Genomic DNA, 144,179 nt, shown 5'->3' with positions numbered 1-144,179 from the left:
AGAATTTCCATAGGCAATCCCTGTAAAGTAAGTTTGAATGTGTGTACATACAAACCTGAAGATGTCAAGCACACACCTTTTTTCAAAAGTTATAAGAAAGCTAAATGCTAAGTATGACTTCACAACATCATATTCTATTTTTCTAAAGTCTGTGTTTTCATGCATTCTCTTGTTCGTGCACCTCTGGCGATCTGCCCAGGGGCCGTAGTTGAAGTCAGTTCCTTTTCCACAGACTATGTCAAGACCCCAGCATGGAGGAAGGTCCTGTAGCTTATCATCCTCACTGGGTGTCTTAGCTTCCTCCCCACTCCCTTGTTCCACTGGTACCACACCTGCAGATACGGACACAAAAAGTGGTTTATTAGCACCCTGAAAGAATGTATTTTAACAGCCTATAAACTATTCTACAGTATTCAGCTACCATGAAGAAAAATGTAGCAAACAATGTTGATAATGAAAAGAAGCTTTCCCATTGGTGGCTTCTACTGTGTAGCTTTCCTTTCTGCTTAGTTTGCTAGTTATCATCCCTCTCTCAAGTTAATGTTGACAATATTCAGTATTGTGTGTGTATGTGCATTTCATACCAGGCTCATCTTGGTAGTAGTAGATGTCTACATCATTGGACTGCATGACCACAAAACCTTCGCCCATCAGTCTAGGGGGTCTACAAATAAATTCCAAAGACATTCCTAAATGTTTGTGACAAGTTTTTCCGAATTGTTTCCATTTCCACAATGGTTTGAGTAAGTTTACCAAATACAGAGTAAGAGTAGCTAAATGTTGGCACAAAAACACTTCAAGAGTGTTTAAGGGCAATGACTTTATCTCACCTTATTGGACACATTAAGCTTAAAAAATTCTGCAATTCTAATAACTAAAATAACACTTTCTCTGGGTAACATGCCCTTACTCATCAGTCTGCATGCCAACATAACGTGGGCTAGGGACCAGCATGACTCGCACGTTCTCCAGTGAGCCTTTTACAATGTGCATGTACTGGTCCAGGTGGCTAGATGGAGGCTTGGTGGCATAGGTCAGGAAGGCATCCTCAAAGTTCAAGCACAGAGTCTGTGGGAGGTGATGATTCCCAAACGCCAGTCGACCCTTCAAAAGGAGGAAGCAAATATAGAAACACACATTAAGGGTCTTGCGAACCACACTTTTTTAACACACGAAAATTACTTTGTAATATCCGTCCATAACTGTATGAAAGTGGTTTTCCCAATGGTGCTAATTTGTAAGGAACTCACCGTACTGATGTTAACTTTGACAACAGGAATGAGGGAGCGCCATGACGACGTGGGTATCTGGATTCTCTGCTTGAATGTTCACACTGCCAAAAAGCCATAAAGACAATCAGTCCAGACTCTTGCCAGTCTTCCCAGTGCCTACATTACTGGGAAGACTGCAATTTTCCTAATATCTGAAAATTATGTTCTTGCTTTCCTCACTCGAAACAGTGCTTCACAGCAAGACAAAAGGGACTTTCGATCTCATAGGTTTGAAGAATTAATGACACTCCTAAAGCCAACCAATTCTTTCAAAAGATCATAATTAATTAATTATTAATCTAATTAACTAATTAAAGCAGCAGTGAGGTATAATTTGGGTTTGGTATGTTTTTTGCTCATTGCTCTAACAGTTTAAAAAGAACTCGACAGCGGTAAAAGGTAATTTCTCAAGTATTTTCAGGAAATTTTGGTCATGGATGAAGACAGCACAAGCCATTGATAGTGTAGTGGTACAAAACCAGGGTTTGGTTTAATAAATATAACCTCTCTGGCGAGACGCTATACTATCCACAGTATTTGCTCACCTGCCTTGTCTCACATACACTATATTGCCAAAAAGTAATTGCTCACCTGCCTTGACTCACATATTGTATGAACTTAAGTGACATCCCATTTCTAATCCATCGGGTTCCATATGACGCCGGTCCACCCTTTGCAGTTACAACAGCTTCAACTCTTCCGTGAACGCTGTCCACAAGGTTTAGGAATGTGTTTATGGGAATTTTTGACAATTCTTCCAGAAATGCATTTGTGAGGTCACACACAGATGTTGGACAAGAAGGCCTGGCTCTCAGTTGCTGCTCTAATTCATGCCAAAGGTGTTCCTATCGGGTTGAGGTCAGAACTCTGTGCAGGCCAGTCAAGTTCGTCCACCACAGACTCTGTCAGCCATGTCTTTATGGACCTTGCTTTGGGCACTGGGGCACAGTCATGTAGGAAGAGGAAGGGGCCAGTTCCAAACTGTTGGGAACATGGAATTGTCCAAAATATCTTGATCTGCAGAAGCATTCAGTTACTTTTCACTGGAACTACGCGGCCAAGCCCAGCTCCTGAAAAACAACCCCACACCATAATCCCCGATCCACCAAACTTTACACTTGGCACAATGCAGTCAGACAAGTACCTTTCTCCTGGCAACCGCCAAACCCAGACTCATCCATCAGATTGCAAGATGGAGAAGCGGGATTCGTCACTCCAGAGAACGCGTCTGGACTGCTCTACAATCCAGTGGCATCTTCTCACGCGCTAGAATTCTATTGAACAAGCTGGTCAAAAACTCCAAAGGCACGTCTCCGAGATGCTTCCATGGAAGCTCCTCCTGTTCACCGAGAGCCTGTCTCACCTCTTCCCGAAAAGCTGCACAAAACTAGTCCTGTCTCAGCTTCCTACCACATGGTTCTCTGCTCTGCCTTTGTCTTCCTAATCTTCCTCCCCACCACCAGAGTCATTTTACACACCACCATCCTATGCTGTCTAGCCACACTCTCCCCTATCACAACCTTACAGTCGGTAACCTCCTTCAGATTGCATCGTCTGCACAAGATGTAATCCACCTGCGTGCTTCTACCTCCGTTCCTGCCTCTTCTGGAAAAAAGTGTTCACTACAGCCATTTGCATCTTTTTTGCAAAGTCTACCACCAGCTGTCCCTCCAAGTTCCTTTCCTGGATGCCGTACTTACCCATCACTTCTTCATCACCCCTGTTTCCTTCACCAACATGTCCATTAAAATCTGCACCAATCATGACTCTCTCTGTGTCTGGGATGCTCAGAACTACTTCATCTAGCTCCTTCCAGGATTTCTCTTTCACCTCTAGGTCACATCCTACTTGTGGGGCATAGCCACTAATGACACCCTCAATTTCAAGTTTCAGCCCCATCACTCGATGTTATACTCTTTTCACCTCCAAGACATTCTTAGCCAACTCTTCTTTTAAAATAACCCTGACTCAATTTCTCTTCCCATCTACCCCATGGTAAAATAATTTAAACCCTGCCCCTAAACTTCTAGCCTTACTGTCTTTCCACCTGGACACACAATATATCAACTTTCCTTTTCTCCTAAACATCATGTCAACCAACTCCCGAGATTTTCCTGTCATAGTCCCAACATTCAAAGTCCCCACATTCAGTTCTAGGCTCTGTGCTTTCCTCTTCTCTTTCTGCCAAAAAACCCGCTTTCCACCTCTTCTTCTTCTTCGAATTCGACTCACAGTAGCTGAATTTCCACAGGAAACCCTGCAGGTTGACGGCGCCGGTGGCGGACGTTGTTAACCCGGTTCACGACCGATCCGGTGTGGAATTCTTTGGATGAACGCTCATATTTGTTTGGCAAAGTTTTAAGCCGGAGGCCCTTCCTGACGCAACCCTCTGCGTTTATCCGGGCTTGGGACCAGCCTACAGTGTGCACTGGCTTCTGCCCCCCATAGGGTTGCATTTTATTGACAATACAAAAGGTGCCAATGAATGGAACTGTTGCTGACTTGCTGCTCATACAATGATTGTGCATTGATTATAGAATACTGATTATGTTATGCGATGGAACAGTATCCAGAATTCTTTTCATGCTATTACGTGCTAAACACATGTTTTATCATCGACGTAAAAGGCAGCAGACAGACATTAAAAAAAATCTACCTTTATCCACAGGAAATTAGAGAGGGAAAACTCACACCCTCATTCAGACATTGAACATTTAACGGCACTCATTGGACAATTTTTGTGCAACAGACCGCTACCGCTTCAGGTCAACTCCAGTTCATTGTGTATGTGTTTTTTTTTACATTATTGTATTTATTTTATTATTCCTTTTATATTCATTATTTATAACATGTTTCTTTTTCTTATGCACGTTGCACTTTATGTCTCAAATTGCATTGTTTGCTTGTTTGACACGCACAAGAATTGCAGTGTACCTATTTTAACTTGGACAAGTAGCAATAAATGCTATTTTATTCTATTTAAAATAAAAATCTACCAAAAATAAAACATGCAGGGCTATAATAGCACATCTTACCGTTCAAGCGTCTTGCTTCTTCCCTCCCCTCCACGGTCGTCATCTTTCTTGGGTGTCCTAAGTGTTGGCTCCAGGCCGAAAGTCTCTTGTAGACAAGCATAGAGGTCTGTCCGATTGTAGACATGAAACTCGAAACCATTAACTGTCACGTAAAGCCTGGTCTCCGCCTTGGGGTCTGATGACACAACAGAGCTAAACATCAATACATAAAATCAGAAATGGTTTTGAATCTCAGTTTGGACAAAAATCTAAACTTAGGTCTTTCCTTGTGGAGTTTGCATGTTCTCCTCGTGCTTGCATGCAGTCTATCTCGGTCGTCCATCTTCCTTCCACAGTTCAAATACTTGTATTGTATGTTCGAGGTTCACTGAATAATTTACCGTATTGTAGGTTTTAATGTGAATGTCAATGGTTGTCTGTCTCAATGTGTAAGTTCTTTAATAGACTGTTGATCTTTCATAGTATACCCCACTTCTCTTAATTAGTAGGCTTTACACGATCAGGATTTTTGGGGCCGATCACCACCTTCCAAAAAACGATCACCGATTCGATCACAAGATGGAGCAATGTCTATTTAAATGACTTGTTAATTTACTGTATATCCTTGTGTACTGTATATTGAGTATCTTGAAGTATTCTCTATTCAGGTCATGTATTCTAATCAGTCAGGTCAAACCAACATTACAACATGAGAGAAATAATAGCCGATAACTTACTGGAATTAAATTACTCGAATGTAATTAAATTACTTCACACTCACCGAAATTCTAGAGCCTGATTCGACAGAACGCCGGCATGTTCACGTACAACCGTTAGTGTTAGCACTAGCTTGCTAGGCTACATAACGTTCTGTTGCCTGCTTGCGAGCAGTATCGTATTAAAAGTACGTGAACACACCGCAAGCAATCCTTGAATTAAAGTCCTCTCCCGAGCACCAGTGACCACCAGCACACGTTTTTCGCCATTTTGTTCTTATAATATACACGACGCTAGTCCTTGTTGTTGTCGTCGCCACGGTAACGGGTGTAGCCGTTCGCTTTTGAGTTGACAAGATAAAGCCCAGTGATTGTAAAAGACGGGATGCTGCGGTATCGGAATACAAGATTTTATTGCTGTAGTCTGACATCGTGAAATCGTGAATGACCAAATTTGTCTGATTAGGGCATTTATGTGCTGTCTGTCCCACACCATCGACGTGTTTTTTTTTTTTTTTTTTAAATCCCTTTATTGGCGGTCAGATATTGATAGTACTACGTCAAAAGACATGCGACAAGGCTAAAAATAAACTAGCTTTTGGATTCAAATATACTGTACACAGACGCGGAGTAAATGTCTTTTGCGGAGCCGATCAATGACGTCATTGATTGCATCGGCGAATTATGACATTAAAGCCCATCATCATAAAATGCTAATTATCGGCCAATACCAATCAAGCCGATCAGATCGGTGTAAAGTCTATTAATTAGTAATCAGGATTTGACCCCAGCTTCCCGGTGACCCTAAAAAGACTAAGCTCTATAACAAAGAGTGGATTGCTGTAGTTTCATACCACTTATAGCAACTGAAATAAAAAAATTAATTAAAAAAACCCATTGTCGATGACAACCACCACAGCTGGAATCAACCAAGGAAGCCTTTTCTTCACTTTCAAATAAGGAAAGACAGACATGAAAGTGATGAGCAATGCGTCAATTTCTGTCAAAGGCAAAATTCCAACCAAATGTGTGTGAATCATAGGAGGATCAATACACTTTGCTCACCATGCTGTTTCTGCTTGGGGTTATACATTTTCCACCAGCGGAATATGAGGAACCCATCTTGTATCCTATCCAAGGAAAAAATAAAAAATGGATTACAGAAGATTATATTTCAAGATTACAGTGATCAGAGCATCACGGCAAGAGGCCGGATTTACCTGATAGACATGTCTTGGTTGATAAAGTAAACATCTCTGAACATGACCTTTCCTGACAGCACAGAGAAGGAGAAGGAGCCTGTGGAGGAAGATGAGACCATTTCCGTGTTAGACACGGTGTTTAAGTAATATTGTAAATTTTTATAACCATAAAAGAATAACACAGTTGATGACACTGAGCCCAAACACAAAGTTTACCACTACAAGTGATTAAACACTGAAAGATCATTAAGGAAAACTGTGGCTGTGACATTTAAAACCTCTGTTATTGCAGATTTTCTTTATCTTAAATCTTTGGAACTTTTTAGATGAGAGGTCAGATAACTTTTTCATGCCAGAGAGGCAAAAGCTGCAAACTACAACTACTACAAAATGGGATCATAAGCACAATGTGCGATGTTACTGATGTTTTTCCCTCATGTAGACAGGGCAAATCTGAGTGGAAGAGATTCCACGTCCAAATATTTGGCTCCTAAATTTGTACCTCAAACTGTACAATAAGTAAGTGACACTGAAAAAGATGTATTATAGTGTTATATAACAAAACTTTATTTAATTTATGTTGAAAAACAGAAGTGGGTGAGAGTTACACAAGAGTAGCTTCAAACATTTAAACTGACAGTCAACAAAATATGCTCAACTCTAGCATTATTATCTGATTAGAAGACTTTTTTAGGTTAGAAATTATTTTTGGGATTTAACAAAGGAAACTATCTATGAGTGTGAAACGCAGGTTTATGATTTGCAGCAAACCCTTCACAATGTGGAGCAAAGCCCCTTTGGTATTTACAGCCTAATCATACACAAAGACAAAATAGTCAAACAAACATGTCTTATGACAAAGTCTCAAAACTAATAATGGCCATGATAAGCAAATTTATAAATAACAAATATAACATCCATGTTGCAAATTTAGAATTTGGTCAAGCTTAATATTACATGAATGACGCCATATTGTGTAGTTGCAACATGTTAAAGAATTTGATTCACAATTTCATAGAACTCTGCAGAAGGCAAACGTGATTCAAGCCCAACTAGCTGTCTGAACAGGCCTTTGTGAAAACAATAACCTCAAACTGGTTGTAGACATTTGCCAGAATGTGAAAAGGCTGCATTTGTATGTTTGTGTTGTTGCAAAAATATTTCTTATTAACTTTCACAATTTATAAATTCAGGACTTTTTTTAATTGCTCCTGCTGACTCAAGAGTATATACAGCATTTTAATTGGTTTTAAGTTGTGTAGCAAAAAAAGTAAAGGCTAAGGAAGGCATACAAAAAAATATTTATTCTATGTAAAGACACTCGAGCTGATTGTAGTTAACGAGTGTCACTAAGAGAACCTGGCATGTCATTAATTATTTAGCAGACCAAGTAAATGCCTTGAACTCAAAGCGTGACAGCGATACTCCGCTGTATTTATCGCTACGTGACGCAGCTCCTGATAAACTCACCAATATGAATGTAACCATCCTTGTAGAGTCTGTTGATGATGTGGGTGAGGATGAGGCCAATGTTTCGGGAGTTGTAATAAGTTAAATAGATGATCCATCCACAGGACAGAATGGTGGCTTAATGGCAAAACATAAGCAACTTACTGATTAGTTTAAAAGATATCATTAGTTTATAAAAATATGTACACATGTATGATATACAACAGTATCAGTTCAACCAATTGAAGCAATTGTTTAATAATACAGACAAAATATAAACAAAAAAGTAATAGAAGACATTTAACTGAAATGTTAAATTCAGAGGTGTTTTACTACATTACAACAAATATATATACAGTGGCTCGCAATGGATAGGAATCAAGTCAGACCACGAATAGAACATTTCTGCAATAAATTGACACTCCCCTAAAAGCGATTATATATGCATAATAATAATATAATAATAGTAATATAATATAATAATAGCTTAACCCTAAATATATTGCAGACTATGAGCCTGAGGTGGATGGCAGGGTCTCTCCAATGGCCAATCGGTCAGTGTGAAGCCGGAGTGCGGCCATATAAGGAAAGTAAGGGGAGAAAGGAGGGGGGGGGGGGGGGGGGGGGGGATAATTGTGAGCCAGCACACTGACTGGCGAGGCCACTTTGAAGCATCTCATTCTTGGGTGTAATTCTGCACATGCCACACAGAAAAAAGAAAGGAGAAGGAGGAGGAAGAAGGTGGGGGAAAAAAAGGCATTAAGAGCCAGTGCGCGGACCCAACTTTCGCCAGTGGTTCTGGATATGCCATGGAGAAAAAGAAGGGCGAGAAAGCAAGAGTAGATTAAACAAAAAGCGTTGAGAGCCAGTGAATTGAGTGAGCTCTTGGCAAGTTCTCGCTTGTCTCTCCAATCCCGCTGACTGTCAAACACAGCTGCTGTTATATTTGTGATTGGATTAGCAAATATGTGTAAGAGGAACAGCATTTTGCATTTCCGCCGCAGAAGTTTGGTTGAGCTGGCAACTAGTTTGTTTTTTGATGCGTTTACGGCCGACGGTAACCATTCAACGTCTCAGTAAAAGAGACGCTACTGTACAATTAGAGGTGGAACAATTAATCGATTCATCAACAACTAATTGATTATCAAATGACTCAACAACTATTTTGATAATCAATTAATAATTTACAGACAGTTTGACTTAAAACTGGCCAAATCCTTACGATTTCAGGCTCTCAAGAGTAAATATTCTCCAATTTCTGTAGGCCTCCATGCAAGCAGACAGCAGAAATGTTACATACATCTGCTTTTAGTTTGGAAAACAATGATCAATGATCTAGCATTTTATGGACCAAATTGAATCATAATCAATTTAGGTTATTTTCTACACTGCCAATTTGAAATAATGTCCTTTTTTTTTTTTATTCAAGTGATGGAACGATCGATTAAAAGAAATTATAATCGAGATATTAATCAATTCAATAATCGTTAGTTGCAACCTTAAATACGATAAATATCCAATACTGTAAAAAAATATTTTAGCACAAAAACAAAAAAATAATCCATCCATCCATTTTCTGAGCCGCTTCTCCTCACTGAGGTCGCGGGCGTGCTGGAGCCTATCCCAGCTATCATCGGCCAGGAGGCGGGGCACACGCTGAACTGGTTGCCAGCCAATCGCAGCGCACATACAAACAAACAACCATTCGCACTCACATGTACACCTACGGGCAATTTAGAGTCGTCAATTAACCTAGCATGCATGTTTTTGGGATGTGGGAGGAAACTGCAGTGCCCGGAGAAAACCCACGCAGGCACGGGGAGAACATGCAAACTCCACATAGGCGGGGCCGGGGAGCGAACCCCGCTCCTCAGAACTGTGAGGCTGACGCTCTAACCTGTCGACCACCGTGCCGCCATCAAAAAAATAATAATGTTCTGACTTTTTTGCTGTTACATAAAATCGCAAATAGGTGAGTTTTTTCATGAATAACGTGGGATACACCGTATATTAAAAAATATATATATAGCCACGAACAGACGAAGCTGCACTGTAAACACAGTCCCCTCAAAAAGTATGAGAATGGCAAGGTCAATTTGCTTGTTTTTGTTGTATACTGAAGACATTTGGGTTTCAGATCAAAAGATGATTATGAGACAAAAGTTCAGAATTCCAGCTTCTATTTCATGGTATTTACTTCTAGATGACTCAGGACAGAGCACAAAAACAAAGCCTTGCCATTCCAATACTTTTGGAGGGGACTGTATGTGGGATATGCTGGATAGTTTTTCAAAGCCTAAAAATAAACAATTACATTGCTAGTGACTCGAAACACAATATTCTGATTGAATATTCATATACAATACATGCCCCCTCATCTATTCGCTAATAAACGTAACTATTCCCAACTCTTAGTGTGTTTTTGTGTCTTTTCTATCATGCTCTAAGATGCCACATGAAGAGTTTTGTGATCATAGTTTGTTGTATATTTACAGCTTAAACTCATAACATAGACAATTATAAACATTTTGGGAGGGGCATCAATTACTTGCGGTTTTTCCACTATTTGCGACAAGGCTCAGTCCCTTTCCGCAGCTAATAGCTGGGGTTCACTGTATCGTACTAAGGAACAGCACATGTAATGTGTTGATTAATTTTATTTATATTAGCCTTTCACCTAACATTAAAAGACTACTAATGCGTAAAATTCATATATATATATTTTATTTTTTTAATCATCTGATGTTTACAGAGGTGGCACGGTGGACGACTGGTTAGAACGTCAGCCTCACAGTTCTGAGGACCGGGTTCAATCCCCGGTCCCGCCTGTGTGGAGTTTGCATGTTCTCCCCGTGCCTCCGTGGGTTTTCTCCGGGCACTCCGGTCTCCTCCCACATCCCAAAAACATGCATTAATTGGAGACTCTAAATGTGAGTGTGAATGGTTGTTTGTTTGTATGTGCCCTGCGATTGGCTGGCAACCAGTTCAGGGTGTGCCCCGCCTCCTGCCCGATGATAGCTGGGATAGGCTCCAGCACGCCCGCGACCCGAGTGAGGAGAAGCGGCTCAGAAAATGGATGGATGGATGGATGGATGTTTACAGAATATATGTCACAGAACAGAAATCACTTACCAACGAGGAGCCATATGAAGTTAGAGTTGTGCTTGGTGAGAAAGTCATCCAAATCCCCGAGGCTGGGGAAGGTACTTTCGTTGTTTTTGGAACCATGCACATCCATGGCTACTGGCTGTTTATTTGATGTCGACAACTATAAGAAAAGAAAAAACTGATACGCATTAAAAAAAACAAAAAATAAAAATTCGTATTAACGTATAGATCAAGTGCAATGCAGCTGTTGAGTTTTGCAATTGTGCATTTATTATTAAAATCATAACTCGTGTGAGGAAAAGGAATTAGAAATATAAATACTGGGGTAATTTACCAATGGGATTGTAAGATACACAAAACATAATTCACTTGTTAAATGCTGATTAGATGAAAGTAAGTATTTTTTTACAATTATATATGTGCCCTGCGATTGGCTGGCGACCGGTTAAGGGTGTACCCCGCCTCCTGCCCAAAGATAGCTGGGATGGGCTCCAGCAGCGAGGATAAAATGGATGGGAAAAATTTAATTCTTTCCAGCAATTGGTACTTGGCTCTCTTCCCCTCCTGCTGTACTTGGTATCTGATTGGTCAGCTCCGACTAACGTCCGGGTGGGAAACTCTATGGGCTCATCTCATTTCTCATAACTGTAACGATCCCAGCTCCTCGAAACATTGAAAGCGATCTGGAAGTTGTTGTTATGCCGTCATATTAAGGAGCGTCTCAATTGTCTTAAAGGCACATCAGGGTGCAAGGATCGAACATCGAGGAAGTTCCACGGGCTAGCATAAATCGAGGGACCGTTGATGTATCCTGAGGTCAAAAGTACCTCCTCGATGGTGACGTAAACGGAGCAAGACTTAAAATGAAATAGGTTAGCTTCTGTTTTTGTCAGTCCTTGATTATTTTTGTTTGATATATATAGTATTTTGCTGAGTTCTATTTGGGGCAGTGCTTGATGCCAAAATGACTTAATTACACTAGCTCATTTGTGGTTACTACAGCAAATCAACTAGGCTTTACACGATCAGCCAGTTTAAAAAAATTATAACCGATCACAAGATGGAGCAATGTGTCCATTTAAATGACTTCTTCATGTACTTGTGTGCTGTATACTGAGTATCTTCAAAGTATTCTGGTCCAGTGATTCCCAACCAGTGTGCCATGGCAGATTAGTGTAACATGAGCTATCTTCAGGTGTGCCATGGGAAATTATAACATTTTACTTAACTGCTCAAAAAATGATTCATTTACAAGAAATAATGAATCTTTGTTCCTCTATTTATGCCAGTGAGGCATAGTGACAGACAGAACAAATAAATGCTCTTCAATTAGATGGCAGGAAGTAGATACAGTAATTACTGTGTATCTACTTTTCGTGAAATTTTTTGTTTGTTGGTGTGCCGTCAGATTTTCCAAATGTAAAATACGTGCCTTCGCTCCATAAAGGTTGGAAATCACTGCTCTGGTAAGGTCATGCATTCTAATCAGTCAGGTCAAACCAACATTACAACATGACAGAAATAATGGTTACTAACTTACTGTTATTGAATTACTTTATTGTAATGAAATTACTTCACACACACCGTAACCTTAGAGCATGATACGACATAACGCTGCATGTTTATGTATAACCGTTAGTGCTAGCACTAGCTTGCTAGGCTACATAACGTTTTGTTGCCTGCTCGCGAGCCGTATCGTATTAAAAGTATGTGAACATACCTCAAGCAATCCTTAAATAAACGTAATCTCCTGAGCACCGGTGACCACCACGTTTTTCCCCATTTTGTTCTTATAATACACGTCACGATGCCGTCGCCATGGTAACGACTGTATCCGGTCGCGTTTGAGTTGACAAGATAAAGCCCTGTAAAAGACAGGATGCGAAGATTATATTGCAGTAGTCTGACATAGTGTAATCGTGAAAGACAAAATTTGTCTTGTAGTCTGATCCAGGCATTACGTGTTGTCTGTCCCACACCGCTGACATGTTTTTGTTAAAGATAACTTTACTGGCTGTCAGATATTTACACTAGTACGCCAAAAAACACGCAACAAGGCTAAAAATAAACTAGCTTTTGGATTCAAATATACTGTACACGATGGCGACACGGAGTAAATGTATTTTGCGGAGTTGATCGGATCGGCGAATTATGACATTAAAGCCGATCAGTTGATCAGCATAAAGTGCTAATTATCTGCTGATACCGATCAAGCTGATCAGATCGGTGTAAAGTCCAAAAGCAACCACTTTTTTCGAAGGATTGTACAGTAAATAGGCTGTCAATTTGTCAAATAAATTTGGGCGCATTAAAAGAAAATTCTGTTGGTTCGATACTTTTTTGCATTCAACGTAATACATGACCATCAAGTCAACATTTTATACATATTTACGAGTCACTCCAAATATGTGCTGCACGTGAGAGGCGGGAGATGGGCTTGGGAAAGACCAATCACAATCCTCTTTGTGTCTGCAAAGTTGTGAAGAGTAAAGGCCTTTTCACATTGCACTTGGCAAGGTGTGTGACGCCCTCAACATTCATTGTGTATGTGCCGAGAGGAGAGCAGCACGTTTTGAAGCGACGCACCGCTGAGCGTCAGACTCCCTATGCATGGGCGCGACGCATCCTCGGATAGATAACGGTCTATTCTGAGGCAGTGACGCGGTGACGTCAGAAAGCACCTCCAATAGGACAGGGGCTGGCGAAGTGATTTCTGAATGCTAGTTTGGCAGATCTGTACTGTAAATGGCAAGGGGGAAATGGAGGAACGCATAATAATTGCAGTGTCCCACTATTCCGAACTTTGGGCCAACAGAAAAATTATATATTGAGATGTCTCTGCGGGAGGCTTTCAAACTCCATTTCAAAGCTCCCAGCCTGAAATTGCCTCAAAGTGCTCTGCCTGGAACTATAAAGCTCACAAACGAGTTTCTGTCATGAACGGAACAGAGGACAGGACCCCAAGATGCACGACTCCAAAACAAATGGATAGTTTCAAAAAGAGAGGTTTAATATACAGGCAGAGGTCGGTACACAGGCAGGCAATCCAAAAAAGCCAACAGTATCCAAAAACGTGAGGCAAAAAGGCAAGGTCGATAATCGGAACAGGGTCTAGTCTTACTGTGAGTCTGTGACGTGAAAACAAGGAATGCTGGAACGCGATGACATGGTACAACGAACTGGCGACTAGAAAGAATGAAACACGAGGTTAAATGCAAAGGGTAATTCGGGTGAACGAGGCACAGGTGGTGAAGATGCTCTCAGGGGCAGGTGTGTACGAGACAGGGGGAAAACAACAACCGGAACACACACCCATGACAGTTTCAATTCCGAGGTCCTGCCGTGAAATTAGTATGGGATATTTACATACCCTTTTTTTCTGCTGCGTCACCTAATTCTCTTTCAAATAAAAGTTAGGGCTTTGTTTTCCAACAGTGACAAATACAGGTTGCAGTCCACTCAGTGAGGAAAGCCTCCCGACTTCCTTCTAGGCTGTTACGTCACCACTCCTAAATATGTGATGGCCGGACACCCGTTGCTGTCAATGTTGCGCTTTGATGCGGGGGCCTTCCACACTGGGCAAGTGCAGTGTGAAAAGTAGGCATGTCCCGATCCAACTTTTTTCACCACAGTTATTGCACCCTTGAATTTTGTCTGATACAGATATCGGTCCGATCCGATATCAGCAATACTCCAATATACTTCACTTATTTTGTAGTATGGAATATTTGAAAACGGTGGTTGACGTGATATTATTCAAACAGTAAACAATAATCAGCAACAGTAAGTACAAATATTACTACTGCTTTTGCGAAGGTTAGTGATAGAATTCAAGTTATATTGCCACCATAGGAACATCTTTGTAGATTGTGGATCCCCTGTAATGTGTTTGACTTTTAAACATAGTATGTAAAACATTGGTTGTACAGTTAATAAAGGTTTTATGATTTAGACGGATTCGGATGATTCCAATTTTAACATTTTAATTATTTTCTGTAGAAAAGATTGATTCAACGTATGAACATATCGGAGGTCGACAGAACAGATTGTGTTCGACCTTAAAGGTTCCATTGTATAGAAAAATGCATAGCGAATCTTATCACGTCGTCCTAAAACAAACCTACAATAAGTCAGGTTAAACTAATTTGACCACATGTGAGTCACCACACAGGCTGTTTTAGGTTTTGTGTTTGTAGTTATTTTTGTTCCTACAAGAGGGATTAATTCACTTGTGACAAGGTATTGCTGGAGGGAGTTTACACATGTGCGTGCAAGCAAAACATCTTTGCAGTGAGTTAATTCAGCCATGCTTAGCGGTCAAAAGCTTGAGAACTGTTGCACACCAACACAAATCCCCAACTAATCCACCACACATTGTTTGGGGAAAAAAACAAAAATACCATCATTCGCTATTTTATGAGGAGGAAAATAGACATATCACTCAAATTTTTTTGATATGTGACCAAAAAAACAACTGTTCTTTAAAGCATCAAGTGGTATATACACTAAAATGCTATCACGGGACAAAAGGTTGCCCGTCCCTAGTTTAAATAGCGTAGCATGTCAACAGCCTGTAGAAAAAGTGTCATAATATGCAACGTAAAACTGCATGATGACAGTTGCCCATTACATAAGCTACTACTTCTGAGTCTAATTAAAACGTAGAGTAGTGATTCTCAAAGTGCGCTACACGTTTACGTGCATTACAGTTGAATCATTATTTGAGTACAGTTTTTATTTTTCGGCATTGTGTTCAAATAAACGCTGCATTATGTTACAGTGGCTAAATATGAAACACACTTTTCAGAAATAAAACCTGTGCCTCGTTTTTTTTTTATGAACACTTGGGTCTACTACCCTATTGTACTGTACTTTAATGTTGGTCAATGATTCTGGTGGTACTTGGACACCGAAGAATTAAAAAATATATATATTTTTTTTAAAAGGTACTTTGTGTCAAAACTTTGAGAACCACTGCATGAGAGCACTGACTTGATAACTGAAAGACGTCATTTTTATCCCCAATAAATAACGGCGACTGCCTTGAAATGTGCTCAAGCAAGGTAATGAACAGTAACTTCCACACTGTTTACATCGTGAACATAAAGCCAGTCAAAACGCAAGACTGTATTCTCGTCAGACAGCTCATGCATTCTGCAAATGTTATTATGCGTTAACAGCGGTGTACTAAGCAATGCCTGGAACCAGGCTAAACTAATCCTAAATCTTGAGTAATTTCATCAGTACAGTGTTACTCTTAGGAGAGCTAGCTTGTAATGTTGGTCTACTTAAAATGAAACATTCTTCCAAAAGGCTGCTTCGGAGTGACGCTTCCGGCCACCTGACGACTGGCATTTACAATTTAAGGATTGTGTTCATAATAATAAAGCTAATGCTAAAATTATAAAGTTAGCAATGTGGATAGCTAGTGCAAGCTAATGACAGCGGGCCGCACCCTGCAACTTCCCCCAAAATAACAGATGAAAACTAGCCGCTTCACGACATTACAGTACCTCGATGCCCTCGGTAAAGGCTGTCGTTTCATGTTTGCTCCGGTCATCCAATGGTTTTTGTCATTTTCTTGTGTCAGCCATGGGGAGATTTTGCATCCTGTGTTGAATATTTACCTGGCTTACGGCCAGTCGACATGTCTTCCGGTTCTGACGACACCAGCTACGAAAACGACCAATAGGGGAAAAAATGACTTGTCCCATTTTGACCAATGAAAGACCGACCTTGTCTACATAGTTGACGTACAGATTTTACTACCAATCAAAACCAATGTCGCCTTGATCGCGGCGAGACTTTTGTTAAAACCGTAGAAAAAAAAGAAAGCTTTTTTTAAAGGGCATATGACAGTGTGAATACAGATTTGATCATTAATAAAAGCAAATAATTAAAATAATCGATTATTCACATATTTAAAACATGCCGTAAATGCAGATGCAAGTCAAATATTGATTTGACTATAACGTTTAGATTTTTGTTTTAACAAAACATTCAATAATAAAATGTTCAAAATAGGTTTTATGAACTATTGTTACATTAATTTTAATACGGTATGCAGAAACAATACCATGAGTGCATAACTCTTTGCATCACATACAAAGTATTGGTTTATTATGCACCCATCCATTTTCTGAACCGCTTATGCTCATTAGACACATTAATAATTTTATATTAAATATAAACATTAAAACAGTGTACCAAATACTGTATTTGGGTAATAGAATATGTGCTGAAAAAGTCATCCATATCATGGGGCAGGAGTAGCGCAGTCTGTTAAAAACTGGAGCGTTGGTGTCAGAGGACATGGGTTCAAGTCCCACCATGGACAACAACAAAATGTGAGAAGTGGCAATTAGTTGTTGGAGAGATGCTCGTCTGCTTGCTGAGTATGGCATTGTCCCCTCTGCTCTTTGACTTTGAATCTCTCCTTGCATGCCTGCATGTGGGTGATCTGTTTCTCTGTGTGGTGTGCAACACAAAGTATACATTGGAGTGGGAAGCCTTGAGGGACAAAAAATGATTCTAATTAAACAAAAAAAATATATATATTCAACATAATAATATTTATACAGCATCACAGATTAAAGAAAGTGATCCACAGTTTGCCATAAACTGAGGTGCATGTCTGTGTATTATAATAATTAAATGTGGATTTATTTCAAGTAAAATTATCACAGTTTGTTGACATTTGTGCTAATTAACTAACAATGGTTGGTCTCCATCTTCCGCTGGGTCAGAGATGTACTAAACTTTGTCAGAATCAAAATCTCAGAAAAACTTTCAAACTGAGTTTCCAACCTTGAAAAGAAAAAAAACTCATCAACCATTAACGTCTTGATATTTTCAAAGCCACGCTTGGAGAAAAAGATGAACTTCTTTATTACCATAACTTTATCACTCCTCTGGTTGTACAAACTAATCCTACTTATGAGAAACGGGTTGTATCTGTGCAAAGGTACAAAACATCCCACGTAAACAAGGATTCTTATTATATTAAAAGCACTGTAACTTTTGGATTATTCTCCCTTTGCTTATATTAATAACTGCAAAGATATATTATTAGTTAATTTCCCCTTATTGGATTAAAAAAGCATCTATCTATCTATCTATCTATCTATCTATTGAATATGAGATACAAAAATGTAGTCAAATTACCTTGTTCTGAACTTGAATGCAAACACGTTTTGATCCATCAACATAAATAATTAAGATATTGAAATCCGGTATTAACAAGAAAATGTGAGCATTTTGACCATGTACTTACGACACACATAAAGCAGATTTTCCTGTATTGCAACTAATCACACCTTTATGATTCTTTTTAATAGATGTTTCTACTTGCATTAAAATAGCTAGCAATCAAGCCAACGTACTGCCAGGTCAGTGTTTTCCAAACTTTGAGTCAAGGCACATACAGTATTGTAAATTAGAGCAAATTTCATGGCCAACCGCAAACTGCTATATTTGTAGAGCACCACAGCTATAACCAAGTGTTGATCATTGAGATCGGTCCTAAAATATAAAACATCCTCCACTTTTATTCTGATAATAATAATCATCATCATCAGATACTCCCCTTGCCCAGTGTGAAGGGTCCCCGCGTCAAAGTGCAACGACGACGGCAACGAGGGAGAAGCCATCCCATAATGACGTACCCGCTTCGAAGGAAGTCTTTCCCCCCTTGAATGGACCGCCACTCGGCAATATGTATTTGTCATTGTTGGAAACGAAAGCCCTACTTTGCTTATTTTAGGGAGGAGGAGGTGACGCAGCAGCAAAAAAAATAAAAATAAAAAGGAATGGGAATATCCCATACTAATTTTACGGTAGCATCTCGGAATTAAACTCATTCGTGAGCTTACTATTTTCCGGAAGAGCGCATTGAGGTGTATTTCAGGCTTGCGCTGGGAGCTCTGAAATGGAGTTTGAAAGCCTCCTGCAGAGACATCTCGGTATAATATTTTAGTATTGGCCCAAAGTTCGGGATCGTGGGACACCACAATTATGCCGTGCTCCATTTCCCCCTTGCCGTTTACAGTACAACTCCATCAAAATAGCGCTCAGAAATCCCTCCCCCAGCCTCTCTCCCATGGAGGAGCTTTTTGACGTAACCAAGTCAAAGCTCCAGAATAGGTTTTTCTAAAAAAAAATAAAACAACAAAAAAAAAAATAATAATAAATAAATAAAGGGTGGAAAGTACAAGTAAAGCAGAAAGTTAAGATACGGACACAAAAACAACAGCTGATATTCTCTACCCAGAAATGTCACAGCTAAAATGCTGTAAATGCTAAAAGAGGGTGGGAAAGTACAAATAATGGAGAAAGTTAGCTGAGCTGTTCTAATAAAATGTCTTACTCACAGGTGCCTCTACCAAGTCCCACATCAAAAAACAAAACAACACAAAAAATGTGGATAAACAGGTTAATTATGTACCTTTGGCTATCTAGAGTAAGTGCATTGAATTGTTCTGCCTGTTACTTTACATCGCTGGCATACATAGTTAAACAAAGACGATTTGTTCTTCATAAATATTTTTCAGGCCAATGAAATGTAATTGGATAATTTTCTAAGGTACAGGTGATGATCTCTCATGGCACTCTACGGTGAACTCATTGGCAATTTCTGGCCTGTGCATTATGTGCGGCTGCCCCAAAAAAAACTAAATTGCCATGTGAAATGATTGTCTATTGTGTAATAGTGTCAATCATTGCCGTTTGTATGGGGAATTTGCGCCCTCTGTAGAAGAGCTATAGATATCATACAAGGGCATCATAGTGATTTAGCATCAAGACAAGGCAATACTTGAAATATTTAACAATGTCATCCTTAACATAAGAATAGGATTTTAAAAAAGCCCCAATTATTGCAATAACGATCTCGTTTTTTTTCTGCATTTGTGCTTGCAAGATTTGTGTATTTCAAATGTTCTGCTTGTTTCCGAATTCTAAGTACTCTTTGCTCTTGCTGTACACTTGTCCATCCATCCATTTTCTACACCGCTTATCCTCACTAGGGTCGCGGGCGTGCTGGAGATTATCTTTGAAAAAGAGGTTTAATTAGGTCTTGTAAAATGACACTGACTAGGAGCTTCTGTTATCACCTCATATACCCTTCCGTCGCCACTAAAAATGACCCTCTCTGAGACATGCTGTGAAACAGTACAAACTCTAAGTCAATATGCATTACATATACCCTACATATTCTTCATAATTGTGTTAACTGTGGAAATACACTGAAATTTATCAACACATATCTGAAAGAATGTTTGTTAGGGTGATCCAAACCACAAAGTAAATAAGGGTTATCCTAATAACAAATAGTTGGATTCTTGCTGAGAAAAAGAATAATGAGAGCAAATCCATGTCATGCACATTGAAGAGGGATTGTGACCAGTTCCATTTAGTGTTTTTGCCTTTATCTTTGATTAAATCGCCAGGCTTTGGGATTACACTAAACACTTTAATAATGTCAATGGATTTGTAACATCCACATTCAACGGACAGTCATTAATCATTTTAAACAAAAACAGCTAATCTGTACACCTAAATTTGTTAAAGGCCAACTTTGATATTTGCTTCACACAGGCAATAAAATAGCAGATACTTTTAATAAATAGCATTTTAAATACACTTTCAACATCCTGGTTGGCAGCAAACTATTTCAACACCATAATCAAATACATGCATATTATCCATAGCATATATAACAACATTTGTCTTTTCAAAACACATTATAAAAGCAGATTAGAGAAATAAAATAAAAAGGCTCACAGAAACAGTGATGATTTGAAGTGAGTCCCTGTACAGAAGAGGACGCAAATGAAGGCTGAATGGGAACTGTTAGAATGGAAAGAAAGCATGCATGTATTCCTGTACCCCCCCCCCCCCCAAAAAAAAACCCAGAACTTTCAAGTCATTAAGTGCAGAACGGAATCAAAAGTTCATGAGAACATCTCTTTCCTGCATGCTGGTATAGAATGGCTTTCCAAACACAAATGAGTGTAGTCCTGCTCTCAACTTCTCAGCAAAGGCCATGACAATGTTCAGATCTCCTTCCACCGACAGATCTAGGTCGGTCTTTAAATTGCGCAAGGAACGGAAAGGCTTCTTCCCCTTTTGACTGTAAGGGGAGAAGGGGCAATGGTTAGAAACTTGTCACACACCGGTATTAAGCATATACTGTATCTTTTAGATTACTCTGTCATCAAATGTGCTAAAAAAAAAATAACAAAAGAAAATGGCAACCACGTTTGGGACATCATGACGGTGAATGCATCTACAAGTACATTATTGACCAAGGCTCGAGACGTGCCTACGTGGCAGCCATGTTTGGGAGATCATGACGTTGAGTTGTTCAACTGTTCATGCGGAAACCTGGACAGTAAACAAACATGGTTCCAGGCAGTGCAAATATGCTTTTAATCATAATTATTATTGCTTCGAGGCAGAATTTTTGCGTCGACCAATTTTTGGGGTTGACGTAGCCGATTTTTTCCCCCCAGCATTAGTACACACCAGTGAAAGGCTAGCAAACTAAAAATATTTCAAATAATGCACATTGGATCACCACTATTCACAGGGATATGGACGGCGCAGGACTGCGGATTAGCGGAAATCCCAAGGATAATTGACACCCATTATAATTTTCCTTTTCTTTTTTTTAAACCCCTAAAAATGAAAAAGGGGGGATAAACCGCCTATTAGCGTTTTGGGAAAAAATGTTGAAAAAAAAAAAATCCACAAACAGGTGAATGTCTGGGTGCCGAAATACGAGTAATCGGGGGTCCACTGTAATTCCCACTAATTCAACCAAAGGTGTATTCTCATCATCAGAAATTTGAAAATTTTTCTTGTGTTCACTTTTAACTGGATTTAAAGCTTCTTTTTTGTTTTTAAAGGGGTTGTACTCATTCATGTCAAGCACCGTAGATAGTTGCTTTTTCTGTCTCATAAAACAGTTTACAATTTGTGGTTCAGAAAGTAATCATGGTAAGCAGAAGACAAAACATATTTTGCCCTTTACATGGAATACACTAATATTAAACTGGCTATTTTTCCTGCATTTAATCAAAAATGTATGACAGTATTCTCACTAAACTATAAAGACCTAACTTCAAACTATGAGCCTTAGAGCCCTTATTCTTTGATTAAAGGGAGGTTCTATCTTACCACCTAAAGATTTATTTACTATTTGTTCACAAGCAAAAACAGTTGCATAATCAGTAACAAATGAGCTAGATGAAAAACGTGAAGCCGTGGGATCCAAAACAATCAGCAACGCCAGCATCAAAAGGATGATTTGAATTCAGTGAATTTAGCCTTTTATTTGGATTTTTGTGTTTTAGTGACGCCATCTGCCACCACAGAAAAGTATCACTGATGGAGAAGAGGAGAAATATAATAAATTGCAAAGAATCAGAATGAACATGGAATGTTGAAAAGCCTAGCAACTCAATACAATATCGCTATTATGAAAAGAAGAACAGACTGGACACTGGACAAGTGTTTCGTCTTGGACTCCGGCAAATTACTGTAGCCACATCTCTCTTCAGTCTGCTCAGTAGAGTATGGGTAACTCAACTATAAGTTATAAGTCGATATTGTTCATCTTGTCTGTCCTCCTCTATTCTTTTTTTTTTTTTTTAGATTTATTTTTCTGAGACAAATGATGTTGCCAGTAAAAGAGCAAAATCACTGAACAAAAGCAATCGACAATCCTAAAAATTGACAATACTAAGAACAGAAATTGAAAAATAGAATATACTGGAAATGTCAAATTCTGTGAAGAAGTGACTTTCATTCTCACTCCTACTGCATGTAATTAAATATATTAGTGAGTATATTGTTTTAAGATGTTATTAGTAACAGTGGTTAACTTCTAAAATAATGGGGAAAGTTGGACTCGAGCAGATTACCGTTGATTGGTGCTGCTGCTTGAAAAGAGTAAGAATTCAATGAGTAACAAATAGAATTCTAATCTTCATTGTAATTGCATTGGTGCTAAAGTACACAAAGGTGATTCAGCTTCTTTATTTAGTCCAATGACTTCAACAACCAGAGGGAAAATTGAATGAACCAGAAGTGATTGCTGGCCTGTGGGAAGGTCAGCCTTTGGTTGAAGAACACACAAGGTTTCACAGTTTGGATCTGGAGCAATCAAAAGTCAGCAGGTGACCTTATGATCAGGCATGAGGGTGTTTCAGTGATGATTGTGATCAAGGAAAGCATTCCTCTTGGACTTTAAACAGCTTTGACACACTTTATTAAATTTTGCATTAATACCACACCAAATACCCTGTAGAAAAAAAAACTCACTCAGTCCTAAATCAACTCACTTCTAACATTTTTTACTGAATAAAATGTCCACAAGCGGGACTAGATTTATTATTTTTTTAAATTATTTGATCCTTCTGCGATTTTGTAATTTCACCCACTGACAAAGACATCAGGGGTCGATAATTATAATTGTAGGTTTACGTTAACAGTGAAAGCAAGAATATCTAAAACAAAATCCAGAAAATCACATTTTAAAAAAAGATTCAAATGTCTTTGTATTTCATTATGTGAAATAAATATTTGATCACCGTGAGGCCCCCCCCCCTGCTAAAGAAGGCACATGTACAGACCCATCCGAGGTTTGCCAATGAACACCTGAATGATGCTGAGAATGATTGGGAGAAGGTGATGTGTTCTGATGAGACAAAAATAGAGCTGTTTGAAATCATTTTGGCTAGCCGTGTTTGGAGGAAGAGGAATTCAGACTAGGGATGTCCCGGTCCAACTTGTCCACTTCCCATCCAATACAGACATTGCCGCCTTGAGTTTTGGCCAATACTGATATCGGTCCGATCCGATTTCAGCAATAATCATACATAATTTTGTAGTATCGAATGTTAGGAAAGGCTTAATCAGTGGTTTTAATCAAACAGAGTACAATAATCAGCAACAGTATGAGGAAAAACTGACCCATTTATTATTAACCAATGGGTTACATAAAGTAACTGCTGGACACGTCTTGACCTCTGAGGGGCAGTGTGGTGCATCCAATGAGATACACACTTACAGTAACAAAGGAAGTAGAAGAAACGATTGGATATTGTTCGTCAAACTCATTTTTCACAGAGCGTCAGGAATATATGCCAGAGAGTAGGGGCGTCCCAATCCAATCTTTGAGATTGGAAATCGATACGATGGCAGCAAACAAATCGCTAGCTCAACGCTAACACACAATGAATGAAAATCACCATTGACGAGCTAACGAAAATTACTATTGCACTTGAAGCATTTATCTCTCACAAAATAATGAATATAGGTACAGAAACACTGTATAACCACATGCAAACAGGCAATATAACAATACCGTATTTTCACGACCATAAGGCACACTTAAAAGTCTTAAATTTTCTCCAAAATGGACGAGGCGCCTTATAATGCGGCGCACCTTATGTGTGCACCGAGTTCCAACATCTGTAAATGTTGTGTGATGAGCGCTCCGCTTGACTGACTGGGAGCATTTCCTGCCGACACGCTGTTTATACAGAGGAAAAGCGGACATGGGTGAGGACAGCAGGCGGATTTAAAGGGGGAAGGGCGCGCGTGAAGGAGGTATATAGCCACGCCCCGAGTAGGTATATAGCACCGGGGTGTGCATTGTGCAAAACAACATCGGTTTGGCTAAGGACCCCCGAAAATGGCACCTATGAAGAGCCACGCTTACGAAGCACAGTTTAAACTGCAAGCTGTCAATTGCGCAGAGGAATATGGGACTCGTGCAGCCGCGAGAGTATTCAAGATCAACAACTCTATGGTTCGCAAGTGGAGGAAGCAGGAAAACGAGCTTCGCCAAGTCAAGAAGACGTGGCTGAGTTTCCGCGGAAACAAAGTGAGGTGGCCCGAGTTGGAACACCAACTCGAGCAATGGATTAATGAGAACAGCCGGGAGAAGCGTCTCTACAGTCACTATTCGACCGAGGGCAATAACGCTTGCAGAAGATTGGGCGGAGGGGCCGTAACTACAGCAGCTGAAAAAAGTATTTAACACGTCACGATTTTCCTCACCAAATATATTTCCAAAGGTCCTATTGACATGAACTTTTCACCAGATGCTGGGAACAACCCAAGCAATCCATACATACAAAGAAAGTAGAACAAATAAGATCAGATATTGAGTTGTATGTAATAATGCGATATGACACAAGGAAAAATATTGAACACATGAGAAAGGGAGGTGCAAAAAGGCATGGAAAGCCATGACAAAACCTAAAATCTATCACTAATCAAACAGCAATCCAGCCCCTTGTCAGTGCAAATGAATATCAGCTGGTTCAGTCCTGATTGATGGCCTACAACATGGTCTCATTGCTTAGGTGAGAGTCAAGACACATCTCATGATAGGTAAGAGCAAAGAGCTGTCTCAAGACCATCGCAAACTAATTGTTGCAAAACATAATGATGGCATTGGTTACAGGCGCATATTTAAGCTTCTGAACGTTCCAGTGAGCACGGTTGGGACCCTTACACGTAAGTGGAAAGCCAACCATACCACCATAAATCTGCCTCGATCAAGTGCTCATCGCAAGATTTCTGATAGAAGAGTGCAAAGAATAATTGAAGAATTGTCCAAGGGCCAAGGACCACCTTTGGGGAGCTTCAAAAAGACCTGGAATTAGCAGGTATTGTTGTCACAAGGAAAACAACGAGTAATGCACTCCACCGCCATGGACTGTATGCACACTGATCACGCAAGACCCCAATTGCTGAAAAGCATGTCAAAGCTCGTTTAAAGTTTGCTGAACAACATTTGGACAAGCCAGTTAAATACTGGGGAAACAGTCTGTTCTGATGAGAGCAAAACTGAACACTTTGGATGCCATAATGCACACCGCGTTTTGAGGAGAAATGGCACTGCACATCACCCAAAAAACACCATACCAACAGTGAAGTTGGGAGGTGGGAACATGATGATGTGGGGCTGCTTTTCAGCAAATAGTACTGGTAAATTTCACATTATTGAAGGAAGGATGAATGGGCAAATGTACCGTGACATTCTTGACAAAAATCTGCTGCCATCTACGAGGATGATGAAAATGAAACGAGGGTGGATATTTCATCAGGATAATGATCCAAAACATATTGCCAAGGAAACTCGCAATTGGTTTCAAAGAAAAAAAAATTAAGCTGAATGCACAGCCAATCACCTGACTTGAATCCAATCAAAAATCTATGGAAAGAACTGAAACACAAGGTCCATAAAAGAAGCCTACGGAATCTTCAAGATTTGAAGACTGCTTGTGTGGAGGAACCAAAACCACACCAGAGCAATGCATGCGACTAGTTTCTCCATAAAGGAGGAGTCTTGAAGCTGTCATTGCAAACAAAGGCTATTACACAACATATTAAACAAATACCAGTTGACGTGTTCAATACCTTTTCCCTGTGTCATGTCACATTATTACACATAACGTAATTCCTGAGTTTATTTGTTCTACTTTCTTTGTATGTATGGATTACTTGGGTTGTTCCGAACATCTGGTGAAATTTTCATGTCAATAGCACATTTGGAAATATATTTGTTGAGAAAAATGCTGATGTGTTCAATACTTATTTCAGCTGCTGTATGTTTGCCTTGGGCCCCCAAATGACTAGCTAGCTACATCCAGCCCGGGTTCGAGCAAGTGTCGCCGTGCTCGGCATGACAACCAAGCTGTGATTAGCGGCTCATGCAATGATGAAGAAGGCAGCTAGGTAGCTATGAGAACTAATGTGAATTACAGAACACATAGACCATCGTACAGTATTGCGGTTATAAATATGCAAGCTACAATTCGGCACCAAGCGGCATCGGGTCTTATTTTCCCGGCAACGTGCAAGGTGGCCGTTTGCCATGATGTGCCACAAGCTGAAAAGTGTTCAACTGAAGAGCGGCATCGCGGTGACATCAGAAGGCACATCCAATAAGAGAAGGGCTGGCGACCTGCCCCGCGGTGAAAACCAAGAAAACCAAGTGCAGTGGGAAAAGGCTTATACTTGTGTACATTGCTGACGTGATACAAGAACACTCAGTCGGGCACAGACCTTCACCAAGCCTGTGATTTGTAGGTGGTGGTAAAGTCCGTCATGGTCCTTCCATTATAATTCAGCCATTCGTTTTCTGTCCCGCTTAACCTCACTAGTGTTGCAGGTGAACTGAAGCCTATCCCAGCTAACTTTGGGCAAGCGGGGGTGTAAACCCTGAAATGGTTGCCCGTCGAGCTCAGGAATTCCTGGATATGGCGTCAAAAGTTTTCTTCTTTGAAATGTGAAAGTTTTGCCTTAGTTTTACTGGTAACATAAATTCAAAAGGGTCCTCTGTCACATGTATGCAGACAAATATTACTGAAAAACATACATGAGAATAGGGGCTTAAAATAAAGAGAAGCTGTGTTGTGAACTGTGGTGAATTGGAATATTATTGTTCATTGTGCTTTCAAAGTAAGGTCAGTGAAAAGTCAAATTCGAATCCTGCTATAGTGGTATAATTTTGGAAACTGGAAATTCGTAAATAACTCTTACGTTTCATCCTCGATGTACTTAAGCAGTGTGAGGGCCTTCCTGTGGAGAAGCAACAGGAACTGAGCCAAATAGGCACTCCGCAGGGAAAGGCCAGGCTTCAGCATGAATACCTAGGTATGACAGAATATCAAATTAAGCTTTTGTGGAGAAAACAGAAAAATGGCCTTGCGGCAAGCATAATAAAGAAAAAGTATTTCAATTGTCAAAAAAAACAAAACAAAAAAAAAACACTTGTTCATGGTGCAGAAGATGGGTTGTCAGACTTTGGAATGGATCTTCCTGTTTTGTACGTGTTTTGTATGGTTGAGCTCATACAAAGAACACCCTCTCAAATATGTCTACAGATGGATTCCTTTCCACTTGAATGCAGTGTTATAAAATCAGATTCCTATTGAAACACAAAATAGGTCTTGCATGAGTTGGATGGTTTGAATTGTTGTGCGCTCTCTCTCATTTTATGGCTATGGAAATAACTTGTTTTATATGAAAATGAAAAGCATAACTGTTTGGAAGAGGAAAGAGATGCAGCTTACACTGTGTCACACTGATATGATCGTATTAGTAACACAGTCAACCCACAAATTAGCATCCTGTTTACGTACCAGGCAAAACTGTGGTTTACTTTTTCAAGGCACACAGTGAAAAGGTGAACTGAATGTACTATATGCATGCAGCACTTTTGCATTTGTATTAAGGTGGCACGTTAATCTCCGGTCGACATTTAAACGCGTTGTGACAACATAGGAAAACGTGTTAAACTCAAAGCCGAGTTGAAACTGAACACAGCGGCATCCCATTGTCTTGGCTGGAGGAGCTACATTATCTAGTCTTCGAAAAGTAAAAATTACTGATGCCATATTGACCTCGCACCTAATGTCACACATTTATTATTTTTCAGATGGCGTCCCATTACCTTGTAAAATATTGACAGCGGAAACTGTTATGCCAGCTTACATTTCCACTGGAAATGCTTAATGTGTTGCCGTGCACGATGGTCCATTGTATAGCTTAGTTTTTCTGTATTTAAAATGTCGCTTACGTACATTTAGATTTACATCATGAGAAGATATAATTAGGAATGAAAAAAAAATACACTCTCTCAGCTTGTGTGGGCTCTTCTCTGTCAAGTCTTTCTTTCCATAGTCTAAAAACATATATACAGTAAGTTAATTGAAGACTAAATTGCCTTCATGTGACTACTGATGACATGGTGTTTTGTTCAAAGACGGCAGCCTGTTACAAGAGCGCCGCTTTGGTTCTATAGTGTTTGAGAAACCAACGGACTTCAGATTAAACTGACCGAATGGCAGTGTCTGGTTGAAACTAAAAACATTCCCTTGTAGCAGACAAAGTCTGTTAGTTCCAGAATTGGCCGCTGTTGTTTACTGGTGCAATCAATAGGCAGACTGGTAGTTCTGGCTTCCGGGAAAAGCTGCTGGTTGTCACAGCTAAAGTGCTGTGAAAAAGTATTGGCTCAAATTCTTATATTTTTGAATAGTTTCCCCACTTTAATGTTTAAGATCATCAAACAAATGTAAATATCAGACAAATATAACCCAAGTGAACTTAAAATGCTGTTTTTAAATGGAGATTTCATTTATTAAGGAAAAGAAACTATTAAAAGTTACCTGGCCCTGTGTGAAAAGGTAATGGCCCCCTAAACCTAATAACATCCTCAGCAGGAACAACTGAAATCAAGCGTTTTCTATAACTGGTCACGAGACTCTCACATCTCTGTGGAGATATTTTGACCCACTCTTCTGTGCAGAATTGTTTGAATTCAGCAAAAATGGACGGTTTTTGAGCTTGAACGACCTTTTTAAGGGCATGCCACTGCATTTCAATCCGATTTAAGTCTGGGCCTTCAGTTTTATTTATTTTTTTTTTTTTTAAGCCATTCAGAAGTTGACTTGCTGGTGTGTTTTGGATCTTTGTCCTGCTGCACAATCCAAGTGGGCTTCAGCTTGAGGTTACAAACTGATGGCTGAACATTCTGAACAATGACACTTTCACAGCAGTATTAGACCATGACAACAATGTTTAAAGGTAAGTTTACATTAACATCTGTTAACATTTTCAAGCTTTTTTATTTTTTACATTTATTTACAATAATTTTGTACTGTACTGGGTGCTTTTAGGCCACGAAAATGGTGCTTCAAATTAACGGACAAACGGCTTTAACGGACAACCCCTCCCCCCTATTTGTCCGTTAAATCGAGATTTCCCTGGATGTGTTAGTCACTAAGGGACGATCTAACGGCTGTCAGAAAACTGCAGTTGTTTGTTTAGCACTCTTAAGTGTTTTATTAACAAAGTTCAGTTGCGAGATGAGCAACATTAGGCCAGTGTATACCCCACCACTGTACGCACATGAACGGAACAGGTTTATTAAGCAGTTCAGAAAATGGATGGGTGAACCTAATATTAAGATCAAAAGCTTAAAAGAAACTTACCTCATCTATAAATGACTTCACCAAAGTATCTTTATGCATAACATCTTGAAATATATTCCTATGAACAAAGAGGTATACTGTATTGCTGTTTTGTCATGACAGAAAAATGTTTCTCAAACACTATAGCATAAATCAGATTAAAGATGCAGATAAATGACGAACTTACAGATCAGGTGTAAAAGTGTCATCGGTTGGGATGATAGTGTCAGGAGGTATGTCCTCTTCGGTGTCAGTCTTCCAAAGTGTATTAAGCTCAGACCGCATATAGCCACGTTGGTTGTAAGTATGCTCGTGACACGGCGGCATTTGCTTGACTGTGTTGATGTCGACGTCGATGTGTGTGGTCGGATAAGGCGAGTAGAGAACCTGGCGGAAGGGCAGTACAAAGCTACCAGTGGAGTCCTGGAAAAAGGAAAGTAATGACTGGCGACACCCACACTGATTTGCCAACGTCATTTGACTTAAACTCGTAAGTCAAAAAAAAAAAAAAGTAAATGAACAGTTGAACACATTATAGTTTAACCAGAATAATACCATACATCCATCTATTTTCCATACCGCTTATCTTCACTACTAGGGTCGCGGGCGTGCTGGAGCCTATCACACCTATCTTCGGGCGAGATGCGGGATACACCCTGAACTGGTCACCAGCCAATTGCAGGGCACATAAACAGAGAACCATTCGCACTCACATTCGCACCTACAGGCAATTTAGAGTCTTCAATCAACCTACCATGCATGTTACTGTGATGTGGGAGGAAACCGGAGTACCCTTTTATTGTCAATTCTTCAATATGTGTAACACATACAGAGGATTAAAACGGTACTCAAAGACCCGCAGTGCTACAAAAGACAGTACAAATAATAACAATATAAAAAGCTCAATAAAACTATGGTCTATACAGTATAAAAAGTATTAATTGAATGTGCAACTATCAAAGATTTTGCTTCCATCCATATGATCAAAACATGAAGTATTATCTGTATTTTGTTAGTTTTTTCAAATATTTATTCGGAAGTAATAATTGTAGAATGAAAGTATTAATTGAATGTGCAACTATCGAAGATCAGGTGACCTGTGCAACACAGTCAAGGTCAGAGAACCAAGGCAAATAAGGCGTGTATAATGCGCACCCATGAATAATAATGCAATTTTACAGTGCATGATTTTGCTTCTATTCATATGATCAAAACATATGTATTATCTGTATTTTGTTAGTTTTTTCAAATGATTATTCAGAAGTTACGCACTTTATTTGAAGAGGTAATACTTTATTTTTATTTACGTGATCTTATTTTGAAATTCACAGCCTTACTTTTATTTAGTAAATGAGAAAACACACAGGTGTGCTCATTCTGTACCCAGGCAGAATTTGTAAGATGTATTCAATTCTTTGATGAAAACATGAAGGGCCAGGCGAAACATTTAATTTTATTTTAATGGATACAAATTACAACCCCGATTCCAATGAAGCTGGGACGTTGTGTTAGACATAAATAAAAACAGATTTCAATGATCTGCAAATCATGTTCGACCTATATTTAATTGAATACACTACAAAGACAAGATATTTAATGTTCAAACTGATAAACTTGATTGTCTTTAGCAAATAATCATTAACTTAGAATTTTATGGTTGCAACGCGTTCCAAAAAAGCTGGGACAGGTGGCAAAAAAGACTGAGAAAGTTGAGGAATGCTCATCAAACACCTGTTTGGAACATCCCACAGGTGAACAGGCTAATTGGGAACAGGTGGGTGCCATGATTGGGTATAAAAGGAGCTTCCCTGAATTGCTCAGTCATTCACAAGCAAAGATGGGGCGAGGTTCACCTCTTTGTGAACAAGTGAGTGAGAAAATAGTCGAACAGTTTAAGGACAATGTTCCTCAACATACAATTGAAAGGAATTTAGGGATTTCATCATCCACGGTCCATAATATCATCAAAAGGTTCAGAGAATCTGGAGAAATCACTGCATGTAAGCGGCTAGGCCGAAAACCAACATTGAATGCCTGTGACCTCAGGCGGCACTGCATCAAAAACCGACATCAATGTGTAAAGGATATCACCACATGGACTTGGGGACACGTCATAAAACCAATGTCAGTAAATACAGTTCGGTGCTGCATCAATAAGTGCAACTTGAAACTCTACTCTACTATGCAAAGCAAAAGACATTTTTCAACAACACCCAGAAACGCCACCGGCTTCTTTATCTAACATGGACTGATGAAAAGTGGAAAAGTGTTCTGTGGTCCAACGAGTCCACATTTCAAGTTGTTTCTGGAAATTGTGGACATCGTGTCCTCCGGGGGAAGAGGAAAAGAACCATTGGACTGTTATGGATGCAAAGTTCAAAAGCCAGCATCTGTGATGGTATGGGACTGTGTTAGTGCCAATGGCATGGGTAACTTACACATCTTTGAAGGCACCATTAATGCTGAAAGGTACATACAGGTTTTGGAGAAACATATGCTACCATCCAAGCAATGTCTTTTTCATGGACGCCCCTGCTTATTTCAGCAAGACAATGCCAAACCACATTCTGCATGTGTTACAACAGCGTGGGTTCGTAGTAAAAGAGTGCGGGTACTCGACTGCCTGCAGTCCAGACCTGTCTACCAGTGAAAATGCGTGGCGCATTATGAAGCGTAAAATACGACAACGGAGACCCCGGACTGTTGAACAGCTGAAGCTGTACATCAAGCAAGAATGGGAAAGAATTCCACCTACAAAGCTTCAACAATTAGTATCCTCAGTTCCCAAACGTTTATTGAATGTTGTTAAAAGAAAAGGTGATGTAAGACAGTGGTAAACATGACCTTGTCTCAGCTTTTTTAGAACGTGTCGCAGCCATAAAATTCTAAGTTAATGATTATTTGCTAAAAACAATAAAGTTGATCAGTTTCAACATTAAATATCTTGTCTTTGTAGTGTATTCAAATAAATATAGGTCAAACATGATTTGCAAATCATTAACACAACGTCCCAACTTCATTGGAATGGGGGTTGTAAACTGTCAAGCATTTCAGAAAAGCATGATCATTAAACAAAACATAACTATAAAGAAATTAATGGTTGTTGTTCCGTCATCAGTCGTATTTAAAACAACAATATTTCACAAATTCTACCACGTATGTAAACTTATAAGCACAACTGTACATACTGTATATGCAGTCATACGTACCCCTGTTATATTGCAATCAAAGTCAATCACCTTTTTCCTAACCTCTAGGTGGCCGTGGCATATTGGAATGAAAGTGTACAGCATTTTCATAACCTCTAGATGGCGGCATACATTTATAAAATGTGAACGTTTTTTCTATTTTCCCCTATACCTATGTATAATGCACACTATTGACTTTTGATAAAATTTTTGGGGAAAAAATGCGCATCATACACGATAAATTACCCTATATAAATTAGATGACAAAACCCCAATGCTGCTAAAGTGGCTGGTGCGATCCTGAGTCTAGTGTAGGGCAAAACGGGCAGAGAGTCCAGATTCCTGACAGCCTGATGAACAAAGCTGTCTGAGTCAACTAGTCCTGGCCTGCAGATTCTGCAGTCTACTCCCTGATGGCAACAGACTAAAGAGATTGTGGGACGGATGGGTAGCATCCCCCGCTATACGGAGGGCTTTGTGGGTGAGGCGGGTGATGTAAATGTCCTGCAGGGAGTGAAGAGAGGTTCCACTGATCTTCTCAGCTGCCCTCACTACCCCATGGATTCTTGCGGCAGGATACGGTACCGGCTCCGTACCACACAGTGATGCAGTTGGTCAAGATGCTCTTTATGGTCCCTCTGTAAAACGCGCACATGATGAGGGTAGAGGCTCTGACCCTTCTCAGCTTGCACAGGACATAGAGACACTGGTTAGCTTTTTTGGCCAGTGATGAGGTGTTGCTAGTCCAGATGAAGTCCTCGGTGATGTGCACTCTCTTCACTGCAACACCATAAAGGCTCAGGGGATCATGCTAGGAGTGTGCTCTCCTGAAGTCCACAACAATCTCCTTGGTTTTCTCCACATTTAGGGGGAGATTGTTGTCCGTACACCACCCGGCCAGGCGGCTCACCTCACTCCTGCAGTCTGTCTTGTCCCCGTTGCTGATGAAACCCACCACAGTTGTGTCGTCTGGAAACTTGATGAAGAGGTTGGGACTGTATGCCGGTGTGCAGTCATAGGTCAGCGGTGTGAAGAAGAGGTAGCTCAACACACAACCTTGAGGGGCCACCGTGTTCAGAGTGATGGTGCTGGATGTGTTGCTGCCAAACCATACTGCCTGCGGTCTCCCTGTCAGAAAGTCCAGCAGCCAGTTGCACATTGAAGTATTGAGCCCCAGCTGGTCCAGTTTGCAGTCCATTTACCATGTACATAGTATTTTAAATCGGACAACTATATGCAATGTGATTGTCAAAAACAACAAACTAGAGCTGCGAGCAGCTATAATGGGACCTCGCAGCCCAGCCCTGTTGGGGTACTGGCAGTTTAGGGACCTGGCAGGTCGTAAAAAAAATGCCTTTGACAACCTTTTAATGTCCCAGGTGTTGAGATGGTACTGACCAATTTTGAAGGCAATTGGGTGAAACCTGCACGATGGAGTAGTAGCAAATGGCCCCCGGATGGTCAGTTGGACACCACGCTGTCGGACAAGTGCAAGGGTATGCCCCATACAAACATGGGAAAAGAGGCCAGAACTGTACTTTGAAAATGCAATAGGTCATCTCATGTTGGGTTTAGGATATACAGTAGGTTGTAATGACGTAATAGGTGGATTAAAACAAAATGTAACGCACTCGAACAGTATTTGACACCCACGCTTTGCATGCTGGCCCACCACCTTTTGTGAAAGCTGAAACAAGGGCCGCACAAGAATGAAGATGGGCCGAAATGTTGGAAAAAGGTCCACAGCTGTGCATTGTGAAGGTAATAGGTCACTTCCTGTTGGGTTTGGAATATGGGTTGTCATTAAGTTATTGTTCGTGTCGGGGTGCGACACCAGTGTTTGAATTTTCGTAGGCCTGGGTATAACGTAGCGCACTAGGGCTTTGATTCACTGTTAGCATGTCTTGTTTTGTGGCGACATCAGAAAAGTTTGATGCTCATCGGATGAAAGCTGTGGGATGAGTTTCCAAAAGTATTAACCCTGCAAAAATGCAAAAACTTCACACTTTTTTCCTTCAAAAGGTCATAGGTCACTTCCTGTTGGTTTATGATATGGCTTGTACTGATTTTTTTGTGCGTCTGGGTCTGCTTTATAATCGTACCAGTTTTCGGAGCCGTAGGTCAAATGTATTTCCAAGTTGTCCTTTGATGTAGTTAGGAATGGTTCTAGGGGGCGATGTCGAGCCATTTTCTGGTAATTGCGCCCAAAAACGTGAAATTATAAAAAATTTCACCAGGCCCGATGTACATGCAAAACTTCAGAGTTTTTGTTCATATTTTGGGCCTCAAAATGGCCTTGTTTGTGGTGACTAAAATAATAAGACAGAAACAACAGGGACCCTAATTAAGGAATACACCAACAATGGTGTGGCCAACACAGAGTTGGCACTGACCTCAAACATAAGTAACAGGCCACAGAAGTCTAATCAGGTACAAGTTTTGGAAGTTGCTTACCTTTAGCAGACCCTGAACAAAAAGGCCTGTATCATATTTGAAGGATGAGTCTGCCTTGCAAAGGCGTGAACATTTCTTCTCAGCAGCAGTGAGAAAGAGGCAAAGTGTTCGCACGATCTGCCAAAATATAGTTTCAGAAATAATAAACCAAAAAGCTAAGACTTGAAACCATCATAGACAAAATATTGCTTATTTCCACTATGAATACAAAATAGTGCAAAAATCAGAAATGCTTTGACTTGATAGGTGAACTAAAAGTTGTCCATTCCTGTACACCATAAACACATTCAGCAAATATAGTACTACGGGGTTCAGGCCTGACCTCCACAAAATCAAATAAAAATACTGCAGATGTTTTTTTTGTGTGTTTTTTTTGTAGTACTGTTCTTATTAAAATACATGGAACTGCATGTAAGGCACAACACACTTAAATAAAATGGATCTTTAAAAAAAAAAGTCTACAACAATGCCAGGTTTATATATGAAAATATGTGACCATGATGATTTTCCGCTATTAATATGACCTTCAACCTGTACAACTCTAACTCCAACTTTAATCCAACATGTCGTAACATGTTTTTTGAGCTGGCAGAAGATAGATCAAACACAGAGCACACAAGGCACACTGATCGACTCTTACCCAAAAAGATTGAGTCAAATAAAGATGATTCTGATTCGGATTCTGATCTAATGAAAGCCAAAAGGTGCTGTGACAAAGTACTAGTTTGAGAGTGCGTATTTATGCAACCAGGTTATTGTACTTTTTTTTTCTCTCCTTAAAATATTTGAGTTTGTTTTTTAATTGAGTTGTATAGATTATAGGTCACATCAAGGTTTTTATATGCTTGCCATTTTCATAGGGGTGTGTAGACTTTTTGATTAACTGTATGTAGCAAAACATACACACGACTGTCTGTGTGTAGCCACTCTTCTGGTGAATTTACCTTGTTTACTTTCTCTGGGTTGCTTCCAACCACTATTGAACAACCACAAGTCTGGAGATGAGAGCTGATGGCCCTGAATCACAGAAACAAGGTTTGCAAATTGCAGACAATCAGCGCCATTAGAATCAATTCACCCGTGGTTATCTTTTAGAATTTGTGTTTGATACCATTGAGCTGTCTCTTGAGAACATTAATAGAGAAGGCAAATGAGTAGGTAACAGGCTATGGGCCTGATATACTAAAGGTCTGCACATACAAAAATGGGTATAATATGGTTATTGCTCATGCAAACAGATGAAGCTGATCAACAAACTGGCCGCATCCAGGAATACGCCAGCCAAACACACAAAATTTCTGTGCAATAACTTTTGCGTATTCTGGGAGGAGTAAATGCAAACTGATTATTTAGCACACGCAATGTATTTCATCAAACCTGAGACAAATTGCGATGGCTGTTTTTGCATATTTAAATAAAGCATCTGAACGGCAGGTGCAAACGGCACTGCTGTGCATAACCTTGACGAGGAGCTACAGGCAAAGTTAGAAGCGACCGGGAGAATAGATCTGTGTTTCTGATGCCAGAAACAAATATTATGACAACATACAGCCTATTCAGCGATGGAACTTTGGGCTACTGAATGATATAAGCCGCAGGGGTCACCAACCTTGTGCCAACATTAGTCCCCTACGGGCCGATTCTAAAGATGGCTCACGAGTGATGGGACATTGTAATTTCCTCGGAATGTTGTAGAAGTGATCATTTTAAAAAGTTAAGACTTGCAGGGTTTTATATAAATAAACTGTTGTATATTAATATTAATCTGCTTCTTATCTTTTAATCATTGTTGATAATTGTGAGATGATATTAACATGATCGTTGTCTTCACACATCATGAATTATTAATAACATAATTCAAGGTAATTTGAGCAAAAGTGTTATTTAAGAAGTGTGTATCAAACTGGTAGTAGCCATTCACATGAATCAGCGCGGAAGAAGTAGCTCTCAGTTTTGAAAAAGATTGGTGACCCCTGAATGGAGCCAGTCACGTCTGACAACACTTCTTTCAACTCTGCATTTCCTTACATCTGGTGCATTCCAGCGTACTGTGACAATAGTCTGGTGCTGGCCTCTCCCAGAGTAGATTTTTGGGTGTGCTGTCAAGTTTTTAACACAATGTGATGCAGGATGGGCACGCGCTTTAAATGTCAGGTATTCTGCCTGACGAACATCCTTGAGCCCCTCCCCTTTTTCATATCCATATGTGTGTCTGCGCGCAGGTTTGGAGATTGACGGGTTGGAGCAGAGACCCAGATGCAAGCAATCATCATCAGTTGCATTCTGAAAATAACCCTGAACTCCACCTCGTTGCTAGATCAATTTACGAATTCACTTTGTCAGTCGCATTCAGCTCACGTTTATGCTCTTGTTGCCAATACCTAATCCATTTTTGTTGCTTTCTCAAGAGTTCCTGTACATTCATCCTCGCCTGTACTCCTGCATCTGTGGACCTCTCGCTACCCTGTCCATATTGAATCCCCTTGGTATATTCCTTAAACCGGCAATAAACAGTCCTCACATTAATCTGCCTCTGACCAGCGTCTGCTCTTGGGTCATCTTCTCTGCACCGACCCCTTACATTAAATCAAACAAAATATGGCTTTTATGTGGTTGCTCTCTTCACCAAAATTAGCAGTGATGTATTTATTTTCTGTAACTCTGTAATATACAGTATTTGTTAGTGATGCACCAAAATGAAAATTCTTGGCCGAAACCGAAAAGAAGGGGGAGGGAACAGATGCCGAAAAGCGAAACAAATTATTATGCCAATTGTTGGTTAAATTGCATTTATGGCTATGACTTGGTATTGGATTTTTTTTTCATATCAGTCGATATCGATATACTGTATAATCTCAATATAAAAGAAATCCCTATTTTTTTCTATGCTTAAATATTCCCCGTTACGCTTAACCTTTTGATTTAAATATTTACTTTCTGTCAAAGGTTGAACATGAAATGGAACATTATACCACTGTAAAACAAATACAACTTATATATTCATAAACAAGTATAATCTGACCATGCAAAAGATTTCAAGTTTTCCAATTTATGCCCAGTGAGCTGGTAATGCAAGATATATTTCTATGCTGCTGCTTACAGGACACTAGGACACACACACTAGCTTTTGTTTGTTAAAACTGACTATGTTATGAACACAGACATACACACACACAGGCACGCACGCACGCACACATGCACCACAGACACACTGATAACGTTCAGGCCGAGAACAGGCGACAACCGGTTTGGTAAGGAGCCGCTGAGGGAACTGACTGTTATCTGAAAAGAGGAGCCACTCGGCTTCCAGATCCCACGAGAGAGGGAAGAGAGTCTTTCGTACTGTATGCTTCCACCCGATCATAGCCTTGTAAACCATAGCCTTGTAAATTTGTATTCTTGATTTTGTTTTCATAAATACTTAAAAGACAAGTTTAATCCTTCAGGATTCTTATTTGGAAGCATTATCAACACCAAAGAACCAGGAAGAAGGAATTCCATCAGGACAAGCCCACAAACATGCCAACTTGTTGTTGGTGGCCCCTCAAGCTGCGGTTTTTTCTTGCCTCATCACAAAATCCTTTGTTTCAGCCATTTCTATTTCAGAAAAAAAAGTTGACATTTTTGGGCCGAAAATAGCCCAAAATATATTTTCGTTTTTTGGCCGAAGATTTTCAAAAAAATTCAGTGCATCAACTGTATTTGTTAATCCTCCACTAACACTTTCAATTCTATCACTTCTAACTTCATTTTGCATTTGTAGTGCTCTCCCAAATGTTCCACTTTAAAAAAACGTCACCGCTACCTAAAGTGCAAAAACCTCTTTTAAATATGGTGGTCTACACTACTTTAACACCTGTTGCTAACAGAGCACGCAATCTGGTAAAGTGAGTGAACTCGCAATTTATCGCCCACTATTTGAAATTTTCGGAAAAGGTTACAATCTTAGTAAATCACATGCAACATGTCCACCAAGAGCGCGTGCAGGCTATTAGAGTGAACACATAATTTAGCTCTTGCTATTTGGGATCTTAGTAAATCAGGCCCAAAGAATTAATGCCAACTGATATCAGCCTCACGAGCCAAGAAATGTAATATATCCTCCTCTTTGTAGTTTATGGCTTTTAGCGTGATAATCTGACTGGGCAAAAATGATCTACACTGACTAAACATTAAATCATCTCAGCTGTTTGTATTCTTAAACTCTCTTCAGCTATAAATGTCCTTTAACCTGAAAATAAATTAGTTTTGATTACACATAATTTTGCATCTCAGCAAGATGCTGCAATAAACATCTGAAACTCTGAGCAAAAGCAATTTAGCCTGGTCTTTGGCTGGAGGAAACCTCAGCTACATTTAGCCCCTTTACTCATTGGAGGACTGATGAGTGTTAATCTGGCACTTCTGATCATCTGTCACCATTTGCCGGTACTGGAGCGCTTACTTGTGGAGGAAATCTTCGTGGCAGCTGTCCCCAATGTCATCATCATTTAGCACGGTGTATTTTATCTAGTCACACATAGGAAAACAAGTGAGACACTTAAGGAAGAGGTTTAGGTGGGGAAAAAGGCATAATAGGGTGAGACAAATGTGCAGGATCACAATGGGTGTTAATATTCCTGGATAAATAAAATTCCAATAAAAACTTGCTATCATACTTGGGGAGTGTCAAACTGGTGGCCCGGGGGCCAGATCCGGCCCGCCACATCATTTTATGTGGCCCGCGAAAGCAAATCAAAATTGCTCATTGTGTTCTGGTGTAATACCATTGAGATATTTGCAAGCATTTTTTTCTGTTACCAATCCCCCTTTGAAAATAAATATAATAAAAACATGTTTTTATAGGCTTCAGATTTTAAAACTGGCTATTCATCTATGTGTTGTGTATACTGTCTGTAATTACAGTATAGGAGGTAATCTTTCATTTATATGGGTTCACAGTTGTAGCGGCCCTCCGAGGGAAGCCATAACGACGATGTGGCCCGTGACAAAAATTAATTTGACAGCCCTGCTCTGTGTGGTCTACAGAACAACAACATGACAGCTAAAGCTTAACATGCATGAAGACATCTGATATGGCAGAAGTCCTGGGAAAGGATTAGTTTGCTCAATGTAACGCTGGCAGTGAAACAGGATTTCAAAAGAATTTTCAAAATTCACCCCTTGCTTTAAAATCTGACTATTTTAAAGCAATAAAAATCAATAATAATAAAGAGTTTTGTTTTTATTTTTCTCTACCCTTCCAAGTATTACCAAATTATTTATTTTAAATGACTGCTATTCAAATGGTGCAATTATGGTGTAATGATCACAATTTGGTGATTGCTTGGAAATATACGAAATGAACTAGAATGTTACACAAATACAGTGCATAACATTTTTGTGCTATCACAATGCATTTATCAGGTCAATTTTCTGTACTGCTTATCCTCACTAGAGTCACGGACGGGTAAGCTGGAGCCTTTCCCAGCTGACTCTGGGCAAGTACCGGGGTAGACCCTGAGCTGGTCACCAGCCAATCACAGGGCACAGATATACAAACAACCATTCACACTCACATTTACCGCTGTGGGTACATTTAACATGTAGACATGCAAACACAAAAAGCATGACAAAGGTGACCAAAAAAAAAAAAAAAAAAAACATTGTAGGTGGAGTCTGTGGGGGATCCCCCAGGACCCTGTACAGATTTTTTTTAAAAAACATAAATTAACCAATCTGGAAGCACAATAAGGCAAATAAATAAATACATAATTCTTCACGCAAAAAAACATATTTACACCACTCAAGTACATGTTGATATACTGTCTAGTGCTAATACCTATGCCTGGGAAGCCCAATAGAAGACGTTGTGTGACGTCATGTGACTTTCTTGTGTCGTTTGATCGATGACCTAGACTTAAACGACACTAGCGCTTAAATTTGATTGGCGCAGACAGCGGCCGATGCAGAAGTTGAAGTCGTAGTCTCGTGCGCTAAATAGTTGATAAATAAGCAATAATTGATAAATAAAAGTAGCGAGCGACATTCAGATCATTGTAACGAAGTAAAAGTACCGTTACTTCTTAACAGCAGAAGCGGCGGAAGTGTTTTTTCTGGTCTCGTCAACTCCTGTCCAAAGCAGGTCTCGAGCGCACAGGCGGAACCTCAGGCCAATGAGCTCGCATATTCATCCGCCACGGAGTAATAGTCACAAATTATATCTGTGTGTGGATGGTGGATGTGTGGAATGCATCTTGCTGCCAGCATTCAAGGAGTACGAAACAGCCTATGACGTCAGCAACGGCGAACCACCTGGCCCCGAAAAAAACTAATCGATTCACGATTCACGTAAATGTAAATATTTTGAGTTCAAAATGGAAAACTTCCCCAAAAGGCAAATGATTTGCATGAATGAAAATGACGATGGATAACTTTTCAGATTCAGTTCATCAGTTAGCTTTGTTTTGATGACAGAAACCAAGTGTTCATAATGATTATTCATTATTAAACTGTGCAAAACTGCACTTTTAGTGTTGTGGTACGTTCTGCAACCAGAAGGCACTTGTTTGATTCCAGGAAAGTGTCCCAAACACCAGCTGCGGCCGGTCCCATGGCCGGATAAAAACAAAACAAATAAACAAAAACATTTGTTTCATGTTGTTTATTGTAAATTGGTGGATTGTGTCAGACGGGCAGCCGTTGTTGTGCCAAACAAATCATGCGAGTGACTTGCTGTGGCAACCCTTGACAAAACAAGTCGAAGGTCACATCAACGAGAATGTTGTGCATTGAATTGAAGTTAATCTTACTGATAAATTCAATTTTTTTTTTAAATTGGTGAGTTATTTTATTAATTCCTTCTTTATTTATTTTTTACATGAGATGAATACGGTTACTCACATCTATGTCTTCAGGCACACTGTGAGTCTTCATGGAAGCAAGCAGCTCCATAATAGAAACAATCTCCGAGCTCAGCACTGCGATGATGTTGTAGCCCTAAAATAAACAAAACATTGCATACATAAATAACCAAATAACAATTTCTATTTTTCACACCTTATTTTAGAATTTAGATCAGTGTTTACTCAAATGAAATAAGGCCATCAATTTTCCACTTGCCTCTACACCATTGAAATTATGATGACCATCAATTCTCCACAGATTTTCACGATTCGCGGTCCCTTTCTTCCCCAGCGAATAATGGGGTCCAATGTGTTCATATTTTTTGTGTAATTTAACCTGACCATACTAACAATGCATTGTTAGTTGATAGAATTAGTGTCATGAGGGAACCAGCATGGGTCAAAAACCGCATGCATCTATTGGTCAACACGCTAACATTTACCCTGATAACAGTGTCTTATGTTACCTCCCTGACAAGGTTCCTGTGTAAAGAATCCACTCAGTCTCAAAAACAAAGAAGAGTATGTTTGCACTTGTTTTCACATGATTACACTTACAATGATTATAGTCAGTAAGTAATTAAAATTTACTTTCCACGATGTGCGCACTAGATATCCCTGTAGAATCTTGAAATGTATTCACATAATTAGTCCTTAATAGTGCCCTGCAATTCACTGGCAACTGCTTTGGGGTGGGTGAACCCTGCCTCTCTCCCATAGTTAGCTGGGTTCCATCTTTCCTGCGACCATGGGCAGGATAAGTGGCAGAAAATTCATGAATAAACAAGGCAGAGGCCAATATCAGATTCTGACGAGATGCTAACCTTGAGCAAAAATATCACGTTTTTTTGTATTGCAGTATTGTAATTACAGCTCTAAAATGTATTGTTCTGAAAAGTGTGGGAAATTAACAACAACTTGGGTTATGAACAACATTTTTTCTCTTTATTTTTCTGTATTCTATTTTTTCTTATTTTCAAACTATTTTATTTTTACACAACATGCATAATTTGTTAAATTAGTAAATGTCTAGCATATTAAGTTAAAATAAAAAAAAATCTAAATAAAATCCAAATAAATTTACTGTAGTACCTTAAGTGAGCAAAAACCTGTTGTCAAACTCATTTTTATTGCGGCCCACATTGTAGTTACAGTTTCTCTCAGATGGCCATTAAAGCATATAAATGTTTTATTGCTTCCTCATATTATTACATAGACACCACAAATTGATGGAAAACTAGTTTTGAAATCAGAACTCAAGGATAATACTTTGTTCAGCTATTGTTTAAGTTGCTGTAAAGCGGGGTTTGGTAGGCAAAAAGTGCTTGAATTTTTGGTGAAGCTTTTAGCAAGAATCATGGAAGTTGCACCTGATTTGCTTTCACGGGCCACATAAAAAGATGTGGCGCGCTGGATTTGGCCCAGGGGCCTTGAGTTCGACGAACTCTTTCTGTCAAAAACACTTATTTAAATTTGAATACGTGCAGTCTGTTTTAAATGAGTATACCTATTAGTGTAAACTTTCCTGTTTTACCGGAGATGTTTGCTAATTTATGTAGTAAAAGTGTGTGTGGGGGGGGGGGGGGGGGGAATCGGAGTCAACATTTATTTCACCAATGCTAGACACACTGACACACGTAGCTGGTTAAAAATGATCATTTCAAGACAGCGTTCTGGAAAACAAAAAAATACAGCAGTGATGTTATGATGGAAAATTTCATCAGTTTTGAAATGGGTAACTGGCCCCTGCCTAGATCAAACCAATGACTCCTCAATAATTGGGAGGTTGCGACTTTAATAATCTGCTCATTTTGTTGCAATCTCGAATGAAGTGAGAAGTTGTACATATTATTTTAAAGAAGTTGAATATGATCTGACCAGAGCAATGTTAAAGGAATGAGTGAACAGCCTGGTGATCATTTGAAGTGTCAAAGTTACCTTTTGCAGCCAAATGCGTCCCTTGCGGATAGCATGCTTTAGCCTCTCCACACAGATGGTGTGCAAAGGCAGGTAGAAGGCCAGCTCCGTCTGCGGCAGAATAATGGACAAGGCGTAGGTGTTCTTGTCCCCCTTCAGCTCACCATCGAAGATGAGTGACACAATGATGACGCCCTTCTCTGCCAGGACAAAAAACTTCACGTCCACTGCGCCACACTCTGCACTGCGCAGAATCTCTCCATTTAATGTGTGATTGGCCAGGAAGGTCACATCTCCATCGCTGAGGAACATCACATGATCACCCTTTGGTGCCCAAATGTGATGGACACGTGGACCTAGGATATTGTCCCAGTACGCAAAGGTGGCAGCCAGCAGTGGGCATTCTCCCTCTATTGCTACTTCAGATTTTGCCACAGCTGGTGACTGAGGTGGACACCCAGAAGACATTGAAGTACGAATATTACAATCTTCTGAAAGGCCAGATAACAGTAAATCTGAAATAAAATTTTAAAAGAAATACATAAATAAATCATATAATTCGCTGTAAATTTGAAACTAGTTAAACGTTACAACCAAAGTCATGCAGAATTTAAAGAAAAAAAAGAGCAAATGGTATGGTTTCTGCACTTATATCCTGGTTCTAAAGAAGTCACATCTTTCCTTGGCTCATTTTTGTCTTTGAATTTCAAGAAATGATCAAATAAATATATACCACTACTAACAGAAATATAGTACTGGTACATCTCAATAAATTAGAATATGGTAGAAAAGTCAATTTATTTCTGTACTAATTCATAAATAACTTAGATTCATTAAACACCTGGGAAAACACTTTTCAGAGGGGCAATTTCTGTATAATGTCAACACTAAAAATCAGTTTGTTATGTAATATTCTAGTTTGTAGAGACGGTGAATTTTGGGTTTTTGCTTGCTGTAAGCTATAATCATCACAATTATACATATTCCTGTCTATTAAAAAAATAATGAAACATTTTCATCTGAGTGTGTGTAGTACGTCTCCATAATAAGAGTTTGACTTTCTGAATTGAACTACCTAACTAAATTAAGCATTTGACACTATTCTAGTACCGGTATTTATGCGGTTTCGCTTATTCGGTGCATTTAGTAACAGCACTGTCATTTTGCTTGACAAAAGTACTTAAAACTGTTCCAAATGGCTCGGTTCCACTTAATGACGGAATAATACAAAGCACTACCTACGGAATGTGCGCGAACGTGATGCCGCAGTGAAAAAAAAATAAAAATATTAATAATAAATAAATAAATAAATAAAGACTGACAAAAATCATTGGTTTACTTTTGTAATACTAGCTAATTTAGCCGTGCTAACAAGATAACTTGGGCCGACAACATAGACACCCTGTCGTAACTTACCCCTTTCGTCGCTTAATCACAGCCCTCCGGTTCCAGCGTAGTAGCGTAAGCTTTAATGTTTCACGACTTCCATTGCATTTTTTTCCGTTACTTGTCATATGATAGATAGCCGAAGAGCTCAGACAGCTGCAGTTTGCTTGTCGTCAAGATACTTCCTGCTACGTACAGATGACGTTTTTGAGAGAGGCGCCCTCTAGTGAACGACCGTGGGACGTTTTTTTTCTTCCACCCCTCCCCATCACGTACACGACACACCTTCGTGTGTGCGTGTGTGTGTGTGTGTGTGTGTGTGTGTGTGTGTGTATATATATATATATATATATATATATATATATATATATATATATATAAAACAGTGGGGCTAACAGTCAGTAACAGTATATATATATATATATATATATATATATATATATATATATATATATATATATATATATATACAAAACAGTGGGGCTAACAGTCATTTACGTGATTGCAGAGACTAAAATCGATCAGTCAGAGACAGGCAGGGAAGTTCAGATTTCAAGCATAAGAGACAAAAGGGGTCCACATTGTGTAAAATGTATTACTGGAGCCCTGCTTCGGCAGTGGCGGTTCTAGAAAGGTTTTACCTGGGGTGGCAAAGGGGTTGTACATATATGTATGTATGCGCCTTCTTCTATCTGAGGCCCCGAGAGAAGAAGGCGCAGAGGTGCAGTCTCTGGTCGACTGGGGACCTCTGGGACTGGACCGCCCCCACTCCTGAATCTGATGCGTGCACCTCGACAACAAAAGGAAGGTCAGGATTAGGATGACTTAACCAGGAGCCTTCACAAACAATTAATATCAACAAAAACTACTTCAGCTTCAGGGGCCCGTACAAATGGTATTTTGTTGGATGTAAGCCAAGTCAGAGGTCCCACCTTAAAGCTGTAAGGATAACTCGGCTAGAAAAATTAGCAAAACGCAAAAGCCTCTGCAAGTGCTTCCTTGATGTCGGAGTTGGGCAATCAACCACAGACTGGACCTTGGCTGGATGGGCTCGAATCTGGCCATTCTCCAACGATGAACCCCATAAACTGGACCGACTCCACATGGAACTCTCATTTCTCTGCCTTGGCGTAAAGACGATTTTCCATCAAGTGCTGCAACACCACGCGGACATGATGGCGATGTTCATGTAGATGTCGGGGAAAAACATCAAGATGTCTTCCAAGTACACAAAACAAAATATATTTATCATGTCCCGCAGCACATCATTAAGGCGGCACTGAAATACAGCGGGCGTGTTCGTGAGTCCAAAAGGCATGACCAAATACTCAAAATGACCTTCCACTCATCTCCCTCCTTTATCCTCACCAGGTGATAACTGTTGCGCAGATCTAATTTTGTGAACACGTTTGCCGATTGCAAAGGACCGAATGCTGAGTCCAACGGTGGGAGAGGATACTTATTCTTTATTGTGTTGTCATAGAGACCCCAGAAATCGAGACAGAGTTGCACGGTCTTGTCTTTTTTATCGATGAAGAAAAATCCAGCTCCAAGTGACGAAGACAATGGACAAATTAACCCGGCAGCTAGTAAAGTCAAAATATAATTCTTTAATGCATCTCGATGTGCCTTGTAAACCTGATACAATCTAGCACTCGGTAGCGAAGCGTCAGGAATCAACTCTATGGAACAGTCGTATGGACGATGTGGAGGTAGAGACTGGGCGCGATCCTTACTGAATGCCAATTGCAAATCGTGGTACTCTGCGGGTACACTGGCCAAATCAATGTGCTCGTCTTCTTTAACACGGGGAGAAGTAGTTAACATGGCACATTGCAGACAATGAGAATGACAAAATAGGCTCCAATTCTCAATCTGTAGTTTATCCCAATTAATATCCGGATTATGACGTTTTCACCACGTTAACCCTAACACAATCGGAGCCGACAGACAGGGCATTACGAAAAACCGACGTGATTCGATGTAGTTACCCGAAAGTCTTAAACATAGTGGAGCCGTAATATTGTTGTTACCGCCAGGAGTCGCCCATCCAAATCAAGTACTTTTCTAGGTTTGCCAAGTCTATACAGTGGGCAATTAAGAGTCTCTACCACACAGGAGTCTACAAAACAAACATAGGCTCCGGAGTCAATTAACGCAGAAATCTTTACACTACCACCAAATCCAGAGACTTCGCCCGGTGATTGAAGTCTCTTGTTGTTACAACCAGTTCTCAATTCACTGGGTACCCAGTCTTTATCAAAGTACTTACATGTTGAGACATTCTTTCCGGAGGCAGAAGGCGCTGTCACCACCACCTCATACCACATCACTGGAAGACAATCTGCGTAGGTGGAGCACTCAAGAGCCCAGTCAGGGAAAGGTGGGAGGGATTGGGTGGAGCAAACCAATTGGGAGGCACTTTTGCACTTTTCTAAGGTTGCTTAAAAACGAGAGAAAAAAATCTATCTCACAAATTTTAAGGGGTGCTCAGCACCCCCAAAATGGGTCTGAAGATCTCCTATGCTCCATGCCTAAAGCTGGGATCGTTTTCCAGTTAGAACAAGTGGTATAGAAAATGAACGAATGGAGAAATGCAAAGCTTTGAAGTGGATGGAGGAGCAGTGTTGTGTTTTTAAGACTGAGATTTCAGAGTCTGGGATTCTTCATTTGAGTGAGTGTTTTTGCTCAGGGGATATGTGATTGAGTCAAGCGACAGTGCAGCATTTCTTTTCGTTTGACATGAGACAGACAGGCGTCTGTTTCTGCTCAGTAGCTTGATGCCCACAGCACCATCCATTAAGATTGTTTTAACATCGCTTCATTCCCCACTCGCCTACATGGCCATAAGAATTGGGGCAAAATCCTTTTAGTGGCCTGCAGGGCCGCGGTGCTTTCTTCCAGTTTGTCATCCAAAACCACTCACTTGAAATTTCCTTTTTTATCAGTGCGGTTTCTGTCCACTATCCGGCATTGGAGTCTCTGATATATAATAACTGACAACCCAACACAAACAAAGTCTGATTCAGAACAAAAATAATGAATCATATATTATCACAAAGGTCCAGATTTTGGAATGGTAATGACTGGATTGTTGCAGAAGTCAATTCAAATTATGGTCTCGTGTTGAAAAGGACAAAGCTACTAAAGTGTACTGGGCAGTATGAGGCGTCATTTCAGCAGGGCACAATAAAACATTTTTTTGCTGTCGTTCGAAGATGGACCTCAAGGAAAGTAATTTTAGTGATCATTACAGTAGATTGCTGCGAATAGGTGGCGCCCAGTTCCGGGTGTACCCCGCGCCTTGCCCGAAGATAGGTGGGATAGGCTACAGCACGTCCGTGATCCTAGTGAGGGTAAGTGGTATGGAAAATGAATGAATGAATTACAGTAGATTGATAACAATACAGTATTCCTTTCAAACACCACAATGCTGGCACGTGCCAGTGATTTCTGTAAGTCTTGAGCTGACTACGGTAGTGTTCTTTTTTTTTTACCTAATTGAGCATTCTGTGCTGTGTTCTTTTAGTCATCGTTACAGGATGGCGATTCCTTGAAAGAATAACAACATTGCTGAGCTTTCACCATTTATAGAACATTTGTGGACTGGTGAACATCACGCCTTTTAGACATTCTTTCGTAAACCTTTCCAGCTTTATACAATTTTAGATATAAAGTCCTGACATCAACCCGATTGGGTTGCTGTGTTATGACCTCAATTCTCAATGTCCTCTATTCACAGCAGACATCCCAGGAATCTTGATGAACAGCAACAACTTTGTAAAGAGGAATGGTCCAAAATTCATCCTGATTGTTGTGCATGTGTGATCTGCAATTAAAGGAAACGTTTGGTTGAGGTTATCAATGCCAAAGTAGGCTCAATTACTTATTAAATCCAAGATTTCACTTACTTCTTCCTCCCTGTCCTGTTAATTACATGTAACTGTTTGTGTGATGTGCAATGACTTAGAGAGCTCAGAATCTGTCTGCCTGTGCCCCGATCAAATTTACCAAAACAGCGTTAGACCAGAGGTCTACCTTGCACCAAAAGTTAGACGTGGTCTAGCATGCGCAACGAGCCTTGCCTTTGCAAAAAAATCCAGATACGCCAGTTTATGTGCTCCACCACAGTTGCGGCGTCTAAGCAAATAGAGCCCCAAGACCCACCAATTCAATTCTTGTTTGGTGTAAAGCAAATGAGAAATTAAGTCAGCAAGCAAATAAAACAAATTACACTATTGGGGAAATAGTTTTTTTTTTTTTTTTTTTTTACCCAATCCAAAAGTGTATCAATGATCAGTAAAATTACAGTGCTCTCTCTTTCCATCGATCTATTGTAGATGTTGAATAACTTAAATCAGAGCATGACCGTCATCCATCCATCTTCTGAACCGCTTATCCTCACTAGGGTCGCACGTGTGCTGGTGCCTATCTCAGCTGATTTTGGGCGGGAGGTGGTTACACCCTGAAATGGTCACCAGCCAATCGCAGAAATAAAATAAATAAAATATGTATGTGCAAATTCAGATATTGCTGAACAATATCGCTTAATCTAAAACATAATAATATATTTATAAAATAACAACTAATGAATAAAATCTTCGTAAAATAACAAATTAAGGCAAATTTAGCTCGAAGAAATAGTCTTACACTATTTTGTTTCCACTTGTTAAACAGAACAATAGGATCACCAAGCAGAGATTACACAAACAGGGACAAGGCTGCAGTGGATATAAAAAGTCTACACACCCCAGTTCAAATGCTAGATTTTTAATGTATATAATTTAGACCAAAACAAAAGATTTTATAACTTTTTCAACTATTTTTGTGACCTAGAAATTGCACTAAATATTTATATTTAGATGTTCTATCTCAACTGGTCTTTTACCTGGTTAAATAAAGGTTGAATACATTTTTAAAAAATAAATCTGGTTGCAGAAGGTTGCACTCCCTTTTATTAATGGCTGTGTTCAGGAATAACCAAGGACATTCAAACTCATGTTCCATGGGAGTCCACATACCATCCATCCATCCATTTTCTGAGCCGCTTCTCCTCACTAGGGTCGCGGGTGTGCTGGAGCCTATCCCAGCTGTCATCGGGCAGGAGGCGGGGTACACCCTGAACTGGTTGTCAGCCAATCGCAGGGCACATAGAAACAAACAACCATTCGCACTCACAGTCACACCTACGGGCAATTTAGAGTCTCCAATTAATGCATGTTTTTGGGATGTGGGAGGAAACCGGAGTGCCCGGAGAAAACCCATGCAGGCACGGGGAGAACATGCAAACTCCACACATGCAAACTCCTCAAAACTGTGAGGCTGACGCTCTAACCATTCGTCCACCGTGCCGCAGTCCACATACCCTTGCCACAAATGTTTAATTGCCCAAAAAACAACAACATATGCATTGGGCCTTATAGAATTTACTTTATGCACTGAAATTAATGAAAGAAGAAGCTGTTTGCTGACCAGACTTATTGTTAAAGTGTGTGCGTGGATGCATGCATTCGTGCATGCTTGCGAGCGAGAGATCACAGAACTTAGCCCAAAAGATGCATGTTTCAGCCAAAACAACAACAAAAACATCTACAACTTAGTGCAAGGTGTTTTCTCAAGTTAGCAGTGGGCTGGAATATCCAAGTTTGGCCAAACACAAGGCTAAACTGCATGACAAAGCTGTTGTTATTTTTCGGAGGATATAATGTAAAAAAAAGTCACCTGATTCTCCCCTAACCATGATTCCCGTTGATTGGCCCGCAAAGGCTTAGTGTGCAGTCTTGTGTTGTTCTTGTGCCATTTGATTGATGAACTGGAGTCAAATGACACCAGTAGAAACATTGGATTGGAGCAAACAGCGCCCGATGCGGAAGTGGAAGTAAAAGTTTAAAAATAGATAGCACACACAATAATTGATTAATACAAGTAATAACATTTCACCATTATTTAATGTCATAGAAGTTAAAAAAGTTAACTGATATATAATAAAGTTCCATCCATCCATCCATCCATTTTCTTCCGCTTGTCCGAGGTCGGGTCGCGGGGGCAGTAGCTTTAGCAGGGAAGCCCAGACTTACCTCTCCACAGCCACTTCCTCCAGCTCTTCCGAGGGGATCCTGAGGCGTTCCCAGGCAAGCCGAGAGATGTAGTCTCTCCATCATGTCTTGGGTGGTCCCCGGGATCCCCAACAGGTTCGGGGATTGCCGCCACGACAGGCACCAACTACCTAAAGGACACAGCTCCGGTCAGCCACCTTGGGAATGTAGGCGCGGAACATGGTCCACTCAGACTCAATGTCCCCCGCCTCTCCCGAGACGTGGGTGAAGTTCTGCCGGAGGTGGGAGTTGAAACTCCTTCTGACAGGAGTTTCCCAGCAGACCCTCACAATATGTTTGGGCCTGTCAGGTTGGACAAGCATCTTCCCCCACCATCGGAGCCAACTCACCACCAGGTGGTGATCAGTTAACAGCTCCGCCACTTTCTTCAACTGAGTATCCAAGACATGCAGCCGCAAGACTGATGACACGACCATATAGTCATCGAAATGCAACCAAGGGTGTCCTGGTGCCAAGTGCAAGTGTGGACACCCTTATGCTTGAACATGCTGTTCGTTATAGGCAATCCGTGGTGACACTGCACTCACACTGCACCCGAACCCTATGGCCCCTCCCACAGTTGGTGAGCCCATGGGAATGGGGATCCATGTTACCCTTTTGGGATGTGCCCCCATGGGTGCAGGCCCGGCCAACAGGCGCTCGCTCGTCCCACCTCCAGGCCTTGCTCCAGAAGGGGGCCCCAGTGACCCGTGTCCGGGCAAGGGAAACCAATGTCCATTTATTTTATTCGTCATAGGGGATTTTGGAGCCGTGCTTTGTCTGATCCCTCAACTGGGACCTGTTTGCCAAGGGTGAACCCACCAGCGGCGTGAAGCCCCAGATTACTTAGCTCCTAGGATGATTGGGAGACACAAACCTCTCCACCACGAAAAGGTGACAGCTCAAGGAGAGAGAATAAGAAAGTTTTGTTTTATCAAAACAAAAAACAATTACATGCCAGACATGTCGCATTTAGGTAAATGTAGGCGAGGGCAGATTGCTGATATTGACTTTATTCCAGGAAAGGTGACAAATGTGTGCATTTCAGATCTTTTTTTTGTATTTTTTTATTGTTGTTGTTAGTGTCACCTGGGCCATAATGTAGTTTTAACCATTTTGCAACAACCAGAAAGTTCTGTTGCGGATATAGTACTTCCCATTTGCTATCAGCTCTCCAATCAATGGTTAAATGCACACAGTTATGTAACACTGTTGATCAAAACTAGGTTGTAATAATTCTGCTATGGAGAAAACTTTATGTGACATTTCATCTTTAATTGACATCTCCATGAAATGATAACATCGAGGAGAGAATGTCTCATTCCTCTTAACATTTCTCCGTCCTTGCTCCTTGGGGATTTCCTCGAGACCTCAATATTATCTCTGGTAGGAGGAGCTAATACTGTGTATAACTGGAGGAGTGAGAATGAAGGACAGAGGAGATTGCATTAAAGAATGACATAGTGGAAATTGAATTACCCCATTCCAGGGTGAAACTATCATCATAATAAAACATACATTTGAGTAAAGCGAGGTAAAATGCCCATCAAAATGTGAATTTTCTTTGAAAATATAAATAATTTGAATATCAACATACAGTAATATGTACACAAGCAGAATGCCTAAATAAGGCAAACTAAACAAACTAAAATGGCGCCTACCCATGTGGTCGCCTCGGTTATGTGCTCTCGAGTATTGTTTTTGCTTTTGTGTTTTTCGTTCGTCTTTGGAGACATTACACGACTCACTTACAGAAGGGGAGACTTGCTAAACATCAGGAGGCTACTCCAGACTTTCTTTCACCAACTTTTGCAAATTTTCTTCTCTGGGTTACTCACCAGAGCAGTCTTTGGTGCAGAGGCGGCGCCACAGAGGGAAGCGAGCCGGCATCCAGGTGTAACTCCCCAAGAGAGGATACAGACTGGCGTTTCCGTCCATCCATCTACGCTCCTTACCCAACAAAATGGACGAGCTTCATCTTCTGATAAAGACCAATAAAGACTTCTGACGTTTTGCCGCCATGTGCTTTACGGAGACTTGGGTTTGTGAGGCTGTACCCGATGGCGCCGTCATGCTTCCCGGCTTCCATCTTCACCGTGCAGACCGCGACATGGAATCATCGGGGAAAACAAAAGGCGGCGGGATATGCTTCTATATCAAAGAAAAATGGTGTACGGACGTCACGGAGCTCAGCACACACTGTGGCCCGCATTTGGAGTCACTGTTTTTGAACTGTAAGCCATTCTACTCGCCGCGTGAGTTCGCATTCATTGTCGCCGGTGTATGCATTCCGCTTCAAGCTAACACGAACAACGCACTGCTCATGCTCGCCGAACAAGTAAATGAAATTGAAAAAAAACACCCGGACTCACCCCTCATTATTCTCGGGGACTTTAACAAAGCTAAACTCAAACACGAACTCCCTAAATACAAACAGCACATCGACTGTCCTACCATGGAAAATAACATTTTAGACCACTGCTATACTACGCTAAATAACGCATACCATGCCAAACCTCGTGCAGCACTGGGCTCGTCTGATCACTGCTTAATTCACTTAATACCGACATACAGGCAAAAACTTAAATGCGGGAAGCCTACAGTGAAAACAGTGAAAAAGTGGACCAATGAAGCAAATATGGAACTTCAAAGCTGTTTAGACTGCACAGATTGAAGTGTCTTTGAAAATTCAGCTTGCAACCTGGATGAATATACGGACACTGTCACATCCTATATTAGTTTCTGTGAAGAGGTTTGTCTACCAACAAAGTCATTTCGCACATTCAATAACAACAAGCCGTGGTTCACTGCCAACCTTAAGCAACTTCGCCAAGCTAAGGAGGACGCATATCAAAGTGGAGACAGGGCCCTTTATAATCCAGCTAGAAACCAGCTGACTAAAGAAATTAACATTGCAAAGAGGAACTATGCAGCAAAGTAGGAAAAACAGTTTTGCGGTAACGACTCTAAATCAGTCTGGCATGCATTCCAATCGCTGACCATTTACAAGCGACGATTCCCCCAAGCTGAGAACAATAGCACACTAGCCAATGACTTGAATACCTTCTACTGCAGATTTGAAAAGGACACTTTCACACCCCACACCCACCCAGCCACACCACCGTCCACAATCACACCTCTGACTTCTGCGTTAACCATCCACGAACAGGATCTGAGACACATCTTCAAACAACAAAAGATTAACAAAGCGGCACGCCCAGACCATGTGCCCCCATCCTTCCTCAAAGTCTGCGCAGACCAGCTCGCTCCAGTCTTCATACAGATCTTCAATAGATCTCTGGAACTGTGCGAAGTACCATCCTGTTTCAAACGCTCCACCATCATTCCAGTCCCCAAGAAACCTACAATCTTGGGTTTAAATGACTGCAGGCCTGTCGCCTTAACATCTGTGGTCATGAAGTCCTTTGAACGTCTTGTGCTGGACCACCTCAAGAGTGTCAGTTCACTGAACGAATCACTCAGTTCACTTAAGTCCCTCCCCTGAACGAATCACTCTTCTGTTCCTCAGTACACCAATTCACTGAACGAATCACTCAGTTCACTTAAGCCCCTCCCCTGAACGCTGAACACATCACTCAGTTCACTTAATTCCCTCCCCTGACAGAATCACTCTTCAGTTCTTCAGTTCACCAGTTCACTGAACGAATCACTCAGTTCAATTAAGTCCCGCCCCCGCCTGTGCGGCGCTGCCTGACGCTGGCTGATCATTGGTCATTCGCCGAAGGGAGTGACAACGCTGGCGAATCGCAAATCACATGACAGTACGTTTAATGAAGTCATCCCCCACCCCCATTCGCCGAAGATTCAGAAGTGAGTGACAGAACGCTTCAACAGTTCCGTTTCCGCTCCCTGTCGACTGACTCGCCTCACTGCGACGGGCGGCCAGGCAAAAAGAACAAATCATTTCATAAACTGATTCGGTTCAGTTCGTTCACTAAAAAGATTCGTTCTTCTCAACGAAACAATACTCATTGTAGCTCGTGGAGAGAAGCTAGCAGGTACAACGACACTGAGATGACTTAACACCCCAAAACATGGTAGACAAAAGAACAAAAACATTTAACTTTCACAGTCAATGGGAGGATGAGTTCTTTCCATTTTAACAGTTCTTTTTTTTCACGAGACTGGTGAAAAACGTCCAAAAAGTAATGGAAGCCTCATTTAAAGCGACACAATTCTTGATGAAGAAAAAGAAGGCACTTTCAGATGGGGAGGTTTTCAAAAAAGCAATGATGATAACTGCAAAAACAGATAACTGAAAAGACGAGAAATATGGAACCGATGTCCAATTGGTGGCAACTACAATGGTTGGAAGAGTGTCGGCTATGTCTGGGAACTTGGCCAATTAGCTGTACCGGTGTCTGGAAAAATGCAGGTGTTCCGTGGACGCAGCAGTACAGCGCAACTAATGGTGTTTATCCCGATGATGTTTGATGATTTATCCACAAAAGAACTTTTGACACTACTGCCCTTAAAGAAACCAACAAGGGGAGTTAATATCTGTAACGCAGTGAAGGAATGTTTCACCGAGAAAAAGGTGCCATTTGAAAAACTGGTACCGGGGACGACAGACGGGGCTCCTGCTATGATCGGCCGACATACAGGATGAATTGATCACTGGAAAGGTGACACACAGTTCCAAAAGTTTCTGCATTACCACTGCATCATTCACCAGCAGGCGTTATGTGCAAAAGTTATCGGCTTTGAGCACGTGAGGACTCCCGTCGTCAAGATCATAAAACCGCATCCGATCCAGAGCTAAACAGCACAGAACATTTAAGGTGCTTTTGGAAGAGCTGTCACCTGAATATAGTGACTGTTTTTTACGCACAGAAATCTGATGCTTCAGCAGGGGATGAATTATTATTATTATTATTATTATTTTATCAACTCCACTTTTGAGAGAAATAAAATAATATTTGAAGTCCCAAGGCGAAAACACTTTGCTGCTGGACGACACTGAGTGGACACTTGACCTCACATTTTTAACAGATATTACTGTGAAACTGAACCATTTGAACTTTTGAGGTGCAAGGCAAAGGTAAGACTGTTGCTGATATGATAAGTGCTCAAAAATGCCTTCAAAGCTAATTGTTAACACGATTAATGTCTTCAATAATAATGGATATCAATAATTGTTCATAATCAGTGACGTGCGGTCAGGTAGGCAAGTGAGGCAGAGCCGCACTGCCCGCTGGTGGTCTTTCCTCTCCACTGCATGTGAATAGTAAAAAAAAAACCCTATGATTACGTTAAATTGTTCCATTTTAGTTCTATGGTCCGTGCTTTACATTGATTTTCTTTTTCAATCCAATAATTTCAATGACTTGATCATTAAAATAGCAGAATTTCCATATTTCCTGTTCAAATGCATAGGAAGCGTAGTTACGAGTCACGTTGAGTCATCGCTCCCATGATGCGTCAAGAGACCACGCAAACAACCATTCAGACAGGCTGTGATTGGTCCGTGGCTTCACACAAGAGACATTGGTGTTTCCTCATTACATCGCCTATAATATACGTTTTATGACACATGTACTGCACTTACTGACATTTAACAGACTGTCTAATATATTTAATGAAAGTGTGTGACATTTAGTATTTCTTATCGACCAGAAAAGCCACTAAAAGTGCACCGTTGAGTCTGGTATGTACTGTGCCACAACCAGCATATGCCAGTGTTGAGTTGAGCTTCATAGAGCTCCAGACGTCACCTAACTGAGTAGTCAGTGCCTCACCAATCATAAACCTCACCACACATCACTGTTAATAATAACATATATACTTAAAGGTAATTTGACCAAATTTGTCATTTCAGAAGAATATATCAAACTCTTAGCCATTCGCAATTAGTACCTCGAATTAGCTCTCGGTAGCAAAAAGGATGGTGAACCCTGGTCTCAGGAAAGAGCTGAAATTAAAATTAGCTCCATCAAAGGCCAGGAAGGGAATTGTGGATGGGCTATTGTGGGTGTGGTGGTGGGGGGTGTTTTACTCCAATCTACCCTTGTAAAATATTTACTGTAAAGGTAATATTAAGAATAGCATTTGAACATTCTTTAATGTCATACAAGTTAGGGAGCATAACAGTGTTGATCAAATTTTGAGTTTTATTTAATTCCACTTGAAAATTAAGCATTAAGTAGGCATGTTTTGGGATTGTAATAATTCAACAGTGGAGACAATTATGTGACACACGTCATCTTTAATTGACATCTCCATCGAGGAGAGAATGCTTCATTCCTCCAAACATTTCTGCTTCCTCCCTCGTTTGGGGAGTTACTTGACACCTTGTTGGGATCTCTCGTGGGAGGAGTAGATATATAAATAGAGGCGTGAGGAGGTTTAAATTAAAGAAATGATGATGTACTCCTCGGGTCTCCACCTATCAGCTCTCCCCATCTACTAGTGACTTGTCCAGGTATGCCTTCTCGTCTCTTTATGCTACATTTACATTATGTTCCCAGTGGCCACGACAATCACGTTTCAGGCCACATAGAACGAAACGGGATGGACGTGACACAACGCGATGGGATGGGATGGTCACCTTTAACCCAGGTCTATATTGACGTGGATGCCTGGCCAAATTTTTAAATTGTCCAAAAATTTGCATTGCAGATTAAAATCTTGTCTGCCTTAGTAAAACAGGCTGAATGCAATAAAACGTAACAGTATGTAATAGGAAGTAAAAAAAGAAAACGTTCTCTTTCAAGTTTTGTCATATTCTGCCGCATGTTTTGTCATCGTTTTTTCCCCCCACATTTTGTTACGGTTCTCAATGCAAGGTGTATGGTAGCCAGTTAGTTGCCAGTTAGTCTGTGTTAATTGAGTTTTCAGTTTTCTGTTCAGTTTTTGTCTGGTCATCGTCAATTACTTTGTGTTCTGCTTGCTCCTCAAGTTTTAGTTGTTTTGTCCTGTACTACCTGCCTTTGCCACAACACTACAAACCCTGACATCTACTTTTTTTTAAAATTCAGGATAAACAAATATGACTACAGGATTATAAAACATTTGGTATGCTTTTCATGCTTACATCACTCATTCTGATCATAACAGCCTATTGTTATTCGGAGTACTTCTCTCAGACATGCTTGCAAGCAACATTATTGCTGCCTAAAGGCTAAGGCCATTCCACCAAGGACCTACTGAGACAAGGCTGTGCAGAAATATCCCATCCTTGTAACTTTGGCAAATAAAACTTCAGAGGATTAATTTAATCAGCAAGCATTATGTTCATTTATTTACTGAACTTAGTGAACTGTCATGTTAACCATAAATGGTAATAATAGTAACAGTTCCAATACTTCTTTTGAGATAAACGGAATTGGAACTATCTGTGACATTGGGAAATTGTTTGACAGTTGAGAATACTGGAAAGCACCTTCTTTTGAAATATTATCAAATCCAAGGTTGACCAGCTTCCCAAAACATATTACTTTGGAGGTTTCTCTGTACAATAAATTTTTGGTATTTTAAATTCAAAGGTACAGAATGCAATTTTCAAACTGCTAACAAAATTTTAATGCAGCCTCACACACTCCCTACCCCTGTTCCCTCACGTCACTGTCCAAAGAAATATCCCCATTTCACTAATGCGTGTGCCAAATGTGAAATATTAGCAGTTTCATGTTATATTTTTTGGGATAAACAAGTTATTAAAAATATAAGAGAGGTGATCTACCCACCCGATGACCCGGTGAGAACGGTGACGTCACTGTTCGTTTGTACGTCGGCGCAGGTGGTTTTGCAAGCTCAGCAAGCAATATGCAGCCGTCCGCACATAGGACAACACAGTGAAATACCTTTACCCTTGATTTGAAGTAAGGAGCTGTCCAGTTCCTTCCTTTGAACTTGCTGCTAACCAGAGTCAAATAACTGAAACAGAAACTATAATAGTCTCCTTTTGGATTCTTGGATTGGCTATTCTAGTTGTGCCGTGCTCAGTTGTAAAATACATCCATTGCTTATCCTCACTAGGGTTGTGGGTGTGCTGGGACTAATCTCAGCTGACTTCGGGGGAAAGACGCGGTACACCCAGAACTGGTCTGCAGCCAATCGCAGGGCACATATAAACTAACAATCATTCACACTCACATTCACACGTACGGTCAATTGAGAGTCTTCAACAAACATACCATGCATGTTTTTGGAATGTGGGAGGCTAACTGGAGTACCCAGACAAAATCCACGGAGGCACAGTAAGAACATGCAAACTCCACACAGAAAGACCAGATTGGAACCTCAGAACTGTGAGGTGGATGTGTTAACCAGTCGTCCACCGTGCCGCACCAATTGTAAAATACTAATTAAAATCAAATTAGAGGCATTAGATGGGACCAGAGAGGGATGATTTTTCAAAAGATCATTTACTGTCAAGTCATACAAATGGTTTTAACAAATGACAAAAAAACTCTCCCTTTAATTGTTGTTATTTATTGGAAAAAAAAACCCATAGATGGATGGATATATAATACTGTGAAGCGACTTGCAATTCAACCCATACTCATTATTACAGTGGTTTATCGCCTCGACTTATACCTTTTATTCTTTGGGTAATTGCATTTAAACTTTTGGGATTCTCTCATTGTTTTTCTGTCATATTAGCCCTGCTGAATCTCTAAGCCAGGTGGTGACTGTTTCATGTGGTAAAAACTGTGGCTCCTGTTTCTCACTTAGTGTCGGAAGACATGAAGCAACCACCAAATACTGTAGATCAGTGATTTCCAACCTTATGGCGCCAAGGCACATATTTTACAATTGAATAATCTCACGGCACACCCACAAACAAACATGTGACAAAAAGTGGATACATTAATTACTGTATGTACTTCCTGCCATCGAATAGAAGAGCATTTATTTAAGTCTGTCACGATGCCTCACTGGCATAAATAGATGAATAAATAATAATAAATAAAACAATAATTTCTTGAGCAGTTAAGTAAAATTTGATAATTTGAAGAGCGCTAACGGCACACTAATGTGCCCCGGCACACAGGTTGGGAATCATTGCTGTAGAGGATTGCCCTTAATAGGCCAGTAGATACAATTAGATAAAGTTATTTGTTGCACTTTCCATGGGATTTTAATTAGTGTGGAAAGCTATTATCATATTTCTCCATTATGTCCAAGTATGCTGCATGTGGGTCACAGTTGCGTGTTTAAACAGAATCATAATGCATAAAATTAATATTAAACATAAATGCCACTCCCACAGGCTAGCCCTACCAAACACCCAAAAATTACCTAATAGTTATAAATAGTAACCATTTCCACATGTTCATTGCACAAAAAAAAAGAAAACACAGATTTCAGATGAGCAGTGGTGTCATATAATGCCTTGCAGTTCCATTATACTAGCCTGGAGTGCTCTTTACGTCCCCCTCCCCTCCCTGTTTTCAGCACTTGTCTCCAATCAGCCTCATCACCACCGGTATTTAAGCCTGCCTGTTCCAGGAAATCGGCCCACCTTATGTCAAGTAAGCTATACTGTTCCTCGCTTCCCTTGTTAACTCTTGTGTCTCCTCTTTCCCAGTGCTCTCCCGTGTTCCTGATCCACGTCATTCCTGCCACCAAGCCAGCCGCCTGTCCACTGCCGCCGCCTGCCAACACATCCAGGACCACCTCCATAACCTTTGCTCAATAAACTGTTCATCATTTTACATCTGCCTCCGCCTGCTCTTGGGTCCAGCTACTCCCCACACGTGACAAGTGGCTCCATTTAAAGCTAGCTGGGAGGCTTGTTGTAAGGAGAATTAATGTTTGAATTAATCTACACCTTGGTTTATTTTTCTGCCTCTGTGATTTAAAGTCCGTGGGAGACAACAGCCATAACTCACAGGTTAATAATTAAAAACCATTCATCTTACTTTTTATTGTACTGCAGCAACAGCAAAATGAGCAATTAATGTGAGGTGTTATGAATCAGTCATACCATATGTGAATGACATGCTTCGCTCCCTCATATCTTCAGTATCCAGTTAGTTACAGGATTTTACATTGAATACTGCATTAATTCTAGTTTTAATACATTGTCCACTGGGAGAAATGTTCAGAAAAAAATCCAAAGGGTCTCAGCAAACTTCAGATTACATGCCTGGAGGTCTCACACATTATTTTTTCATACATATGACATCCAAGTGCCAAGGGTACAGGTTTATTAGCTCCTAGCTGAGGCTGATGTACTGTCACTGAAGGGGGAACTGCGTAAAATGACGTGACACTGAACCTTTTTTTTTTTACCCCTACAGGCTCACGTGACGTAAAGTATCAACTCACATCACACCCCGGAGGCACACTTGTGATGCTGTGTGATATGTTCCTTTTTCTGTTATTGCTCTCATCTTTCATACAGCGGTGCACGCTGACACTAGCCACAAGCCGAGTTTTAATGGGGCAGTTCCTCTGGGACGAGCTGAGTGCTGCTCGGCTTTGACCAGGGTACGGTTAAATGCTGAGATAATGCACTGGAGAGGTTTCGCCCTCACTAAAGTCATAATAAAATGTGTGGCATCATTACATTTCCATTTGAAAGGAAGCAGTTGCTCTAAAGTCACAGACCAGCTCTGTAATTGCCCACACACAGTGCACTCTGATCACACTGACGGCATGGGACGTTCCGTCTATGTTGCCTTTAATAACAGACCATAATCAATTCCATTACCTCACACGTATAGTAAAAAAATGTCAAATCAGCAGAGTTGATGCAATATAAATGAAATGGTTGGGTGCCTTTTACGGCATCACTGTGGTTAGCTCGTCTGCGTCACAGTTGGATTTCTTCCACGCTTTGGTTTCTCCAGGTACTCAAGCTTCCTCCCACATTCCCAAATCATGAATGTTAGGTAATTGAAGATTCTGCAATGCCCATATGCGTGAGTGTGAATGGTTGTCTTTATGGGTTTTGTGAACGGCTGGAAACCAGACCAGTATGTACCTTTCCTCTCGGCCAAAGTCAGCTTGGATAGCGTCCACAATTAGCACAAGCGGTATCGATGGTTTTATCGTGACGTCACCCGCAGCTATGTTGGAGGCCGATGCATTGTTTTGTTCCGATGATTAGTAATTATTATTAACATTAAAAAAATGGTGAATTACAGGGAGATGGGAGGAACAAAGTCTCCCTTCACCAATTACTGTGCCAATTTTTTAATCAGGGCAAATAGACTAAACATTTGTCAAGGAAAAGACAAAGATTGTGGCTTTCACGAATCAGCAGAGTTCATCTCATGCCGGGCAGATACCCAGTCCACACATCCTTGTTTGTTCTGGACACTTCGTTGAAGGTAAGCTTTAACCCTTAGCATTGTTAGAAAACGCATGTTACATACTGTACATACCTGTGCCAGGCGGTGAGTTTGGGACCTGGGACTTCAGTGACCTCCTCTACAGCTTAATAACACCATCACGTCACAAAAATAATTTACACATGTATGTATGTATGTATGTGTATGCATGTGTGGCATTAAAGAAGAAACAGAATTTCCCCATATTTGAGAATGAATGCCATTATTACGAGAGCACAGAAACACAGTTACCTTTATCTTATAATAAATTACCTCCAAAAAAAACCTCCAAACCACTATAGTCATTGTAGTGTATAAACTACAACATAGCAGTTCACATTAAATATTTATCTAATAACATGACAAAAACGTAAAAACTTTAAATCAAATACATTATACACACCAGTGATGCTGATGGAAGCGCAGCAGATCTCTTTTGTTTTCTCCTGGCTGTCTGCGTAACCTAGCTCATACATGGTGCTCTGAGAGTGCCCCAAAATCCTTTTTCGGGATGACAACCAACCAGACCGTAATGTTGTGTGTTGGTTGACCTAGCCCAATAAAGTTGAGTTTTTTTTAAAAAGAAAATAAAAAAGTGGCCTTGAAAATGAATTTTTAATCATGTCCAAAATTGTCCTCTTCAGTAAATCAATTCTCATGCTCAACCAGTCAGAGGACTATTTATCTGAACCAATCAGAGGACGGGAAAAATACCGTGACTCAGCAGAGTGGTGAATCAAAACAGGGGTGTCAAACTCAAATTCACGGTGGGCCAAAATAAAAAATTGGGACAAACTCAATATTTCATGAAAAATAACTGCGAAGTGCATGTTTCCCTTCTCTCTAGAAATGAAGCGTTAAAGTTTATCATATGACAACAAACAATGAATTTGGAATAAAAATATTAATTATTAATATTATAAACACGAGAAATAACATTTGCAATAAAATACATCAATGGTATTTGTTTGTTGCTTTGTATTTAAATAGATAACATGAATTCTTCTCTATCTTCTATTTATCTATCTCCAACTACCTTTCTTTTGTATGTAAATCTTTTTTCAAAGGCCAACAACAAAACAACCTAAAAAAATAAGAATGTCCTTCAATAAAAATCCAAACCTCAAACTATTAACAGTCCCTGCCTAGGAGTTGATAAAGGGCATTAAAAAAAAACATGAATTCAATGATGTTATATTCTTTGTTACAGCCACATTGCTCCGCACACAACAAACAGATCTCTGTTTTACTTTAGTGAACAGATAATCTGCCTCCCACCTGTCTTTGAAGTTAACTGTTTTCCATCTTTCGTTTGGCCATTTTTGGGAAATGGAAGTGTAAATTTGCTCGAGGAGACTGGTAGCATAGTTGCTAACGACTGCAACAGAAAGGGAAGGGGCGCTCGCTGGTCTATGCTGATGGGCCACAACACACACATAAAGCATTCTGGGATTTGCAATATTAGTGGCGCATGTGCTATATACTGGCGGGGCAACTCTAATACACATTTAATATGGTCTTGCGGGCCAAATATAATTATATCGTGGGCCAAATTTGGCATATATGATCTAAAATCTGATTGGTTAGACAATTTGCACCGTGTGCGCGCATGTGTGTCTTTGACAAGGTTGGTGCCAGCACTTGGGATTCTGAAGGCCTTGGGCAGATTACATTTACACGCAACACATAGAAGCTGAAATCTGATTGGACAAAAAATAAATTGTACATATAAAAAAAACATATACATGTACAGGCGGCACGGTGGGCGACTGGTTAGAGCGTCAGCCTCACAGTTCTGAGGACCTGGGTTCAATCCCCGGCCCCGCCTGTGTGGAGTTTGCATGTTCTACCCGTGCCTGCGTGGGTTTTCTCCGGGCACTCTGGTTTCCACTCCGGGCACTCCAAAAACATGCATTAATTGGAGACTCTAAATTGCCCGTAGGTGTGAATGTGAGTGCGAATGGTTGTTTGTTTGTATGTGCCCTGCGATTGGCTGGCAACCAGTTCAGGGTGTACCCCGCCTCCTGCCCGATGACAGCTGGGATAGGCTCCAGCACGCCCGCGACCCTAGTGAGGAGAAGTGGCTCAGAAAATGGATGGATGGATATGGATATATATATATATATATATATATAGAGAGAGAGAGAGAGAGAGAGAGAGAGAGAGAGAATGACTCAGCCAGCAAGTAAAATAGAGGTTTTTCGCTTCTTCTGCTTTCACCTCTTTGCCCCACCTGTACTGTGAACCTTCCGGCCATACAGTGAGTCTTACTGCAAGATCGTGAGCTTTACCACAATATCGCAATAATTATCATACCATGAGATTAATACTTAACAATCACGACAAATAATAATATCGTTGATGTTTTTATGCCACTGATATAGTGATCCATCCATCCATCCATTTTCTACCGCTTATCCGAGGTCGGGATCGCGGGCGCAGTAGCTTTAGCAGGGACGCCCAGACTTCCCTCTCCCAAGCCACTTCATCCAGCTCTTCCGGGGGGGATCTGGCTAGGTGTTCCCAGGCCATCCGAAGGATGTAGTCTCTCCAGCGTGTTCTGGGTCGTTCCCGGTTCTCCTCCCGGTGGGACGTGCCCGGAACACCTCACCAGTGAGGCGTCCACCGTGTTTTTGTTTCCAGCTCAAGAAATTGGGTGAGATGGTTTCAAAATTGATTTTAAATTGACTTTGACCTCTACAGACAAAGTCTTTGTAATTTTAAGCAAGAGTTAGTCAGGGCGAGACAGCAACACTTTTCTGAAATCATCAGTAAGAACTTCAACAATACTCCCACTCTGTTTGCTGTGATTGACATGCCCCCCTCCCCAATCCCTGCCTCCGAATCAGATAGCTCCAGAACTCCTAACAGTAGATAAATGCAATGAATTTGCTTGTTATTTTAGTGAAAAAATACAATCCAGTATCTTCAATATCAGCACAAATCAGCAAAATGATAAAATGATACTACTTCCCAAGCCACTCAGGAAAAACTCTATTACCATGTCATAATTTGGTACAGTTGACCAAAAAACTGTAGAGAGAACGCTTCAGCAGCTGAAACTATCAACGAGCTGTCTTGACTCAATACCATCTGACTTTTTCAAAGCTATTGCGAAGTCTGTGCTAGCTGATTTGCAGCAAATAATCAATTGCTCACTTCAGTCAGGCGAGTTTCCTAAAACTCTTAAAGTAGCTGCCATTAAGCCTCTGCTAAAAAATACAACACTGGACGCTTCCATGTTAGCAAGCTATAGCCCCATCTCAGATCTCCCTTTCATTGCCAAGATTGTTGAGAACGTTGTTTTTAATCAACTCAAGCAATTTAAGTTTTACTATAATAGCGATGAAGATAACACACAGTTATACCTAGCAGTGTTTCCAGATGACTATAATCCAATTGAGGTGTTGTGTCACTGTCTAAAACAGATAAATGGATGAGCCAACATTTTCTTCAATTAAACTACAACAAAACTGAGGTAATTGTTTTTGGCAAGAAAGAAAAAAGGATTGCTGTGAGTAAATACCTGGAGTCACTCTCTTGTGCCAAGCAGACCAGGAGAAACTCATACATGCTTTTATCTCAAGTCGACTTGACGATTGGAATGGTCTTCTGACTGGATTCCCCCAAAAGAGCATTAAACAGCTGCAACTCATTCAGAATGCTGCAGCTCGCGTTCTGACCAGAACAAAGAAGTCAGAGTGTCACGAATGGAGAGGAGCTGGACCCACGAGCAGGCGGAGGTGGATAGATTATGATGAACAGTTTATTAGAGAAGGTAATGGAAGTGGTCCTTGAGGTACGTTGGTGGGCAGTGGAGGAAGGGACTTGTGGCAGGCAGTAGCGAGGACAGGCGACTGGCTTGGCAGCCGATCTCGACCCGTGGGTCAGCGTTTGCTGGCAGTCTGGTGAACAACAAGGCGCCTCTCGCCCAATCGATTGCGACGTGACGCTCAGACCGGCATAGCGGCTATGTAGCACTGGGAGGGACTCGGGGTACCAAGTTGTTTCTGCATCCCTCCCAACGCAGCCTTTTGGTCACATGGCCAGTCAGCCAATCAGTGTATTTTTTTGTAACGTACCCACATGGTCATAGGGATTACGCATCTAATCGGGTGCGTTTATACTCTTCATGAGGAAGTAGAGTGCCGTAGTCTGGCTGTAGCAGCGTAGCTAAACAGTGTGGCTACGTATAGCTGGACCCAAACTAAATTTTAAACACAACTGCTCATTATTTTATACCGAGACAAGACTACGAAGATATCAAGGCACTTTTAATTTTGCGATATCGTGGTATTGTGAATATTGTCATATCGAGTTATATATATACTCCCTGTCGACGCCTACATTTGAATATGCAAATCACATTTAAATGAACCCTACACCTGAGATGTCGATCTCTACATGATCAGAAAAAAAGGAAAATGAGCAAAGTAATTAAGAACAATTACTTTTCTGAATGTGAAGTTGCTCAATGAAGTGGAGGTGCGCAAGAGAATCTTCTTTGGCCCGCGAAAGAGGAGTGAATGGGACAACGCATGTGCTGTTGTGATAAAGAAATGATTATTTTGAATCCTTTTTAATAGCGCACAAATGCTGAACTAAAAAAAATAAGTGATCAGACATTAAGGTGGATGTGAAGCAAAGCAGAGGACAGCTGCCCACCGCCAAAGTGTGGCCAAAAAAAGGCGGAAGAACCGCCGCAGAGGGCCTCACCCCATTCGAGGAGAGAATCGCTGCGATCGTGGGTGAAGCTGATCTCTCAGGGGTGATGGGAGCACATGTGGCTGACTATGATCAGCCCACAAGGTTAATATCATGTATTTTAAGAACTCATGACAAATGTGTTCATACATCTGAAAGGAAATTCGGCATTTTCTTCTTTTAGCTTTTTGACTTGCTAGTGCGTGAACTCCAAGCTGGTTTTGTGTTTCTTAATCTCCTGGTGCAATAAATTGAGATGTGATAGCTGCCTGTCAATGGAGGAGAGGACTTGAATATGGGCGTTGGGTGAGCTGAGTAGTAGATCTCCAGTGCTGGTGGACGAATTAGCCTTCCGTCTTTTCAGCAGGTTGCTGCGGTCGTCATGGTGGTATCGCGAGCTTGCAAGCATTTGAAATCGTCGATGAAATCTTCGAGTGATCTCCTCGATGGTATCTTGGCGCCAGCAGGAATCGGAAAAAAGTTGTCAATAATAATCAGCCCCGCAAAAAGAGGAAAAAAAGTGGATTAGGAGGAAATTAAGTCTTGGGGTTGCTAATATGATTTTGCAGCGTTGCCGCCAAGCTTCGTCTGGGAAATCTTGCTGTTCCTCTTAGTGTCAGAGCATGACGGCTCCTCCTCCTTAGCTGATCTGCTAACCCTTATCTCCTGTCATTTCGACAATTGTGATGCCCTGCTCTCTCGTCTTTCCAAAAAGAGCATCTCTATTCTTTTCGTGTGCTGACGAAGACCAAAGGACGAGAGCACATTACACAGTTTTAAGATCACTGCATTGGTTCCATAAATATCTTAACAGTCTTGGGCCATCATATACTGTATATCTGATATGCTTTCATCATATCAACACTCGTGAGTCCTGAGGTCCTCTGGCACTGGGCTTTTAAGTATTCCACTAGCTAGAACAAAAGCGTTTAACTCCAGTGTCTCTTCATGGCAGCCTCCACACTAGGACATGTCCTTGGTCTGCCTGCGGGGATGTCACCCTGCAGTTTGCCTGGACCCGGGATACTGCGGGCTCTGCACAATGGGCTGAGTCCATTCCGGTCTACCCGGGTCATGGTGGTCTATGTGGCGGCATCCTCTGTGCTGTGGGCTGTGGCACCTCTTGGTGTGGATGGCTCCCACAGGTTGTCTTTGCTGACCTGGATCCTCAGTGCCTTCCCATGTCTCTATACTATTAATCAATATGTGCTATGTGCACATGTACGTGCAGGTCTGGATGTTCGTGTGGGTGTGTTTTGCTTCTATATGTGGGGATGGGAGTGGTGGGTTTTTGTATACTGTATTTCTTGCTATTTTAATTTTCTATTTTTATCTCTGTAAAGCACACTGTTGCATTTTAATCTACGAAAAGTACTATATAAATAAATTTGATTTGATAGCGGCAGAAAACCCTTTTTGTATTGTACTTTATATTGCACATTATTCTTGCATGAGCTTGTATCATTAAAAGCTTGACCAGAAACCCTACATATAACTTAATATATTCATTGCATCTCATTGCCCGTTTACAGCACCTCCCCAGTAACAGGCAACCTACAATGAAAGTAATAAAAGAGCATTTCAGGGACTTTGATCTTGTCTTCATCATGCCACGGCAACAGCCTTAATATTCCCTCGAGCTTTGGGACATAGAAGACCTGCTTTTCCTTTGCCATCAGGATGATAACTTCAAGCGCTGTCTAAAAATTCAACTATCTGTTCGAGCAGTCTGCCAAATCTGCATTTTGTTTCATCTGACTTGTCAGGTGATGAAAAAGGCACCAGTTAAACCCTTTTTCCCCACTCAAGCAGTTAGTACAGAAGTGCAAGATGATGCAGGTATGTTGATCTTCATCTAAGATCTTATACTGTAATATGTGGTCATATGCCTCCTGTCCAAATGTCCCATAGGGGTTTTGAACTGACAGCCTTCTGCTACCTTAACTTAGTTTCTATAGCAGTACTGTTGCTGTCTATTGTATTCATGAGTAAAAATAAAAAAAAATGTCATGTACAACACTCACCCAAATAAACTAAACTAAAGCCATACAAAAGTCATGCTTTTTCATGTCCTCATCATATCCTGCGATACCTCAACTTAGTGATTATCTTAAGTGTGCTTATGTTTAGTCTGTGTGTTTGTTCTTGTTTATAAGTGTCTTTGTAGTATATTTTACTCAATGTAATTTTTTGTGTTTAGCTGATTTTTTTCCCCTTTTCGCACCGTTCCCGAAATATTAATTCCAAATGCCACCACGGAATGGTACCAGTAATAGAAAACCAAAGAGGAAAAATGCAATTATGACCGTAGAACTGCAAGCAGTATACACATACAGTATACTATGTGTCCTGGTTGGTGAGTACAGTGTGACTGAAAGAAGGGACTGTTGAAAGTCCGCATGCAAGATTCACTTACCTTCAATGCAATAATTTTTCCTCTGAATCTTCATCATCAAATCTGTTTCACTGTCAGAGTTAAGATTTTATTTTTTTACTTGCACCGTATCCTGTGTATTAATTTTCCAAATGTTTTGATGGCAAAAGGACAGATTATTTTCATTGCCATTATACCTCATGGGTGAAACAAAAATTCCTCCTTCAAAATATCAAATTCATAGACAGTTGCTGATAAAGTCAAAATAAAATTTCTGTCTTGCCTTTTAAAGTGTCAAACAATGTTATGCATACATTAATTTCACTTGAGTTATTGGAACACAATGTTATAATGGCCCTGTTCAAAAGTGATTACCCATGTATTTGAATAAGAGTAAACGGTAAAAAATGTATGTGCAACACTGTGTATTAATTGTACCCATCCATCTATTTGTGTGTGTTTTTTTTTTCTTTCATACTGCTTATCCTTATTAGGGCCGCTGCTGAGCTGGAGCCTATCACAGCTAACTTGGGTGGTCGCCAGCCAATCTCAGGACATAAAGCTTTATATATATATATATATATATATATATATATATATATATATATATATATATTAACTTAAAGCAATATACTGTATATTTCAATTCACTATACTGTATGTCGATTGAAATGAGAGTTTGACCTGCACTTTCATGCAGTGGTCACAAACACCACAAAGTGGATCTTTGTGAAGTGCGTGTGTTGTGTCTTTCTTGCTTGATAGAAAGCAGTTCAAGCTAATAGTAAATATTAAATACCAGACATACTGTACAGCTATTCTGTTGCTATTAGAGCATCTTTAGGTGAATTTAAAATGCACTTCCAATTATAGGGTTATGTTTATTTATTTTCTCTTGAAAATATACCCATAAATTTGTCATACGAAAACAGTTATACAACTTTTGAATATTATATCACAACAAAATTACACAAATAAACACCCACATCCCTGTAATACAAAGATATGCCCTTAATTGGTTTGCCAATACTCCACACAACAAACACTGAAAGTATTTCCCAACAAAGAAACATAACATTACAAGTTTCTACTACAAACTCGAAATTGACACCTATTAAATGACCAGAGCCCCTTGGCACCCCAGTGAGGAATTGAAGAGGTATGATCAAAGAAATATGAGGAGAAATTTAAGCCATAAATCTGTGAGGCTTAACTTTGTCTTGTCCCAAAGAGGGCACAAGCCAGTAAATCTTTGCCATTGTGTCCGGCCACAGAGTCTTTTATATCATGTCAAGGGATTTTGTTTTTTTCTCTGGCAGCAAAAACTGCCTGTGATTTATTATGTTATGAAACAGCTTTAACATGCCATTTCTATTGCTTGAAGCTTTTCTCTTGTGATAACGCCTTTGACTCGTGTTATTTCTAAGGAGAAGTGTCTTGTCCTGCTGGAAAGTGAACTCTACGGACAATACAAAGCTCACACCTCACAATAAATTACAGCATAATGTTCCCCTGAGTTCATTCACCATATGTTAGACTCCATTGCATGAGGGCCACTATTTCTAAATGGATGCAGCATTTCTTTTTGAGAATAAGTGGGAGTTTTCCAAACAAAACATATAACATCCTGTTTTATCCAGCAGTGACAATGACTCAACAAGAACAAAGGCCTGGGCCCCATCGTTTTAATAATTCTCTTACATAAAAAAGGCAATGCGTGCACATGCACAAAGAAAGACAAATGCATCATGCATACACTGATGCACGCACATCTGATTACAGCACACACCTTTCACACTGCAGCTAAGATGGGTACAAGACAATTTAGTCCTGACATATTGCAGCAATGATAGCTATCACTGCGTTCCGAATATCCCCCACAACCCCCAGTGGCTCCGTCCTTCACTTTGATGTCAGGGATAGTTGACAACATCATTACTCATCACATCACCACTGATACACATGCCAAGTGCAACACTAGATCACTTCCATATTGATATGTTGGTTATAGTATTATATTCATGTAATGTAAGGACATAATTACATATTTCATATAAACACGTTCACGGATTCACTTTGATATTCACATGATCACAAGATCGCATTCATCGACAGCCACTATATTAGTACATCATTTGTCACAATTCCACTGTGTCATAGAAAAAAACTTGTTGTTGTTGGTATTGTGTGCATCAGTCCGCTTCATGTTCAAATCATTTTCATATTGACTCGTCGAGGGCCACTTGTTTCTGTCACTTCAGCTGAGGTCCCATTGGTTTTGCGTGGGACGTATTCAATATCAAAGTTGCTCTTATGACGTCCTTTCCCTCGGCTCCAGGCAAACAGAAGCAGGAAGCAGAAAACGACCACACCTAGAAAGGACAGGCAGCCCATGGCTGTGGATATAATAATAGTTTTAATGTCTATGGGGACTGTCATGTTGTACAACACAGTCCCATTCCCACCAGTGCTGTTAGAGTTTGTCAAATAATTTGAGCTCCTGTTGCTATTGTAAGAGCTGTCTCTAATGCCCAGACTCTTCACAGCTAAAGAGGCAGACAAGCTGGCATTGCCAGCAGGGTTACTTGCAATACACAAGTACACCCCACTGTCATGCAACTCCGCAGCCTTGATCTCCAGGGTGCCATCTGGTTGGACTTCCACCCTGCCACTGCTCTTGGCTGTGATGTAGCGTCTGTGAGGTGTAATCCAGACCACTGAGGGTCTTGGTGCTCCCTCTGCCAGGCAGCTCAAACGGGCAGGCTGACCCTCGTCAGTCATCAGCAGCTGTGTTATGCTTGGTCCAATTCGAGGCTTGGTGCAGGTCATGTACTGCGAGACCAGTGGTTCCTTGAGTTCACGCAGTTTTTTCCCCAGCAGGTACTCAGGGGCACTGCACTCCGGCTGCATATCAAGAATATGAAGGGAGGGGGGCTTGTAGCTATTCAGCAACCAAACCAATCTGCAGTCACACACCAATGGGTTTCCACCCAGACAAAGCCTCTGGAGGCTGTCTGGTGATGCAAAAACCCCCCTCTCCAGAGAGTCCAGGCGATTTTGTGACACATCCAGCAGTTGCAAAGATATGAGGCCAATAAATGCAAAGAGTTCAATAGAGACAAGCTGAGCCTCTTGGAGACAGAGCTCCTTCAGATGTGGGAGGTTCCCAAGCTCTTCTTGATGGATATGCCGAATTCGGGAGAACGACAAGTTGAGGTGAGTGAGGTAGGGCAGGTGGCGCAATGCTGCACCAGGGAAAGCAGACAGGTTAGTGTTGGTTATGAACAATGTTGTGAGGTTGAGGCCATGTAGTGACAGCGGGGGTAGTGTGTCCAAACAGGGCCAATAATCAATCTCTAGTCGGCGGAGACGGAATAGCCTTTTAAAAGAGAAAGGCTTCAGAAAACTAATGCTCAAATGGCGCATACGTAGTTCGACCAGGTTGTGCAGATGTGCCAAAGCATCAGTAGGGACCACAGTGAGATTGGAACGTTCCAGCGTCAGATTTTGAAGTCCAGTTAATCCCATGAACGCCCTCTGAGAGATGAAAACAAGTTCGTTGTCACCCACCTCGAGGGATGCCAACTTGTGCAGATCTTGAAAGGCATGGTCCAGTAGAACCACAAGTCTGTTGTGGTTGAGGTCAAGCCGAGTGAGGTTGGTCAGGCCAGACAGCACGCCTGCAGGAACCAGCTGGATCACATTACTGCGGAAGTTTAGGGATCGGAGAGCTAGTTGAGAACGAAATGATCCAGTTTCCACTACACTGATGAGGTTGTCACTGAGATCCAGGTCCTCCAGAAGCTGGAATGACGAGAAGTTGTCGGGTGTGATTATGCGTAGCTTGTTTTTGCTGAGATCCAGGACTCGGGTTTCGATGGGGATGCCCTCAGGGATGGTGCTTAGACGCTTGCGGTGGCAGCTCACTGACTTGCTCTGGGCAGAGCACTCACATCGAGCAGGGCAGCTCAGGGTCAACCTGGCCAGAAGAAGCAGCAGCGCTCCACCCAGGAGGATGTGGTAGTGTGGGGCTGGGCGTTGCATGACTCTTTTACCCATGTTGCCCACTCTCATCACATAGCTCGTTATACGTCCAGAACACCATCACGATCAGGCCCTGTAAGACGCAGCATATAGAAAAGAAATGTTACAATATAGTAATCCCTCACTATATCGTGGTTCACTTATTGCGGATTCAGTGCATTGCAGTTTTTTTTATAGCTCAATGTAGTGGTTAATCACCTGCACATCTCTCATAAAGTTTGCTTTATTAGCTATATAATTTTAATGTGGCAGCAATGACTTACATAAGGTCAATGGAGCTCTTATTCTTGGCAGAAAAAAAAAACATTATTGAGTAATTTCAACTCATACATTTGCTAACTCACTAAATTTCCTGAGGAAACAAACAATATGACTGGAAAGCCCCCCCAAAAAACAAGACAGATTCATAGTTTTATGAAATAAATTCACAAATACCAACCTTTGCCCTACAAATAGCTAATGCACATATTAACAATATCGCCAGGAACAAATATTTGCAAGTGAGGAGCAATGTTTAGCTTGAGTTTCTGCAATGACAATATTTTAATTAAAACCATGCAATGAATTTTGGGTTCCCATAATACTTTTTTTTGCTGACTACATCGCAAGGACTGTCAGTTTGAGAAACGGTGCCAATGCTTAAAGCAGGAAATCGCCTGTTCACACCATGTCCACATGAGCTGTTGTTAACATCACTCAAGCAGAGCCTTTAATAGGCTTGTGGTTGTGTAGCGTGTGGCTAGTGACCTCATGTGGACAAATAAAATACCTGCACCTCTCTAAAGTATCACATATTGGCATTGAATTGCATGCGTTATTAAGCTTATACATTTATATATAATAAATAATTGGTCGCTATTCCACGGATTTCATTTTTTTGTGTTTTCTGGAACGTAACCCCTGCGATAAACGAGGATTCACTTTACTACATTTTCTACTCAGACTCTTCATTTGTTTTCCCTCTTCCTTTTTACACCTGAAATTTCCTTAAACTATCTTAAAGTCCTCGATCCCTTTAATAAGCTCACTTTTCCTGGCTTGCGGGAATTAATAGAATTGAAGTTAGAGCAGGGCTAGGCACAACATGAGAAATATCATTTGCAGGAAAATGTTTATCACTGGGTAGCACAAACGGTTGCAGGCTAGCTGGAGATGTTTTCTGAGGATGGAGGATATTTCAGCCTAGTGGCGAGAAATGACTCTCATGACAGGGTGAAGCAGCTAAAAGCCTGGGTGGTAATAGTTTGTGCCCGCATGTGCATGTATTCTATCTTGCTTTTGCAGGTTCATGGTCCTTCAGATGGACTATTTAACCGCGGCTCAGATAATCAAAAATTAAATGGCAGCAAATGTTTGCTTCCATAATGCCCTGCTTTATAATGCTTATCTTCAAGCACACATGGCCTCATTTCAAGAAACACTACATGACTGTAATTGCGTACTGTACTTGTAAATTGAAGTGTACTCCTGTGCCCTGTTGAATATATATATATATATATATTACTTGTTTGATACAAAACAGAAAGTATCAAATTTTTAAGAAAACAAGTTTTTAGGCAAACATCAATGCTAATATTTTCAGATTTACTCATATTTGTAGTTGTTGTAATCCATTTGAGCTTTCTTGTGTTATTACTTTAAGTACAATTGCATTTTCTTAATGTAGTTTCCTATCAGTACTGTATTCATCAGAATCAGAATCAGAATCAGAGTCATCTTTATTTGCCAAGTATGTCCAAAACACACAAGGAATTTGTCTCCGGTAGTTGGAGCCGCTCTAGTACAACAGACAGTCAATTTACAGAACACTTTGGAGACATAAAGACATTGACAAAAAACAATTGTGCAAAAAGATGCAGAATCCTCTAGCACTTAGAGCAGTTCGAATGACTAATATTGCAATAGTCCGGTGCAAAGACCATTGTGCAAAGACTTCAAGGAGTGTATGCGGTTTAAAGTGACGAGTAGTGCGATCATCTGGGACAATGTTGGTTGTGCAAATGTTACAGATACTCCTCAATCAGTGTGCATCTTGAATGCAGTGGAGTCTTGAAAGTCAAAGGTAAGTTTTACAATTTGGAATTCAATCAACATTTTCTGGAGAAACAGCAGATTAATTTGAAAAGTTGCTCAAAAAGCCAAATATGCATATGAGGGGTTTAGACCACATGCGTTTTTTGGCTCTTTGTATTTTTTGTGATGTCACCACATTACTGGAATGAGCAGGAAATGAAACTTATTGTCGTCATATGTCATCAGTGTTAAGGTCGGTTACATGAGTTGTTGAAAGGTTTTCTTGAACAGTGGTTGAGCATTAAGTTAATTTGCCCTCCCCAAATCTCTTTCCTTACTACCTTGTCATCAAAAGGTGCAAGTTGTTTTATTTCTAAGACACTTTTATTTGTACTGTGGTGAAGGGTTAGCAGATAACTTAAAGAAAATTGCTTGTACAGTTAATGGGTTCTAAATTGGATGGCATCCCAATTTGATTGTAAAGGCCAAGGAATAAAATGTATGTGTAATACAGTAGCTGCGCGGGTGCTGTGAGAATACACCATTTTTCTTGAGGATATGATATTTTTTGGACAATAAAGCTGATTTTAATGACAATTGTAATGCTAAAATGTTGTCATTTTTCATGACGTTTAAATGTTGATTTTCTTTTTCAGTTGTGTATTTATTTTTCATTAGATGTCGAAACATGTCCGGGAATTCACTGTCACTAAACAGTACAGCGTTAGGACATCATGACAGAGTAACGAGGGTAAGAATACAGATTCGGACCCCCCCCCCCCAAAAAAAAACAAAAAAAAAACATGGGATACATTCCTCTTTACTATTTGGAATGACATCGACCTTGACATAAAAAATACCTTCCAGCAGCCACAGGTTGTTGAACTGAGAGACGCCTATGAGCACACCGAGCCCGACAATAATTGCATCATTACTAGTAGTATCTGCATTCTGCTCGTGGCTATATTTGCCAATTAGGAGTGCAAAATATAAGCTTCAGCCATGAGTGCCGGAAATGTTAATGCACAGAGTTAAAAAAAAAAAAAAAAGCCTTCAAAGGGCTATGTCAACCACTGCAATCCTGGCAAGGTAAGCAGATGATCACCCTGGCAGACACAAACCATACTTTGATAGTGATGTGAGTGACATTAAAAATAAAGCTTTGATGAGACAGAAGGCATCAAGCTGCCAATGACTCCACCAGCTCAGCAGCTACACTGCTGTAGCTCCATCTTTTCCAATCCTTTTGTGGTGTTCCCATTTCCCCCTCCTAACCGAACCCCCTTCCTTTTCACGGTCCTGGCATGGCAAAAACATCAGTTCACGCAAGAGTCTCAGCAGGGCGGGGTTTTCATCGATCGCAGCATAAGAAACATCAGATGCCAGGAATGCAGCACGGAACAAAGAGCAGGCCGTTGCCACAGCAACTACAAGCCATTACTCTCATCTGCGCCATGCTTTCTGCCAATCAAATTAATGAAACGCTGGACAAGTAGAGTAAGAGGAGCGTTGTTTTTTTCATATTTCTTTAGTCTTGGAATTGACAGAACACACAAATTGATCAAAATCTCATTCATTCATGTTCTCTGGTTTTAGCCAAGCCTACTTGAAGGTGTTCCCAAGCTGTCATCCGGACTGCCTTGCTATTTGTCCACCTGTCTCTTTGCCCATCCATTTTGTGCTCCAGTAACTATCTCTGTCAGTCCACCTTATTATCCATCCACAAGCCTGCTCCTGTCTCTGTGTATTTATCAGTCTGCCTTTAGCCGTCAGCGAGTGTTCCTCTCAGGCTCTCTGTTTAATAATTACAGGCCAGTTGTCTGGTGCTGCAGGGAGCAACTGGTCAGGTGATTTGTCTGAGAGCTACAGCTCTGTTCAGGGAATTGGTGTGAGGCCCAAAAATATGACCAAAGGAAAAAAATAAAAATAAAAAATGTGTGTGAAAGATAATGAAAAAGCTCCAGTTAAATATTTTCAAACTGTTATAAATTATATTCCTAGTAAATATCATTAATCTGCTCTGGCCCATGATGTTTCACTAATGAAATAAAGATGAGTTCCCAAATAATCTAATAATACTGTGAAAGTTGAAATTAGCCCACTTCGTGATTTCATTTTCTTTTTTTTCTTCATATTTATCAAACTTAAATGTTCCAAATCATCAAACCAATGTAATATCTCACAAAGAATAGCCAAGTAAATATCAAATAGTTGTTAAATTATTTTATTTACTAACGGGGAGGGGGGGGGGGGGTCAAACCTATTTTTCCCTACATGAAAAGCAATCATACTGCCACGACCATGTTTGATTGATGCCTTGACGTTCTTTTTATAAAATACTGCAGAACTTGAAAGCCCCTGTAAAGTGATTTCAGAGATTTGCTTCTAAAAAGGCGGCACGGTGACCGACTGGTTGGAGCGTCAGCCTCACAGTTCTGAGGGCCCGGGTTCAATCCCCGGCCCCACCTGTTTGGAGTTTGCATGTTCGCCCCGTGCCTGCGTGGGTTTTCTCCGGGAACTCCGGTTTCCTCCCACATCCCAAAAACATGCATTAATTGAAGACTCTAAATTGCCCGTAGGTGTGACTGTGACTGTGAGTGCGAATGGTTGTTTGTTTGTATGTGCCCTGCGATTGGCTGGCAACCAGTTCAGGGTATACCCCGCCTCCTGCCCGATGATAGCTGGGATAGGCTCCAGCACGCCCGTGACCCTAGTGAGTAGAAGCGGCTCAGAAAATGGATGGATGTATAGTACTGACCATTTTACCATTTCAGTTTTCCTGACGTTTTGGGCTTGGCTAAAACGGCATCGCATGCTGCCGTTTGGAGTCAGGCATGAGTCTTCCGTCCCCCACCATATAACAACTCAGCGCCTTTTTTCGTAACAGTAGCTATCAGTGTAATTGTGAGTTAATTAGGTTTGCTAGCTAGATAGCAATGACAAATCAGGGTTCAGGCTTCAAAAGGGTGAAAAATCAATATGCTCTCTCAACTCTAAGACACTGTGAGCGTGTCCACTGAATGCGCTGAAACAACCCTCGCACAACTTTCAACTGTCACTCAAATACACTACATCGAGCACATGCCTAAACATCCCGACATGTTTACACCACAAAAGTATATCCGCTCAAAGCCTCTGGTGGCTGGAATACATTCCACCGAGTCATCACGGTGTTACGGCGATAGTTACTTTTGAGTCATCAATGTTTCTCACTAAGTACTGATTTCTGGCTGCTGATGACTCAAAAAAACGCAGTCCAGCCATTCAAAAGCATATAACCGTTCACAGAGACTGCTGACTTGAAAGATTGGGAGGTGATAGTTGATTCTACAATGCACAGTGACGGTGCAGTACCAGAAAAGTGCAACGAAAGGCACGATTTCACTATTGCCACACATTTTTATTTTCCTTTGTAAAACAATGTATTTGATTGTTGTTGCTTTTTTATAGACACATATAGAAAACAGTTTTACTGTCATGTTAAGCGTGCAATGCATTATGTGTTAATTATTCATATCGAAATGCGCGCTCATAAATCGTCATACAATAAGGACTGCCTCACGGAAGGACTTACAATACTGATCGTAAATAATATTTTCAATGAAAAGTGAGAACTTTCAACTTCATTGTAGTCCGGACTGTGAGCTGGTGTGACGCGCTGCACGGCTAACGTCACACAAGTAAGTGCTTCTTCCTTGTCAATCACTCACAGCTTTGCTAGTTAAACAGTTGCGTAATCTTGTCACCTTTTCTTGCTCTTCAAAATTATGGTGGGAGAAATGGTGTGTGTGTTTGTATGCACCCAATATCAAACCGCCACAACCTGAAAAATGCAAGGAAGATGCATTGTTCAGGGGTTAGGCATAGTTTGGTAACTAACTGCAAGCTGTAGTAGGCGAAATGGGTCAAGTAATTCAATAAATCGATATTGTGCAGGAAAATCACTCATGTGAGAAGGCGCTCAAGTATTTATATACTTAGTAGGGGAGGGCTGACTCATGCAAGAAAGCCCAAGTACATCACTGGGCTTTGTTTTAGCCACTCCCAAAAATCCGGACAACTGAAATGGTGAAAAAGAGTCAAATGCTATGGGCTCTATTTTTGTGGACAGCGCATGTGCGGTGGGACGAGAATGCCAGTGGATCCTGATTTTCGCGCAAGCACATTGATTGCTGCATGTTTTTGCCGATTTGGCAGACCAGTCTACACCAAGCTGGCCGTTCTGGCTCAGCGAGGGTGTGTCCTTGGAGATGCGCCTGGCGGAGTGACAATTTTACAACTTAATTTGCTCAGTAGTCCGGGGGTTTCCGTTGTCATATTTTTGCGCCTCATAATCTGCAAAAAAATGGCACGCTTTTGAAACACATGAAGAATGTGACTTGGCATTGTCTTGCAGTAATAAGCAGGTAAGTCCCTGAAAAAGATGCTGCTTGGATGGCAGCACATCTTGCTCCAAAACCTGTATGCACCTTTTCACATTAATGGTGCCTTCACAGATATACAAGTTACCCATGCCATGGCCATTAACACAACGCAATACCATCACAGATGCTGGCTTCTGAAGTTTGAGCGGATAACAATTTGGATGGTCATTTTCCTCTTTGACCTGGATGACAAAATGTCAATGATTTCCCAAAACAATTTAAAATGTGAACTCAGGCCACAGCACACTTTCCCACTTTGCGTCAGTTCATCTCAGATAAGCTTGGGCCCAGAGAAGCCGGCGGCGTTTCTAGGTGTGGTTGATATTTGGCTTTCGCTTTTCATGCAAATCAAATGTTTCGCCTGGATGCAGTTTTAACTTGCATTTGAAGATGTAGCGACAAACTGTGTTAACTGACAATTGTTTTGTTCCTGAGCCCATGTGGCAATATCCTTTGCACAATGATGCCGATTTTTCATGTAGTACCACCTGAGGGATCGAAGGTCATAGACATTCAGTGTTGGTCTTTGGCTTTGCCGCTTACGTGCAAGCGACTTCTAGAGATTCTCTGAATCTTTTGATGAGACTATGGACCGTAGATTATGAAATCCTAAATTCTTTGCAATTTTATGTTGAGAAAGGTTGTTCTTAAACTGTTGGACTGTTGGATGATTGACATTTTTCCTGACCCAGGCTGGTTCGAATGGCATATGTAGAGAACTAGACTGTTTTTTTTGGCTACATTCAGGCTCAGAACATATTTTTAGAAAGAGTTGGAGCGAAGCGTGGCATTGGTGAAATGGAAAGCAAACACGATACCTTAGAATTCTGGGTAAATGATAATGGTGAGAGGGGTCATTGATAAGGGCAGCCAAAGGGTTGAGTGTTTTTGGGATTTGGATCTGAATTGGATTAGAGTCACAGTAAAACTGCTTAGAATGTGACAGTCGAAATGGAGCTGCAGGGTGATGCGTGAGTCACTGTGAAAGGAAAAGCGAGCTGAGGGAGAAAAATAAGGGACAGGAGAAGAGGAAATACATGAAGCGATGAGCAGAGTTTAGTCAATTAGATTATTCATGTTCTTTGAATATTTCAATTCAAACAAATCCAAATAATAAAAAAAGGAAATACTTAGAAAAGTATAATACAGTACCTGATAAAAACAATAAACAAAGCTAAAAAGTTGAAAAAAAACCCAGCAAAAAATAGCTCTTGAAGAATAAAAATAAACCACACAAACATATATTTTTGAAAAAGAGTAGTAAGAAGTATAAAATATTTATTCCAACTTACTACTCCATTTCATTATAAATTTTGCAACAATTAGATATTATATTAGTGAGTGTATTGATTCCAATCTATGTGTCGATTTGTCATGATGACCAGCATTAAATCCCTGTTCATTATCAACACTTCACAATCTATGGGTTTTGGTATTAGCGGCGTAAATTTATCTTGACTGAAGAGAACTTCACTGGACTAAGCCAATTAATATTTAATAACTACTCTCAGATACAATATCAATCTCACAAGACAAACGCGTCTATGAATTAATAATGATGGCTTTACTGATATTAAGTGTCTGATCTGCAAGTGTTGTTATCAGTCAAACCAACATACACATAATGGGCATCCAGTATGTAAAATCTTTAGCACCCCTTAAATGTTATCTTATCACCCTAAAATTATGTCTGATCACAATAGTAATTGTATTTTACAGTTGTGCTAAAAATAATAATAATAAAGCAAATAATCCTTATACGGTAATAGCTTTTAGTTCAATGGAGAAGTGTACATTTGATTCCAACTCCTTAAAAATAAATGTATCAAAGTAGTTATTCCTTTACAGAAAGTGGTGAATAAATTGAAAAACTGAATGCTTGCTGTTCCTGTGAATCACTGAACTAATATGACGTTGTAGAACCACTGTTTCCGATAACTGCTTCACATCTGTGTTGCATGAAGTCTACTAATATCTGGCACCTGTTATTCCAGCCCAGGAAAGTTGGACTACATTCAACAATTTCTTTGCATAGTTTTTGGAATGTGGGAGAAAGCCACAGTACCCAGATAAAATACACCCAAGCAGCGCTAATCTGCGCTTTTATGGCTACACAGATTTTCCTGCCCACTAAAGTCTGTCATTTATGCACATTCTTGCCAGATACACAGTCTGGGTGGAGAACCCCCTAATATGTGGGTGTTCCCTGTCAAATCTGTTCGTCCACGCATCCCTCCCTTCGACTTACGCACTTTTCCTCTAACGTGCTCCAATGGCTATAGTAAGTTCAGTGCCGCATGAAGATAAAACATCATAATGCACTTGAAGTATGAATCCAGTTACACAATATGTCACCGCACTTTGCAGACAACTTCCAGAAAGACTGAACGAAAGATATTTTATTGAGCGGACGAAAGAGGTACTGTGAGTCAGCTATTATAACGTTTTAGTCATGATGTTTATAGGCAAAGAATATCGGTACCAGCTGACTATTTTTCACAAGTGTGAAGAGCGATTCCGCTTCAAGTATGGTGCTGACGGCTGGCATTAAAAGAAAAGCCTTTTTTATTTAAAGTGCATTACAACAACTTAAAGTCATTGTAATGCAGCAATAGTGAGATAGGCCTGGTACACACATCACAGTTAAAATCGTAAAAGACTTTTTATCTGGTACAGACCCTTCACATGAAGATAAAAAAAATCAGACATTGAACAGTTTTGGTCGTATTGTGCGTGGTGTGCTCTGATAATCTCATCACAAAACACCACGCGCATAAAAATTCCATTCTGCCGCTGATCTCGAAATCTTGCATAAACACGTGATTTTAAAAAAACTAAGATGAGCAGACACTTCCGGGTATGTGCCGATGTTAACCGAGTGTTTCTGAAGGTGTGCTGGTGACGGCACCATTCTAAAATGGAAATGTCGTCTTAATTTGCTATTTCTTGGCGTCTGGGGAACCCACTTTTATAATTAAAATGACATCAGGTAAGACATGTTTGTTTTTGTTTAGAGCAGCTTTCATTGTTCAGTCAGGGCGCTTCTACACTCTGTTTGATATCACAATACACAGCGTCATGACTCAGGCAGGGAGGCACAGTGTACAAATGGTTAGCACATCTGCCTCACAGTTCTGAGGACACGGGTTCAAATCTGGCCTGCGGCTCAGAAAATGGATGGATGGATGGATTATAAATGCGAGAAATAAAATTTGCAATAAAAGACATCAGTTGTATTTCTTTGTACTTTGTATTTAAATAGATAACATGAATTCTTCGGTCTCTCTATCGTCTATTTATCTATCTCCAAATACCTTTCTTTTTGATGTAAATCTTTTTTTAAAGGCCAACAACAAAACAACCCCCCCCCAAAAAAGAATGTGCTTCAATAAACCTAACCTCAAACTATTAACAGTCTCTGCCTTGGAGTTGATAATGGGCATTAAAAAAAAACATTAATTCAATTATGTTATTTTCTTTGTTACAGCCACATTGCTCCGCACACGACAAACAGGTCTGTGTTTTACTTTCGTGAACAGATAATCTGCCCCCCACCTGTCTTGGAAGTTAACTGTTTTCCATCTTTCGTTTGGCCATTTTTGGGAAGTGGATGTGTAAATTAGCTCGAGGAGACTGGTAGCATAGTTGTTAACGACTGCGACAGAAAGGGGAGGAGCGCTTGCCGATCTAGACTGATGGGCCAACACACAAGCAAAGCATTCTGGGATTTGCAATATTAGTGGCGCATGTGATATATACTGGCGGGCCAGCTCTAATACACATTTAATATGGTGTTGTGGGCCAAGTATAATTACATCGTGGGCCAAATTTGGCCTCCGGGCCTGAGTTTGACAAACATGCTTTAGACTTTAGGATAATTTTAAAGGCTAATCTGATAAAACATAAAATGGGCTGGCGTTTTACGTCCTTGGTCAGGAAGGGGCAAATTTGGGACAAAAACAGCCAAATTGTGTTTATGTGTAGCAGGGCTTAGATATTTAATCTTTTTATTTTCTATTTGTTTCTGTGGTGGTCATCAAAATGTGACTCACCCGGTCCGTGACGCAAGGAAGGTTGAGCACCGCTGATCTGCAGAACATCCCCACGCATCCCTTTTTCTTGATGGACACGCGTTCAGACATAATCACACTCTTCTGATTGAATTACTATTACAGGATTTATTTTAGGCACGGTGGATGACTGGTTAGCACGTCTGCCTCACTGTTCTGAGGACCGGGGTTCAAATCCCGGCCTCGCCTGGGTAGAGTTTGCATGTTCTCCCCGTGTCTGTGTGGGTTTTCTCCCACATCCCAAAAACATGCATGGTAGGTTAATTGAAGACTCTAAATTGCCCGTAGGTGAGAAAGTGAGTGCAAATGGTTGTTTGTTTATTTGTGCCCTGCGTTTGGCTGGCAACCAGTTCAGGGTGTACCCCGCGTCCTGCCCGCAGTTAACTGGGATAGACTACAGCACGCCCGCGACCCTAGTGAGGAGAATCGGTACAGAAGATGGATGGATGAATGGATTTATCTTACACAGAATAAAAAAACACATGCTCTTCTTCAAACTGTAGAGTGTGAACCAGAGCAGTATACACGACTGGGCAACAACACATCTACGTAAGGTATTTTCATGTTTTATGTGTCCTATTTTTTCTCACAGATTTCAATGACGGCGGCACGGTGACGACTGGTTAGAGCATCTGCCTCATAGTTCCGAGGCCCAGGGTTCAATCCCCGGCCCCGCCTGTGTGATGTTTGCATGTTCTCCCCATGTCTGCGTGGGTTTTCTCCGGGCACTCCGGTTTCCTCCCACATCCCAAAGACATGCGCGGTAGGTTAATTGACGACTCTAAATTGCCCGTAAGTGTGAATGTTAGTGCGAATGGTTGTTTGTTCATATGTGCCCTGCGATTGGCTGGGAACCAGTTCAGGGTGTACCCTGCCTCCTGCCCGATGATAGCTGGGATAGGCCAGCACTCCCGCGACCCTTGTGAGAATAAGCGGCTCAGAAAATGGATGGATGGATGAATTTCAATGACATTCACAAGTCCCAGGAAAGCTCCATGCTCCATGATTTACAGCCAGCCTCAGAAGTCAATAAATCACGCATGTTTGGTGTTTGTGCACTGATCCCCAGTTTAAAAGCTGTGGGTGCGTGAGATATCTGGACTGGAGAATACGCGTAGATGAAAAGTGCGCGAGCCCAAGTACATAACAAAAAGATTTACGAATGAATAGGAGAATTATAGAACTTAGTTATAGCACTATCACATTTAAGCAGTCATTTTATGACACAATTATGTGGTAAAGAATACTTTTAATGCCTTCAGATATGAGTTCAATTAATTTTGTGACCATGCTCATAACTCAAAACACTATCTTAAATCACCATTCATCTGTTAAAATGAATGGGAATGGCATTAATGCATTCCATACCCCCCCAAAAAATAAAAAATAAATAGCGCTCTCTAATATTGTACTAAAAAAAACATACAGTCATCATGACATCGTCAAATAAAATGTTTTGCCACATTTTGGTTGCTGCAGTGAATAACAATTTCAACTATTGCTACCATTTGGGTAATGCAGCCCTATGGGGAGCAGAAGCCAGTGCAAACTGTAGGCCGGTCCCAAGCCCGGATAAATGCAGAGGGTTGCGTCAGGTAGGGCATCCGGCTTAAAACTTTGCCAAACAAATATGAGTGTTCATCCAAAGAATTCCATACCGGATCGGTCATGGCCCGGGTTAACAACGTCCGCCACCGGCGCCATCAACCTGCAGGGCGCCGTTGGAAATTCAGCTACTGTGGGTCGAAGTCGAAGAGGAAGAAGAGGTGGAAAGCGGGTTCTTCGGCAGAAAGAGATGAGGAAAGCGCAAAGCCTAGAAGTGAATGTGGGGTCTTTGAATGTTTGGACAATGACAGGAAAATCTCGGGAGTTGGTTGACATGATGATTAGGGGAAAGGTTGATATATTGTGTGTCCAGGAGACCAGGTGGAAAGGCGGTAAGGCTAGACATTTAGGGGAAGGGTTTAAATTATTTTACCATGGTGTAGATGGGAAGAGAAATAGAGTCGGGTTTATTTTAAAAGAAGAGTTGGCTAAGAATCTCTTGGAGGTGAAAGGATTATCAGATCGAGTGATGAGGCTGAAACTTGAAATTGAGGGTCTTATGTATAATTTGATTAGTGACTATGCCCCACAGGTAGGATGTGACCTCGAGGTGAAAGAGAAATTCTGAATGGAGTTAGACGAAGTAGTTCTGAGCATCCCAGACAGAGAGTCGTGATTGGTGCAGATTTTAATAGACATGTTGGTGAAGGAAATAGGGGTGATGAAGAAGTGATGGGTAAGTACGGCATCCAGGAAAGGAACTTGGAGGGACAGATGGTGGTAGACTTTGCAAAAATGGATGCAAATGGCTGTAGTGAACATTTCTTTTCCAGAAGAGGCAGGAACATAGGGTGACCTACAAGAGCGGAGGTAGAAGCACACAGGTGGATTACATCTTGTGCTGACGATGTAATCTGAAGGAGGTTACTGACTGTAAGGTTGTGGTAGGGGAGAGTGTGGCTAGACAGCATAGGATGGTGGTGTGTAAGATTACTCTGGTGGTGGGGAGGAAGATTAGGAAGACAAAAGCAGAGCAGAGAACCATATGGTGGAAGCTGAGACAGGACAAGTGTAGTGCAGCTTTTCGGGAAGAGGTGAGACAGGCTATCGGTGGACAGGAGGAGCTTCCAGAAGACTGGCACCACTGCAGCCAAGGTGATTGAGAGGCAGGCAGGAGAGCACTTGGTGTATCATCTGGCAGGAAAGGAGAGAAGGAGACCTGGTGGTGGAACCTCACAGTACAGAAAATCATACAAAGAAAAAGGTTAGCTAGGAAGAGGTGGGACACTGAGAGGACGGAGGAGAGGCGAAAGGAATACATTGAGATGGGACACAGGGCAAAGGTAGAGGTGGCAAAGACCAAACAAGAGGCATATGACGACATGTATGGCAAGTTGGACACTAAAGAAGGAGAAAAGGATCTATACAGGCTGGCCAGACAGAGGGATAGAGATGGGAAGGATGTGCAGCAGGTTAGGGTGATTAAGGATAGAGATGGAAATATGTTGACTGGTGCCAGCAGTGTGCTAGCTAGATGGCAAACATCGAGGAGTTGATGAATGAAGGAAATGAGAGAGAAGGGAGAGTAGAAGAGGCAAATGTGGTGGACCAGGAAGTGGCAATGATTAATAAGGGGGAAGTTAGAAAGGCATTAAAGAGAATGAAAAATGGAAAGGCAGTTGGTCCTGATGACATTCCTGTGGAGGTATGGAAGCATCTAGGAGAGGTGGCTGTGGAGTTTTTGACCAGCTTGTTCAACAGAATTCTAGCACGTGAGAAGATGCCTGAGGAATGGAGTGTGCTGGTGCCCATTTTTAAGAACAAGGGTGATGTGCAGAGCTTTGGCAAAGTTGATGAGCCACACAATGAAGTTATGGGAAAGAGTAGTGTAGGCTCGACTCAGGACAGAAATGATTATTTGCGAGCAACAGTATGGTTTCATGCCTCGAAAGAGTACCACAGATGCATTATTTGCCTTGAGGATGTTGATGGAAAAGTACAGAGAAGGTCAGAAGGAGCTACATTGTGTGTTTGTAGATCTAGAGAAAGCCTATGAGAGTACCCAGAGAGGAACTTTGGTACTGCATGCGGAAGTCTGGAGTGGTATGTTAGAATAATACAGGACATGTACGAGGGTAGCAGAAGAGCGGTGAGGTGTGCTGTAGGTGTGACAGACGAATTTAAGGTGGAGGTGGGACTGCATCAGGGATCAGCCCTGAGCCCTTTCCTGTTTGCAGTGGTGATGGATAGGCTGACAGATGAGGTTAGACTGGAATCCCCGTGGACCATGGTGTTTGCAGATGACCTGCATTGAAAACAGGGAGCAGGTGGAGGAACAGTTAGAAAGATGGAGGCATGCACTGGAAAGCAGAGGAATGAAGATTAGCCGAAGTAAAATAGAATATATGTGCATGAATGAGATGGGTGGAGGGGGAAGAGTGAGGCTACAGGGAGAAGAGACAGAAAGGGTGGAGGACTTTAAATATTTGGGGTCAACAGTCCAGAGCAATGGTGAGTGTGGTCAGGAAGTGAAGAAACAGGTCCAAGCAGGTTAGAATGGGTGGAGGAAGGTGTCAGGTGTGTTATGTGACAGAAGAGTCTCTGCTCGGATGAAGGGCAAAGTTGATAAAACAGTGGTGAGGCCAGCCATGATCTACGGATTAGAGACAGTGGCACTGAAGAGACAACAGGAAGCGGAGCTGGAGGTGGCGGAAATGAAGATGTTGAGGTTCGCTCTCGGAGTGACCAAGTTGGATAAAATTAGAAATGAGCTCATCAGAGGGACAGCCAAGGTTCGATGTTTTGGAGACAAAGTTAGAGAGAGCAGACTTCAATGGTTTGGACACGTCCAGAGGAGAAATCGTGAGTATATTGGTAGAAGGATGATGAGGATGGAGCTGCCAGGCAAGAGAGCTAGAGGAAGACCAAAGAGAAGGTTGATGGATGTAGTGAGGGAAGACATGAGGGCAGTTGGTGTTCGAGAGGAGGATGCAGGAGATAGGCTTACATGGAAAAGGATGACGCGCTGTGGCGACCCCTAACGGGACAAGCCCAAAGGAAAAGAAGAAGCTCCCATTTGGGTACTGCCTGTCCCATCATTCAAAGGGCTGAGCCTAAAACAGGTGTATGATAAGGAAATATGCTCTTATTTATTCAGATTAGGTATGTAGAGTTTTACTGAAAATAATACACGAATAATCTCTGGCACATAATAAAACAATAATTTCTGCTTTCAAATGTTTTTTTGTTTTGTTTGTTTGTTTTTCTCGGAGCCAATCGTTTCAATTTACATTCTTATTTTATGAATATACTAATGGAAAGTTTCTATTTTGTCAATTGTGAGTGCTGACCAACCCTAAGGTTGGCATCCAAAGCTTGAGAAGCTTGGTGCATTATTGTGGTCACTGTGCGTAATAATCTCTGCTATAAATCCTCTCTCCTCTTACCACAGACCTGCTAACACAAGGCTTTGAATTCATTTGCATGCTTGTAATTATTTTTCACTTAAGATCCATTATTTGTCTTAGCTTACATCGAAGTCGATTGACTTTGACCACCATCTCAAAGATATATAAATCCTTTGTTCCAGTTTTTTGCTTGTGCATGTGTGTGTTTTTCTTTCCTTGTGTCAATATGTATCCTATGAGACATAAAAACATGACACACCCCTATTGTTTTCCCTTCAAATGTTGAACTGATGTCTGACTTACGTGCTTTTCTCATTTCCATACATAACAGCAGCATGAATAATGGAATTATTGCACATGAACGGGTTCCCATGCAGGTGATTACAATTGCAGTGTGAACGTTATACTGAAGTGTGTATGATTATGACCTGAGATGATATGTTGTTAAAACATTCATTTATCGGGATCTCCTCATTGATGCACACACTATTTGAGTGCAAATTATCTTTATACCACACAAACAGATTTTAAATTGGAATTTGATGGTAATTTCCAATTCAAATACGCAGAATTAACAAAGTATAATGATTTCATATTTCATTCCTTTTGATGTGTATGACACTAAAAAGTATTTAATACAATTACAAAACATGATGATTTAATATTTCATTCCATTATATGTGTATGTTATTAAAAAGTAACTTATAGTTTTCACATACCATCAACACCAGTCTCAGTTTAATGGAAAGTTTTCTCTGTATTAACCACAAGTACTAACAATCAAAATTTACATTGTGGTCTTCGTGACACTCCAAATGACCACCATGCTGAGTGCAAAATGTCAGTGGCGTTTTCAGCATGCTACTGGGATTCGGGTGTTGCATCTTCTCGTCTAATTAGTGAATGTGCATTCAAATTATACCAATTAAACATCTCCTTTCTGCACCACTGGCCTTGCTTCCTCAGAGGGTGCCTTGTTGAGCCATCAACAGCGGATCCTTCTGCCATGTGGCTTGTTGTATGTCTAATGTGCCTCAGGCTAGCACAGAATAGGGAATTATCCTGCAGTCTCTAAATTTAGACAGAAATACTTAATCATTGCTCAGATAAATGGTCCACCGATAGTACTGCATTCTATAACACAGCCTCCACGCTGGGAGCATGAATACAATTGTTATACAGAATCAGAATCAGCATCATCTTTATTTGCCAAGTATGCCAAACACACAAAAGGAATTTGTCTTCGGTAGTTGGAGCCGCTCTAGTACGACAACAGACTGTCAATTGACAGAGAATACTTTTGAGACATGAAGAAATAAAAACAAAAAAAACAAACAAACAAAAAAACAGTCACTGAGGTTGCCAGTGTAGCGTATATTGGTTGAATAAAAATGTAATTAATTTAGGAGAAAAGAATAAGCCGGGAGTGACGCCTGCGTTACTTCCGGTTTAGCGTAATTTTTAGTTTAATCGTTAAAATCAAACTAGTATGTCTCGTAAAGGGGCACCACGTCACATTTTATATGTATAAAGTTCAGGGAAAGTGACGAGAAACCTTTTTGTCTCGTAATCTGAAGGTTGCTACACTTCATGAAAGATGACAGAGGCTTACTTAAACTCAGAACACACAGAAAATCCAACAAAGAGTGGAATTTTATGGTATATTTAATGACATCTGCAAGGGATCTAGAGGGAGACACACAAAGGGGTCTAACTGAAGAAAGAAAACAACACGAATAGTGGTAAAAAGAAGGAAAATAGGCAGACGAAAAGGGAAATAGAACATCTTGTGTTGGACTAAAGTGGAAAACGCGAGCTATTAACATGTCCATTCCGGACGAGAGAGTGAGAGAGAGTGAGAGAGAGCGAGAGAGAGAGAGAGAGAGAGAGAGAGAGAGAGAAAGAGAGAGAGAGGTCAAAGTTGAGATTTTGTCTAAAGCTAGTCATGTCATGGTCTGTGTTTTGGTTGTGTTTAGTTTTGTTCCATATTTTCCTGTGTTCCATGTTTGTCGTGTGCTCATTAGGTTGTTGTGTCCACCTGTTCTCGTCTACCTTGTGTGTGTGTGAGAGAGAGAGAGAGAGAGAGAGAGAGAGAGAGAGAGAGAGAGAGAGAGAGAGGTCAAAGTTGAGATTTTGTCTAAAGCTAGTCATGTCATGGTCTGTGTTTTGGTTGTGTTTAGTTTTGTTCCATATTTTCCTGTGTTCCATGTTTGTCGTGTGCTCATTAGGTTGTTGTGTCCACCTGTTCTCGTCTACCTTGTGTCAACCAATCAGCTCTCTCCAGCCACTCGTGTCTTGTCCAGGTGTTCCTCGTTGGCTCGTCAATCTGTTTGTATTTAGCTTGCTGGTTTCTTTCAGTTCTTGTTAGTTCATTGTCGTTGTCACGTCTTTGCCATGTCATAGTCGCCAGTTGTCGTTATAATTGTGGTATGTCATTGTCAGGTGTCATTGTCCGTATCTGTTCCACGTCTTACTCACAGGTCATAGTTTGGTTCCAGTTTTAGATATTCAAGTGTTTCTTTGTTACTTTGGTTTGGTTGTTATCTGTTGTGGGACTTTGTTTCGTTTTGCTTTAGTCCAATATCCTTGTTTGCCCTTTTTGAAAGATTAAATATTATTTTTTTGAGACTCCCGCACTCCTGCCTTGCCTCCCTGCTTCCCTGCAATTGGGTCCTCTATGTTCTTGCCTTGCGTTCCTCGCCTTCGCCCAAACCACGAACGTGACAAGTAATTTCGCCGAAAATTTAGGCACTAATATTGTACAGTCTGGCAAATGCTTGCCGTGTCGACTCACGAGCCTAGGTTCAAGCTGGTGGGTGGTGGTCTCTCTCTGGGCACGTCTCAGAAGCACAAAAATGAAACAAAACAAAAGAGTCTGGAGAAGAAAAATTGCTGTTCGTCACACCTTGTTGTCTTTTTTTGTGGCTCTCTGGCAATTTCAGAGCGATCACACTTGGCTGCAAGCGTACCTGGTACCTTAGTAGCAGCTGCCTTAATAGCCTAGCGGTGGCCCACAAATAGACTGGGAAGCCGAGTCTGTCCTCATCCCGGCCTTTGCGGTTACTGAGCAGTGTGCCCGAACAAAGAAAGGGTAGGGTCTGTGGCTTTTCTAATCAAGTCCAATCAGTATAATCAAACACAAATGGACTCCAATGAAGGTGTAGAACCTTTTCAAGGATAATCAGAAGAAATGGACAGCGCCAGAGTTAAATATATGAGTGTCACAGCAAAGGGTCTGAATACTTATGGCTGTGTGATATTTCTGTTTTTCTTTCTTTCATAAATCTGCAACTATTTCAACAATTCCAATTGTGTCCGTATGGGGTGCTGTGTATACATTAACGAGGAAACAAATGAACTTAAATGATTTTAGCAAATGGCTGCAATATAACAAACAGTGAAACATTTAAGGGGGTCTGAATACTTTCCGTACCCACTGTAGTTTCGCAGCGGTCCGGCCACCTGTTCATTATAGTCTAGTTTAGTGTAGTGTTCTCAAGAATCAGTCTTGTATTTCTTTTTTTTAAAAATCCACTTTATTTACCGATCAGCACACAGCTAGCATCTATTCGACATGAAGCTACATTCTTCTTTGCGTCCTTTTCTTTTTCTTTGCCTCTTTTTGATGTAATATTTTTACGCAGTGCCCCTTAGTGTTCTGACTGACATACCCTAAGTTAGATAAAATTGTGCTTTTCTACCAAGATGACAAACTTGGGTATATACATATTATATATCTTAAATATATAAGTATATACTATGTTAATTAAATACATAAATATTCTAAATATGAAAATATATTATTACTTGGTTGTTAAAATGACTCAAAAAGACTTGAAACTCAAAATGTAGGACTTGGGACTTGACTTGGGACTTGCAAAGCAAGGACTTGGTCCCACCAATCAATGTATGTTACCCTGTTGAAAATATGATAGTAGTGTAACTATTTCAGTCACTTTCTCAACATTGACATTACATTTTGATTACTTTTCTTAAATTTGAATGAATGCATCAACAGGACTCTTGGATGTTGCCTTGAAAGAGCGGATTCAAGCCTTCCATAATTTGTCTTCTGAAACAAACAGAGCAGTCCAGTTGCGATCGATTCAGTCCCTCGACAATGGAATGACCTTGATGAATGAGAATATTCACAGGCACCTGGACATAATGAGCCTAACCTTTTCATATTTCTAAAAGCATGTCATGTTTGAGACGACAGCAGAAGGGCACATGACCAGAGGGAGCCAATCACAACCGTCAGCCTGAGAAGGAGGAAGTGATGTGAAAAAATAGCCGAAGTTTTTTGCCTATTTTACAAATATAACTAAAATTGTAATCATGGGAATTTCCAAAACCAACTGTGATTTCATTACACAGCTTCGCCCAGTAATGTAATGAATTACAATTACAGACATTTTGTAATTAAATTATGTAAGCTATAGTTACATGTAATTACCGTAGTTACTCCCCAAATCTGTGCTTCACTCTGTGTTCATGTGCTGTGTTTACTGCGGATTAAAAGCGACATTCTTGCCAAAACTTTACAACCAGACTGTGCATCAAAGTTCATTTGTAAACTTTGCAAAAAGAATGGGTCTACATTCATTTCATTGCCATTCTACGTTTTCTGCAAATGAAGAAAAAAAAAATAAATCGTAATTTTGCCCAAGGTGTGAATGGCATTGTGTTTCCCTGCCCAACTTGAGAAAAGGATTGCAGAGAGTCTTTTGCTACTGTTTCTCTCATTGATACTTCTAAATTAGGGTGTTACTTGAAGGACACTCACCATATTAGATTGCTGTCTAATTTTACTCTCAGAAGCTACATCTCATCCATTTTTCATGGCACATATTCATCACAAGCACCCATTCACAGACTTATTCCTGAAACAAAATTGGATTACATTTGTTTTTCATGCAGATTTTTTTAATGTTCTTTTTGTCAATAAAACGGGTTTCAGAAATATACGTTTAGTTTCGTTCCAAGTCGTAATGGTTTATTGCACTTCTAAGCTCGTGTGAAATTGTAACAAGTACTTGTAGATGTGATGAGACTCCCTTCAACTGTTTGAAAAACTTTAACACAAAGCCAAGCCACAATGCCAAATGTGAAATCACATCTGCCAATTTACTATTAAAGCCAAAAGAGAAGATGATCCCCTTTATGTTTGATGGGATATATTTTCCGCATTTTTATGTTTGGCACGAAATCATTTGTACTGACTTAAGTAGAGGCCCTGTTGTGATTATGCGGTGCCCATATTGATCAAGAGTACTGATTGAAGTCTGCATTATGCTTCATTTTGACATTCAACAGGCACTTTTTGCAGCAGAAATAAAAGAACATTGGAAATGATAAAGTTTTTAAAACTAAGAGGCTTAATTAAGCATCGTTAATTGCCTTGTTTTGCGTTTGGTTTGCACTTGTCAAAACACGAGCTTTGATTATTATTGATGTACTGTAGTCCTTTATAGGCCGAGGAGCCAGGGTTGGTCACTTTCGCTCAAAATGCCAGCCACAAACGTCAAGATACACCAATCGGACCATTCCCTTTACCCCAAGCCAATCAGTGATCAGTTTCATAGTTAAATACAATTAACAAACGCAATAATACTGACATAACATAATTTTAAATTAAAAAAATAATCATGTAATGTACTCCAATTATTTTAATATACAGTATCATTAGAATTTTAAATATCCCTGTATTTAATTGAATACCCAAAAGATTAAATGCCACTCAAGTGGCCAAATCTCTAATAGTACAGGTAATATTACTTATTTTGCATTGTTAACTACATCAGTAACCTTTAGCAATGCCAACAACAAAAACGTCCATCTGGAATATTTAAGAGGCAGCCACAGTCCAAATATTTAGAAAATACATTTAAAACAATGATTAAATGAACATTTGAAAATATGGAAACCATTCGATGATAGTATTTCATCTTTTGACACATGGCCAGAGTTTCACTGTTTAAACCCCTATGGAAATTATTATTTTTTTGCAAAGATCAGTAATTTATAGTAATTTGGCAGTGAAACAACAAAAAAAGATTAAAATGCAATTTAAATAGCTCACTGAAGTGGTATTTTTTAAAGTGGCTACTTTACAATGGGGATTCAATTATTTTGATTGCAACTGTGTTTATACTGTATGCATTGTTTAGCATTTTTTAGACCACCTCTCTATACCACTCTATGTAGGGTTGACACTTATTTTATATTTCTGTTACAGTTTTTGAAAAAAAAATGAAAAAACATAGTAATCTACATGATTAATTATTGATTAAAATGTAAAATAGTGAGTTTGATGTTATTTACATGGATTCTTGCACAATAAAACTGTTTTTAGTGGTTGACTTGATTCATGATGAATAATTGATTTGATTGATTGATTTGTTCGACTCCGGATTTTGATTGGCTCTCGGTAAAGTCACGAGCCAGGCCGTTGAGGATTAACTACTTTTTCCACGCTGCACTGTGAACATTTTCATGGTGTGCCCAGAAAAAAACATGGGGCCCCATTTTCGCGTCAGGGGTCAATCTGGCACGGCTGGTGGCACAACAGGGCGGGTTAATTTCGTAGATCAGTGCAGCCTGGTGGATCCCAGAGTGGGCGTACTGCGCCACTGTGGGAGTGTTTACAGCCGACTACAATCGCTCCCAATACAAGCGGCTCCTCTCATTCCCTTTAAATGTGGGGCTATGACAATCTCGACGAAGACCTCTATGTGCGGAAGAGAACGATGCGTAGCGAGCAGGTACGCTTATTACATACAGACTGAGATGGTGAAGTTGTAGTGAGTGTAAGTATGTCCGCGGATCTCAGTATCTGTCTGCCCGCACCTCGATCAAATTCACCAAAATCAGGCTACACCAGAGGTCAGCTTTGCACCAAGATTTAGACAAGGTCTGAGCAGGCGAAAGCTTAGACCGACCTTCTGTCACCAAATTGTCACATCTCCAAGGACACACCATTGGTGCGTCGTAACGCCCAGACAGACACAGGGACACAGACTGTTCTGTCAAAAACACCTGCAAGCTTTGTACAAAAATCTGATTCCGACCGCATTTGTGCCCCGCTGCAAATGCACTGTCTCTAAAAAAAGAGCCCATGAAAACAAAATACTATATGTATTCTTTTTTTTAATTCTTTTTTTTAACACTTCCCTGACAGTCTCGAACACGTGTCAACTGGAGGCCAACGCAGGCTACATAAAAGTGCGCAACTATATCTGCCCCACGGAAATATTTGATATATAGTGGGGCATATAGTGGGGCCACGATAGCTTTTTAATGTCGGGATGTTAAGTGGCAATGATACATGGACTACAAATCCCAGAAAGCAGTGCAACAGCTGCCTTGCCAAACAATATTCCTTGGAATCTTGCGTAGCTTCGGTAGCACATGTTCCGTTTGTTTATAATTTAAACAAGCCTAGAACAGCAACGTGCAACATCTTATCTCTTCATTGTCCTTTCGCACAACTCCCGTACTCACGCGTCAACAAACAACAGTCACCACACTTTCCTTTCCAGTGTCTACCCTCAGCCTTCTGGGTAAGGTAGTATCTAAACATTTACTAATATAGCACTTGTCTGTGCGAACAACTGTTCTCTGTGATGCATATTAAATAAACATCACATTTGAGTCGCCTCACTGTTGAACACCTGCAGTTCATCCTGAGAACCTGATCGCAATTTAAACAAACTTGTTGCCAAGAAAAGATGCCAAGTATCCACCTATGAAAAAAGGGCATAAGAGCAAAGAAACTTGAACATTTTGTTATTTGAACCTAAGCACCACGTTTCTTTATATTGTAAATTTTTTTGTAGCATGTTCATATTTTGAATTTGCATAATTTTGAGATATTTTAATGCAGAATGCATATTACACCTTATATATATATATTTCTTTGCCAAAATATTTTGTTCAAGTTGATTTATTTTGGAAGAATATTGTATTCCGTCTGTTTCAGTTCATTTATGTTAAAAAAAATATTTAGTTTCAGACTGTTCAATAAATATTTATCTTGTGTGCCCGCAACCTAAAGTGTGCGTTGAGTTTTGGCCTCGTGTGCGATTGCGTTTCTTACCCCTGGTCTAACACGTCACTAATAAAGAAAAGGGGAAGAAAATAACCATAATGGCTGACCTACAGTTTGATGCTAGAATGCCCTAATTCCATCCATTTTCCACTTATCCGAGGTCGGGTCGCGGGGGCAGCAGCTTAAGCTGGGAAGCCCAGACTTCCATCTCCCCAGCCGCTTCGTCCAGCTCTTCGGGGGATCCTGAGGCGTTCCCAGGCCAGCCCAGAGACGTAGTCTCTCCAGCGTGTCCTGGGTCATCCCCGGGGACTCCTCCCGGTGGGACGTGCCCTTAACACCTCACCAGATGCCCAAGCCACTTCATCTGGCGCCTCTCGATGCGGAGGAGCAGTGGCTTGTCTCTGAGCCCCTGCCTTAATTCTATTGACATTATTTCTGGATTCTATGTACAAATACAAACAGGTGTCATACAATCAGTATCCTTGATTGTGTTTGACCTTAAATATACTAGGATCAGAGGTTTGGGGGTGCTGAGCTCCCAGCCAGGCACGATCCAGTCAATGGAACTGTCTTAACACAATTTCTATGAAAGAGAGGCATAATGCCGTTTGGGAAAGTCTGTGACGAAACCATCAAATCTGATAAGGGTATCAAGTCTTTAGCTTGTCAGTAGCACCTTGGCTTTTAATGTCAAATCAGCTAGCTTCTCTCATTCCAATTCAAACAGAGGACAGTATCGCTGTCTCTGACCACATGAATCATTTCCTAGCGAGAAAAAAAAAAAAACATCAGCTAGCTCCTACCTAAAAACATAAACACCAAGCTATGATTAAATATAGCAAGAGTGAGGAATGGTCATAATAATAGTGTGTTGGTATTGAGTGGGAGAAGTTAAGAAATGTTCCACATATGCTGGTTTAAACTAGGCTTTTACACGACGACTGTACATCACTGGATGGCAGTGAATTGCTCGGTGCAGATTGCACACTTAGAGCCAGGTCAGGGAAAGGTGGGAGGGACAAACTATTTCCGAGGTGGGGGATGGTGATATATTTTTGATGTGAAAATACATGTTTTTAGTATTGTATGGTTATGCACTTTTCGAGCTTGTTTATAAAGGACATGCAGTAAAAATATATCTCAAATTTTAGGGGTGCTAGAATTCTATTTAGGGGTGCTTGAGGTCCCCAAAAAAATGGGCTATAAATGCTTATCCTGTATTGTAAAAAATCAGGCTGGAGCTGTCCAATAGCCACATATGCATCACAGTTCAATGATGATAATTACTGATGGCGATCAGTTCCCCCTTTTTATCTTGATGCTTAATGACAAAACTCTCCCAGGTTAAGACAAGTCATCGATGATTATTCATCTCTATATCTCATAATACAACATGTAGGCCGATGACTTGAAAAAGAAGCTTCTAACCAATTGCATATTTAATTGCAGATTCAAAACAAAAGAGAGCAATGTTGTCTGCATCTTAATCTAGCTTTATAACGAGACGTGCAACACCTGGACCGTTGTCATAATTCAGCACAAAGAGTTAATACGAAAAGTTAGAAGAATATGATCACACAGATATCACACGATAATTCATTTCGGCCAAAATTGAACAAAGTAGATAGTTTCAACATGGCAGCTGTATGACTGCTCTCCATTAACACACGCTGCCTCCACAAGTCAGGCGAGTGAACCACTACACTACCAATGACTTTTTGTATGAAATATAAAACATATATTGGAACGAAAACAGAGTTTTTGAGTCAATGTAAGACAAAAACAAAAATCTCAGCAATATCGGTGATGCAAATAGCCTCCGGGAGTGTCACATCATTTTTCAAAGAGACTATTAGTTCGAGTTTAACATTAGACCCTCAGCAAGGGATGAGGCAGCCCTCCCTGGCATTGAATAACACAGGAGGGATTAACACTTTTCACGTGTCATCAAATGTTTTTGACGGATTAGCAATCTCCACTGTCACTCGAGAGAATTTACTCCAGTTCCAAACAAATTCATGTCAGTGTGGGAGTCAAGGTGACATTGGAGTGAGAGGGAGTGAGCCATTTTCCTTGACCTCCTCTGACAAACTCCAAGCTCATGTGGACTTTGCGCTGGCATGATGACATTTTTGTGGAGGCAGATCAATGACAGTTTGTCCGACGTAACGTTTAAATTTGTTTTATTAACTGAAGAACATCGAATTAGTTGGATCTAATACAAGGCCTAAAAGTCTTAGGCCACCACCACCAGTGTTTTGGTTAACACTGGTAATGTTTGTTCCAACATCCAAACATGGTTTATGTGGAGTAAAACTTTCAGGTTCAACTTTCAGAATACACCAAATCAAATATTCATGTTGAATCAAAGCTAAAACGGATTACGTGAATTAAAATAAAGTTATGCAGTGTTTAAGTTTCCCATTTTATCCGCTGTGCTGTAGGCCTATATCTTTTGTGACACCAGTCACCAGAAGAGTTTGCTGCATGTTTGCTGCTATTGCATCACTTCTGTGAGCACAGAAGCAACGGAACCCATACACAGTATATATAATATACTGTATACACACACACACACATATATATATATATATATATATATATATATATATATATATATATATATATATATATATCATACAAATCACCCTCATTTGAAAGCAAATGTGCATACAGAATCCTTTGAGAATCCATAAATCTAAGCACCATGTTGAAAATGTAATAGGTGTTAACATGACGCGATTATGATTTATGAGTAGTGGCTCTGCAAATTATTCTCCAAATATGACAAAGCTCTTCCCTAACCATGTGGGGATGTTGAGTGCACTTTAGCACATCTTGGCAACCGAAGAGCACCATGCTAGTTTCCTCTCCTTCGAGGAGGCATTATAAGAGATAAATGGCAGGAAACATTACAACCACTCATAGTTACTTGTGCAAGTGTTAGTCTTACTTTTCACTGCATGATCAGCAATATTATATCAAATTATTTCCCTTCACGGAACAGTAAGTAAGAAAGCCACATACTATCTGGAATGTGTTTCACAAAATGGCATGCAGATGTTTTTTCTTTCGCATTTGAAGCTGTAAAATTGATTTAAAACATTGATGCCTGTTTACACTTTTAGGACCAATCATTCACAATTACAAAGTAAACATTACCAATTAACAAGACATTTATAGTGCTATGATTATAATCAACCTTTGCCAGTAACTTGCAAAAGTAATCCATAATGCAGTCTGATAATGAGGCATTTTAAAACAATTTACTACAACCCAATTCCAATGAATTTGGGATGTTGTGATAAACATAAATAAAAACATAATTCAATGATTTGCAAATCATGTTCAATCTATATTTAATTGAATACACGGCGAAGACAATATATTTAATGTTCAAACTGATATACGTTATTGTTTTTTAGCAAATAATCATTAACTTAGAATTGTATGTTTTTCAAACTGATAAACTTTATTGTTTTGAGCAAATAATCATTAACTTAGAATTTTATGGCTGCAACACGTTCCACAAAAGTTGGGACAGGTGGCAAAAAAGACTGAGAAAGTTGAGGAATCCTCATCAAACACCTGCTTGGAACATCCCACAGGTGAACAGGCTAATTGGGAACAGGTGGGTGCCATGATTGGGTAGAAAAGGAGCTTCCCTGAATTCCTCAGTCATTCACAATCAAAGATGGGGTGAGGTTCACCTCTTTGTGAACAAGTGCGTGATAAAATAGTCGAACAGTTTAAGGACAATGTTCCTCAACGTACAATTGTAAGGAATTTAGGGATTTCATCATCTACGGTCCATAATATCATCAAAAGGTTCAGAGAATCTGGAGAAATCACTGCATGTAAGCGGCAAGGCCAAAAACCAACATTGAATGCCCGTGACATTCGATCCCTCAGGCGGCACTGCATCAAAAACAGACACCAATGTGTAAAGGATATCACCACATGGGCTCAGGAACATTTCAGAAAACCAATGTCAGTAAATACAGTTCGGCGGTACATCCGTAAGTGCAAATTGAAACTCTACTATGCAAATTAAAAGCCATTTATCATCAACACCCAGAAATGTCGCCGGCTTCTCTGGGCTCGAGCTCATTTAAGATGGACTGATGCAAAGTGGAAAAGTGTTCTGTGGACGTTGTGTCCTCTGGGCCAAAGAGGAAAAGAACCATCCGGACTGTTATGGACGCAAAGTTCAAAAGCCAGCATTCTGTGATGGTATGGGGCTGTGTTAGTGCCAATGGCATGGGTAATTTACACATCTGTGAAGGCACCATTAATGCTGAAAGGTACATACATTTGGAGAAATATATGCTGCCATCCAAGCAACGGCTTTTTCATGGACGCCCCTGCTTATTTCAGCAAGACAATGCCAAACCACATTCTGCACGTGTTACAACAGTGTGGCTTCGTAGCACAAGAATGCGGGTACTAGACTGGCCTGCCTGCAGTCCAGACCTGTCTTCCATTGAAAATGTGTGGCGCACTATGAAGCGTAAAATACGACAACGGAAACCCTGGACCTTTGAAGAGCTGAAGCTGTACATCAAGCAAGAATGGGAAAGAATTCCACCTACAAAGCTTCAACAATTCGTGTCCTCAGTTCCCAAACGTTTATTTTGTTAAAAGAAAAGGTGATGTAACACAGTGGTAAACATGACCCTGTCCCAGCTTTTCTGGAACGTGTTGCAGCCATAAAATTCTAAGTTAATGATTATTTGCTAAAAATAATAAAGTTCATCAGTGTGAACATTAAATATCTTGTCTTTGTAGTGTATTCAATTAAATATAGGTTGAACATGATTTGCAAATCATTGTATTCTGTTTTTATTTGTTTAACACAATGTCCCACCTTCATTGGAATTGGGGTTTTGTATCACTCACGAGATATCAACCACTCATTTACAGTACAAGTACAGTACAGTACACTATACAATACAAGTGAGGGTTTAAAAGTTACTTTTTTTCAGAAGTCAGACAATACAAAAATCAAGAAAAGATTTCAACATTTTACAGCGCCAGTAACTCTTATCTCCTTAATGAAAAAAAGAGAAAAAAAGTCATGTCTACAAATGTAGGATGTAGCTGATACTAAAATTTGTATAGTTTGCAATATTTAAATTGTGCAAAATGTAACAACATTTCTATGAAGAATCATACCTCTGTTTTATATGCCAGCTGGGCGAGAGGCTGTGTCCACTCTGGACTGGTTGCGAGCCAATCGCAGATTATTCATTCAATCTCGTTCCATTTAAACATGTCAAATGCAACCGATATTCATGTTGCCTAACGAAGCTTTACAAAAGTTAGAAGTTATGTCAATCACCCTTTCTAATCCAAAAGTCAAGCCCAGACTGTTATTATATTTGACTTATGTCATATTTTATTGGCATTTTTCGTATTTTAATTACCTGCATTCACTGATTGGCTGAGATTAAATCACAGGGTTATAGTCCTTCTGGGGTCAATTCTGTCTTAATTTTAAATGGGAGACTTCTACATTAATTGATGGTAGGGGATATACAGTTAAATCCGCCAGTGGTGGCTTTGTGCAAGATAAACAGCTGCATTGCATTTTCGATGCACAAATTAGCATGATAACATCTTTAGCTTCTGATAGTTGGGACTAGAATGCTTGATTATATTAAGATGAGAAAAATTGTGTGTAATATACAAGATAATTCTTGAACTCATGATATTTTGATGACTGCATGCTAGACATGTTCTGAAGACTTTTAAAAGAAAATGCATAATATTTTTCCTTTATGTTAGCAATTGTATTTCTTAGTTTTTTATTTTAGACGTAGTGATAAAGAAAGAAAGATTTGAACACGTGAATTTTGTAAAGAAAACTTGTCTTTTTGTTCCTGTAATTACCAATAATTTCCTCATGATTTTATGAAATGTGCTGGAATGGAAAAGTGAATTCATTAATTTCATCACTGTTATTTTAAAATATAGGCGTGAGGATTATTATTATTATTTTTTTACTTAGAGGATTCCAATTCACATGCCATGACATATCGAACCTGCACTTATTTCTCACTCACTACAAAAGAACATCGTACTGAAGGTATATTTGCTGGCACCAAAAATAGCACCAAAGGTACTCCAATTCTAATTGTAATGTAATTAACTATGGGTTTCCTGATAATTAATCCGCAAAGCAGCTGACAAACACAGGAAGAAAGCTTGCAAATTTTGAAAGATTAGGTAAATGCAACAGAGTCCGTGTGGTTTCTTGTTGATTTGTCACTTTCCCAGCGGCATCCATCTGCTCCTGAATGTTGCAGAGAGATTATTGAGGCACTCTACTTATGCAGAAATGGACTCTTACCAAACATTTTGTTCTCTGGGTGCAGAAAAATCTCCTTATTTAGGCAAATAATTTAAAATTCACAACCTGTATCTTGTATTACTGTTGCACAGGGGAAGATGTTTCTTTGTATGCTATCAATATAAATCCAGATACAGTGCCACCAGAAAGTATTCACACCCTTTCACTTTTTTCACATTTTCCTATGTAAGGTAGTTATGCTAAAGCTGATTTGAGTATAGTTTTCTTTGAAATGTTTTTTTTTTGCATAAAATATCTCACAATGGCAAAGTCAAAACATATTTTCAGACAGTTGTGCAAATTTATTGAAAATGTAAACATTGAAACATAATAGGACATAAGTATTCACACCCTTGGCTTAATATTTTGTTGAAGCACCTTTGGCAACAATCACAGCCTCAAGTCTTCTTGGGTATGACTCTATGAGCTTGGCACACCTGTTTTGGGGCATTTTCTCCCATTCTTCTCTGCAGACTGTCTCATGGTCAGTCTGGTTGGATGGGCAGCGTCGGTGGACAGCCATTATTTAGGTCTTTCCAGAGATGTTCGATTGGATTCAAGTCCGGGCTCTGGCTGGGCCACTCAAGGACATTCACAGGTTGCTCCTGAAGCCACTCCTTTGTTATGTTGGCTGTGTACTTTGGGTCATTGTCGTGTTAGAAGGTGAACTGATGGCCTAGTCTGAGTTCCAGAGCACTCTGGAGCAAGTTCTCTCAAAGACTTTCTCTATATTTGGCAGCTGTGATCTTACCCTCTATGCGGACCAGTCGCCCAGTTCCTGCAGCAGAAAATCAGCCCCACAGCATGATGGTGCCACCACCATGCTTCACAGTAGGGATGGTGTTAGCCAGTTGACCTGCAGTGCCTCTTCTTCTCGAGATATGTCGCTTGCAATTCAGGCCAAAAAGTTCCTATTTTGGTCTCATCAGACCAGAGAATTTTGTTTCTGTAAGTCTGAGAATCCTTAATGTGGCTTTTGGCAAACTCCAAGTGGGCTGCCATCTGCCTTTTAGTGAGAAGTGGCTTCCGTCTGGCCAGTCTACCGTAAAGGCCTGTTTGGGGGAGTGCATTAGCAATGGTTGACCTTCTGGATGGTTCGCCAGTCGCCGCAAGGGAACACTGGAGCTCCACCTTAGTGACCATAGGGTTCTTGTTCACCTCTCTGACCGAGGCCCTTCTTCCCCGTTACTCAGCTCAGTCGGACGGCCAGATCTAGGAAAGGTGCTGGTTTTTCCAAACTTCTTCCATTTCCGAATAATCGAGACCACAGTGCTTTTCGGGACCTTCAATGCTGCTGAAATTTTTTTGTATCCTTTCCATGATTTGTGCCTTGACACAATCCGGTCTCGGAGGTCTGCAGACAATTCGTTAGACTTCATTGCTTAGTTTCTGCTGTGATATGCACTGCCAACAATGAGACCTTATATAGACAGGTGTGTTCCATTCCAAATGATGTTCCATCAACTGAATTTAACACAGATGGACACCATTCAAGTTGTAGAAGCATCTCTAGGATATCAGTGGAAATAAGATGCACCTGAGCTTAACTTTGAGTGTCAAAGTGTGTGAATACTTTTGTACCTGTTGAATGTTTACATTTTTGATACATTTACACAAATGTCTGAAAATATGTTTTTCCTTTGTCATTATTGGATATTTTATGTACCGGAAGATTTTTTTTGTGAAGAAAACTACACTCAAATCAGCTTTAGAATAAGTCTGTAACATAGCAAAATGTGGAAAACTGCCTAGCTACACTGTGTCAACCATCAAGACCTTTAAGTTCCTGGGAATTACAGTCTCTTAGGACCTGAAGTGGGAGACCAACATCAACTCCATCACCAAAAAGGCCCAGCAGAGGATATACTTCCTGCGACTTCTGAGGAAGCACGGTCTGCCACAGGAGCTGTTGAGGCAATTCTACACAGCGGTCATTGAATCAGTTCTATGTTCATCCATCACAGTATGGTTTAGTGGTCCCACAAAGAAGGACAATTTTAGACTACAACAGACAGTCTAAAATTGTTTCAGTGTTGCTGAAAATTTTTTTCCCTACCTACCTAGCCACTTTTGAGGACTTGCACGCTGCCAGGACTAAAACAAGGTCATGCAAAATCCTCTTGGACCCTCCAAATCCTGGTTACCACCCATTCCAGTGCCTTCTATCAGGTAGGCAGTATCGAACAATGCAAGCTAAATCCAGCAGACATTCCAACAGCTTCTTCACTCTTGCAATTAACTTCTTAAACAGTAAACTTACAATGTAATGTCAACATGCTACCAATTCTGCACATCTCTGTCGAGACACTTCTACAGGTTTCATACACTCACTGTTTTATCACACTGCACTATTTGTTTACGGTTGTTGATTACTACTGCCCACTTTTTTTCTCTGTACACCACTTGCACAATCGTCACCTAGTCATAGGACCCTGCATCATTTGCATAATTACCATTACCACAGTAATGGATCACTTTCATTGCTCATTGACTTTCCACATTTTTTAAATATACATCCATCCATCCAATTTCTGAGCCGCTTCTCCTCACTAGGGTCGCAGGCGTGCTGGAGCCTATCCCAGCTATCATCAGGCAGGAGGCGGGGTAAACACTGAACTGGTTGCCAGCCAATCGCTGGGCACATACAAACAACCATTCACACTCACATTCACACCTACGGGCAATTTATAGTTGTCAATTAACCTACCACGCATGTTTTTGGGATGTGGGAGGAAACCGGAGTGCCCGGAGAAAACCCACACAGGCCCGGGTCGTGAACACGACTGTACAACTGAAGTGTGGTGTGATTGACTATGCAAATTATGTAAGTCTATGGGACGAGAGTGTGAGTGAGGGGATACACAAACAATTTGCATATTCATGAGTCATTTGTCGCAATAAGTGACTGGCCCCACACCCAGCGAAAGAGTCCCTTGGGTGTGTGCCTGCGGACACATGCAAGTGAATTGACACCGTTTTGCATTCACAAAGACTGACAGAAGTGTCCTGTAATTGCTGTGCCTGCTCTCAGGTGATTGGGTTGGGTTGTGCCTGAACAGCGGAGGCTGGGTTGGGTTGTGCCTGAACAGCGGAGGCTGAGGACCCAACCCAATCACCTGAGAGCAGCCTGGGGGACAGGACACGTCCCACACCGCGGGACCCAGGGCGGTCCGCCGGCCCCACCGAGGTGCCTCGACAACTGGCCACCCGGTGGAGGCCGCAAGGGCCCAATACCACCCCCCAGCCAAACCTCCCACACGCCCCCCACACCATTTTGTCATCATGGCTGTTTGTTGTCATACTAGAGGGACTCCAACTACCGCAGACAAGTTCCTTGTGTGTTTTGTAAAATACTTGGCCACTTAACCTGATTCTGATTCCACTTCTGAATCTGATTCTGATCTTGGGCTAGAACTCAAATTGTGGTTACTGGAAATGTAAATATATTTTGCAGTTCTTCCAAAGGTTCAAAATACATTACTTTGTAGATGCTTCCTACAACTTCATTATTCTACTACAACATCTATTTGTCTATTATTCACTGGTGTATAATGACAACTTTATATAGATATGCAGTATAGGATTAAGCCTGCAATTATTCATACCCTGGCCACATTTGATGTTACAGTACAATTTTATTTGTTGTGTATGTTATGTTTTTGCATCTTGACAATCTGATGTTTTTCTCAAAATTGATGTTACTTTTGATGAAATGCTAAAGGATCCTGTTCACTTCTCACATAATCAAGAAAGGTTATGACTCTTTGGACAAACGTTATGCTGAATTGTACTAAAAACAAAAAAAGCATTTAAAGCATTAAAGAATCAATAGAATCTTTATTATCTCAACACATTGTCAACATGTCTTTTGTCACTTTCTCAAATAATTCCCAGCAAAAAGAAAAAAAAAAATATATGGCTCAACACGTGTTGAGGTAACATACTGTATGTCATCTTAACCCTAACTCATAGATGGATTTCTTAAGTGTCTGACTGATAAACCATTTAGTTACTCAATGTGATATAGATTTTCATAAGTTTTAAGTCTTACTTCACTCTCAAATACGTTATTAGTCATAGTGCCCTTAATTTGCAGTTCAGATGCAGAGTGGGAACGATTACATCAAAGACAAAAGGTAAGCAGAGTTGCATTGTGTTTATGTTGGTTGCAATGATTAGCATTAGCATTAATACTTGATTGCTCGGTGAAGTTGTCAGTATGGTGGGGTGGGGTCTTATTTGAGTTTGGCGATGTATCTGCTGCTCCATCCATACAAAGTGCAATTGAGCAGATTGGTGCTGCCTCCACGAGGGAAAAGAGACTCCATGGGCTTTGTGGCGGCTCGTGTGTGCTTTGCAGTTCGCAGTCGCTTTTTTAGATTCAGGGCTCTAAGTGCAGCCACCCCTACTCCACTCCTAGTCGTCATGGTAACAAAATCCATCCTCGACATTGGCCCAGCAGTATGTAAGATGGGATGAGTGTTGGTTTACTTGCAGGAGACAGGACCCATCCTCTCAAATGGGCTAATTTTAGCAAGCGTACTTTGTTTTTACAGTTAACTCACAACTTGATGAATGCCTAAAGTGGTTGTAAGTCATCAACTTCAAAGAACACGTTGTATAATTGTTCCAACAATAAGCAATGAAGTTTGGACAATAATTTACAATGTTTCTTTGTTGTTGCTGTGAGGAAACGAAGACTTCTGTACAGTTGCCATAGTAACCAAAGCCACTGTGCACACCTTCCTAAACAGGAATAGTCTCTGGTGATGGAGTAAACAGTTATAACATGGTTACTGTTGTCCTTCATCGAGATGGGGGGAATGCATTCATAGTTCTGATAATAGTCATTTATTTTACATAGTTAGACCTTGGATGATGGCTGTATGATTTAAAATAAAGGATAAATATAAAATAAAAATAAAGGATGCATGTCATTTTGTGAATCTGTTGTAACTCAGTCGTTCATCTCGATGTATAAAGTCCAGAAATATCTCACATCACAAATTAATTGTTTTGCATCATTTGAAATACTACAGTTGAATGCAGTTGAATGGAATCTGAGTGAAAACAAGAATTGCACAGGCTCCTTTGTTGTCCTAGCCTCTGATTGTCTTACAAAGTGAATTTGTGCTCCAGTCTGCATACTCACATAATGAGTTAAAATAATTTCTGAAAAGTAATTTCAGTGGATTTTTGATCTATTCAGCACATCTGTCGAGATGTTTCTGCTGAAAAGTCGCAATCATCATGTGGAGGGAAGCTAGAAAACAACAAAGGCAGCACTTTCAGATGACTGCGTTTCAGTCGAGTGGGTTACTACTTATGTAATCTGATAAAGCTGTGCTTGTTAAACCTTAACACTTAACAGAAGGCCATATGTCTTGGACAGTTTGTTGTTGATTCTCAAAAGGAGTCCTGTGCTGTCCTGCTGTACGCACACACACACAGACATTTTTCAAAAAACACATTTGTTTCTCCACTCAAGGTTTTAAAACCTCTTTGTTCACACTATTGGCGTTTAAAAGAAAAAAAGTTCTGTGAACATTAAACTTGAAGGCTGTCATGTGCAGTGCCATAGCAATAGGTGGTGCAGTTGGTGACCACAAGACCATTTTGAACACTGAGTGGCAATGATTTGGCAAAAGGGACAAGTGGGTCAGCACAGCTCCAGTAGATGCCTCTTGGGGAATAAAAAAATGACAGAGTTGTGATCCAATGTCAAGATAAATGCTTACATATTGTCACCGATGGTGTAGTGGTACACTCGCCTGTATTGGTACACTCGCCTGACTTTGGGCAGCGTGCATCATTGAGTGTTCCCACTCAATGATGGTGTGAATGCGAATGCTTGGCCGTGTCTATATCTGCCCCGCAACGGACTGGCGACCAGTTCAGGGTGTAGTCCGCCTTTCGCCTGAAGCCAGCTGGGATAGGCTCCAGTGCCCTGTGACCCTGAACAGGATAAGCGGTATTGAGAATAGATGGATGCTCACACATTTTGGGATTTTGGATTCTTTAACGCAGGTGTGTCAAACTCATTTTTGTCGCGGCCCACATTGTAGTGACGGTTTCCCTTAGAGGGCTGTTGACTGTGAAACCATATAAATGTTTAGTCACCTCATTATTACATACAAATTGATGGATACCTAGTTTTGAAATCAGAAGTCAAGGATAATAGTTTGTTCAACTATTGTTCAAGTTACCATAAACGGAAAATGCTTGCAATGTCTCAACGCTACTCTTTATTGTTAATATTTTATGAGAATTTGAGCAATAATCCTGGAACTTGACACAGATGATTTGCTTTCCCACATGAAATGACATGGCGGGCCAGATTTGGCCACCGGGCCTTGAGTTTGACACCTGTGCTTTAATGCTTTAAATGCTATTTTTTGGAGTGGTTCACTCGCCTGGCTTATTTTCCGGTGGCGTGGGTTCAGTGCCCCCTCGATGACAGTGTGAATGTGAGTGCGGATGATTGGTTGTTTATTTATATGTGCCCAGCGATTGTCAAGTGACCATTCTCACCTGTATCCCGCCCCTCCCCAGTCAGCTTTGTTAGAAAATTGTTGGATGCATAAATCTTTGGACTTGTGAATGAGACAAAAAAAAAAAAGGTTCTATCACCTTTAGTTTGGAATCTTGTTTGAGGAACATTAAGTTAAACGCAGTCCTAAATTACTTTTGCTATAGCTAGGACTACCAATGGGTATCGGTCCGTTTTTCGATGCTTACCAGATGGCGGCATTCACACTCATTCAAGATTTTAACCAAACCAATACTGAGAAATGTGAACACAGCCTTATTTTAATTTCCAACTATAATTTTACACCGCTCTTAGGCCCATATTCCCAAAACACGTTATGTTTACGTACATTAACCTAGCATACGTACGTTACGTTAAGACTTTAAATTGCCCATTGCTTGGTACGACTGTGAGTGTGAATTGTTGTTATCCATTTGTGCCTTGCGATTGACTTCCAACCGGTCCAGGGTGTATCCTGCCTCTGGTCCACATCAGATGGGATAGACTCTAGATCTTAAAAAGACTGAATGAATACATTAATAAAAAGGAACCTGTGGCCACCAGCCGCCAACTCCCCCACCCCGTCCAATGACAAAGTGACGTGTTCATCCTTAACAAGCACCAAGGCTGGGGCCATCAAGCAGATGTGTTGCCTCTCAGCAAGAAGTGTGCTCTCACACAGGGAGAGCGTGTCCACACAATAGGACAGCTGAGAGGCCACTGGCTCCACAACAGGAATCACAAAGGCCAGACTGCTGCTTTTAGTGGGATTTGGGTTCTTTCAAGAGCTTTATAATGTAGAAGGGTGAGTGCATTAAGAACGTAGCTCAGGGGCCAATGGAATCATCACAGCGGTGACTTTAGTGTAGCAGGTGGGGCACCCCATTCCCTACCTGAACAAACAATTTGTTTATTTGTGCACTGATGGCTTCATTTGTGCTCAACGCTTCAGCCCTCCTGCATGTTCAATTGTTTAACAATCAGCACTCCCCTTCTTCCAATCACAAATACAACAAGCAATCAGGAGCTGGTTTTATTACGATGCAACACATCAGGATGATTTGATGATGTGATACTCAATCAGTTCCTGTAATTTTTTTTACTCTGGAGCTGGCTCAGGAAGTCGAATGTGTTCAACATCTGTGTGCATCACTGTTGCGAAGATTACTTTGGAAATGTAGCTGGTTACAATTACAAGATATCCTGTTGTAATGTAATATGTAATATGTTTCTGAAAGTAAAGCCACCACCATCATCCCAGTCCCGAAGAAGTCGTCTCCCTCCTGCCTCAATGATTACCTTCCGGTAGCGCTGACTCCCATCCTGATGAAGTGCTTTGAGCGGCTAGTCATGCACCACATCCCCCCCTCCTTGGACCCCTTCCAGTTTGGATATCGGTCCAACCGGTCAACCGAAGATGCCTTTTCCACTGCCCTCCGCTCTGCCCTCACACACCTGGACTCTGAGGACTCATATGTCAGACTGCTGTTCATAGACTTCAGCTCAGCATTCAATACCATCATCCCTCAACAACTGATCTACAAACTGGACCAGCTGGGGCTCAACACTTCGATGTGCAACTGGCTGCTGGACTTTCTGACAGGTAGACCGCAGGCAGTACGGGTCGGCAGAAACACATCCAGCACCATCACTCTGAACACGGGGCCCGTCAAGGTTGTGTGTTGAGTCCCCTCCTCTTCACCCTGCTGACCTGTGACTGCACACCAACATACAGCTCCAACCTCTTCATCAAGTTTGCAGACGACACAACTGTGGTGGGTCTCATCAGCAACCGGGACAAGACAAACTACAGGAGTGAGGTGAGCCGCCTGGCCGGGTGATGCACGGACAACAATCTCTCCCTAAATGTGGAGAAACCAAGGAGATTGTTGTGGACTTCAGGAGAGCGCACTCCCAGCACGTTCCCCTGAACATCAACGGTGCTGCAGTGGAGAGAGTGAGAGCACATCACCGAGGACCTCCCCTGGAGCAGCAACACCTCATCACTGGCCAAGAAAGCTCACCAGTGTCTCTACTTCCTGCACAAGCTGAGAAGAGCCAGAGCCCGACTCCCATCGCATAGTGAGGGCAGCAGAGAAGATCATTGGAACCTCTCTTCACTCCCTGCAGGACATTTACAGCGCCCGCCTCACCCGCAAAGCCCTCCGCATAGCGAGGGATGCCACCAATCCATCACACAGCCTCTTCAGTCTGATGCCATCCGGGAGGAGACTGCGGAGTCTGAGGTCCAGGACTAGCTGACTCAAAGACAGTTTTATTCATCGTGGTGTCAGGAATCTGAACTCTCTGCCTGCTCTGCCACCTCTACCTCTTCTGTCCTCTGCCCACCTGAACTCTCCCATCCCATCCATCCATCCATCAATCCATCCATTTTCCATGCCGCTTTATCCTCACAAGGGTCGCGGGCGTGCTGGAGCCTATCCCAGCCATCCTCGGGTGAGAGGCGGGGTACACCCTGAACTGGTCGCCAGCCAACCTACCACGCATGTTTATGGGATGTGGGAGGAAACCGGAGTGCTCGGAGAAAACCCACACAGGCACCCCCATTACTATTGTGAAGAACAATTCACCAAGCATCGTATTTCTATGTGTTCAAAAGTATAACTATGAGTCTAACATTTTCAAAATCTCAGATAAACTGGTAGATTTCACTACAAGGGGCGGCACGGTGGACAACTGGTTAGCACATCTGCCTCACAGTTCTGAGGACTCGGGTTCAAATCCAGCCCCGCCTGTGTGGAGCTTGCATGCTCTCCCCGTGCCTGTGTGGGTTTTCTCCGGGTACTCCAGTTTCCTCACACATCCCCAAAAATGCATGGTAGGTTAATTGAAGACTAAAATTGCCCGGAGGTATGAATGTGAGTGAGAATGGTTGTTTGTTTAGATTGATTGACTGGGGACCAGTTCAGGGTGTACCCCGCCTCTCGCCCGAAGATAGCTGGGATAGGCTCCAGCATGTCCGTGACCCTAGTGAGGCAAAGCGGTACGGAAAATGAAAGAAAGAATGAATTTCACGACAAGGTGGTGCGTTCAGGTCGCATTTGGAAAAACATGTCAGGTTTGAGACTACATGACCAAAGAGAGTCAATCCCGAGTGTCGGCTTTAGAAGAACGAAGTGATTTGAAAAAAATCTGAGCTTTTACAGCGATTTAAAAAATAATAATAATTTTGATGTCACTAACGCTGTAAACATGGACATTTCCAAAAGCAACTCGACTTCAATTACACATTTTCTCCCAGTAATCTACTGGATTAAAATTGTGAATTTTGGAATTAATTTATGTTACATCATTAGTTATAATTCGTTATTTCCCAATACTGTTTATGTTGTATGAATAAAAATATTAGATGATCTAAGGCCCATCAAGTATTCAAATATATTGCATGTGACGTCTAACTAATGACTCTATGATGGTAATTAACAACACAATAAATAAGTACGCTGTACTAACAGGCAGAGGTTATTACACTGCAATACATTTTTATATTGAGGGCTGTAAGAATCTCATTTAACATCCATTTAACTTCCTTAGCTTTCCATTTTCCTATTTGAGTTGGTTAAATTTGATGCCATCACTGATGGTGTAGCGGTACACTCGCCTGACTTTCGTGCGGGCAGCGTGGGTTCAGTTCTCACTCAGTGACGGTGTGAATGTGAGTGCGAATGGTTATCCGTGTCTAAATGTGGCCTGCGACTGAGTGGCGAGCAGTTCAGAGTGTTGTCTGCCTTTCGCCCAAAGTCAGCAGGGAAAGGCTGCAGCGCCCCGTGACCCTAACCAGGATAAGCGGTGTTGAGAATGAATGAATTTGATGCCATGCTGTTTACGACTTCCTTTCCAATATTCCACACTATTGACATTTTAGAACATTTTTTAGAATCTTTACTTCCACAACGCAACATAATTTGTCCTTCATTCTGTTCATTTTCATGCATTTCTTCCAATTTTCTTCACTTTTGATGTTCTTTATGAGGAGCAAATGATGGTGAGTGGCAGCAAGAAAGGCAGGGGCTGAGTTTGGTGAACAGTGAGGAAGACATACTAACCTCCCGACTGGCATGCCACCTATAAAGGGAATACCTTTAACATCATTTTGATTACACATATTAATGTTTAATGCATAGCATTCAACCACTCTGGCAGCAATGCACTGCATTTAAGTATCATTTTAGGGTACTGCGCTTCATCAAAGGAACTAAATTCTGCATATTTTTTGGATGTCCAGATGGGAATGCCTGAAGCGACCTATTTAGTCCATATGGTGCAATAGGCGCAGTTTGCAGAAGGTTGCCTGTGCACAGGTGAGTCACACATTTGCTTTTTGTTTGTTTTGTTTTGCGGCGACACGGTGGACGACTGGTTAGAGCGTCAGCCTCACAGTTCCGAGGACCCGGGTTCAATCCCTGGCCCTGCCTGTGTGGAGTTTGCATGTTCTCCCCGTGCATGCGTGGGTTTTCTCCGGGCACTCCGGTTTCCTCCCACATCCCAAAAACATGCATTAATTGGAGACTCTAAATTGCCCGTAGGTGTGAATGTGAGTGCGAATGGTTGTTTGTTTGTATGTGCCCTGCGATTGGCTGGCAACCAGTTCAGGGTGTACCCTGCCTCCTGCCCGATGACAGCTGGGATAGGCTCCAGCACGCTTGCGACCACAGTGAGGAAAAGCGGCTCAGAAAATGGATGGATGGATGTTTTGTTTTGCATTTTTTGGAACTGCAGTGCTTCCTATTTGACCAATTAATATTACTGTACTTCTCACTCATGTTTGGTAATACATTTTTTTTCCAATTGTTCAGTCAAGTCAGAAGGACCAAACCAAGAAAAAATGTTTTTGAATCTCCACCTTTGGCTCATTTGTTTTGGTTTCGGGGCAGCAATCCAAATGTTTATTTGTCCCTTTTTTTTCTTCTTTTTTTTTTGCACCTTCGCACAGTAAAACAATGACTTGCTGGCCTGTTGTAGATTTGCACATTCTTGTCTAGTGTATTCTAGTCTTTTTTTAATTAAGGTGAGAACAAAGGAAATTGCTGTGACCCTTACTAATCCTTTAATTGCACCGGACTCAACGATCCCCTACTGAGTCAGCATTCTCTGAGATAATGTTGAAATTATGCGCCACCTTGTTCTTTTTGCTGGAGTATCAGCAAGTGTAAAATGTGTCTTTAGGTCAGAACTGATGAGGGTGTCTATGCACACTGGGATAAATTAAGTCATATCTGCCTTTTTTGAAGAGGGTTTTAAACCTCAGTCACTTCCAGGGAATAAGATGACCACATCAGCCTGTATGAACTATCACTGTAAAACATTCGTCGTACAATTACGTGACAAGCATAAAAAGAAAATATTTTAAAATAAAAAACTTGTTGAATGTGGCACCAAAACCCAGAGTTAAAAAATATAAAATATATGCTCAAATGTCATTTATTTAATTGTGTGTTTTTAATAATAATGAATAGTACAATATTCATGTATGTGAAGACACTGATCATCTCAGTGATTTCTCATAAAAATTATCTATAATTATTTAACAAGGTAGAAAACAGATAAATATCAATATGCAACACTTTAGTCCTAGAAATCTCTGTCAATCTTTACATTTTCAAATTATAATTTCCTCAACATTTCTAGGAAATCACAATGTCCCATAACTGGAAAGCTATTTTTAGAATAGGACCGCAGGAAACTCATGTGTTCCCAGGGGGCTACTTGTTGGTGACCCCTGCTGTATCTTGTTCGACCTCAGAAGGGTACCGGTGATAGCAAAAACGTAAAATGTGATGCTTACCATAGTACCCCATAGTTTTGTACCCCATAATTTGTTGTTTTTTAACCTCTCCCGTTCAGCTGCATGGCCTTGCAGAAAGGTGGATCTGTATGGCTTTTGTGCTGGAACAGTTTTGTTGTGCAACAGGGGAGTTTGAAATACTCCCTCTGCTTACGTTTTAAAATTTTGAATCATTCTGATGTTTATTGAAAATGCAGCTGGACAGCAAAGGGTTTTAGGGAACAGACAGAGGGACAGAACGGACACAGGGAATAGGGGTACAAACCACAGCAGAACAATAGTTAGGTAATCTAGATGAGGGATGGGCAAACTTTTTGGCTCAGGTGCCACATTGACTTTTAAAATTTGACAGGCGGTCCAAGCCAGGACCAGATGCTTACATAAAAAAATAAAAATAATAATAATAATAATAAAAGGCATTGTAGTGTTAATACTTAGATTTACTTTTAATTGGAACAGTGTTGTTTTGTTGACCAACTTTTTTTTTTTGCCAGTGCATCAAAGTCTGATGTCAGTTTTGTTGTGGCAATTCTCAGAACACATATGAGGTGTTCATCACTCAGCTGGGATCTGTAAGATGTTTTGTTGATGTTGATCACACTAAAAGTCTGTTCACACATATATAGAGTCAAACACCACCAGCATCCTCTGTGCCATCTTCCGGATTTTTGGAAATTTGTCTGCGCTTAATGAAGCATAAAACTTATCCAGTTTGAGAGTTGAACTTCTCTTTTAAGACTGTATCACATTGGAGATCAATCAGTTCCATCTGCAGCTCCCGTGGCTCTGTTTCAGGGTCTTGTGTGACTGAATGTTGGATGGCAGTTTGTCAGATAAAGGTGTTTTACTGAGCCTGCAAGCTGGATTTTAACCGCTGAGCCGTAGCCATCATTTCCTGCGTTGATTGGCTGTTAGCATAATCAGCATGCTTGGTAGAAAAGTGACAGCGGATGTTGTATTCCTCTAAAACCGCAATGGTTTCTTAACAAATTAGACATACAGCCTTTGACTGGACTTCAGTGAAAAAGTATTTCGTAGTCTATTCTATATTAAACACTCGGCACTCACTGTCGACTTTTCTTTTCTTTGACCCACTCATGGTTGAAGAAGGGTTCAGAGCAGTAGCAGAGTAAAATCAGAACAGCCAAAGTCAAGTCAATGTATCACTGTATTTCACCACAAGTAACTTTACAACAGTCAAATCGTGTTCTTATTTGTGGACGGGGGACAGCCGGTGAGGACGTCCAACAACTGACCAATAGGACAAGATGAGAGGACAGAAAAGCACAAGGCAGGACAGGACGTGGGGAACGAGCGAGGCAGTGCTACTGATGAGTGGTGCGGTGGGATGCTTTTATAGATTTTAAACACCTGTAAGAACCTGTGAATGGATATCTTAATATAATCTGTATTATTATTCGTGATTCCAGTACAAACAATTAAAGCCTATAGCGTGTCTATGGAATTTAATCGTGAATGAACATCATATCGAGGGGCACGGTGGACAACTGGTTAGCACACCTGCCTCACAGTTCTGAGGACCCGGGTTCAAATCCGGCCTCGCCTGTGTGAAGTTTGCATGTTCTCCCCGTGCCTGCCTGGGTTTTCTCCCACATCCTAAAAACATGAATGGTCAGTTAATTGAAGACTATAAATTGCCCGTAGGTCTGAATGTGAGTGCGAATCGTTGTTTGTTTATATGCGGCCTGTGATTGTCTGACGACCAGTACAAGGTGTATCCCGCCTTTCGCCCAAAGTCAGCTGGGATAGGCTCAAGTCGGCCCGCGACCCTAGTGAGGATAAGCGGTATAGAAAATGAATTAATGAATGAACACCATATCACATGCATGTGAGTCAACTGGTGTATGGAGTTGCTAAGCCGGCACATTGGGGAAGGGTGGGACCGGCCACCTCTACCCACAAGGGGGGGTCAAGGGCGGGCCATCCTGTGGGGGACCCAGCCAGGAGGATGCCACCCACTCCCCAGGACCCAGGGGAGTCTCCCAGCCCAACTGAAGTGCCCTGGCCAGTCCCAAAGGGAGGGGCAAGGGTACCGGACTCCCTGCCCCCACCCAGCGTGCCCCACCTCTGCCACCACCCCTACCAATTCTGGAGTGGCCCCAACCACCAACAGGGCCCAACGCAGGAGCCAGCTCCCACCTGAAAGAGGTCACAGCCCACCAAAAGCGAGCCTATGTCAAGCACCTGCTGCGAGCAATGCCGGGCGAGGGGACCAGGAGAGGGGAGAGGAAGGCGGGGACCCAAGCGGAGGGTGTCAAGTCAAGCCAAGGGAAATGGGAATATCCACTACCTACCCCATTACTATGGTTACCAGGTCCCCAACTGGCCCTGTACTGTGTGTGGTGAGTTGTCATGCATTAAAATTGGGGAGGCTGGTGGGGGTGAGGTGAGACGGTCACGGGGCAATGATGACCCGCAACCGTCACCCCAACCCAGGCCAACCAGCTCCCCAGAGGATGTGCGAATATATGTGGTGCATTAAAAATCCACGGGGGAAAGGCATGGCTGGCCAGAGACCAGGCCGGAGTGCCATAACACCTGGCCAAGTGTCCTCCCCAGCCCGACACTGCCCTCTCTCCACCGATGGCTGTATGAGGCATTCAAATTTACTGGATTGTAAAGGCAGGAATTTCCCCATTATGACACTTTGTGTGTACAATTGTCCAGACTACCTAATATAACTAAACTGACACTAAATAATAAATTTAAAAAACAAAAGTAAAGTGCGTTGAAACCAGTTCAGGGTGTACCCCGCCTCCTGCCCGATGATAGCTGGGATCGGTTCCAGCACGCCCGCGACCCGAGTGAGGAGAAGCGGCTCAGAAAATGGATGGATGGAAGCGCGTTGCGTTATAATCAGTAATCTTCTGTCACCGCAAATTTTATCACTTGTAGGACATATTAAGAATATCAAATGTTACTTAAAAGTTGCTTACGCAAAAAAAAAACAACAAAAAAAAAACATGCTGAAGGTTTGGAATCTGCAACAAATTATTTGTATTTCAATTATTTCTTGTACGAAAAATGGTTGCAAAATCTCCCAAAAGCATTACCTTACATTCTAAAAAATCATACACACTTTTTGTCATATATGTTTAAACTGTCTGTATGACCAGACAGTCTAATATTTTTAAAATGATCTTTTGAAAACTAATCCTTCTCTGGCCCCATTTTATGCCTTTAATTTTATTTTAATTATTATTTTAAAATGTGTCACGCCCCGACAAGAACAGCCTTTCAGAGACTGTTGTGGCAGAGGGAGGGACAGAAGAGTCATTTGCGCATATGCGCACTCTATCTGCTGCACACAGCAGCCTCTCACAAAAGGATTGCATTGAGTTTCTTGGCTGGATTATTTAACTCTGGTTAGCAACAAAAGTTAAAAAGACGGAATTGGACAGCTCTCGATCAAGGGTAAACATGTAATGGTGGTGTCCGAGGCAGACGGCTGCATCGCTGGGCATGGAACACACACTGCCAACATCATCATCCTCACCGGGTCGTCAGGCAAGTTTATCACCTCTCTTATATTTTAATGAATTGTACGTTCCAAAAGAGACAACAGGAAACCAGTAACATTTGATGTTTGGCAATACTCCATCATGAATAAGCCATGCTAGCTTTGTTAGTTTGAAAACTCCCAACGTTCCCTTTAAGGGCGTTTAACACTGCACTTAGCACTGTCGGCCAAGCCGTTCATTGTCGGCACAACTACGCAGCTCAGTGCTGCGGAAGCTTATGGCACACGAAAAGGCCGCTGTCATTGCCATGTATTGTACGTGTTTAGGTTGGTTCAGCGTATAGGACTTGTCTCCATGCCAACGATACACAGACAGCCTGTTACTGGGTCACTCAGAGTTCACTGATGCAAGTGCAATTTTTATCTTTGTTTTTGGAGCAGTTAGGATATTATTGACACTTTGGCAGGTGTAGGAGCCGAGATTGCTTGGAAATGGAGTGTTCTAAAAGAAAGGTGGAAAGTTAAAATTGGCAATTCAAAGAATGGACTGCAACATTTGCAGTCATTGTCCCTCCAAACGGCACAAGACCCATGTGCTTAATATGCCAGTCGATTATCGCTGTAATAAAGATTTCCAATTTGAAGAAACATTTCCTCAAAATTCAGAGGGAAGAACAAGAAAAACAAATGTACTGAAATGGTCATATGAATCTGCAAGCAGGATTCTTGTCACATCTGTAACACAATAACAAATAGCGACAGAATGCTCACGAAGAGTGGGTTGGACTTTGGGTTCAAAGTCCTGGAGCCATTCTCAGATGATGAAATATATTTTTCAAAATTAACATTAGGTTTGATTTTAGCATGCCTTTATGTTTTGGAATTCCCGAGATACTTGATTCCCCTTTGGACAGAACTACGTTTTTGTGTTGATATTGAATTAAAAACGTGTTCTTAAGTCCCTCCTGATACAGTATTTGTTTTGGATTTATGACAGGGGTCGTTTTTTGTTTCATCCAGCTATTCATTTTCATGTAAAATGACATTTTATTTTAGTTTGTATTTTTGTTGTTTTGATTTGAAAAGGATATTTTGTTTTTAATATTACAGTATTATTGCATGTGCCCTGAGCAACCTCAATAAATGGACCTTTGACTCATTGAAAAAAAAAATCTTTTTATTTGTATTTAAGTAACCCTCACTCAGATGTTCCATTGTGCTACTAATACTGAAAAACTGTATTATAGCATATCCATCAAGGCATATTTAAATTCCAGTACTATTACCTTATTTCAGTCACTGCAAGTTTAATAAGGTTCACCCCATCAGCATGTATCATCGGCAAAATGAAATCCCCTCAATGTTCCACTTGTTTATGCCAACTTTCCACAGCGAACACTAAAAAGTTGGGAAATAGGGGAATTCAGACAACATAAATGTTGGATGAGGAGTGTTGGTTTTATAAAAGCCAAAAGACCCTGTGAATTTGGGGTGAATGTCGTCTGTGGCATCTATTTAAAAAATGTGCATCCTGGAAGACAAGTGCAATATAAGGTGTTAGGTGGCCTATAAGGTGTTAAAAAGAGGATGTTAAGCTTTCTGAAACAAGATGCAGACTATTGATGTGAACCAATCAAATAGTCTCCAGTGTAAAGATCACAGAGGTGACGAGAAGCAGGTACTCCGGTTATCAAGCATCTTGACAGTTGGCATGAGGAGCAGTCACGATGGCTAAAATCCAGTAACAAGCACAGGTATTATAATAATAAGAATAATCCATCCATTCATCCATTTTCTTCCACTAATCCGAGGTTGGGTCTCAGGGGCAGTAGCTTTACCAGGAAAGCCCAGACTTCCCTCTCCCCAGCCACTTCCAGGGGGATCCCAAGGAATTCCCAGGCCAGCCGGGAGAAAGTGTCTCCAGCGTGTACTGGGTCGTCCCCAGGGTCTCTTTCCGGTGGGACATGCCCAGAACACCTCATCAGGGAGGCGACCAGGAAGCATCCTAATCAGATGCCGGAGCCACCTCGTCTGGCTCCTCTCAATGCGGAGAAGCAGCGGCTCTGCACCCTATCTCTAAGGGAACCCAAACTCGTGACCATAAGTGAGGGAAGGAACGTAGATCTATCCATCCATTTTCTTTCCCGCTTATCATCATTAGGGTCATGGGCTGCTGGAGCCTATCTCAGCTATCTTTGGGCGGGAGGTGGGGTACACCCTGAGCCGATTGCCAGCCAATCGCAGGACACATAGAAACAAACAACCATTCATACTCACATTCACACCGACGGGCAATTTAGAGTCTTCAATCAACCTAGCACCCATGTTTTTGGGATGTGGGAGGAAACCGGAGTGCCCGGAGAAAACCCACTCAGGCAAAGGGGAGAACATGCAAACTCCACACTGGCGGGGGGATTCGAACCCCGGTCCTCAGAACTGTGAGGCAGATGTGCTAACCAGTCATTACCGTGCCGGCGGAACGTAGATCGACCGTTAAGTTGAAAGCCTTGACTTTCGTCTTAGCTCCTTCTTCACCACAACAGACCGATACGAAGTCCGCATCACTGCATACGCTGCACCAATCCGCCTGTCGATCTCTCGTTCCATTCTTCCCTCACTCATGAACAAGAGTCCGAGATACTTGAACTCCTCCACTTGGAGCAGGATCTAATCCCGACCTGGAGATGGCACGCCACCCTTTTCCAACTGCGGACCATGGTCTCAGATTTGGAGGTGGTGATTTTCATCCTAACCGATTCACACTCGGCTGTGAACCACTCCAGTGAGAGTTGAGTTGGAGATCGCGGCTTTGTTGAAGCCAACAGAACCACAACAACTGTAAAAAGCAGCGATGCAATACTGAGACCACCAAACTGGACCCCCTGTAGGCCTTGGCTGTGTCTAGCAATTCTGTCTATAAAAGTTATGAACAGAATAAGTGACAAAGGGCAGTCTTGGCGGAGCCCAACCGTCACCGGAAATGAATCTGACTTACTGCCTTACTGCCCTGACTCCAGCCGTACAGGGACCGAATAGCCCGTATAAGGGTTCAGTTCCCCATACTCCAAAGTCATTTTCCATGGCCTCACTGAATTCCTCCCACACCCTCAGCAACCACCAAATCTGCATTCCACTTGGCCAGGCAGGTACCCATCAGCTGCCAATGAATCCCACAGCCCAAAAGGTCCGATAGGACTCCTTCAGCTTGACGGCAGCCCTCCCCGCTGGTGTCCACCAGGATCAAAGCATAGGATGCAGAACAGACACTCGAAACAACACACAAAGAAGCAGTGCGGTAACAAAATTTTAAGAGCAAAAAAATATTGATGTGAGATAAGCGGTCCAGAAAATGGATGGATGGATGGAGAAAAAAAAAAAACAATAATTAATACAGTGACAAGACAAAGGTCTGGGGAAGTTGCTGGTCAGGGTATGTGGCAGGGAACAACCCCAAGGCAAAGGGAGTGTCGCTTTTTGTCAGCTTTTTATTAATGGAACAAACAACCTCATTATCGTAATAAAACATGACAGTCTGTTACATGGCAGGTGTGAACAAATTGGTGACGTGTGTGTGTGTGTGTGTGTGTGTGTGTGCGCGCGCGTGTGTCTGTGTGCAAGTGTATATAGCACCACTATAGCATATTGATTTTTTAGATAAATGGTGCTGATACTTTCATTAACAATTCGATCCTGACTGTCTTCAGTAATGGATATGATTCATTTTGAGTGATCACCAAATTATAGTAAAGCCAGTCAATGTTTTTATTTATGGGAGCTTTAAGGATTTAGGCACATCGATTGTAATGAGTCACATTTGAGTCAGATTGCTTAATTAGGACTCCGGAATTATTGTACAGATTTTAATAAACGTTTCTCAATTAATTGCTTTCCATTACTGTAGATAATTATAATGATAGTAACATGTAGAATAAAAGTGTTATTATGGTTATGACTGTGTTTCAATTAGGCAGTTTCCTTTACAGCAGCCTCCTCCATCAAATTTCCACACAAAATATTGAGCCCCAAAATCTGTAGGAAATAAATTATTTTTTGGGGGGGTATTCAACATTAAACTTCGCCTGTGGTTCTTGAGCACTTGCGTATGTGAGAAAGAGAAAAAGAGAGCTTGTGCACAAGGAGCTGCAACATACCTGGACAAGAAATAGTCACTCGAAATGTAGGAGCATTATTGTGCTGTGAAATTCCCACGCATTACTGATGAATTTTAGTCACGCATTGGAGACGGGGGAACCTTGAGTTTGTTGTAACCGACGCCTACAGAAACCCACATCTGCAATGCTAATCGCACGGCAGCAAAAGGGCCCCACAGACGAGCCGCTTCTTCTCTGTCAAACTAAAAATTCATCTACTATAACAACTGAACAGTGTGTTACTTGCTGCATCTTTTAATGTGCTCAGTGGGGCGACATCTGAACAAACACAAACATCTTCTTCCTCACAAAATCTGGATTTAGACCAACATTGTCAACATACATTTGATGATTGTACAGATTTCTCATTTTTACCCATCTTTCATGAATAAAAATGAGAAATGTATGTGTACGACACACCTCTTTCATCTAAAGTTGTGGCCAACACAACCTGAAGCGGAACACACTCAAGACTGTAGAGATGATCACGGACTTCAGGAAACACCCTTTGTCACATCTCCCTCTCCACATTGTCCAACTGCTCTGTGTCAACTGTCAAGACCTTGATGTTCCTGGGAATTGCAGTTTCTCAGGACCTGAAGTGGGAGACCAAAATGAACTTCATCCTGACAAAGGCCCAGCAGAGGATGCACTTCTTGCAGCTTCTGAGGAGGCAAGGCCTGCCGCAGGAGTTCTTGAGGCAGTTCTACACAGCGGTCATTCAACCCGTTCTGTGTTCATCTATCACAGTCTGGTTTGATGCTGCTACAAAAAATGACAAAATCCAAGTGCAACAGAAAATTAAGACAGTAGGGACAATAGGGTTGTTGTTGTTTTTGGTGTTGTTGTTGTTGTTGTTTTTGCTAGGTATGGCTGGTGAACTACCTACCATTCTGCATACCAACCAGTCAGTTGCAGTGGTCGTGACTGGAGCATTGAACGTTAGCCTTATTAAATACAGAATGAGCTTTTGAAAACCGCTAATGCCTTAAATATGATTGGGGACCTCTTTTATCTCCATCCCATCCAACGATCGTTCATGTGATCCCATATAATAATGATGATAATAAAAACAATAATGGTTTCCATTAATTGATTTCTGCAATGATTAACATGTGCCCCAATCAAATTCACCAAAATCACGAGACCGCCTGTGCCAAAACATAGACGTGGGTCTCTGTAGGCACAAGTTTAGATGGATTTTGTGACACAAAATTTTTACTCCACCATCCACCATCTCCAAGGGAAAAGCCTTGCTGCACCCATACGCACAGCTTGGCGCAGGCGGTCTGCCAAATCGGCAACACACGCAGCGCGTCTTGCGCTTGCATGAAAATCAAGATACGTCAGTTTTTACACTCGACCGCAGCTGCGCCATCTATGAAAAAAAAAAAGCCCAAACGGTAAATAGGAAGACTCCCCACTTAAAAGGGTTAGAACTAAGGAAGCCTTTTGGATCAAGTGCAACAACCTGCAACAAAACAAGAAGAGTACAGTTGCCTTGGTTCAATCATTGTGGAATCTTTGTAGTCAAGCAGCCTGACCCCAGATCTTCCCCTAGCCTAGCTGCCAAGTCATGGGTGGAAAAAAAAATCAATGTACAGTCTCATGTAAACTAACTACACTGTCACAATCTGAAACTATTCTGAATGGCTAGCTTGCAGGCATATTTTCAGAAATTGATGGCTAACAAAATACTTCATACACATATTTGCTCATCCAATAAGCAGCCAGGTTAGATGTGTGATTGACAGCCAGTGGGAGAGGGCTAATGTAATGGCGGCGCCCATGTCTGCTTTGGGTCATTGCAGTTTTGCCTAACTAGGACTAAACACACATGGATGGATTAGCTGTAAGATGTTTATTGTATTTTTAAGGGTACAGAAATGTTTCAAAATGTTTGCAAGCTTTTGAAATGCAATGAAAGTATTTTGGCATCACAGTTTGTCGAATATTAATGGTTTAAACTAGGGCTGCACAATTCATGGAATTTTAACCGTGATCGCAATTTTGGGTGCCACGTTTAAATGAGCCTGATCGTCAGCGATTTTCTTGCATTTAAAATGCAGGCACTGCTGCATATGAAATGTGTTTCATTTGTAGCCGTGCCCACAACCTAGTCAGGCAGCAAAAAAAAATAAATAAATAAATAAATAAAAAAAAAACGCCCTTGACAATTCACTATATTGACGACGGGGATTTTCAAATGAAAAGTCGGTACTTACAGCCTAATGTTATTGCGTTTTATGCATTAACTGTATTTACAGTACTTCCATTAGTTTGCAATTTGTGATTGCACTTTATAATAGCACATTTATTCACTTAGCACTTGGTAGAGTCAATTTTTTTTTGGGGTAGATTTATTTTTTATGATTAGCAGTTATTCTTATTTAAAGATTCATTTTGCCCTGAAAACTGTTTGTAGAAAAGCCGTCCAATAAAAATAAAGCTTTTTCCCTAACATGAGGAATAACCCTGATTAATAATCACGATCACAATATTGATCTCAATATCGATTACAATATTGATTATTTAGACCATAATTGTGCAGCCCTAGTTCATATTGGTAATTAAAATCACTTTCAGGAGAGTGCCATTTATTCGTGCCTAATACTGGGGGTCCAGTCATTTGTGAAAACAGATTTGGATTAGATTTTTTATCCAAGAAGAGATTCCACTGTATTTGACTGAATGCCATCATGGCTACGAGTTTTTATTTTGGCTCCGTATCATAACCGTCAGGCCAACACTGTTTTGGAGTCTATTTTGAGAATACTTCTAGAAAGCATTTACAATCTCCCAATAAGCCATACCAATTCAGAAATTAATTTTCTCTCCACTTTATTTCATTTTTCTGTCTTCGATGGAAGTTGCGCTAGTGATGTAGGTATTTTTTGATCGGATTTCATCTTTTCAGAAGCCATGTCGGTATTCTAATTGAACTCTTCTGATTTAACCGTAGTTCTTGACAGATTTGTCGATATGACTCTCAGGGTGGAAGCACATTTTTTTTCTCTGCAAAACAGTATGATCGATTAAAATGAGGGTTTACATTGTCCTTGCTCACAGACCTGCAGGGGATTTCTAACAGTCAAGATGCACACACACACAAAAAAAAAAGAAAAAGAAAAAAAGAAAGGCTTTTAAAGCACACCTGTCTGGACTTCTGATTTTCTGTTTAGGTTTTGTTTATCAGTTACATTTTGGTTCGATCCATCCTGTTTTTCCTGTCCTTGCATTGTGCTTCTTGTTTTCTGATGTGAATTGATTTCAGCTAGTCTCATCAGTCAGGCCCTAACGTGTCTAGACAATTACTGGCAGCCTACGTATATGTCCATGTTGTTGTTAACTTGCCTCGTCTTTCTCTTTGGTTTGGGTTATGGTTGTGATCTGTGTCTCTTCTGCACACATCAATTCAGTACACTTTCAAACTTTTTGCATTTGCACGGAGAGTACCATAGACTGGATTATGTTACAGTTGAGGTACCATAACACAGTGGTAGGGTATCAAAATGGTGGATGAGACGAACTGTGGTCTGTTGAATATTTTGTGTCATCTTGTCATAATTAGCTTACCTTGAGCAAAAATGAAAAATGGTGGGTCTTCACCATAACTGTATATTGTTTCATGGTGTTGAATTATTATTTGTCATTGGTGTGTTACACTGCGCACAATTGATCAGATATCACACTAGTTACATAGCTACTTATACAGCCATTAATGGAAACTTTGGCACTTACATCATTGCATTACAAATACGGTCAACTGTTTTCTAAATATACATTTGTGGGAAATTTATAGTGCGTCACATAGATAACTTGCATGGTGCTGATGTGGGATCAATTCCCACATAATGTCATATTCATAAACCCTGTGATTGACTGGTGGTTAGTCCCGTGTGCATTCAGATGGCTACTACCTTCCCTGTGACCCTGAACAGGATAAGCTGTATCGCAAAAAAAAAAAAAATGGATCAATGGAATTTGTGAATTTATTATCCGGGAAAATGTTTTTTGACACGCATTCAACAAGTATTTGGAGTGAATCAGAACCATTGTTTTGTTCAAGAAAGACTGTGTGTGGTTATCATAATTACTATCAAAAATAAAAATCAAGTATTCTCAAATATCAAATCAGCAGCCACAAAAAAAAAATACAACTGGTAATAGTAGTAATTATAATATATTTCATCCTTATTTTGTAATATTGTTTTCAAACCCTTACAAGCAGACAGCGTGCGAGATGCACTGTTATTGCATTGAAAACTAAACTGACCAGTCAGCAAACAGAACACACACAGCATACAATAAGTCCCAAATTGCTTTGCAATAGCTGGTGCTTGTCACAAAGAATGCTTAACACTCTGACAATCTACATAAGAATACAAAAGAAACTATCAACACACTTTATTATTTTGCCTAACCCTAAACAGAATCAAATTTCATTTTGAAACCTCTGCTCGTGTATTCTGCATTAACATCAGACGAGAAGCAGACATAGAAAATGGTCTGCTCACAAAAAGTCATTTTGGAATTCTATTATTATTTTAAAATTGCAAGATTAGAGTTCATATTTCTCGATCAAGCCAGATATTATGTAATCACACGCACGTGTTGACAAAAGTCAATGGTGATTTTCGGGGGGGGGGGGGGGGGGGGGGGGGGGGGTGATATGAATTAGATTATTTGAGATGGTTAATAAACATTATATTGCATATTCACAGGAATAGTGTGTGGCAGGTGCATTGTTGAAAATAAGATTTGCAAGTTCATTGAATTACTGGTATAATTCTTGGAAAATTAATATATAATGATTAATAGGCGAAACCCCTCGTTGTAAACAGTGGCATTGATTTCCTTTTTATTTTCCAACACTGGCACCATCTGAGAACAGAAAAAGTACCAAGATGACAACAGCAGCTTTGAGTGCAGCTTTTTGGCAGGGATGGTAGCTCATTAGTTCAGCCATAAAGTGCTTTTATTTGGATACAGGCTGCATCGAATATAAGCAAATGACGCAAAGAATCTATTCAAGAACAACTAAAGGATGATGTCGTGCAATGAGTTCTAATGCGTGTCTGATGATAGTGGGAACAGCCTCTCGTGACAGAAATATAACCACGGAGAGAAGTTGCTGGGAATGGGAAATTAAAAAAATAATAATAATAATAAAAAAAAGGTTGCGTGTGAAGGTTGAGGAAACCAGCGAGCGAGGCAAGCGCAGCGGGGAGAGGAGAAAACAAACAATAGGATAAGGGAAACGCGCCTACCTGCCCTTCTTCCCTCCATCATCTCCTTCCCATCCCCCTTTCCCCCTGAACAAGGGAGACTTTTCTCTTCTCCGCTCATCTCTCCCTCTCGCACCCTCTGGTTTCGCACCGTCTCCGGGGACCAAACACACCCCTGTCAGGTTGCCATGGAAACGCCTCACACACGCTCTCACGGACCCCACTCCCTCTCTTTATCTTCCAGCGGTAATGCCTGCATCCTCACTCTCCACCATTAGCATCCTTGTCGTTCAGAGACAGCAAGGTTGTCAAAGCCCTGATGTACCACAAAGTCCCTGCACTTGAATACATTTGGCCAAAGGAAAAAAAAAAAAAAAAAGAGCTAAAAAGCTACATGTTTGCACACTATTATCACGGGTAATTCATCCATTTTATTTCTAATGTAAGCATTGCTCTGCCTTCTAAAGAGGAGAACAATTAGACTGAACTTACACACAATTACTCCTAGCACTCCGTTTCCAATTGAAGCTCTGGAAGTGAGACGGGAGGCACTAGCTGAGTCCCTCAGCTGGGACATAACTCATTTATAATTCAGTCCTATTTCTCCTGCTTAAAGTCAGCATTGAGGTAAGTTTTTTTTTTTTTTTTTTTTTTTTTTTTTTTTTTTTTAAACCAATGCTTTTAGATCGTGGTGCACTCAGGGGGGGGGCTACAAAAAAAGGACAGTGCTACTGTGCTGCAAGGCCACTTTGACTCACACCACGGCATCAAGTTCATATGTGTTATCTGGCAGTGCATCTTAGGGACCACCTTGTGGAGTATTCTTGCTGTCATCACGCCATTAGCTGCCCTAATCATTGAGGACTCCCCTCACATTTATCTCTCTTCATCCATTAGCCAACATTTAAACCTTCTTCTCCCCTGACTAATCAGTCAGGGGAGAAGAAGGTTTAAATGTTTAAATTTTCAAGCCAGACATGCCTGAAAAACAAAAGTGTCATCGCACACTAAAAATCCCACAGTGAATGCATTGCATTCTCTTCCAAACTCATCAGGGCTATGATAATATTCATTTATTTATTATGTAGTGAATTACACCTTGTGGCCAGAGAAAGACTAAAGGTATTATTAGTACTGCTGATATCTTTTTCCTGTGAGTTAACAGTCCATTGACAATGAGTCATGCTGGACACGATTGTCATTTATCTTGGCTTGAATATTGAAACAAATTCTGAAAGGACATGAAGAGAATTGAACACAGTCGAAAGAGTTTCACGAGTCTTACCTTGTTACCTGCTTCTTCACATGTCGAAATCCACCTTTACAACGCAGAAGCAGAGTCCAAGGCGCGCGCACACACACACACACACACACACACACACTCTAACTGACACACACTTGTACAGACTGCAAAGGCAATCCTCTGTCTGAATTGGTCTCCTTGCACTTCCTTGGAAAAATTACCTGCACAAAAATATTTTTTTTGTTGGATTTATTTTCTCATATGTGGTCTTCTCCTCAGTTGCCCTGCAGCTCAACCCTCCCGGAGGCTGCTCCACATTTTGCGAGGTATCCACACAGTGCTGGATGGCAGTGGGGAGAAAGAGAGAGTCAGAGAGAGAGGGGGAGAGAGAATTATCAAACCAGCAGCAGCAGGAAGACTGATGTATTTGTACCTTCAGAGTAAAAGCCTGAATTCAAATGAAACCCCATTCATAAATGCACAATAGCTTACGTTGAAGTTATATTTTTACTACTAGTATTGGGGAGTAATTTATTACAGGTAGCGAGATTATGTATTTATTATTACAAAATGTATATTATTGTAATCCATTACATTACTGGGAGAAAATGTGTAATTAAATTACAGGAAATGTCTTCGATTATAATTTTTATTAAGCAAAAGCTCAGATTTTTTTCATATCACTTCCTCCTTTATAGGTGGGCTTGTCATGTACCATTCTGCTGTAGTCTCAAACATGACATATTTTGTCAAACAGGTCCTAGGTGAGAGACCAGACAAAGCACGGCTCCAAAAACACCTATGAAGAGCAAAATATACGGATCTAGGTTTCCCTTGCCCGGACACGGGTCACCGGGGCCCCCCTCTGGAGCCAGGCCTGGAGGTGGGGCTCGAAGGCGAGCACCTGGTGCCTGCACCCATGGGGCCCGGGCGGGCACAGCCCAAAAGGGTAACGTGGGTCCCCCTTCACATGGGCTCACCACCTGTGGGAGGGGCCATAGGGGTCGGGTGGAGTGTGAGCTGGGCGGTGGCCGTAGGCGGGGACTTTGGCGATCCGATCCTCGGCTACAGAAGGACACACCTAGAGGCCACACCTCTAGGGACGTGGAATGTCACCTCTCTGGTAGGAAAGGAGCCCGAGCTGGTGTGTGAGGTTGAGAAGTTCCGATATAGTCGGGCTCGCCTCCACACACGGCTTGGGCTCTGGTACCAGTCCTCTTGAGAGGGGTTGGACTCTTTTCCACTCTGGAGTTGCCCATGGTGAGAGGCGCCGAGCAGGTGTGGGTATACTTTTTGCCCCACTGCTTGGCGTCTGTACATTGGGGTTCACCCCGGTGAATGACAGGGCTGTTGTTTGTGCCAAACAGCAGTGGATGAGCAGGGCTGTTGTTTGTGCCAAACAGCAGTTCAGAGTACCCACCCTTCTTGGAGTCCTAGGAGGGGGTTCATCGTTCTGCTGGGGGACTTCAATGCTCACGTGGGCAATGACAGTGAGACCTGGAAGGGCATGATTGGGAGGAACGGCCCCCTCGATCACAACCTGAGTGGTGTTCTGTTATTGGACTTCTGTGCTCACCACGGACTGTCCATAGCGAACACCATGTTCAAGCATAAGGGGCGTCCACATGTGCACTTGGCACCAGGACACCCGAGGTCGCCGTTCGACTTTGTGGTCGTGTCATATGACTTGCGGCCGCATGTCTTGGACACTTGGGTGAAGAGAGGGGCGGAGCTGTCAACTGATCACCACCTGGTGGTGAGTTGGCTCCGATGGTGGGGGAAGATGCCAGTCCGACGTTGCAGGCCCAAACGTATTGTGAGGGTCTGCTGGGAATGTCTGGCAGAATCCCCTGTCAGAAAGAGTTTCAACTCCCACCTCCGGCAGAACTTCACCCACGTCCCGTCTACATGTGTTTTGTGGACTTGGAGAAAGCGTTCGACCGTGTCCCCTCGTGGAGTCCTGTGGGGGGTGCTTCGGGAGTATGGGATACCGAACCACCTGATACGGGCTGTTCGGTCCCTGTACGACCGGAGTCAGAGTTTGGTCCTCATTGCCGGCAGTAAGTCGGACTCGTTTCAAGTGAGGGTTGGACTCCGCCAAGGCTGCCTTTTGTCACCGATTCTGTTCATAACTTTTATGGACAGAATTTGTGGCGCAGAGTGGTTTTTGCAGATGATGTGGTTCTGTTGGCTTCATCAAGCCGTGATGTCCAACTCTCACTGGAGCGGTTCACAGCTGAGTGTGAAGCGGCTGGGATGAATATCAGCACCTCCAAATCTGAGACCATGGAAAAGGGTTGAGTGCCCTCTCCGGGTCGGGGATCAGATCCTTTCCCAAGTGAAGGAGTTCAAGTATCTTGGGGTCTTGTTCATAAGTGAGGGAAAAATGGAACAGGAGATCAACAGGCAGATCAGTGCAGCGTCTGCAGTGATGTGGACATTGTATCAATCCGCTGTGGTAAAGAAGTAGCTAAGCCGAAAGGCGAAGCTCTTGATTTATCGGTCGATCTATGTTCCTACCCTCACCTATGGTCACGAGCTGTGGGTTGTGATTGAAAGAACAAGATCCCGGATACAAGCTGCTGAAATTAGTTTCCTCTGCAAGGTGCCAAGGGGTACTCAAACAGAGGAAGTAAATTGTCATTGTCAGTAACCTGCAGTTATCCTGCAGTCCCCTTTTTAGTGGTTTGTCCCTCGCCCCTCTCTCTCTTCAAGATAGACCCTCACTAGATACAGGATTGAGGTCTTGGAAAAGCGGTACTGTACTGCTGGTGGTCTGCCGGGCTTTGTTAAGATGAGGGGGGAAAGCCGGCGTAAGGGGTACCTCTCGCCCGATCAATTACAAAGCGAAACTCAGAGAGGCGAGGTGCATTCGAAGTTATGACGATGTGTCCTACACTTCACATTAGTTGTCACCACTATTTTTTTATGTATTTTTTGTTATTATTGTGCGATTAACGCGTATGTCACTATGTGAGTTGGATTGGACCCAGGAGCAGACTGAGGTGGAGGGAGTAGATTTTGAATAGTTTATTTCAGGTTGACACAGGGTAAGGATATCTGAGGCAGGGTGGTGGACTGGCAGGACAAGGAGCGAGCAAGAAGCAGGAATGGGAGCAGGTGGAGTTGCTTGGCGGCGCGGCTGGAGCAGGCAGCGAGGCAAGAAAGGCACGGGAGGAACGCTGGAGACGGGAAAGAACACAATCGGGTGAGTACGGTAGTGGGTCATAGGATAGTTACTGTCATACCACAAAAACCCTGGAAGTACGAGAGCCGGCTGGTGAGTCACAGACAAGTGTCAATACTCAGGTGAAGGCTGTAGAACTTCACAGGCTTTAAATGCAGGCAGTAATCAGTGCTGCTTGAAGACAGGTGCGCTGCACAGGTGATGCTGATGTCTAGGGGGGTAGAGGGGGAGAGGGAGAGACAAGGCACACGGCGCCACCCAAGCTCCAAAAGAGGAACTGCAGGGCATGGATCATGACAGTACCTCTCTCTCAACGGACGCCCCCTGGCGTCCCACCAGGTTTTCCTAGGTGAGCCGCATTAAAGTCTCTAATAAGGTAGTCGTCCAATATGAGCTTGCATGAAATCCAGGATCGTTTTTCAGGGCCATATCCCTCCCAGTCCACCAAAAATTCTCATCATATTGTACTGTATAGCTGTGACCCAGAAATCTGTACAGTTTGTACCAGTCTCTGCCTACATTGCCCCACAGCGCCAGTAAACAACAGCCGCCAATTCTGGAAGTAACAGACTTCGTCAACAACAGTTTAAGTGACAACTGAAATCTATACTCTGAAATCTATAAATCTGTACTGTGCAAACGGTTATTTACTTCCGATTTCCATTAAATCGTGGTCTATTAAATCGAGGTTCCACTGTATTGTCATGTACTTGACAGGAAAACAACTCTGTGCTACACTTTTTAATAATTTGTCCAAAGCTTTTGACACAGTTGACCATGATGTATTAAAAATTAGACTTCTCAGCTCTGGGCTCTCAGAAGAAGCTGTGGCTTGGTTTTGTAACTACCTTGGCAGTCGTGCATTAGATATGATGGTGTATGCCCCGATATTATATTTGTTGAGAAGGGTGTGCCAAAGGGTCCTGTGTTAGGTCCACTTTCATTGACCATTTGAGGAAGCTCATTGTAGAGGTTAAGAGGCTCCTGTCTCTTGAACTGTTGCTGCTTTCACTGAGTGTCACCTGATTCAGGTATGCTTATCAACTAATGATTCACAGCTGTAACTTCAGTACTGTCCATTCTCTAATGTTAGCAGTGTTTTGCAAACCCTCTGTATTTACATTGATGAAGGTGTCTCTAGATTGTAAATATTGACGCATCTACTTTCTCCAGAGAAACAAATCAACCAGGAAAATATTCTGCAATCATACACTGTGATTGTCTTGCTGTGAGTGCCTGTGAACTATACTTTTTGAAGACATGGATTATTCAACATCATAGTCAGTCTGCTGATCTCAAGCAAATGTTTTGTTTTTGGGTTTTTTTGACGAGAAAAATGAAATAAAAAAGACTCATAGATGAGCACCAAAGTAAGGTGTCAAGAATTAATGGATCTCTGGGATTCAGCTGTAATGTCATATTTGAACATATTTCTGAACTCCGTGGGGCATTTGTAAAGTTCATTTTCATGAATTGTTTTTACTCCACATTGTTCACTTTTGTAATTATTTTTATTAGCCTAGCATTTAGATGTCTTTGAACTTGACTAAGATGACTTGATCAAGATTTTATTTTAATGTAATTAATAATCAATTATCTACCCTTATCTTCAAAGCATGCATGGTTGGGTGTGTGCGCCTGTGTGCGTGTGCAATCCGATCAAATGTCACATTAGCATGCACTGAAAGGCCTTTCTATTGTGAGATAATGAAGCAGTGATCAATTAGTTTATCAATCTGTGTTGAAAGGAATGACTCATAATGTAAGAGGTGAACAAACAGGATTCCAGGTAATTTTATCAGGCTCTTGGATAAAATATCCCTTGAATCTCTGTTAATGAGAAGCGCTTCTGCAGGGTGATGGCGCCGGTGGTGGACGTTGTTAACCCGGGCTACGACCGATCCGGTATGGAATTCTTTGGATGAACGCTCATATTTGTTTGACAAAGTTATAAGCCGGAGGCCCTTCCTGACGCAACCCTCTGCATTTATCCGGGCTTGGGACAGGCCTACAGTTTGCACTGCCTTGTGCCCCCCATAGGGCTGCATTGTGCTCCTCATAGGCTGCATTTTATAATTTGTGATATATTTATGGTTCAAATTATTAATACAGGGAGTTCTAATCATTTTTAGGGAAGCAATTTTTCGTGTGGAAATTCGCTATTTGTGGCCAGGCTTGATCCCTATCCCCAATGAATCCCTATCCCCAAACTCCACTCATTATTCACAGTGGAGTTTAATGTCAGATTTCAAAATATAGGGCACATTACTTTGTAGTCGAAAATATAATGCATGATTTCTTTTAAAGTGTTGAAAGTTTTTTTTTTAAAGGAAGTTATATACTGTTTTTAGCTTTGCATTACAGTCGTTGAACACACTCCAAGTAAAATTCTGCTATTATGAATGAATATCAGCTTCAGCAAGGGATGGGTTCAATGGGTTCCCCTCTGCCTCATTTGATATATCTTCTTTGCATTTACTTTAACTCTGTGTTACTTTAATCGAACGTCAGCTTTTATGTTTTTATCCAGTATTATTATACAAGCAGACCACCTCTGCTCACCAGCAAGTAAGTCACAGGGGAACTCTAATTTACATGAGGCATAATGAAGACACATCTTGTGTACCTCTACCTTAATGAGCCTTCGTTTTCCTCAGTTTCATAAATATGTTAGATGAGAATTTAAACTAGTATAGATTACGAGAAACAAACATCTCTTCTCCTTGTGAATTCTAATTTATAAATATCCACGAGACAAGCTTGCGGGATTTCTTTTTTATTAATATTTTCGTGACGTCACCTCACATGCAGCGTCTGTCGTTCCTGTGTTAAGTGTTCTGTCGAATCATACTCTAAAGCTTAGGTTAACACTGGTTTGTGCACGTAAATGTTGACAGTAGCAAGCAAGGGAGGCGATGCGCCGTTGCAAATTGCAGTCCTACTGGTTGATGTCAAGGTTCACTGTTGGAGGACTGTCTGTCATACTACGCCGGATCACGTATGACCTACAACATTCACTACCGTTATAAGCTGTGGGATATTGACTTGCCGGTTCGTATTCACACCACAAACACACCAAAAACAAACCACACCAAGTCCTTTTGGAAGTGGACCGAGACCTCGGTCCACTTGAGGCGCACCAGGATTTGCTTGTTTGTATTCACACCTTCACAAATGGTCCAGACTAAGGGAGAAACAAACTCTGGTTCATTTAAACCGGACTAAAAGTGGCAGGTGTGAATACACCCTAAAACTTGCCCGACAAGTGCTTCACTCTCTGCTCACGCGGCCAGAGTGTGATCGGGGGAGCGGTGTGTGTTTGTGTGTGTGTGTGTGTGTGTGTGTGTGTGTGCCCGTGAGGACTTTGGAGGAGGAGGGGCTGGGCACAGGCAGAGTGAATGAGGCAGACAGGAGCAGAGCGGCAGAATCTACGGGCACTCCACGGAGTACAAAAAAGTTAATCCAATTCAACCTGCCAAAGTGCCTACTGGTAGTGGCTGTGCTACCCACCATGGTGGAAACTGACCTGCAAATGGCGGGTTGGCGGGTGTTAATGTTAAGCCCTGGTCACTACAGTATTTCATCCTTTTCCATCTAAACTATCTTCTGCATCCTCTTATTTCACACCAACTGCCCTCATTTTTTCCCTCAGTACATCTATCAACCTTCACTTAGGCCTCCCTTTCGCTCTCTTGCCTGGCAGCTCGATCCTCATCATCCCTTTTCCACTATATTCACTATCTCCCCTCTGAATGTTTCCAAACCATCAAAGTCCGGTCTTTCTGATTCTGTCTCCAAAACGTCTCACCTCAGATGTCTTTCTGAAGAGGTCATTTCTCAACCAATCCAATCCGGTCACTCCTTAGAGAGAACCACAACATCTTCATTTCCACGACCACCCCCTCTGGTTCCTGTTGTCTCTTCAGTGCTACTGTCTCTAACCCGTACAACATGGCTGGCCTCACCAGTCTTATAACCCTTTCCCTTTATCCCAGCAGAGACTCTTCAATCACATAAAACATCTGACAGTTTCCACCCATACCAGCCTGAATGGATTGTGGTTTCTTCACCTCCTTTACACACTCACCATAGTTTTTGATTGTTGACCCTATCTACGGACCCACACGGACATAGATGTCACACGGTCTTCAAATGTCCTGGAAGGCTTAAACATAGTTATGTGGATACTTTTAACTCACATTCAGGTGCCGTCATTTTAATCTATGTGAGTCTGTGTATGCAAGACATCATTTCAAACATGGTGGTCATCATGGGAAGTGCATATCACAGAGGTTGCTTCGGAGCTTGCTTTTGGTCAAGAAAGTTCAGCCAACACCCTGTATTGTAACATGACCTCAATTTTTAAAGAAATTGGTTTAAACAACTCATTGCATCATAAAATATCATTGTGACATGTACTGTATGTCACACCAGGCACTAAAGTAAAGTAGTCATGAAAAGTGCTGGGACGTGTGTCACAACAAGAAAAATTTACAAAAATAAACTGCTAAATTATAATGGTTGATGCAATTATTTTTAGTTAATATACACTGTTGTTCAACTTAAAAATAATTCAAATGGAAACAAATGACATTAAATTAAATCAATGATTAAATCATACATTGCGTTTCAGTGCTGAAATTGCACCGCAGCTTTAACAGCATTACACTTCTCTGTAAATAAAACCAATCAACATGCTTATAGTGGCCCATGTTTGTCTCATTTGAATGTAATTTAGTTTTATGTACCATTTAGTATGAGTAACAAAATCTGATACAACCTTCATGATGTGCTGGCAATCATTACAGGGAACGACAGTGGCTTTGAGGGATGTGAAGAAGCCACTTATTCGTTTGCCCGGGCGGTGTGTTTGGGATCATTGTCATCAAAATCAGAATCAGAATCATCTTTATTTGCCAAGTATGTCAAAAACACACAAGGAATTTGTCTCCGGTAGTTGGAGCCGCTCTAATGCGATAACAGACAGTCAATTGACAGAGAATACTTTTGAGACATCAAGACATTTAAAAAAAAAAAAAATAAACAGTCACTGAGAAATAAAAGATTCCCGGGAATTTGATAATGCCGGTAATTTTTCCTCCAGCAATTAGAGCAGTTTGAAATGACAAATAGAACAATAGTCCGGTGCAATGACCATTGTGCAAAGGGCGTTGGGACTTCAAGAAATATAAGCAGTTTAAAGTGACTACTAGTGCGATATTCTGGGACAATGTCGATTGTGCAAATGTTGCAGATGCTACTCAGGCATATGAGTGGCCAGTATTGGTCAACAACAGATATGCAAATAGTGCAGCGTGGCGTGACGACTACAGTGAGTGCACAAGTAATGTATAATTGCCCCAACAGAAATGTGACAACAAACTCAAGACAAAAAATGTCATGCTGAAAGACACAGCCACGTTTAATTTTCAATGCCCTTACTGATGGAAGGAGTTTTTCACTTAAAATCTCACGATACATAGCCCCATTCATTCTTTCCTTTATACGGCTCAGTCGTCCTGGTCCCTTTGCAGAAAAACAGCCCCAAAGCATGATGTTTCCACCCCCATGCTTCACAGTAGGTATGGTGTTCTTTGGATGCAACTCAGCATTCTCCTCCAAACACGACAAGTTGAGTTTTTACCAAAAAGTTCTATTTTGGTTTCATCTGACCATATGATATTCTCCCAATCCTCTTCTGGATCATGCAAATGCTCTCGAGCAAACTTCAGACAGGCCTGGACATGTACTGGCTTAAGCAGGGGGACACGTCTGGCACTGCAGGATTTGAGTCCCTGGTGGCGTGAAATGTTACTGATGGTAGCCTTTGTTACTTTGGTCCCAGCTTTCTGCAGGTCATTCACTAGTACCCTGTGTGGTTCTTGTGATCATTTTGACGCCACTGGGTGAGATCTTTCGTGGAGCCCCAGGTCGAGGGAGATTATCAGTGGACTTGTATGGCTTCCATTTTCTAATAACTGCTCCCACAGTTGATTTCTTCACAGCAAGCTGCTTACCTATTGCAGATTCAGTCTTGCCAGCCTGGTACAGGTCTACAATTTTCTTTCTGGTGTCCTTTGACAGCTCTTTGGTCTTGGCCACAGTGGAGTTTGGACTGTGACTGAGATTGTGGACAGGTGTCTTTTATACAGATAATGAGTTCAAACAGGTGACATTAATACAGGTAACGAGTGGAGGACCGAGTAGCCTCTTAAAGAAGAAGTTACAGGTCTGTGAGAGCCAGAAATCTTGCTTGTTTGTAGGTTATTTATTTTCCACCATAATTTGCTAATAACTTCTTTAAAAATCAGACTGTGATTTTCAGGATTTTTTTTCCTCATTTTGTCTCTCACAGGTGAGGTATGCCTATGATGAAAATTACAGGGCTCTCTCATCTTTTTAAGTGGGAGAACTTGCACAATGGGTGGCTGATTAAATACTTTTTTGCCCCACTGTATATATAGGAGGATATCCTGGATGACATGTCGCTTGGTCGTGAATAACCAGTTGTTGAGAAGTCCAAAGCTTACGGTGGTGTTGTCCGTGAGTGCTAGGTTAGCCAGCCTAGACAAGCTGGCTAAAACTGTGGTGGACTCTCAGGCCAGTATTTTGTGGCGGGCGTCGAGTTTTGGACCAGATAGATTTTATTGTCAAGGCGTCATTGAGATAGAAGTTTCGACAGGACCCATGGTGGATGTACCTTCGGCGGGGCTAGTTAACGATGACCAGGTCATGGCTAAGCGCCGATGCTGGACGGCCAGGACTGCTGAAAGAGGAGTCACAGAGGCTCAGCAGCAGTCCTGGAGGAGACCAGTCGCCGGAGAGTGGACATGGATCACATGGTTGAAATAACACGACAACTCTAGGATGAAAGAAAAGAGGTCGAAGACTGATATCTACTGCCAGGCTCCTCGTATCAACAGGTAAGGGCTCCTGTATATGAAAATCCCCTAAAATGGAGTGTGATTATGCAATAAAAGATTAAAATGAGTTTAAAATATGAAAACAAACTAAAATAAATCTTAAAAGAAGCCCATGAGCAGCGTCAGCACAGCACTCCTGTGTTCACTCAGCTGGACGTGATGGAATATCAAGGACATTCTTAAAAAACGTTTCGTTTAGGGCAGGGGTGCCCAAACTTTTTGGCTCAGGGGCCACGTTGCCGTAACAAAATTGTCATGCGGGCCAGCATTAATTTTACATCCTACCGACGAGGGGAATGCTTTTTTGTATTTTTATTTTACTGTTTTACTATGCTGTCTGCTGCTAGGTAGATCTGATAACTGCCTGACCTGGATAAATGAAGGTTAAAATAAAAATTAATGAAATGCAAAATAAAGTATTTTTATGAAATTTGACTCAAACTCAAACTTTATTCATCAGAATCAACAAACAACATGTTTGCATTAATGTGAAGGGTGACACTGAGATCTCGACTGCAGTAAATGGGGCAGGTCTGGCTCAAAAGCGATGGTTTTAATGCGCAAGATGTCACGCAGGTGGGAGTCACTTAGTCTTGTCCTCACGCGGTTCTTATTCATGTTCATGACTGAGAATGTCTTCTCACACAAGTATGTCGAGCCAAACAAGCTCAACATTTTCTTAGCAAATGTACGAATCTCTTGGAACCTGTCTTTATCCAGCTGCTGGTAAAAGTTGACAAGAGGGAGTTGTTGGTACCGGCTGCGACACTCTGTGTCACACTGCAGCTCAATGAGCTCCAACTGCAGGTGGGCTGGAATGTCACTCAGATCCACGGAAACAGTTTGGCACATAGAACTTTTTGGTGAATAATACAATGGAGTTTTATAGCTTTACCTCCTTCTTCGCTTACTTTGTTACACACTAGGGTTGATAATTCACTGTGCTCGCCAACCATGGCAGGTGCGCCATCCGTAATAATCCCCGTGATTTTATTCCACTTTAATTTTATGTCATGTACGGCGGAACAAACAGAAGCAAAGAAATCTTTCCCTCTTGTTTGGTCCTTAAGGCTCTGGAGGTCAAGTAGCTCTTCACGCGTGTTCATTTCACTGTCCACTCCTCTAAAAAAAATCAGTAACTGAGCGCTGTCGGATGCATCAGTGCTTTCGTCACAGGCTCATGAAAAAAATTCAAACTCCACTCCTTTTGCGTCCAACTGTCTCTTAATATCAGAAGAAACTTCTTCGATCCTTCGTGACACAGTGCTACGAGCCAGGAAAACATTGGCGAACTGTTGCTTTTTCTCAGGACAAATGTTCTCCACCATTTTCATCACACAGTCTTTCATAAATTCACCCTCAGTAAAAGGTTTGCAGTGCTTGGCAATCAGCGTTGCCACCTCATAGCTTGCCTTTGTTGTATTTTCATTCGACTCACTGGCTCTAGTGAAAAAGTGTTGCTGTGCCGTTAAACCAGCTTCCAGTTGCTTCAATTTTTCACTGCGTTCGTTCCCAGTTAGCTTGTCGTAATTAGCATGTTCCGTCTGGTCGTGCCTCTTTATATTGAACTCCTTGAACACAGCCAGTCTCTTGGCAAATTAGGCAGACGCAGTTGTTTCTAAACTGAGTGAAAAAATATTCAGACTTCCATTTGTCCTGGAAACGTCGGCCCTCGCTATCAACTTTCCTTTTCTTACTTCCAGTTGCCATTTTAGAAATGGGCAAAAAACAGATCATGCGCAAAACGGCCCCGCGAGAGTTCAGCCACAAGTTTACTGCCATCCTGTGGTGAAATATAAAATTGCGCGTGTATTTTGTACTGCCGGGCCACATATTATTGGTTTTATGACAGAGGCTTCGGGCCAGTGGAAATATGAATACTGGCCGGATTTGGCCCGGGGGCTGGACTTTGGGCATGTCTGGTTTAGGGTAACCCCTACACCATTTTCCTTCCTACCACGCTATAGTTTAACAGTCTGAACCCTGCTCCTAAGCTTCTAGTCTCACTGCTCTTGAACCTGGTCTCATGGAATCACAGTATAATGTATGTACCTTTCTCCGAAACATCATGTGAACCATCTCCTCAGCTCTTCCAGACATAGTCCCAACATTGAAAGTCTCTACTTTCAGTTTTAATCTTTCTAATCTCATCTTCTCTTTCTGACTGTGGACACATTTTCCACCTCTCCTTCATTTTGGACCCAAAGTAGCTGAGTTTCCACCGGCACCCTGTAGGTTGATGTCGATGCCGAACATTTTTAACCTGGGCTGCAACAGATCTAGTATGAAATTCGTAGGATGAATCCACACAATTGTTTGGCAAAGTCCCATGTTGGATGCACTTCCTGATCAAACTCTTTGCATTCATCTGGGCTTGGGATGGGCCTAAGGTTAACACTGTCTCTAACTCACACCTGCTCGGCGACACTCACCGGGGGAAACTCCAGAGTGCAAAAGAGTCCAACCCCTCTCAAGAGGACTGGTACTAGAGCCCAAGCTGTGTGAGCACGACAATAGAGTCATAACTTCTCAACCTCAGACGCTAGCTCAGGCTTCTTTCCTGCCAGAGACAGGACATTCAACGTCCCCAGAACCAGTTTCTGTAGCCGGAGATTGGACCACCAAGGCCCCTACCAAGGCAGCCAGCCACCACTCTTTGCACCCAACCCAACAGGTGATGAGCGCTCTTCAAGCTGTGCACGCCTCCACCTCTGTCAATTTAATTCTTTGAAGAATTATCACTTGAATTGATATTATATTGATCGCATAAAATCTTCTTTACATTGATCATCTCTGAATGAGAATGATAACACATTTATTAGGAGGAATTTATCTTTTTAAGGCAGCTCTTTGAATCAAAGTGCCAAGTTCAATTGTATTGTGTGGGGATTCAAATGAGCTCTCTGAAATATTTGTTCAGGATATAATGATAAGATAGCCACTGCAGTCGTTATCCACATTATCAGCGTTTTTTAATTGGGACTAAAAACACATTTCGTAGGATTTACAGTAAGTTACTGTAAAAAAAATGCTTAAAAAAGTGGGAGGTAAGTCATCTGAATTGGATTCTGGAGTCATGCACCACTTGATACATCGTACTTATACACAAGCTGTGAATCATTATTTGCTCAATACATGTTGATTATCTTACCTGAATCAGGTGACAATCTGCAAAAGCAGCACGTGGCTCCTGTCACTTGACCTCAACAATGAGCGTCCTCCAATGGAAACATACTGCTACTACCAAACCCAGATGTATATAATAGAAGCATATACAACAACGCTTTTCTGTGACGGTGCCACATTGTTAGTGTTCTGTAAAAGTGTAATTAATTTAGGAGAAAGGAATAAGATGGAAGCGACGCCTGCGTTACTTCCGGTTTAGCCTAATTCTAAGTTGAATCGTTAAAATCAAACTCATATGTCTCGAAAAGGGACAGTGTCACTTTTTATGTGGATAAAATTTAGGGAAAGTGACGAGAAAGCTTTTTATCAGTCTCGTAATCGGAAGGTTGCTACACTTTATGAAATTTTGAGTTCTATATGACAGAGGTTTACTTAAACTCAGAACAAATACAACCAAGAGTGGAATTTTATAGTATATATAATGACATCTACAAGGTAGTCGGCACGGTGGATGACTGGTTAGTGCGTCTACCTCACAGTTCC

The 144,179-nt window shown here is 41.2% G+C and overlaps 3 protein-coding genes across 6 annotated transcripts in view; all 3 read right to left on the bottom strand.

Moving 5' to 3' along the window:
* The window catches only part of kiaa1109 (KIAA1109 ortholog), a 142,092-nt gene extending 125,681 nt beyond the window's left edge, over positions 1 to 16,411 (bottom strand). The window contains 12 exon segments of the mRNA XM_061695387.1: positions 1 to 20; positions 182 to 332; positions 585 to 664; positions 911 to 1,104; positions 1,251 to 1,304; positions 1,306 to 1,333; positions 4,307 to 4,481; positions 6,067 to 6,131; positions 6,222 to 6,300; positions 7,674 to 7,790; positions 10,785 to 10,920; positions 16,274 to 16,411. The exon segment at positions 1 to 20 is cut by the window's left edge and continues 137 nt beyond it. Of these exon segments, the coding sequence (XP_061551371.1) occupies positions 1 to 20; positions 182 to 332; positions 585 to 664; positions 911 to 1,104; positions 1,251 to 1,304; positions 1,306 to 1,333; positions 4,307 to 4,481; positions 6,067 to 6,131; positions 6,222 to 6,300; positions 7,674 to 7,790; positions 10,785 to 10,890 (1,069 nt within the window). The 5' untranslated portion in view covers positions 10,891 to 10,920; positions 16,274 to 16,411.
* A 3,804-nt stretch (positions 16,412 to 20,215) lies between these two features.
* c9orf72 (C9orf72-SMCR8 complex subunit) lies at positions 20,216 to 45,766 on the bottom strand. Of its 4 annotated transcripts, none has more exons than XM_061695757.1 (10): positions 45,612 to 45,766; positions 44,217 to 44,496; positions 42,277 to 42,372; positions 39,839 to 39,903; positions 36,339 to 36,411; positions 35,395 to 35,511; positions 29,940 to 30,175; positions 29,774 to 29,831; positions 27,321 to 27,430; positions 20,216 to 20,889 (listed from the first exon to the last, which is right to left on the bottom strand). In XM_061695757.1, exons 1-10 carry the CDS (start codon positions 45,707 to 45,709, stop codon positions 20,703 to 20,705), a joined length of 1,320 nt encoding a protein of 439 aa, XP_061551741.1. In that variant the 5' UTR covers positions 45,710 to 45,766; the 3' UTR covers positions 20,216 to 20,702. The 4 variants fall into 4 exon arrangements, with proteins under 4 accessions (XP_061551741.1, XP_061551740.1, XP_061551743.1 ...); XM_061695756.1 differs by having other exon boundaries at positions 44,217 to 44,710; positions 45,612 to 45,702; XM_061695758.1 differs by lacking the exons at positions 20,216 to 20,889; positions 27,321 to 27,430 and adding an exon at positions 27,448 to 27,708 and having other exon boundaries at positions 44,217 to 44,710; positions 45,612 to 45,702.
* Positions 45,767 to 72,265: 26,499 nt separating this feature from the next.
* lingo2b (leucine rich repeat and Ig domain containing 2b) lies at positions 72,266 to 130,529 on the bottom strand. Its single transcript, XM_061696537.1, has 2 exons — positions 130,443 to 130,529; positions 72,266 to 74,174 (listed from the first exon to the last, which is right to left on the bottom strand). The coding sequence occupies exon 2, from the start codon at positions 74,129 to 74,131 to the stop codon at positions 72,266 to 72,268; it is 1,866 nt and encodes a 621-aa protein (XP_061552521.1). The 5' UTR covers positions 74,132 to 74,174; positions 130,443 to 130,529.
* Positions 130,530 to 144,179: the final 13,650 nt, after the last annotated feature.

This window comes from Phycodurus eques, chromosome 14 (genome assembly GCF_024500275.1).
Source record: "Phycodurus eques isolate BA_2022a chromosome 14, UOR_Pequ_1.1, whole genome shotgun sequence".
NCBI classification, from domain to species: Eukaryota; Metazoa; Chordata; class Actinopteri; order Syngnathiformes; family Syngnathidae; genus Phycodurus; species Phycodurus eques.
Note: the sequence above shows the minus strand (reverse complement) of the source record. Positions and strands in the feature narration are given on the sequence as shown.

What these genes read in the sequence shown, in the direction of transcription:
- lingo2b (XM_061696537.1), bottom strand. Translation starts at nt 74,131, where the DNA reads ATGAGAGTGGGCAACATGGGTAAAAGAGTCATGCAACGCCCAGCCCCA.
- c9orf72 (XM_061695756.1), bottom strand. Translation starts at nt 44,663, where the DNA reads ATGTCTTCTGGGTGTCCACCTCAGTCACCAGCTGTGGCAAAATCTGAA. An exon ending in GACGCATTTGGCTGCAAAAG is followed by an intron (nt 42,373 to 44,216) that starts GTAACTTTGACA and finishes TGTTTATTTTAG; the next exon opens with GGCTACAACATCATCGCAGT. An exon ending in GACACTTTTACACCTGATCT is followed by an intron (nt 29,832 to 29,939) that starts GTAAGTTCGTCA and finishes CTTTGTTCATAG; the next exon opens with GAATATATTTCAAGATGTTA.